This window comes from Cervus elaphus, chromosome 16, assembly GCF_910594005.1.
Source record: "Cervus elaphus chromosome 16, mCerEla1.1, whole genome shotgun sequence".
Lineage (NCBI taxonomy): Eukaryota > Metazoa > Chordata > Mammalia > Artiodactyla > Cervidae > Cervus > Cervus elaphus.
This window is the reverse complement of record NC_057830.1, coordinates 11,455,288-11,599,466: the sequence shown is the minus strand read 5'-3', so window position 1 is coordinate 11,599,466 and position 144,179 is coordinate 11,455,288. Positions and strand designations below refer to the sequence as shown.

The 144,179-nt window shown below is 40.3% G+C and overlaps 2 protein-coding genes across 5 annotated transcripts; both read right to left on the bottom strand.

Moving 5' to 3' along the window:
- Positions 1–17,771: 17,771 nt before the first annotated feature.
- Positions 17,772–18,809, bottom strand: LOC122710232 (olfactory receptor 2K2). The gene has a single exon (XM_043927891.1). The coding sequence runs from the start codon at positions 18,720–18,722 to the stop codon at positions 17,772–17,774; it is 951 nt and encodes a 316-aa protein (XP_043783826.1). The 5' UTR covers positions 18,723–18,809.
- An 8,993-nt stretch (positions 18,810–27,802) lies between these two features.
- ECPAS (Ecm29 proteasome adaptor and scaffold) lies at positions 27,803–139,444 on the bottom strand. Of its 4 annotated transcripts, none has more exons than XM_043927182.1 (50): positions 138,920–139,045; positions 129,899–130,002; positions 114,227–114,357; positions 105,288–105,404; positions 103,675–103,793; positions 102,231–102,380; positions 99,328–99,496; positions 96,585–96,724; positions 92,226–92,307; positions 89,744–89,863; positions 83,772–83,857; positions 83,462–83,540; positions 81,604–81,653; positions 80,504–80,570; positions 80,287–80,409; positions 75,314–75,417; positions 74,804–74,927; positions 73,495–73,575; positions 72,260–72,485; positions 71,737–71,828; positions 68,850–68,984; positions 67,870–68,032; positions 67,254–67,426; positions 65,885–65,986; positions 62,918–63,041; positions 61,019–61,164; positions 60,537–60,591; positions 59,484–59,598; positions 58,851–58,919; positions 58,019–58,136; positions 57,606–57,773; positions 53,715–53,794; positions 52,923–53,028; positions 52,081–52,128; positions 50,863–50,984; positions 49,148–49,298; positions 47,338–47,403; positions 45,911–46,000; positions 45,082–45,148; positions 44,298–44,389; positions 44,152–44,218; positions 43,737–43,928; positions 42,648–42,856; positions 41,758–41,801; positions 41,468–41,660; positions 39,798–39,936; positions 37,087–37,192; positions 36,785–36,873; positions 34,396–34,467; positions 27,803–31,070 (listed from the first exon to the last, which is right to left on the bottom strand). In XM_043927182.1, exons 2-50 carry the CDS (start codon positions 129,918–129,920, stop codon positions 30,931–30,933), a joined length of 5,523 nt encoding a protein of 1,840 aa, XP_043783117.1. In that variant the 5' UTR covers positions 129,921–130,002; positions 138,920–139,045; the 3' UTR covers positions 27,803–30,930. The 4 variants fall into 4 exon arrangements, with proteins under 4 accessions (XP_043783117.1, XP_043783116.1, XP_043783119.1 ...); XM_043927181.1 differs by lacking the exon at positions 138,920–139,045 and adding an exon at positions 138,275–138,659; XM_043927184.1 differs by lacking the exon at positions 129,899–130,002 and having other exon boundaries at positions 138,920–139,444.
- Positions 139,445–144,179: the final 4,735 nt, after the last annotated feature.

The following is a 144,179-nucleotide window of genomic DNA, read 5'->3' as shown; positions in this document are numbered from 1 at the left end:
CATCGTTTGCATTTCTTGGACTTTGAGCCCTATCATCTTTTCAAAATTTATTTCAAATAAACATTTTTTAAAGCACCATATTCTCAGCATGAATATAAGGCACTAAGGAAACAGAAGCCCTACTTCTTAAGTTTGTTTTTTTTTTAAAGATGTGGACCATTTTTAAAGTCTTTTATTGAATGGGGTCGCAAAGAGTTGGACATGACTGAGCAGCTAACACACACACACACTGAATTTGTTACAATACTGCTTCTGTTTATGTTTTGGGTTTTTGGCCACAAGGCATATGGGATCCCAACTCCCTGAGCAAGGCTTGAACCCACATCTCCTGCACTGGAAGGCAGAGTCTTTTTTTTTAAATTATTTATTTACTTTTGGCTGTGCTGGGTCTTTGCTGCTGTGTGGGCTTTTCTCTAGTTGCGGCGAGTGGGGGTCACTCTCCAGTTGAGTTGTGCGGCCTTCTCACTGGGTGGCTTCTGTTGTTGCGGAGAACAGGGTATGGGCACCGTGACCCTCAGTAGTTGCAGTATTCTGGTTTAGTTGCCCCAAGTTATGTGGGATCTTCCCGGACCAGGGATCGAACTCAAGCCTCCTGCATCGGCAGGTGCATTCTTTACCACTGAGCCACCAGGGAAGCTCAGAAGGCAGTCTTAGACACTGAAATGCCAGGTAAGTCCCCTAGAGGCTCTACTTCTGTTGACTGATTTGTTTCTTTGATCCAAAGTCATTCATGAGACTTGATTAAAATACTCTGGAGTGCAGCATATATTATTAATAGCTCAAATGTATTCCAGGTTTTGGACAGGAAATATGCTTTTCCTTTGACATCATAGTGCATGAAATGTGTCTCCCCATTTGTAGTATTTTCTTTTCCTTTGTGAGATTTTTGCAGGGTGATGTGGGGACACACAGTGATATGGCAGTTTGGACTCTGTTCCACTGCATCATTGCTGGCTTCAAGTGGCTGCAAAAGGGAACCCACTAGATTCCATTGAATACTTTGCCAACTTGTCCACTTCTTATCAATGTATCATTTCATCCTTACAAAGCCATTATGATAAAAAATTATTATCTTCATCAATTAGAGACTCATAGAATCAACCAAGTTGCCCAAGAGAGCCCTGGGATGAATAACTTGCTGGGCTGGGATGCAAATCCAGGTGCATCTGGTGCCTCACAGGAGGGCAGATATCAGGAGACTAGGAGTCACATAAAACCAGTTGTGTATAGTAACTGCATCAACAAATGCATGTTTTTAATAAATGCTTTTTAGTGGAAATTAATAAAAGCACATCATTCCTAAAATATTTCTAAACTGATATAACTGTATTAAGTGTTGATGGGAAAAAAAACAGACTTAGAGCTAATTCTATTAATGCAAAATATTTTTTTGAAATTAAGAATCTTCTGAGATTGGTGTGAATAAAATGTTGGAAGCAATTTAAATGGTCACATTAACTACCCCAGTTCTTCCAGTGAGAAAACTCAAATCATCCTGACCAACTTTTTTTAGATTGTGCAATGTATATCCTGATACTGCTCAAATATTTGTGGCTTATTTTATCTCAAATCTGCACAGTAAATTCTCTGTTGAATGGATTTGGGCTTTTAGTTTTACTTTTCAGTATCTGATTTAAAGAGGACTCAGTATTATAGCAGGCACCAAACTTGAAAGAAATAGCATGAAGAACTTAGAACAGGAATTCTTTTTCAGTCCCCAAAGAGATGCTGTTCCAGCAAGACTCAGGTCAGAGGGCTGGGCACTGCAGGGGCAGATCACATGGCTGATCTGGGGTGAACTTGTTTTGTGAAGAAACAGATGATTTCTAGCTCTGTTGTTCCTGTAACTTTTTAGCAACAGTTAAGCCCATTCCAAAATGACAAGCAAAAGAAAAGAGCATTTGGAATAAAATGCAGATGAATGGAGTTTTCCCCTGCCTCCTTGGGAATATTATGAGCATCTCGCAAAGGGGGTCATATCCTGTTTCTTTCTCTGGTTGCTACAACTGTGGTTTGTATATTGGCTGTATCAGTAATGTGAATTTATAACCAAAAAATGCCAAAAGAAGAAACATCAGTACTCCTTCACAAATATGCCTTTTTCCTTTTTCTTCCCTATTTTTCAACAAGTGCTGTTTTAAGTCACTTTTTTTTCCTGCACTGGAAGCAAATCTCCATGTCTTTTTCAAATCCTACTGCTAGCCCAGAAAGTGAAATACTGACATCAATGAAAGGAGTTGCAAGTTCAGCATTAATAGGAACCAGGCAAACAGCACTGGGATATTTATAACTCAACAGTGTCCTCTAGTGTGCCTCTAAAGAATTGCATGAGTCCAAGATTCAAAATGAATCTGGTTGGAAAAAGGTCAATTAAAAGACGTTAAGTCGTGTCCGCCTCTTTAGTGACCCCATGGACTGTAGCCTGCGCCAGGCTCCTCTGTCCATCGGATTTCCCAGGCAAGAATACAGGAGTGGGTTGCCATTTCCTTCTCCAGGAGATCTTCCCAACCCAGGGAACAAAACTTCGTCTCCTGCATTGAAAGCAGATTCTTTACCAATGAGCCACCTGGACATCCCCAAAAGACACTAATAAATGTATTATTCTTTTAAACAATAAAGGGGTTTGTCTTGGGCATAAATTTTTTCCCCAGATTTGTCAGTTTTTACTCTTTCAACTTATTTTACTCAGCTTTGTTAGTCTCTCACACGAGTTCATATCATCAGTGTTCCTGCCCACCTGCTATCATTGGTAATCCCTGACCACCAGTGCTCTTCATACATCTATGAAATTATTGGTACTTTCCACCAATGTCCCTGAAGTTGGAAATTAGTTTTCTCTGCTTAAATGATCATATAGCTCTTTCCAAAAGTTTCTGATATCTGCAAGTTTACAACATTTTGGGGTCATGAAAAGAAGTAATGCTATGATAACTGAGAAAAAAGATATTCAGCTGAGCCAAAGGCACCTAAGAAGCCTAGAAAGTCATGTCCAAAAGAATTCCTCTTGCTGGACCCAAATGGCATCCCAAGATGGAGCATACATCAGGCATTTCTACTCTCAGAACTTCATTCTCTCTTTGTCTCACCAAGAACTTCTATAGAGTTCTTATCTCCTCTTGGTTCAAATTCTATGGCCATCAACACTCCCTTTACAATTTTGAAGAAATCTTCCAAGGCTGGTACTCTATCTCAGTGTCCTCAAAAATGTTATGCAAATAAAGCTTCATCATGTCCACTATTGGAAAAACACTAATGGAACCTAAGTTATTTGAGAAATCTAGGCCGATAGAATAAGGAAAGCTCTCATTGTTACATAGTTATATAATAATACCACAGAGCTACAATGTGTAGCAGAGCCGTATCCCCAAACCCAGTCTACATCAACCAAGCCTCAGTTCAGTTGCTCAGCTGCATATGTTAAAAACAATTGCTATTATTTGGGTTTATTTGTGAGATAGTTCATTACAAAACATCATTATAGCAATAGCCAAATGATGTAGATATTAATTGACAGATAGCTAGAAAATGTAAGTTTAATTATGTGTATGGCATTATTGCTTCTGATATTAACATATTAGCAGGAAAAAGAGAAAATTTTAAAATGAATAGAGGGGTGTGGGGGGACAAATGAAAAAAGGGGAGAAGAAAGACTGAGCAAATAAATGAGTAGAAACAAGCCTAAAAACATCATAAATAAACATGAATAGGTAAAATTTACATTAGAAGACAGACTCACAGACTGAGGGGTGTAAAAATAACCTCCTGCTATTTTTAAAAGACAGGCTTAAAATAACAAGACAATGTTGAAATAAAGATATGAGAAAAGATACATCTCACTTTGCTATAGAACTGAAACTAATAAATCAACTATACTTCAATTTTTCAAAAAATATATAAAAATACCTAAAGAAAAATAAGCTGTAACAATATTAATATCAAACTGAATACAAGATGAAACTTACCAAGAGAACCAAGAAGATTATTATATGTTACTAACTATGCAAGCACATTGCAATACATGAGGAAGACACAATAGTCATGATTTTTTGTGGATTTAACTGAATAGGTCTGAAACACATAAAGAACTTTTGCACAACAAAGGAAATCATTAACAAAATGAAAAAGCAACGTGTAGAATGGGAGAAAATGCCTGAAAATCATGTATCTGATAAGAGGTTTATTTACAAAATACATAAGGTATTCACACAACTCAATAGCAAAAAAAAAAAGAAAAAAGAAAATCAATTTTAAAAATGGGCCAGAGTATCTGAATAGACATTTTTCCAAAGAAGGCATACAAATGGCCAACAGGTACATGAAAAGTGCTCAACATCACTAATCATCAGGGAAATGCAAATCAAAGCCACACTGAGATATCACCTCACATCTGTTAACAGCAGCTATCATCAAAATGACAAGAGGTAAGTGCTGGTGAGGTTGTACAGAAAAGGGAACCCTTGTGTACTGTTGGTAGGACTGTAAATTGGTGCAGTCATTGTGGAAAACAGTTTAGAGGTTCCTCAATAAACATATAACTACCATATGGTCCAGCAATTCCAATTCTGGGAGTAGGGGATATTCCAAAAGAAACAAAAACACTACGTCAAAGAGACATCTGCAGCCCCTTGTTCATGGCAGTATTTATAAATAACCAAGAGATGGAAGCAACCTGAGTGTCCATTGACCAATGAATGGAGAAAGAAGTTGTGGCATATAAAGAACATGCAAAGCAAAGAAAAAAAAAAAAGAACATGCAAAGAACAAAAACAGTTCTTGAAAATTTAAAATATGACCAAAACCAGGAAAAATTACACAGAAAAGTTGGAAGACAGAATTAAAAAGATCTCCGAGAGGATAAACCAAAAGCACAAAAAGAGATAAAAGATTAGAAAATTAAGAGCACCAATCCAGAAGTTCCAACATAATGATAAAAGTTCCCCCAAAAAAGACAGAGAAAGTAAAGGGAAGAAAATCATCAAAGTATTTTGTTTAATGTCCCAGAATGTGGGTTCTAATATTAAAATTTCCCCAATAGTACCCATGGGTGAAGAAAGTCCATCCTGAGGCATATCATCAAGAAATTTCAAAACATCTAGAATGCTACAGCCAGAAAAATCTTCAAAGGAACAGACATGTTCAGACATTCAAAGTCTCAAAAAAAAAAAAAAATAGCACTCAGACACCTTTTCCTGGAAAGCTACTGAAGCATGGTGGAGCCTATTATACAGAGTGAAGTAAGTCAGAAAGAGAAACACCAATACAGTATATTAATGCATATATACATACATATATATGGCATTTATAAAGATGGTAAAAACAATCCTATATGCAAGGCAGCAAAAGAGACACAGATGTAAAGAACAGACTACTGGACTGTGTGGGAGAAGGCGAGGGTGGGATGAACAGCACGGAAACATGTGCATTACCACATGTAGAACAGATGACCAGTGCCACTTCAACGTGTGAAGCAGGGCACTCGGAGCCAGTGGTCAGGGACACCCCAGAGGGATGGGGTGGGAGGGAAGTGGGAGGGCAGCTCAGGATGGGGGGCGGGCCGCACGTGCGCCTGTGGCTGATCGTGTTGATGTGCGACAGGGGCTGCCACAGTGTTGTGAAGTGATCCTCCAATTAAAATAAATACGTAAATTTTTTAAAAAAGGAAGGCAGTAAATCAAGGAGGAGGAAGATGTCAAATCAGGAAACAGGGAACACAACCCAAGTCAGAGGCAAAAGCAACCCTTGGGCTAACAGAAGAGACTTCCCAAATCACAGTTCTACACCAAGTCTAGAGTGGTCAGTAAAGACTTAGCAAGTTAGAAGTATATCTGAGGAAAGATTTCTTCAAAATTAATACAACTATGTATGTGAACATATTGAGAGAAAATATACACTGTCTGGTGTGTGGGTTTGAGTTAATTAAAAATAACATTAAAAATAAGCATAAAAAAGGCAAGTATTAACTTCAGGGAACACGAATTATTGTGCAAGAAAAAAAAGTAATTCAAATAAACTATAAGTAGCTATTACATTAGAAGAAAATATACAATATTCTGCAAGAACTTGAAAAAATACAGCAAATCTTTATGTATTTCCATGATGCTATTTCCAAGACACATTATTAATTTTAAAAGCAAATTATACAATAATGCAAACAGTAAAACATTTGCACAAAACTGTATATACAAAGTTGTACTAAATATTTCTGTGTGTGCTTAGTCGCTCAGTCATGCCCAACTCTTTGCGACCCCATGGAATGCAGCCCCCCAGGCTCCTCTGTCCGTGGGAATTTTCCAGGCAAGAATACTGGAGTGGGTTACCATGCCCTCCTCCAGGGGATCTTCCCAACCCGGGGATGGAACCCAAGTCTTCTACATTGCAGGCAGATTCTTTACCATCTGACCCATATACCATATGCCAATAGTAACATTATCCAAAATTTGGTTTACGAATCAGCATATCTGAGACATTGACTCATTGGAAAATGAGTCATGAAAATGATGCTGGGAAAGGTTGAAGGCAGGAGGAGAAGGGGACCACAGGATGAGGTGGCTGGATGGCATCACCGACTTGATGGACGTAGTTTGAGCAAGCTCCGGGAGTTGGTGATGGACAGGGAAGCATGGCATGCTGCAGTCCATGGGGTTGCAAAGAGTCGGACATGACTAAGTAACTGAACTGAACTGAACTGATTATCTGAGATCTCATTAGAAAAGCACATTCTCACTTCCCACCCTAAACCTACTGAACCAGAATTTCTGGGTAGGGGCTGTAGAATCAAGCTACTTGCCCTCCAGGTGATTCTCAAGCACCAGAAAGTTCAAAAACTAAGCACTGCATAAAGGTCTGATTAGAGGAATGAAGTCAGGTGGGTGACTAGGACCAGTGTGAAAGTACTTAAAGGAGAATTCTGCTAAAGCATTTCACTTTAATGGTTTTTACAAGAATATATTTATTCACTGTGCAATTTAAAAATACAACAGAAAGTAAGATAATTTTTTGAGGATATGCTTAAGAAATATTTGCATAAATATGAGCCAGCTCTTGTTTATCAATGTCTCTCTAAAGTTGGAATGCCATTTTCCAGATGTAAATTCCATCCATCCGGTGCTAACTTTGCCTGTGGCTGAAAAACAACAAATGCTAGAAGGAAATTTTTAAAAGAATTTTGATGAGCTACTAAAGTTCTTCTTCTTGAAGCACAGCTGGTAGGCAACCTGACACTGGAAGTAGCCGTCCCTGGACCATGGTTGCTCAGAATAATTGCTAAAGTAGGTGGTACATTCCATCTAAAATTAACAGGCATTGTGGACATAGCTCTGACCCATATGCAGTAGGAGGGGACTAGCCCTCGATTTGTTCTGGGCTGTATGCTACTATTAATACAATATTAAAGGATCTTCTTCCTACAATGGGTTAAGAGGATAAAGATACAGGCACACCTCCAAGATATTGTGGCTTAGGTTCCAGGCCAAAACAATAAAGCCAAGCTTGACATGAAGGTAGTCACATGATTTTTTTGTCTCACGGTGAATATAAAAGTTATGTTTACACTCACTGTATTGTCTATTAAGTGTGCAGTATAATGCCTAAAAAAAATGTACAAACCAGTGGAAACCAAATGGTCCCTGACATTCCAGTAACAATGAATGAAGCCCACCATCAAGCCATCAGCACTGAAGATATCCCTTCACATACACACTCCCCACCACAGTGAACTCTGAGGGGAACTCAAGACGGAGAAAAACAGGAAACATTTTCCGTGCTCTGGATCCTGGCCCAAGATAGAAAAGATGTCTATCTAAGGAACCATCTCAGTAATTCAGACTCTTCCATCTTCCACACATAGAAAAGCATTAAAATCATTAACCTGAGAGGTCTATTTTTTATTAGCAGTAATCTTTTGATATTTAACTACATGGGTTTGTTCAGGTTTTGTTTATTTTTCAGCAAAAACGCCTATATGTCCTGGCTCCTTCCTTACCTCTTCAGAGTAATTCCTCAGAGCTGACAGGCTTTCTCCAGAGCTATTAGTCCTCAGTGAAGTGAAGTAAAGTGAAAGTTATTCTGTCATGTCTGACTCTTTGCAACCCCATGGATTATACAGTCCACGGCCAGAATACTGGAGTGGGTAGCCTTTCCCTTCTGCAGGGGATCTTCCCAACCCAGGGATTGAAACCAGGTCTCCCGCATTGCAGGTGGATTCGTTACCAGCTGAGCCACAAGGGAAGCCCAAGAACACTGGAGTGGGTAGCCTATTCCTTCTCCAGTGGATCTTCCCAGCCCAGGAATTGAACTTGGGTCTCCTGCATTGCAGGTGGATTCTTTACCAACTGAGCTATCAGGGAAGCCCAGTCCTCAGTAAAGCTCAGTAAGTCTTAAGTAAGGCCTCCTAATAAACCTTAACTCGTAACTTTAAGGATGCTCATTTTTCTTCAGTTGACATACCTTAATTTAAACATATTTAATTGCTAAAAAAAATTAACCATCATCTGAGCCTCTGAGCAAGTTATAATCTTTTTGCTGGTGGAGGATCTTGCCTCAAATGTTAATGGTTGCTGACTAATCAGGGTGGTGGTTCCTGAATGTTGGGGTAGCTTTGGCAATTTCTTAAAACAACAAAGTTTGTTGCATCAACTGACTTTCTGACAAACGATTTCTCTGTAGCATGCAAAGCTGTTAGGGAACATTTTACACAAAGTAGAACTTCTTTCAAAATTGCAGCCAATTCCCTCTCAACCCTGTTTTATCAACTGTTTATGTAACAGTCTAAATCCTTTATGGTCATTCCAATAACTTTCACAGCATCTTCACCAGCAGTAGATTCCATCTCAAGAAATCTCTTTCTTTGCCCATCCAGAAGCAGAAACACCTCATCCATTAAAGTTTCATCATGAGGCTACAGCAATCCAGTCCCATCTTCGGGGTCCACCTCTACTTCTAGTTCTTTTGCTGTTTCCACCCATCTGCAGTTGCTTCTCCTACTAAAGTCTTGAACCCCTCAAAGTCATCCTTGAGGGCTGGATCAACTTTTTCTAAACTCCTGTTAATGTTGACATTTTGACCTCTCTCTGTGAATCACAAGTCTTCTTAATGGCATCTAAAATAGTGAATCCATTGCAGAAGGTTTTCAATCGACTATGCCCAGATCCATCAGAGGAATCACCGTGTACGGCAGTTACAGCCTTATGAGTTGTATTTCTCACATAATAAGGCTTGAAAGTCAAAATTAGTCCTTGATCCATGGGCTGCAGAAGGGATGTTGTGTTAGCAGGCATGAAAACAACATGAATCGTATTGTACATCTCCATCAGAACTCTTAGGTGACTGGGTGCATTGTCAAATGAGCATTAGTATTTTGAAAGGCATCTTTTTTCCTAAGCAGTAGATCTCAACAGTGGGCTTCAAATACTCAGTCCCATGTAGTAAACAGATGTACTATCATCCAGGCTATGTTGTTCCACTTCTAGAGCACAGGCAGACTAGAAGCAGCACAATTCTTCAGGTCCTTGGGATTTTTAGAATGGTCAATGAGCACTGGCTTCAGCCTGAAGTCACCAGCTACATCAGACCCTAACAAGACAGCCAGTCTGTGTACTGAAGCTTTGAAAACAGGCATTGACTTCTCTCTAGCTATGTAAATCCTAGATGGTATCTTCTTCCAATAGGAGGCTATTTCACTGACACTGAAAATCTGTTGTTTATCCATCTTCATTAATTATCTTAGCTAGATCTTCTGGATAACTTACTGCAAATTCTACATCGGCACTTGCTGCTTCACCTTGTACTCTCATGCTATGAAGACAGGTTCTTTCCTTAAACCTCAGGAACCAACCTCTGCTAGCTTCCTTTCTGCTAGCTTTCCTAACTTTTCTTCTGCAGCTTCCTCACCTCTCTCAGCCTTCACAGAATTGAAGAAAGTCAGGGCCTTTCTCTCACTTAGGTAAGGGAGTATTGTGGCTGATTTGATCTTCTATCTAGAATGCTAAAACTTTCTCCATTTCAGCAACAAGACTGTTTCCCTTTCTTATGATTCATGTGCTCACTATAGCAGCACTTTTCACGTCCTCCAAGGACTTATCCTTTGCATTCACAACTTGGCTAACTAGCACGAGATGGAGCTTTCAGCCTGTCTCAGCTTTTGGCATGCCTTTCTCAGTAAGCTTGATCATTTCTAGCTTTTGATTTAAAGTGAGAAATGCTTGAATATTCCTTTCACTTGAACACTTAGAAGTCACTGTAGAGTTTTAATTGGCTAAATTTCAATATTGGTACGTCTCAGGGGGTAGGGAGATCCAAGAAGGGGAGAGATGGGGTAACAGTGGTTGGTGGAGCAGTCAAACCACACACAACATTTATGGATTCATCTCATATGGGCACAGTTCATGGTGCCCCCAAACACCATACAATAGTAATACCAAAGATCAGACATTGCCATAGTAATCTAACGGTAATAAAAAAGTTCATTACATGAATTACCAAATCGTGACACAGAGATATGAAGTGAGCAAATGCTGTTGGAAAAAAATGACATCAATAGACTTGCTCAATATAGGGTTTCCATAAACCTTCAGTTTTAAAATCCACTACCTGCAACATGCAATAAAGTGAAGCACAATAAAGCAAAATATGTCCGTAGGGGGAAATATTGTATAGGTTAATCTGAAGGCCCATTTGCAGAAAGGAAACATAAGGAGGAAAGAATCATGCTGGGGAGGTACTTCTTTGCTCAGGAAACAGTAAAATGCATGCACACCACTCTACCTAGTCCTTCTCTCATTTCCAGAAGCTCCACTACCCCCTGAGAAAATCTTCCCATGGCCCCTTGGGAGGAACAGCTACTTAGCTCTCCAAATAGCACTAGAGCATTTACCAATCAAGATAGTTATAATGCTTCTCTTTCTCTGCAACACTTCTTCATTATGACACTATTCCCACTAGACAAGTACAAGTCACAGACCGGATCTCACTGCCCTGTATTTCACTAGGCTGCATTACAGTTTAGAACCCTTGTGGCCCTGCTTCCCTGGAGGTGCACACAGGTTAAACAAGACACTGTGGGACTTGGTCCCATGAGTAGGCAATAGGTTTGCAGTGAACTTGGGAAAAATTCAACTGAGACTTATTAGTAAGAGAACTTTACTCTTCTCAGAAAGTTTCCTAAGGGGGATTTGAAGTGCGTTCAAAGTGAAATGATCCTATTTATGAGTGACAGTGAAATACTGAGAGGACGGGGTGATTCAAAAGTACTCATAGAATGTCCAAGGAAAGTATTACTCAAGTTTAAGAAATTTACTCCATTTTATAAATTACAAATCCCATAAAGTTTCACACTTTGATGCCATAATGATGGATACAGATCACTATACATTTGTACAAACCCACAGAACACACACCACCAACAGTGAACCTTAATTTAAACTGTGAATTTGAGGTGATTATGATGTGTCAGTGTAGATTCATCAATAAATGAACCACTCTGATGGGAATGTTGATAATGGTGGAGGCTAAGGGGGCAACAGCAGGGATTATATGGGAAATCTCTGTATCTTCTCCTAAATTTTGCTATGAACCTAAAACTACTCTATAAAAACACTTAATGGGAAAAAAAGAGAGAAGTAACCCATACCGAAGAATTTATCAGTTAATTGAGGACATAATAGAGACAATAAAATAATTTAAATGGGCAAAGACTTGAATAGACGTTTCTATAGAAAAACATGTACAAATGTCCAAAAAGTATGTGGAAAATGATCAACATTACTAATCATTAGATCAGTGCAAGTCAAGGCCACAATGAGGTATCACTTCGCCTCTATCAGGATGGTTACTACAAGAAAAAACAAAACAAAAAATACACAGTGTTGGTGAGGATGTGGGAAATTGAACCCTTGTACTCTGCTGGTGGGAATGTCAAATGGTGCAGCTGTTACAGAAAACATAACTATTATGGAAGTTCCTCAAAAAACTGAAAGTGGAACTACTGTAAGGGGCTTCCCTGGTGGCTCAGCTGGTAAAAAAAATCCGCCTGCAATGCAGGAGACTTCGGTTCAATTCCTGGGTCAGGAAGATCCCCTGGAAAAGGGATAGGCTACCCACTCCAGTTGGAGAAGGCAATGGTAACCCACTCCAGTACTCAGTACTCTCGCCTGGAAACTCCCAGAGACGGAGGAGCCTGGTAGGCTGCAGTCCATGGGGTCGCTAAGGGTCAGAAATGACTGAGCGACTTCACTTTCACCTTTCACTTTGTGCACTGGAAAAGGAAATGGCAACCCACTCCAGTGTTCTTGCCTGGAGAATCCCAGTGACTGGGGAGCCTGGTGGGCTGCTGTCTATGGGGTCGCAAAGAGTCGGACACAACTGAGTGACTGAACTGAACTGACCCACTCCAGTATTCTTGGGCTTTCCTGCTGGCTCAGATGGTAAAGAATCTGCTTGCAATGCAGGAGACCTGGGTTCAGCCCCTGGGTTGGGAAGATCCCCTGGAGGAGGGCATGGCAACCCAGTCCAGCATTCTTGCCTGGAGAATCCCCATGGACGGAGGAACCTGGCAGGCTACAGTCCATGGGGTCACAAAGAGTCAGACATGACTGAGCGACTAAGCACAGCACAGAATTACTATATGACCCAGCACTGTCACTTGGGCATATGTATACAAAATAATTGAAAGCAGGATCTCAGAGAGATATCTGCACACCCATGTTCACTGCCCCATTATTCACAATTGCCAAGAGGTGGAAGTAACACAAATGTCCACCAGTGGGTGGATGGATAAAGAAAATGTGGTATATGCTTACCCTGGAATATTCAACCTCATTAAAAAAAGAAATTCTGTCACATGCTACAACATGAATGAAACTTCAGGACATTATACTATGTGAAATAAGCCAGTCACAAAAATGCAAATTCTGTCTGATTCCACTTTTATGAAGCATCTAGTCAAATTCATAGAAACAGACAGTAAAATCATGGTTGCCATGAGGGAGGAGGAGGAGAAACGGAGAGTTGTTCTTCAGTGTGTGTGGAGTTTCAGTTTTGCAAACGAAAAACCCTGGAGATGTGCTATACAACAGCGTGAATATACTTAACACTATGGCACTGTACGCTCAAAAGTGGTTAAGATGGTAAATTCTATGTATGCATTTTTTAACAACAATCAAATCACTGTTACTTGAATCTTCCAAGATTTCCTTTGATTTCTTTTTCCTTAAATTGAAGTATAGTTGATTTACAATGTTAATTACTGCAGTGCAGCAAAGTGGCTCAATTATAAATATATTCTTTTCCATTATGTCTGACAGAGGATACTGAACATAGTTCCTTATGCTATATAGGAGGACCTTGTTGCTTATCCATTCTATATATACTATCTTGCATCTGCTAACCCCAAGCTCCCAATCCATCCTTTCCCCACCCCTTACCCGTGGCAAACAAAAGTCTATTCTCTGTGTCTGGGGTTCTGTTTGGGTTTCATAGATAGGTTCATTTGTGTCATATTTTCAATTCCACATGTAAGTGAGATCATATGGTATTTGTCTTTCTCTTTCTGACTTCAATTAGCATGATAGCTCTAGATGCATCCATGCAAATAGCACTATTTTCTTCTCTTTTATGCTATGCCTTTAATTTCTATGATTTCACCAAGAATGCAATATGGTCTTCAGTGTATATATTTGGTGGGAAAAAGAGAAGTTCCAGGGGCCTCAGTTTATATTTTCCTGCTACAATGTTCCTTATTCCATAATTCACAGGGCCAGTGTGGGGATGTGCCACTTGTTGATAGTACCTATTCCAAATACTACATGCAAACTGAGGAAAAACCATGGGGTGCTTTCAGAGTCTCCATGTGTGAACTCTGAAGTGAATCTCAATCACCTGAGACTCATAAACAGACTCACTGACATCTATACTGCAGTGTTGTTCTGGGTCTTTAGCAATTGGAGGAAGTTCTGCATGAATGTCCAAGAGTCTGAAAGTGTTCCCATTTCTCAGTACAGCCATTTTGAAATCAAGATGTAGTAGGAAAAATAATGGTCCCAAAGAGGTCTATATCTGATTAGGATGCAGAAACAGAGCATATGTTAGATTAGATGGCAAAGGAGATTATGGTTGCAGATAGAATTAGGTTGTAATCAGCTTACCCTAAAGAGATTATCTGTCCAACTGAAATCACACAGGTCCTTAAAAGTGGAAGAAGGAAATGAAAAGAGAGAGAGATGTGATGACACAAGCAGGGTCAGAATGATGCAATATGAGAGAGACTTGACTCATCTCTGCTGGCTTTGGGATGGAGCCAAGGGCCATGCATGAGTGTGCTCAGGCTTCTATAACAGAATACCACAGACTGCATGGCTGAAATAACAGAAATGTATTTTCCCACAGTGCTGTAGGCTAGAAGTCTCTGCCTCAAGTACCAAACTGGAGATGACAGAAAGAGAAAAAGGCAATGGGGACTCTTCCCAAGCTCGTGGAACCATGGTTCCTCTAAACAAAGAAGGAGGGTCTCTTCCCTAAGGATTTTAGGTGCCTGCCCAGCGACCACTGCTGGTGCTGCCACTGTTCACCACAGAGTTTGGGAGTTTGGGCAAGAGACAATTTCTTTTTAATTAGTAAATCTCCCTTGTTCCCCATTTCTCATTTCAGACCACCAAAAGGGCGCTTCCCTTGGAGCTCATGCTATCTTTCTCTTTGAACCCAGTGTGTAGGTTTGGGTTTCAAGCTGCCCTTGAGTCTAGACCAAGAGATGATGGATGGTGGAGAAGAAAAAGAAAAAAAAAATCGGGATGGGGAATACGTGTAAATCTATGGCTGATTCATATCAATGTATGACAAAAAATTAAAAAAAAAAAAAAAATTCACCGTGAGTTTGTTGATACCTTGCATTCCAGTTTCCTTCCCAGGTATGCATGGTAGCACTCATTTTTCAGAGCCCTCAGATGACTGCTCCATGCATTTCTGTCTAAAGTTTTTAATTACATTTGGCGGGAAAGCAGGGTGGAGACGGCTTACTTAATCTTGATGAAAACTGGAATCTGTCTTCTGGCTTTTGCTCTCCCCCGACTTTAGAAATTGCTCTTTTTCAATGCCGCTTTGTTGGCTTTTCCTATTTGATGGGCTTTAAATATTAGTGTTCCCCTTGTTTCACTTAGGCAGCTTTCACACTGTTTGTTGTTGTTGTTCAGTTGCTAAGTTGTGTCTGACTCTTTGTGACCCAATGGACTGCAGCACACCAGGCTTCCCTATCCTTCAGTATCTCCCAGAGTTTGTGCAAACTCATGTCCATTGTGTCAATGATGTGTCAATCATCTCATCATCTGTCTGCCCCCTCCCTCTCTTGCCCTCAGTCTTTCCCAGCATCAGGGTCTCTTCCAGTCGGCACTTCACATCAGGTGGCTAAAGTACTGGAGCTTCAGCATCAGTCCTCCCAATGAATATTCAGTGTTTCGCACACTGTATACTCTCTCCCTAGTTAATGTTAACCATTTTCAATACTTAAATTATTATATATATATATGCAAATATGTCACAAGTTTATATCTCAAGGCTGATCTTTCTCATTAATTCCAAACCAGCATACCCAACTGACATCTCTTACACATCTCAAAATCATGACAGATTCCACATGTCTAAATTACAACTCATGGCTTCCCTTCAACCCCTAAACTTGGTCCAGTATTCCCCATGTCAGTTAATGACATATCAGGCTTCTCTGACACCCAGAAGCCACCTTTGACATCCTCATCTCTCTCACTATAGGAATGGTCAAGTACTTAATTGAACAGCCATCAAAAGTTTATTACATGCATATTTGTATTCAACAGATGTTCACTGAGCACGATCCTTCACAAAAGTATGCACCAAATGCCTTTCCTGTGTCAGACTTTGCGCTAAGCTCTGGGTCTCCAGTGGTAAATGAAATTGATGTGGTCCCTGCCTCAAAGAACCTACAGACTAGTGAGAGAAATATTAAACAAGCAAACCCACAAATTATTATCAGATTACAAATTTTGATGAATGCTTTCAATAAAAAGACACAGCACAACACTTTTGTAGAATGAAAAGGAATCGGAGTTTCCCAAAGCAAAGACTATAAATGGTGGGTAATCAGATTATGAAAGATTATTATGCATGTCATCTTAAGGACTTCAAGCTTTCGGGTAATAAAAAGCCACTAAGGGGTTTAAATGGGAAGTGACATGATTCAGTTTTTTTTTAAAGCATAAATCTGGTCATGTCACCAATCATTCAGGAACTGACTGTCAGAGGTGGTTTTACCTTCTTGTCAAATATACTCCTCTTTTTAATACCTGACAATAATCCCTCACCTGAGACTCTATAAAATTAAGGATCGTAATTGAGATGGAGTTTAACCCAAACTGATTGATATGGAGTCTAATCCAAATGACAGAATGTACCAGTTGCCAATAATTTCCTTTTACTAAAGGAAATCTATGAAACACATTTATATTTATATTGACTTGTTGTTTTTCACAGCAACTTTAGGTAACATATGGCTATAATACTGTAACTCCTAATCTCTTAGCCAAGAGCTACCAGGGAGATATCTGCCTAGGTTCCATCCTGGGTCCTCTTCTGACATAAGGGTCATTTATAACCTGCTTCAGTGACTCATGTCAACTAGCGTTGTCAAAGATGATATACTAATTACTAAGGGTATTCAGTATCTGTGTCTTCAAATTCTCATCGTTCACTCTCTGCAGTAAAGATTTCAGCTACTTCTGTAACTCTGGTTCTTCCTGTTTATATTTGGCATCACACATATTACAGCTAATTCCAGGAGACAGAAAATTCATTCTAAAATCCACCTCTGCTACTTTAATAAAATACTACTATCAAATATCACTTTAAGATGGCTTATAAACCAACAGACCTCATTGCCCATGCTGTTTCTTCTTCATAATTTTCACGAGTGGTACTTACTTCTCAAATACAGTGACTAATTAAAAGATGATAAACTTACTAGTTTACTGACTTATGTAAACATAAAAGATACAAAATAATAGGAATCCATGACTTTGTGAAGTCAATCATCCAATGAAGAAAAAAAAGACATACACACATAAAAAAAGACCTAATTAGTAGTATGGGTGGTATACCAACATAGAAACACATACAAGTTGTGCAAGTATATAGGTGCTTGGAAAAACAAAGTTAGCAAGTGAGCAAATCAAGCAGGCATTACAACCTTACTCAAGAAGTCGAGTTTTAATGAGCAGTTTTCAATGAGGAAGAGTAGAGAGCCACTCAGCATATAGAACAAGCTCTGGCAAAGAAACCCAAAGGATGAGGGTTACAGTTCTGATTTTACAACTGTGTGATGATGAGCCAAGTATTTTAATTTTCAAAGATTCTGTCTTATTGCTTAAGTAACCAAGGCCATTGTGTCTTTGTTTCTTTATGCTCCCACTTCATTCTGGAAAGGATTTACAGCAGAGATGATAGACAAGTTTCTTCTGGCACCAGAGTTTACAGACTCTAAATTCAACCAAGTCTCCTTCTGGAACAAATGTGTGATGACTCTATAGCCCCAAACTTCTCACAACCATAAGACAGAAAAGACAAAAATTACAACTAAATGCAAATTGGAACCTACTATCGTCCATAGGCAATTACTCTATATACACCTATTTCACAACTGTAAAATGACAAAGGTCAAGCACAAGTTAGTTTACTGAGCGTGAGTATATTGTCTTGAATTTTTCTGGTGAGTTCTACCAAGGACACACCCCTGGAAAGAAATCACGGACACACAGTCAGAGATGTTCCTGTGTTTGCTGCAAGTACATTTTGCCCAGCACTTTTTTCACTGCATCTTTGACTTCTTTGTTTCTTAAACTGTAAATTATGGGATTCAGCATAGGAGTAAGCACTCCATAAAGCAACGAGATGATTTTATCTATTTCTTGTGAGCCTGATGAAGAAGGCTTTAGGTACATGGAGAGAGCAGCCCCGTAATACAAGATCACCACAGTCAAGTGGGCACCACAGGTAGAAAAGGCTTTGCTTCTGCCCTCTGCTGAGCTGATTCTCAGAATAGTGGAAAGGATGAAGACGTAAGAGATGCAAATTAAGAGCATTGGAACGGGCAGGAGGAGCACACTGATCACCAGCATGATTGTGTCCATGAGCAGGGACTGTGTGCAAGCTAGCTTCAGCACTGCCAGAATTTCGCACGTGAAGTGGTCAATGAGATTCCCACAGCGGGGTATCCGTAGGGCGAAGCTCGTTTCCAGCAGGGCTGTCAGAGAGCCTGTCACCCAGGAGATGGTGGCCATCTGCACACAGACCCGTCTGTTCATGATGATGGGGTATCTCAGCGGGCTACAAATGGCCACATATCGGTCATAGGCCATCACAGCCAGGAGCACACACTCCGTGGAGCCCATGGCAAGGGACAGATACATCTGTACAGCACACCCAGAAAAGATGATGGTTTTCTGGGATGACAGCAAGTTCACCAGCAAAGTAGGAATCGAAGCAGATGTGTAACAAATATCCATGAAAGAGAGATTTCCAAGGAACAAGTACATGGGCGTCTGAAGACGTGAGTCTACGACAGTGATTAAAATAAGAGTGCTGTTGCCCAAGAGGGTTATCAGATACATTAAAAGGCTGAAGACAAAGAGAACAATCTCTAACTTTGGGTATCTAGAAAAACCTTCCAGGAAAAAGAAACTCCAGCTGGTGAGATTTTCGCCTTGCATTTGCTTCCTTTTACCTGTAGTTATTCTAATATGATTCTATTCACTTTATCTGAGGACAAAAACAGATGGATAAAGTATAATGTTCATTGATTTAGGAAAACACTTTTGAACTTATTTCCACTATTAAAAACACAATTTTACCACAAGAAGTCACAGGACAATGTATCTATTGATCGAAGAGGAGGAGAAACAGGTTAGATCTACATAAAAAGTTGATTCTTTCAAAACAAAATTTAGAGAAGAGTGGATTTGAAAACAAGAATAAACAAATTTAATATGTGAGTCTCAGCTTGCAATCCTTTGCTTGGCACACAGCAGGCTTTCAGTAAACAGCTGAAAGTACTCAGTAATTAAAAATATGAAAGAACAATGAATATATTATTGAGCACTAATTAGAAAAGTAAGTCAAATAAATGAGGAAAAGAAAGCACATTTGTAAAAATGAAAACCAGTAATGATCTTTACTGGAAGAAAAGGAGAATTCTTGGAAGGAACAAGTTAATGAATTTTAAACTAACACCTATGAAGTTCTGGGTCTAAATGATCTTCCAGCTAACAGCTTGGAGGTCCATACACCTGTTTCAAAAATGGTGACATTGTTTGTAGCATTGCAGATACCCATTCTGATTCTATGTAAGAGCCAGTTTACAAGTCATGCAAAATAACCCACCTCATTTAAAAACTGTTACATCCACTATAAAGTTTTATTCATTATAGGGACCCATATCTTTGTATGTAAATAGTTCTAAAAATTATACCCAGGCAATACTCCTGTTATACACTAAAACTCATGAAGATTCAGGAAATGTAGAAATGAAACTCCCTTTAAAACTTATCTTAAAATTTCTTTGCAACAAGATGGATAAACTTGGAGGATATTATGCTTGGTAAAATCAGTCAAAGACAAATACTGTATGATATCACTAATAGTGGAATCTAAAAGATAAAACAGATGAGTGAATATAACAAAAAAAGATTACAGATCATCTAATTATCTACAAGACACTTAAGGTTTTATTTCTTTTGTTTTTACATTTCACATTATTAACCAAAAAAAATTTTAAACTTACCTTGCTTACTGATATTGCTCTTTATCACCATCAATCTTTCTCCTTTCCCCACTAGTTCCTTCCTTTCTATTTTCAAATATATTGTTCTTAAAAATTCCCTTCATTGTCATGCTACATATGCAAATTACACTCTATTTTTGCTCTTCCTTTCACAGGTAAATTCCTGTTATATGGTTTATCTTGCAGCAATTCACTCTTCACTTTCTCATCACTAATTTGTTACTTTCAGTCAATATTATCATTTGTCTTCCAGTTCTTCGTATTTAAAAACCTGGCCTAAAGGGTGATGATGAAAATAATAATGCCGTGGGCAATGCCTTATATCATGGCTGTGTAACAGGGACATGATATTTGTCAAATACCTTTCATTATATTACATTATTATCTCTGACCTCTTCCTCACTGTATCGCATATCCAGTCTATTATCAAACCTGTCACTTTTTTTCCTGTTTATCAGACCTCCAACAGCTTACACTGAGGTCCAAACATTATCAGGAATCCTAAATACCCTGAGTATTTTAGGGAATACTTGTCAGTGCTACTGCCCTCTGAGGTGACTGAGCATGCAGAGTTTCTGCTTTTCTTCCTAAGAGCTTCATTTTCCCTATGTCCTAGTAGTTAGTTCTTATTTGTTAGTTAAGAGTTGACTTCTTAGAAACTTCTCTACCAGATTTTATATTTAACAAATTTCATACAAAATTTTTATTATATTACTGCAGGAGATGACTTCAACAAAATAGGTTTTTGTGCCATTTTTTAGACTAGCAATGAAAACAGTTTTTTCAAGAATGAAAAATCAGCTCAGTTGCCTGGGACTTGATATCTTCTATTGTTTAAAAATAGTAGCCAAAAAAAATAAATAAATAAAAATAAAAAAATAAAAATAGTAGCCAAGAAAAATTGAGTTCCCTATCACCAATGCCAATTAAAATATTATTTATGATATACATCATAAACTTAGCTATGTGCAAGAAAGAATGAATGCACCCATGTTTAAAATGTTAAACATATTCCTTAAAAGTCAACAATGCAAATCATTTCTTTCAGAAGTATTGTCTGATACCTCAGTAACTAAAAATGCCAAGGTATAACAATTGAAATACTATGCAAATTTAAATGCTCTGTTGTTTTGGGGGAATACCTGTCGTCCCTGAACAATTTAAAGTTCAGCAGCTATAAGTTCATGCAGAGGTTTGAAACTTTAGATCCTTCAGGGATAAAGTCCCAAAGATCCAACTATATCAAACTTTTAAACATTGAGACAGAGAGTGAACCACAGTTCTCCCAAAATAATTTCAAAGAGCTAATAAAATTTTCATAGAATTTTTCATAGAATTTTCTTTCTCCTCTCTGTCCAACCCAGCCAATGAAGAGTTTTTTTCTTGAAAGTTTACAGTTAAGAGTACTTCACAGTGTATAGAGAAAAAAGAGCCCTAAAATTCTAAAACCTGTATTTTTTTTACTTGTGAAACTACATGTATCTTTTTTCATTTTTGAAACTGCTCCCTAGTTTTCAGAGAATAAAGGAAGAAAGTGTACTCATTAAGCCACTTGTCCCAAGAAATGATCAGAACTTTTAGCTTCCCTGATAGATCAATTGGTAAAGAATCCATCTGCAATGCCAGAGATCTGACCTGGGTTCAGTCCCTGGATTGGGAAGATCCCCTGGAGAAGGGAAAGGCTACCCACCCCAGTACTCTGACCTACAGAATTCCATAGACTGTATAGTCCATGGGATCACAAAGAATTGAACACAACTCAGCTCAGCGACTTAAAAAAAAAAATTATCCAATTACATATATTGAGAGGGCCTTAAAACAAAAGACACATCCCCACCCACACCTTTGTTTCTAAAGGCATTTCTCAGTTAAAAGCAAAAATAGCTCCTTAGAGAAATGGCTGATGTCAAGGCTAGAGCAGGTAAAGGACAAGATTAGCTTGCAGTAATTTATTGCACTAGAACAGTAAGAAAGTATGCAAAGAACTGAGATATTTCAAAGGGCTTTAGGAGCCCACTTGATGAGGCTCCCATTGGCCAGGTCTGGGACAGATCATTTTGAGCATCAAAGTAAATAATGGTAAAAATGGATTATAATCCATAGAAGGGGATAAGTGCATGAATTCTTTTGGAAGGGAGGGAAGAAGGCAGGGTCTTCCTTATAGCAGAATGCTAAACTATAAACATGGAAGAATGATGTAGTTACAAAATCATCAATCAAGGATTGGGCTGTTACAGCAATAGATTATCATAGGTAAAGTGTTACTGCAGGTAAATGTAAATATCATAGTTGCACAAGCAAAAGTTGGATAAGAGAGGATATTTACATGATATCAAAGTATCCCACAGCAAACTACTAATTTCAAAAACAAGATAGTAACAGCTTTATAGCAGATACCTTACCATCACCAATAATGGGACATACATCCACGTGACCTTGAGAAATCTGTATGCAGGTCAGGAGGCAACAGTTAGAACTGGACATGGAACAACAGTCTGGTGCCAAGTAGGAAAAGGAGTACGTCAAGGCTGTATGTTGTCACCCTGCTTATTTAACTTATGTGCAGAGCACAGCATGAGAAACACTGGGCTGTAGGAAGCACAAGCTGGAACCAAGATTTCCAGGAGAAATATCAATAACCTCAGATATGCAGATGACACCACCCTTATGGCAGAAAGTGAAGAACTAAAGAGTCTTTTGATGAAAGTGAAAGAGGAGAGTGAAAAAGTTGGCTTAAAGCTCAACATTCAGAAAACTAAGATCATGGCATCTGGTCCCATCACTTCATGGCAAATAGATGAGAACACGGTAGAAACAGTGGAAAGAGTGACAGACTTTATCTTCTTCGGCTCCAAAATCACTGCAGATGGTGACTGCAGCCATGAAATTAAAAGATGCTTGCTCCTTGGAAGAAAAGTTATGACCAACCCAGACAGCATATTAAAAAGCAGAGACATTACTTTGCCAACAAAGGTCCGTCTAGTCAAAGCTATAATTTTTCCAGTAGTCATGTATGGATGTGAGAGTTGGACTAAAGAAAGCTGAGCGCCGAAGAATTGATGCTTTTGAACTGTGGTGCTGGAGAAGACTCTTGAGAGTCCCTTGGACTGAAAGGAGATCCAACCAGTCCATCCTAAAGGAAATCAGTCCTGAATATTCATTGGAAGGACAGATGTTGAAGCTGAAACTCCAATACTTTGGCCACGTGATGCGAAGAACTGACACATTTGAAAAAACCCTTGATGCAGGGAAAGATTGAAGGCGGGAAGAGAAGGGGACGACAGAGGATGAGATGGTTGGATGGCATCACCGACTCAATAGACATGAGTTTGAGTACACTCCGGGAGTTGGTGACGGACAAGGAGGCCGGGCTTGCTGCGGTCCATGGGGTCGCAAAGAGTCAGACACACCTGAGCGACTGAACTGAACTGATATCCACGTGCCTCCATTGAGGACACAGTAGCACTTCTGGGGTATTCCTCTCCAAAGTACATAACCTGAATCTAATCATAAGGGAACAAAACTAGTCAATTAAACTGAGGGATACTCCACAAAATAACCAGCCCGATACTGTTCAAAAGTATCAAGGCCAGGTCTCCGCAGGTGGCCTAGGGCTCAGATGGCAGTTTGCATCACCTTGCCCACAGGGTGCGTGATGACGCAGGAGCAGACCTATGCCCGCTTGCACGGCCCGGTCCTCAGCACGTCAGGAAGTCCACAGCCCAGGTGCCCCACGCTGCACCGAGGCCTCCTCCCCGCTCTACAGCTCCAGCCGGCCGTCAGAGCCAAGACGGTTGCATCCCTCAGCACCGAAGATGGTTGCGTCCCTCTGTACCCATACATGAGCTGTCCTGCTGACCGCAGGACAGCAGGCGGGCCGCTGGGCGGCCGGGACGCCCACAAGGCCGACGCCATGGTGGTTGTGCGCCCATGGAGACCATCCAGGTGAAGTTTATCCGCGACCAGACTGTCCCTAAACCCATGGGACAGAGGATTCCTCCACAGTCAGGGAGATTGTTCGGAAGCAAGGACGAAAGAGGACTCACCAGGGCTTCTAGCCGCCGCATTGCACCAGACCATCCGCTTCTTGGTCAGTAGCTCGCTGCACGACCAACAGGTAACCCAGAGCCGAACTGCAGCGAGCCCCTGAAACCGCTGACCACCGGGGTTTCGAGCTATCGCGAGAGCAGCCAGGGGCTTCGAGAACACACCTCTGCAAGAGATCAAACCCCCGTACAGGGCCTGGAGGCGCAGCAACACTGAACACGTGGACGAACACGTGAATGAACACGTGGACAAACACGTGGACAGCTGCTCGCAGGTCGTGAGGGGTGAGGGGCTCAAGGCAATCTACAATGGCACCACCCCCCACCCCAGCCTACCCGGACGTGGCCCTCGTGTTCATCAGCCACGGTGAAGTGGTGAAGCTGCTCAATAAAGCGGGGAAGATGGACAGAGCCCTGAGGGTCTGAGAGGGAAGGCTAAAGATCTGTAAAAACAGTGATATCTTATATTGAATTTTAGGCTGTTGGCAGGTCTTAGCTATTCTCTATTCCCTCTTTTATTCTCAAAGATTCAGTTAAAGTCATATAAACACAACAGTCTTTGGAAATGGAACTGTGGCTAATGGAGGAACAGGAGGAGTTGCCAGAATGGGGAACTTGTGGTTTGCGAGGCATTTAAGGAAATCCCTGTCCAATCATTAGCTGACCACCAGGCTAACTGAACAGAGACTTAGGCGATCAAGTCCAATAAAGAACTGAGACTTTACAGAATTAGTTCAGGAAGTAACTAAAATAGAACAGAGCAACTGGAAACAAACTGTGCAATGGGAGGAGAATCCGATTTCCAGATTTGCCATATAATGTTTTAGTGTCCAGTTTTCAACAAAAAAAAATGAGACATTTAAAGAAACAGGAAAATATGGCCCATTTTTAATAATGATAGAAAGGTCAATCCATCAAGAAGACATAACAGCTTGTTGATGCTCTTCAATCACGGAGTCATGTTCGACTCTTCGGACCCCACGGGCTGCAGCACACCAGACTTCCTTGTCCTTCACTATCTTCCAGAGTTTGTTAAAATTCATGTCCACTGTAATGGTGATGCACTCTAACTATCTCATCCTTTGTTGCCATAACATACCAATTATATATACACATATGAAAAGCAGAGCCCCAAAACACTTAGAAACTGACAGGGAGAACTAGACAATTAACAGTAATAGTTGAAGAATTTAATACTGAAATCTCAAAAAACAAACTAGATAATAGTGAAAGTGAAAGAAAGTGAAGTCGCCCAGTCGTGTCCGACTCTTTGCGACCCCATGGACTGTAGCCTACCAGGCTTCTCTGTCCATGGGATTTTCCAGGCAAGGGTACTGGAGTGGGTTGCTATGGCTGAATCCCTTTTCTGTCCACCTTGAAACTGTCCACATTGTTAATCGGCTATACTCCAATATAAAATTAAAAATAAAAAAAGAAACTAGGTAACATATCAATAAAGATATGGTAGACTGACAACACTATAAATCAACTAGACTTAACACCATCTATAGAACACACCATCCAACAAAATATACAAATGCACATGCACATTCTTCTCAAGTATACATGGAACATCACCTGCTGATTTTATGCCATTAAGCAGTACACATTTTTCTTCCTTTCCTCCATAGTAGGCTTGCAAGATCCATGTTGATGAGTGTGGCTGCTGTCTGTTCATTTTTTACTGCTGTATCATAGTCTATTTTATGATCAGAACATACTTTATCCACTATTCTGTTTTTAGACACTAGACATTTGGATTGGCTTTTTGGCTACTTCAACCAATGTTGTTACAAACCTGCATGTGTATCTTTTGGTACAAGTCTGTGTATATAATTAGGAGTGAAAACTGATATGTGAAATAACATGCTTACATCACCTTTAGTAGATTTTAAGTGGCTTTCCAACATAGTAGGAAAATTTACTATCGGAAGTAACAGTTTCCTATTGTTTCATAACAAAGTAACCAAAACTTAGTGCCTTAAAACAATAGTCATTTTCTTATATCCCATGGAGTCTAGGTCAGGAATTCAGAGTATTTAAGGGTAATATTTGTGAGACTGTGTAGTACGAACTTGATAAGGATTTTGAATTAGAGACTTTTTTCCTTTGCACAGGAGTTTATGCAAGCTGGGGGCAGAGCTGGTGGGCTGATCTCAAAATTAAAACCTTTGGTAAAACTAATTAAAAGATAGGATACATTTTGTGAATCAATATTCTCCAGGGATTTAAACAGATTGCTATTTTGTCAAGGGATTTAAAGTATTATATTGGGAGTTACATATAAAAAAGAACACCCAAAAGCACCCAGATTGCATACTTTCAAGATAGAATTCTGTGAACACAAATGTACAAAGGGCCCATGGAGGCTTCTCCCCAGATTCCAAGCACACAATGGAATTGATGGTGAACATTGTCTCAAGAAGCCTTATTTTCTAAACACAGAACTTCTAATTTAGCACACTCTTGCCTCTGAAAGTTGTTTCGATTGACAAGTCAGGTAGAAGCATAAATTTTTAAGTTGTTAAAATTAAGCAGTAATGACATCATAAATGGTTTTTATGCCAAATTAAGTGGGTTAAATCTAATTTTGTGGATGAGAGCTGTTTTAAACAAATTAGAAACACAATTTGGCTTATGACCATATCAACCACTCCCAACACCTAAGACCTTATTTTGTGCCCATTTGCAATCTCCTCTGATCCTATGCCTCCAAACCAAACTACTAATCTGATTTCTGTCACTAGTTTTGCCTTTTCTAGAATTTCATATCAATAGAATTATATAATAAACAGCCTCATCACTTAGCATAGTGCTTTATGTTTATATTCATCAGTACTGAGTATTCCACTGCATAAATCACAATGGTTTATTCAGTTGATAGACATTTGGATTGTCTTCAGTTTTGAGCTCTTATGAATATTTCAGCTATTCACTTACAAGTCTTGTTTTTGTATCCAGCCACTTTTACTGTCTTCTGACTGGAGCATTTAGTCGATTTAAAGTAATTATTGATGGGTATGTACTTACTGGTATTTTGTTGTTTTGTAGCTCTTTCTCGTCTCCTTTTTCTTTAGCTCTGTTTCCTTGTGATTTGATGACTATCTTTAGTACTGTTTGAATTTCTTTTTTCTGTATGGGTGTCTATTATATACTTTTTGGTTTGTGGTTATTATGTTTATATATAGCACTCTATACAAATATATGATTAAACTGCAGATCCCTTAAGTTTGAATGCATTTTAACAACTGCATTTTTACCCATTCCACATTTACTATTTACATATTTTACATTTTGCTTTGTGTATCCCTTAACTACTTATTGTGGATTTAGATGTTACTACTTCTTTTAACCTTCCTACTAGCTTTACAAAGGGTTGCTTTACTACCTTTGCTGTATATTTGCCTTTAACAATGAGATTTTTCCTTTAGTGATTTTCATATCTCTAGTTGTGAACGGTCCACTTAAAAAAAAAAAAAAAACCCAGTTGTTATTCTAATCAATTCATCTGGAACTACCTTGACGGGAAAAAGAAAGAAAAGCATAACGAAAAGGGAGCATCTAAGGCTTGTTATCTGCTATGAGAGAAAGAGCAAGTTATCTCTCACCTTCAAGCCTATCTTCCACAGCCTAAAACTTTGGTGTCCGTTTACAATATAGGATGAAACCAGATCTCTGATATTTTATGTATATAGTCAGGGATTACTTTTATCAAAAAAATCCAATCTTTCAATGATTGCATTTCTCCAGGTATTTGACAGCAATTATTCAGGTGTCTTGCCTGTTTCTATTTTGCCTTGAAATTCCCAGACACCTAAGCCAACAATTTCTGCTTGGTTAGAAGTAGCTCAGAATATGGCAGGCAGCAGGACCTTTTTTGGTCTTTAAAGAATAATTAAGCAGTGTCTTGGAAGTTGAACTCTTTTCCAAGAGAACCAGTAAAAATTAATGGACCACTTCAAAGAACTGATCATGCAGCTTTTATTTACCACTGAATACCTCCTTGGGCATTGGAAAAGATTTTCCTTTCAAGACTATCACATGCTTTGCTAGCTCAGTACATATTGCAGAGGATTCTATGAAGACTTTGCATATAAAATACAAAAATCTGTTACATATACATCCATTAACAACAGTTTGTACATTACAACGGGTGCCAGTGTCAAAACAACTCCCTGTACTTCACAAGCAGCATGAATATATTGTGGCAGCAGCAGATAGGAACTTCCCCCAACGGGCAGACAGTGTTCACACAGTGCAGTTGCTACTAGAGCACAGACCAACAGTCACATCTTTTTTCTTTGCTTTTCTCATCAGTGAATACACAAGTAAAAGGTGGGAGGGTAAAGCAATGGGGATTTGGTGGCAATCGGCTTTTATTGTGCAGGTACACTGTATTACAGGCAGACACACTGGCAATTGTAAATTGGACACAAACATTAAAGAAATGGCTGCTCTTTATCACCAAAAAGAGTTTTATACTTTGTTTTGATTTCCAATTGCCAAATTTCAGGTACCTTCTTTTCACATTATCAATTAAATTTGTGATGATATGTATTCCAGGAATAAGGAATTCAGTAGGCCCTCTAAATCAGTTGCTTATGTGATGAGAAACACTGAATATTCCTAGGGAAAAAATAATAAAGATCTGTTTCAGATAGCTTTGGAAAGTGAAGGCCAAAGATACAGATGTTCACAGGTCCTTTTGCCATTTGTTCACCAGTATCACCATTCCACAATGACAAACTTTCAGTTATTAACTCTTTTAAATAAGTCTGTGTGTGCATATGCACACCAACACAAGCTGCATCGGGAGACCACGAATAATGTTACTAGCTGTGCAAATGACTTGGCTGGTCAAGATGAAGGCAGTAAGTGTAAAACTTAGAAATGTGCTTAGAAAACTAAAACAAATTAATTCAATAGCACTAAGCACTAAGGTTCAAGTATCTTAGCACCTCTCTCAGCACCATGGGAAATTCCCATTATTGAGTAACAAAAAGTTTAAAAAGCATAAAATCTGATGAGGTTTTAAACTTGATACGAGCCAAGAGCACAATTCTTGCCCTTACACTTTTACTTTCTCATAATACCTGATCTACACCGCATTCTTGCCTAGGAAGAGTATCCCAGGTACTGAAAATTAGTCAGAGGGCACTTAGTGGAAGGGGAAATACTGATCTGAAAAACACCAAGTCCCATGAGGACATAAGCTTTCTAAAAAATGGGGTTGATTTTTTTCTTCCCCAAACAAACACCACTCTCAAGCGGAAATCCATGATAGTTTACTTAAAATTCATGATGCTAAAACTCACAATTATATTTAGTATCACAATTATATTTAGCTAGTATCAGCTAAGAGGATATTTTGGTAATAAACACTTAAATTTTCATTTGTAAACTCCTTTTCCAATCAGAAGCAACCCCAGAACATAGCATATACAGTTAGGCTTAGGTACTATCTAGAGCAGTGTTTTTCAAACTATAAATAACAACCCACTTATGAGTCAGAAAATGAATTTAGTGGGTCTGAAGGGCATTCAGAATGGTGGTGGGGAGCTGGTAGGGAGAGATCAAAGCAGATCACACTTACAGTGTACCATTTCACAAAACATTTTATTTAAGTTAAAGATTTTCTATTCATCCTCTCTCTCTGTCTCTCTCTCACACACACACAAACACACAGAGTTCTGGGTCATGATGTAAAAAGTTACTTTGACCATGGGTCACAGTCAAGAAAATTCATTTCCTACTCCAGGGGATCTTCCCAGGCCAGGGATCGAACCTGTGTCTCTAGCATCTCCTGCATTGGCAGATGGATTCTTTATCATAAGCACCACCTGGGAAGCTCCACTCTGGATAACAGAGGACACCAAAAATAACAACATGGAGTTTCCATCCTGCTGTTAACGTCAGTAAGGGGTCAGAATTGAATGAAAGTCAATTTTGTGCTTGGAATCCAAGGTGAGCTAGAGGGTTCTCCATTCACCCTGATAAACACTTATTTAAACTTTCCTTCCCCCTTATCTGACATCCCTGGGCAGGAGCATGAGCAGTACAAGGAAATAAAGAATCCCTAGCTGCAATTACTTACTTTGAATGATATCATGTTATTCCCAGATGGCTAATTAAAATGCTTCTCTTTCTGTCCCACAGTCATACTGTTAGCATAAAAGTGGGTAGAAAATTTTAATTTGCCTTTACTTTTGAGATTATAAATTATCTAAACCAAAGCACTTACGATATCATTGTTGGTTGGAGTTTTGCAAAATACACACCACAGACAGAATGAACAATCTTGTCCTAATCTACCCTCATCTGCTTGTAAAAGGAGGACGATTAGAATTATCACATAGAAACTGAATTTCCCCTCCCTCTCCATCTGTAAGGTTGGTAGATAACCATTCTAAAAGCCAACCATTTAAATAAATGATAAGACAGATGTTCAGCTTCTGAACTTCAAGAATCCAAGAGTGCTTACATAATGGGTCAGTTCGGATCTGGTGCCGGGACTGCTGTACCTTCTCATCTTGGAATTTCTCAGGTAGGTGAAGATCAGCATTGATTGGCAGCAGGGTGTAAAAGAAAAAGTGTCCTGGGTAGGCCATCAAACATGCAGGTTCCAGCCTCGGCACAGGCCACCGAAAGGAAACTACATCATCTCATAGCCTATTTCTTCAGGTTACAGAAGGGGGTTAAACTAAGTGATTTACAGACCCTCTTCCGGAAAGGACTTTTTAAAATCTGGATACAGTTCTAAGATTTTTACGCAGGTTCCTTTGTAACTTGGTCTATTCCTTTAATGACAGCTCTAATTCTTTCAACAGCTATTTCTGTCAGTTTCACCTACAACCACCTCTCAAATATCATCCAAGCTTCCATTTAGCTTATCCAGTCCAGATACTTTTAAAACATTGAGTAAAATAAAGCTAATAAGGAACAAAATTTAAGGCATTTTTTTTTTTTTATTTCAGCCAAGGAATGATGCATGCTACAGATTAATCTTTACTTTCCCCACTTGGTTTTTCAAAGAATACCACCGTTTCAAACCCCAATGAACATGGCACTTGTTTTGTTTCTTCCCCTTCTAATTTATTCCAGATTTTCAAGTGTTTTCTTCAGTAACGATGCTTTCTCCTGCAGCTCAGGTCTGCTGTCTGTCTCCATGGTTCCTAAAGACTCAATCAGGACCACTCTGCACTCAGGTGTCAAACTTTCCCACTGTTTCGATTCTGAACGGAAAGAAGAAACACAAAAGAATCCTTATAGAAGAAGCAAGCAGAAAACCCAAAACTATTCTTTCTGCTTTTATGCCACACATCCTATCCCTGAAGTAAATGCAAGAACTGTTCTGCATATAATGATCACAGGTTTAATAGCTGTCTCAGAATCTAATTATTGACAATAACCTGCGGGCCTATCAGCGGGTTTCATCCTCTGCCTCCAGAGCTGCTGGGACAAAGAGAATGAAGGGACGCTGAAGCCACACAGGAGACAGGGCACACGTGACAAAAAGCCACTGCAGGGACTGAGCTGAATATATCTTCGTAAGATAAGCTCAGTAAAAAAAAAATCCTCAATACATCTGAAAACTGTAGAGACAGTCTGAACAGATGATACTTTATTACACCTTTAAGAGAAGCATAGGAGAACTACATGCATGCTCAAAGTTTTAGCAATTCAGAAAGTATGTCAGATCCTAAATCTTGTTTATGAGGTTCTGATACGTTCTGGTGTTGGAGTTTCAAGCAAGATATTTCACTGTTTAGCCTCCTTTTCCTCATCTAGAATGTATTCATACATATGTGGCAAACGTGAAAAGCCAGGGATATATCTAAGTTCCTAGCTTTCGTTTCAACAAGGAAAATGGGATTATGAGGTGTGCAATGCTACTGAATCTAAACAGCCTATTTTAGGGAGCCTTGAGAGGTGCTTTAATTGCTAGGCAAGGACAGAGCCAGAATGAGAAACAGCAAGTACATAAGGCTCTACAGAAAACTGTTCCATCTTCCTCATTCTTTATTCGTACGGCTAAAGTAATAAAAAACAGGAAACAGAAAAAAAAAAAAAAGAAAAGAGGCCTCCTTTTGAAGTCAGTAGCAGATACACTACTGGAGAAATGCTACCCGTCTTCTGTTACCAGTGATAGAACAAACCATTAGATAAAACTGCGTCTGTATAAGACAGTTTTTAAAAAGGAAAATAGAAAAAAAAAATCAACTAAGAAAACTGCAATCAAACTTGATGACTCAGCAAGTTAACTGTTAAATGTTTTCCTAACTTCACTTTTCAGGGAGTCATTCTGTTTATTGACACGTGTGCAGTGAGCTCTGCCCTGCCACTGTCAGCCGCATGCTGTAATTAACCAAGATTAACTAAAGATTCAGTATGGAAACTAAACTTTTTTTTTTAAATTAATTAATTTTAGTTCAGTTCAGTTCAGCAGCTCAGTCGTGTCCAACTCTGCGACCCCATGGACTGCAGCAGGCCAGGCTTCCCTGTCTATCACCAACTCCTGGAGTTTACTCAAACTCATGTCCATTGAGTCGGTGATGCCATCCGACCATCTCATCCTCTGTCATCCCCTTCTCCTCCCGCCTTCATCTTTCCCAGCATCAGGGTCTTTTCAAATGAGTCAGTTCTTCACATCAGGTGGCCAAAGTATTGGAGTTTCAACTTTAGCATCAGTCCTTCCAATGAATATTCAGGAGGAGGCTAATTACTTTACAATACTGTGGTGGTTTTTGCCATACACTGACATGAAACAGCCACGGGTGGAGTGTACATGTGTCCCCACATCCTAAAACCCCTCCCACCTCCCTCTCCACCCCATCCTTCTGAGTTCTCCCAGGGTACCAGCTTTGAGTGCCCCGCTTCATGCATTGAACTTGGACTGGTCATCTATTTCACATGTGGTAATATACATGGTTCAATGCTATTCTCTCAAATCATCCCACCCTTGCCTTCTCTCAGAGTCCAAAAGTCTGTTCTTTACATCTGTGTCTCTTTTGCTGTCTTGCATATAGGGTCATCATTACCATCTTTCTAAATTCCATATATATGCATTAATATACTGTACTGGTGTTTTTCTTTCTGACTTACTTCACTCCAGTTTCATCCACCTCATTAGAACTGACTCAAATGTGTTCTTTTTTTTTCTTTTTTATAGCTGAGTGATATTCCATTGTGTATATGTACCATGACTTTCTTATCCATTTGTCTATCGATGGACATCTAGGTTGCTTCCATGTCCTGGCTATTGTAAACAGTGCTGCAATGAACACTGGGATACACGTGTGTCTTTCAATTCTGGTTTCCTCAGTGTGTATGCCCAGCAGCAGGATTGCTGGGTCATATGGCAGTTCTATTTCCAGTTTCTTAAGGAATCTCCACACTGTTCTCCATAGCGGCTGTACTAGTTTACATTCCCACCAACAGTGTAAGAGGGTTCCCTTTTCTCCACACCCTCTCCAGCATTTATTGTTTGTAGACTTTTGGATAGCAGTCATTCTGACTGGTATGAGATGGTTCCTCATTGTGGTTTTGATTTGCACTTCTCTGATAATGAGTGATGTTGAGCATCTTTTCATGTGTTTTTTAGCCATTTCTATGTCTTCTTAGGAGAGATGTCTGTTTAGTTCTCTGGCCCATTTTTTGATTGGGTCGTTTATCTTTCTGGTATTAAGCTGCATGAGCTGCTTGCATATTTTGGAGATTAATTCTTTGTCAGTTATTTCATTTGCTATTATTTTCTCCCATTCCAAAGGCTGCCTTTTCACCTTGCTTATAGTTTCCTTCGTTGTGCAAAAGCTTTTAGGTTTAATTAGGTCCCATTTGTTTATTTTTGCTTTTATTTCCATTACTCTGGGAGGTGGGTCATAGAGGATGTTGCTGTGATTTATGTCAGAGAGTGTTCTGCCTGTATTTTCCTCTAGGAGTTCTATAGTTTCTGGTCTTACATTTACATCTTTAATCCATTTTGAGTTTATTTTTGTGTATGGTGTAAGAAAGTGTTCCAGTTTCACTCTTTTACAGGTGGTTGACCAGTTTTCCCAGCACCACTTCTACTGTATATTTTTGCCCCCTTTATCAAAGATAAGGTATCCATAGGTATGTGGATTTATCTCTTGGCTTTCTAGTTTGTTCCATTGATCTATATTTCTGTTTTTGTGCCAGTACCATACTGTCTTGATGACTGTATCTTTGTAGTATAGTCTAAAGTCAGGCAGGTTGATTCCTCCAGTTCCATTCTTCTTTCTCAAGATTGCTTTGGCTATTTGAGGGTTTTTGTGTTGGAAACTAAAACTTTATTGAGATAATCATAGTTCATAGTGCATTAAAAGTATATAAAATAGAAGTGTACCGAATTTAACACTTCATAAAGTTTGAAGGTTTTAGCTATGTATATTCAACTTTCATGTATGAATATATTAATTTACATTTTGGAGTATATGCTTCATTCAAAAGAAAAACAGAAAATAAAAAAAATTCCTAAAACATCTGCCATAAAGTCTCCTTGGCTTTCTGGTCCTCCAATCAGAAGAATCAAGAACTCACCTTCAAGTTTTTTAAGCAGCAATTCTATCACAGATAAAGCTTCTGTTCTCACAGATGAGTAGGTCTTATTTTCTAAGAAGGAAATCATAATAGTTCACATCATTTGTTTTATATGCCTTACAAACAGTACTTTTAAGATTAAGTTAATGTTACCAAAAAAAAAAAGACATTCAGAAATTATAAATTCAAGAAAAGATATACCTGTTCTTAAGTGTCCCTTTGACAATTATCATCAAATACTAGAAATGTGCTACAAGTCCATATTCCTTACTTCAAAAAAAAAAAAAGCCATCAGTCAAATATACTTATCTCCACAATAAATGGCAATATTTAAAGGACCCATTTTAGAAGTTGGAAATCAAAACACACTATCTCAAACACATTGACTTCACAGGATACCTAAGAAAATTCTTAAGGTTTTCACGACTCTTCATTTTAGCAAAGAACATGACACAACCCAGGGGTAAAGAGCTAACTCAGGGACACCTGGCTGGGACCTGACCCCAGGAAGACTAGTTTCTTAGCTGCCAGTTCTTTATCCAAAACCATGTGGCTACCTCCAAGGATCACCACTGAAATAGGCTTCCTTGGTGTCTACTCTACACGAAGCATCTAGCTCACAGTAAAACTGTCTAGAGAAAAAACTAACACATAACCAGACCTGAGTCAAAGAAAGAACAAAATGAGGTTATAACAGGTTGTTATGCTAAGAAGTACACAAGTGCTTAAAAAACGGTGGTGAGCTTACAACCAGACCAGGGGTCAGCTCAAAGGGGCTTCCACTAGCCAAATCTGGGACAATTTGAAAAACAAAGTAATTCAGGAAAGTAATTATTAAGCCAGTAGGGAAATAAAGGAATGCATGAAACAATGTGGATAATAGATTAAGAGAGTTCAGGAGAGGGACCTGGCTTATGAGAGGATACCTGCTGTCAAAGGGTAAATGTAGAAGATGTGCTAGAGTTGGAAAAGTCTCTTAATAAGATAAAAGCTGGCTCAGGAAAACCTATCAATACATGCTGAATCTAGAGGAGCTATTTTGAAAACCAGCAGTACATGTACATGGTCTTAAAGTGTCTTTTCCCAGACTGCTTAGAAGATACAGTTCTGAGGAGGAGCAGGTTACTCAAATGGTCTTAAAATATGTTCTCCTGCAGGCTGCTTACCAGACAGAATGGGAAAAAACAGCAACCATACAGCAGATTAACTGAGTAATACCTTGGCCGGGTCATCACAATTAACCTCGCCAATGAGGGCAGATGGACACTGTGTGCCTCTTGATGGGAGAGAACACGACATCACTTACAGAGAAGCACAACTGCGAATTCATAACCCGGATCTGATCACAAGGAAACACCAGACAAGTGGCAAATGAGAAACATTCTAGTTTTAAAGCGGGGGAAGCCACGGCCTCTGTTCAAAATTGTCAATGTCATATAAGATGGAAAAAGGCCAAGGAGACTAAAAAGATATGACAACTATCAATAAATTCACTAAATGACTCTGAACCAGATTCCTTAAGGAGAGGAGGAAAAAATTATATAAAAAACATTACTGAGTCAACTGAAAACCTAGAATATGAATAGTTAAAAATGCTGCATTATTACACCATCTAAAGTTGGTAACTATACTATGATTATGTAAAAGCAGGCACACGGAAGAACTTAGGAGAAAAGGGGCAGGATGTAAGCAATATACTTTCAAATGTTCAGGGAAAAGTATTATATGTGTACAGAAGGCAAACCAAAGTAACTGGCACAAAATTTTAACAGGTAACTTTGGGTAAAGCGTATACAAGTATCATATGCAGTATTACTGTACTTTTCTCTTAAGTTTGAAATTATTTCCAAATACAAGGTTTTAAAAAATCACAAAGGTTTTTCTAATCTAGGTGTTGAAATCCTAATTAGTTTCAGGTTAATACATTCCAGTTTGGGGGCACGTATTGAGTCTATTAAATAGGAGAGTTCAGTAGTTGGTTCCATGAATTTAGTTCCCAGCACAAGGTAGGAAATATTTGAACTTTAACTCCTTGAGCTTTAAAATGAAAACCCCCTTATCCATGTCAGTTTGAAAGTGAAAGCGAAAGCCGCTCAGTCATGTCCAACTCTTTGGGACCCCATGGACTATACAGTCCATGAAATTCTCCGGGCCAAGAATACTGGTGTGGGTAGCCTTTCCCTTCTCCAGGGGATCTTCCCAACCCAGGGATCAAACCCAGGTCTCCTGCATTGCAGGCGGATTCTTTACCTGCTGAGGCACAAGGGAAGCCCAAGAATACTGGAGTGGGTAGCCTATCCCTTCTCCAGGGGATCTTCCTGACCCAGGAATCGAACAGGGGTCACCTGCACGGCAGGAAGACCCTTTACCATATCAGTTTACTACTCACCTAAAGAATATGTGATTGATTTACAAGTTTCAAGGAGAATTTCAGCCAGAGCCTCAGGATCTGCATGTTCTTCTTCTAAAAGCATTAATCTGTACAATCAGAAAGCAAGATCCAAATACTAGTTATTTCAGAAACATTAAAACCTTTCTGGCACAAATAATTCCTATCTGTATGTATTACTTTATGATGTCACTTTAGCTTTTAGTTTTGAAATTTAAAAGAATTCCACTGATTATACTTAAAATGCTAAGGGGGAGCGGAAAGTAAAATAAATGACTGAACTATGAAGCGAAGCGAATTACCCCTGAAAAAAGGCATTCATTGCCTGTAGGACTCCCAGCTGCACTTTCCACGTGCTGAGTTTCAGCCGTTCACACATCAGCTTGCACAGTTCCTGACGATAACAACCTGGGAAAACAGACAGATTGGCACAGAGCAGGACAGAGAGTATGAAGAAGCAAGAGACGGAGCAAGTGAGAAAAACAAAGAACAGAGAGAGGGAGGGACAGACAGAGCGAGCCAGATTGGGGGGTGAGCGGAAGAGAGAGGGAGAGAGGAAAAAGTAAAAAAAATAAAGGCCTCTAATTAAAGCCACGAAATTTCAAAAACACTTCAGCGTGACTCTGTTCAATTCCCACAAACTTCCCTGATCAGAAATATGCCCCCCTACCCTCAAATCCTATGTAACTGTTCAAAAGTGATAATTATTTACTGTCAAGGCAATATCCTTCTCAATAGAACTGACAGAGAGTCAACCCCACTGGTTTCCCCTGTAAAATACCCTGAATGCCAGCCAAAGAAAGCGGGACTCTGGAGGCCGGGGGCTCCCTGCTGACACTCACAAGCTTCTGCATGTTGCAGACTTAACTAGAGTCAATGGTGCTTTATCCCAAACTTGTTATGCCAACTGCACTCTTATTATAATTATGTAATTAATATTTTGCTAAGTGATGAAACAGGAGCATAAAACTCAACAAAGTAGTTATTTTTTAAATGCTTCAGAATTTAGTAAGGTTCACAAATGTAAAGATGAATAGGGGTTAAGAATCTAGATTCTGCATTTGAACCACTTCCTAAGAAACTGATTTCTTTCTCCACTATAAATAAATAAAACCAAAAAAAAAGGAAATAAAACCAGAAAGTGAAGAAGCTATATTATGAGTAAGATGTATATGAGAAGCCTGTGTGGAACAAATTCTCAAAGGCCTTTGCCCTTCCCCTGTAACTGGTACATGAATGTACATCTCTGTTCCTTAAACTAAGACTGCCGTGTATGTGTATCATCTTTTTATATAACTCCCTATTTGAATTTTTTCTACCTATCAAGCAAAAGTTAATAGTCCTAATGAAATCAAATAAGTGGGCTTCCACTGCAGTCTAAACATAACACCAAGAAATAATACCTCTTACAAATCTGTATCTCTGGGAAAACCCATCCTATACATAGCAAATATACTTTTTGAAGTTCACACAAAGGATGGCAAGTCTCAGTGACACTCTTAAGTGTGATTTTAGACACATCCAAAATATTAAAAAACAGACATTACTTTGCCGACAAAGGTCCGTCTAGTCAAAGCTATGGTTTTTCCAGTGGTCATGTATGGATGTGAGAGTTGGACTAGAAAGAAAGCTAAGCGCAGAAGAATTGATGCTTTTGGACTGTGGTGTTGGAGAAGACTCTTGAGAGTCCCTTGGAGTTGGTGATAAGACAGGGAAGCCTGGTGTGCTGCAGTCTATGGGGCCGCAAAGAGTCAGAACTGAGCGACTGAACCGAACTGAATCACAGAAAGTCAACGATGCTTTTCATAAGATTCAGGAATAGTCAGATGTAGGATGCACTGCAAGGACCAACACAAGGCAAATTCCCACTAACTACAACCTGACCCGCAAGTAAAGGTTTACTGTTTATTTAAACCTTGGGCTTCCCTGGTAGCTCAGCTGGTAAAGAATCCACCTGCAATGCAGGAGACCCCGGTTCGATTCCTGGGTCAGGAAGATCCACTGGAGAAGGGTTAGGCTACCCACTCCAGTATTCTTGGGTTTCCCTCGTGGCTCAGCTAGTGAAGAATCCGCCTGCAATGCAGGAGACCTGGGTTCGATCCCTGGGTTGGGAAGATCCCCTGGAGAAGGGAAAGGCTACCCACTCCAGTATTCTGGCCTGGAGAATTCCATGGTCTGTATAGTCCACGGGGTCACAAAGAGTCAGACATGACTGAGAAACTTTCACTTTCACTTGGAAAGATAATGCTCAATTCTGCAAATCTCTCAGAAAGTTATGAGTTTCTCAGGCAGACAGGTTTCATTTGCTTATTGAAGGTTGAGCAACAATTCCATTAATTTTGAGACACAGAGACCCCACTAATAAGTTCCATGGATCTCTCAAAATACAGTGCCATAAACAAGACCAACAGAATTCTTTTTATAGTCAAATTATCTACATAAAATGTGTCACAGTTGTTATGGTTGTTTAGTCACTAAGTCATGTCTGACAGGCTCCTCTGTCTATGGGATTCTCCAGGCCAGAATACTGGAGTGGCTTGCCATTTCCCACAAATTCACATGCTGAAGTCCTAATAACCCCAAGTATTTCAGAATGTGACTGTGCTGGGAGATGGTTTTCAAAGAGACTATTAGGGCCCTAATCCAAGATGACTGGTATACAAGATATAAGAACATTAGGACATGGAGACATGGATGGCCATTTACAAGCCAAGGAGAAAGAGCCCAAAAGAAACCTCAACACCATTGACACCTTGATCTCAGACGTCTAGTCTCCAGACTTTGAGAAAAGAAGCCACCCAGTCTGCAGGACTATGTTATAGCACCCATGCCAAACTAATACAACAGTCAATGAGATTATCTGCCAGCACAGGAGTAAGACTTATATTGGATAATGCTCTCTATTCATCTACAGGAAACTGCAGCTATAAATCATCACACAGAATGCCTCTGCTCTCGTGAAGTAACTCCTGACTACAGCAGCACTTCTCGAAATGCAGGTCCTGTTACTTACGCTGGGTCTCTGCACTTCGGGGCCAGGCTTTGCCCAGGCTCTCAAAGGCTCCCAGCAGAGATTCCAGCTGGAGCTCCTTTTCCTTCTCATTCTCATCTTCATTTTTGGTTGTCCGGACTCCAATGCTTTCAGGTGAGTTCTAGGACATGGCAAAGAAAAAGCAAGCAGATTAAAAAATTTTTTTTTCTTTGAGGTTACAAGTATACTATTAAAATATTCAGGGTAGCGGAGTATGAGATGTTAAGCAGGAATTAAATGCTAAATTCTCTACCATGGGTCGTCCTATTCATTAAACGAATTTCAAACAGGAAGACTACATATCTCCAATAAACTTGGGCGATCCTGTAAAGGAACCTGTGGGCAAAGGTGAAAAAACCTATCGCATATATCGTATTTTGAGCACAACACAGAAAGGGTGGCATTACAATCATGGAATTAAAGGAGAAAGAACTCGGTAATGATCTAAATCCAAACTCCATCTTTTTAAGATTAGGAAATAAGCTGGGAAATGACTTGCCCAGCTGGCTGGTGAAATAATCCATTTAAAATATAGGTCTCCCAAATCCATACACTACCATTATGTATGTAACAGAAATTATTTAAACAATTTTTTTTACAACTGCAAAATAGCATCAATGCAAGAAACCAAATAAAAATGTTATTTAAAAATATTTAGTGTTTCACCAAAAAAAAAAAAAAAATTTGGTTAGCCATACCCTTCTTTCTCTGAATCAGTGTCCAACCTTTAAAAACAAGAACTTCATTATCCAAAAGAAATCAAAGTCCATTTTTGATCAAAGTCCCCCGATTTGTAGCAAAGGCAGCCAACAGCAGCACGGTGAGCCCCCTGTCTTCACCCCGGGAGGCCTGGGCTGGCTCCTGCACAGACTTCAGGGCAGAGCTCATCACCACCCTAAGAGAGACTGTTCGTCCACGCCAACACCAGACTCAGGAACTCACTGGTCCCGCAGCCCTAGTCTCCTGGCTCTCAGGATGAAATCCCTGCAGTAAATTCATCTTTCTGCTTTGTTTTCTTTTTCTTTTTGGCCATGCCACATGGCATGTGGGATCTCAGTTCCCTGATCAGGGATCAAACCCGCACTCCCTGCATTGGAAGTGCAGAGTCTTAACCACTGGACTTCCAGAGAAGCCCTCTGCTTTGTTTAAAAAGAAAAAAAAAAAAAAATCCACCATTCTCCCATGGAGGGGAAATAGATACCTAAAATGAAGACTGCTGTTCACAGCCTCCTTTGCAGCCAGGTGGCCATCTGGCTAAGCACTGACGAATGGGAGAAGTGAAAAGGCCCTGCCGCAGTTTCCAGGACCTCCCCTTAAAAGAGAGATCTGAGTGCCTAGTTTGACCTTTCATTTTTTCTCCATCTCCTCTGCCATCACCTGCTTGGAACACAGACACACAGTGGACTGTGAAGACAGTGGCCACTCCCCAGGGATAGCAGAGCTGGGAGCTGTAAAGAGCCAGACTCCCAAAACTAGTATGTGAGAGACAAACGTCTATCTTGCTTGAAGCCATGATGTTTTGGGATCTTCTGCGATTTGCAGCTACATAAATCCTAACAAAATGTGCAAAGAGGACACAGGAAAATTTTTTCCTTCTTTTTAAAATTTTTTTAAAGTATAAACAAGACCGGAAAGAAGATGGCAGTCATTACCTTCTTGATGAGAGGTATGACAATGTCGGCAAACTCCTGGAACCTATCTTCTTTGGTGGCCTGCAAGACATCCCCTGCACAACTGATTGCTACGATCTTGTACTTGGGGTTCTCTTTGCCACACTCCTTCAGAACAGCCTGGAGGATTTCATTTGTGCTGGGCTGACCGGGCACAGGCTTCTCCAGCTCTGCACTGTAAGACCCACACGAAAGCATCAAACGATTAATAAAGGCTGCGGCTTTCCGGCTCAGTTTAAGAAAGGGCCTCTGATTCACTGAAGAACACTCACCTGCATGCTGTCACCACACAGGCAATGGCTTTCAAAAGTTCTTCCTGAAGGGTTGGAAGAGGAAAAGATAGGCACCCATGTGTCATTTATATTCCCTGCACATGACTACAACTACCTCAGAAGTATCTAAAAAGTATAGCAACAAAAATGAACCAGTCACCACATCTTTAACACACTTTGCCATTTAACGAGCACATCCACAGAGTTTTGCTTCAGACCATGGAAGCAGGATAACTGTCCTCATCTCCACTGCATGAAGCCTGGAGAACCGACTTGCCCAAGGGCATTGAGGCAGAAGCATCAACAATGGAATCAGAACTGCTCTGCCTCCGAGGCCCCCACTTCATCTACAGCTCTGCACAGGCTGCCAGGGCGTCTACCACGTCAAGCAGACTATATATGATGCCACAGTCTCACGCTCCCCACTACACAGTCATTGGGCGTAACCTACCATCAACTGTCTGTAAAAAATGACCAATTCACAGGCCCCAGAGACGTGCATCCTGAACTCAGGGGTTTAGACACACTGGCCTGGTCACTCAATTTCACATATGCCCAATCCTGATGGTCTGCTTGTGAGGTCAACAGGGACAAAAAGATTGGTTTAAAACTTGTCTTGGAAAGTTGAACAGGATAAATAAAAATCAACCCCCAGCATTACTGTGCACTATTCAAGGACACATGGGTTATACTATGATGAAATATCACATTTAATCAAAGTTTGCCCAAGGCTTCCCACTGCCTAGGAAATCTGTCTGGTTCACAAAAACAATCCATCTTTTGTCCCACAAAACCACATTTTAATTTTTATAGAAAATGAAAAGTGAAGGATGAAGTCATAATCCTTTAAGGATAACTTAAGATTAACTGGGCATGAATGGTTCCTTTACCTTTCCTGCCCATGTTCTTCCAGTTAGGCCTTGTAGTAATGCGGTCAGTATCATTCCCAGATACGGCGGTACCAGGGAGCTGGTTTGCTTTGCAATTGACGCCATGGCAATTGCACCCTGCGCTTTCATTTTCCAGGACTGAGACTGTAAAGCCTTCTGGGTAATGGTAATCAACTCCTGCAGGTATAACCGAATGCCACCAAAGGAACCTAGGTTATGAAAAGCAAAATTAAAGCAACTTTTAAGTGACCAAAACAACCCCCAAAACTAATGGATCTGTTTCCCCCAGGTCTAGAATAAAAGTCAGTGAACATCAGTTTAAAGCAGTGACTCTCAACAGTGACACTGCACCACATCACTCTCTGAAAGGGCGCAGGGGTGTGAGCAGTCTTCACGGCAGCGGGGCTTTACGGACGTGGACACACCCACAGGGGGGCCGTCACCCGTGAACGTGTGTCCAGGTGAAAAGCAGAGTGGAGAAGCACTGTTCCAAAATATCACTCAGAGCAACAGAAAAATCACTGTTCACTCTCAACTGAAATAAGCAAAGTTCTGCTGTGTGAGGGCGGTTTCTGTTCTCTCACACGGGCAGCAATGAGAGAGGAAAGAAAAGAGCTCTGAGCGCCAGCCTGAGAACTCAGCAATTTGGACAGGCTGAGAACCCAACGGGACACACACTGCTAAGGTCCCGGGAAAAGTAACTCCAGAAGTTTGTGAACAAAAAGTGCGCTAGAAATTCCAACAGTGGGATTCCAACAAACTTATGGTTACCGGAGGAATACAGCAGGAGGGGTAATTGGGAGACTGGGACTGACGTATATATACTACTATATATAAGCAGACGACTACTGAGAACCCTCTGTATCGCTCAGAGAACTCTACTCAACGCTCTGTAACGACCTATACGGGGAAAAAATATAAAATAGAGGGGGTATAGGTATAACTGACTCACTTCACTGTACAGCAGAAATTAACACAATATTTCATTTCAACTATACTCCAGTAAAAGTTTTTTTTTAAAAAGAGAAAAATAAATTTCAACTGTGGTTCTTAAGGAACAGGTTAAATTCATAGGCACTGTTTACTAACCAGGGACATTCTCCTGCCACACTTCAGTCCATAAGTTACATTCTTCTTTTTCTGCTTTCTCCTCATCAGCAATTTCATGCATGCCTAGGAATGCCAAAGGCAGAACTTCTTTGGCATGGTTCTTCAGGACATCGGGGCTGTATCGTCCAATAGCATGAAGAGTCAGAGCACACGACGTCTTGTAGACGGGTTCTAAAGAGAAGCAGAAAAGCCCACGACCTTCATGACACGCACTGTCTTTAAGAGTAACTGGCCACTGCGGGACTTGTACCACAACAAAACAAGCCAATAAGATCAATCAGCAATGTTCCTTGCAAAGCACATAAAATCAGAAAGGTTAAGACCTGAGTTGTCCTGTTTCATCAGGCTGTTGACATCTACATTAACAGTAACTGAAACAGGAAAAGAAAGGTACCTTCTTTCTCCATATACCAGCCATTGAGCTTCTGCAGGAGTTTCTCAGTGCTGCTATCCCGTGAGGTCTGGAAGAGAAACGATCCCAGTCATTTCTCTGTAATTATGCCACTATACTTACTTAACTAAGTAAGAAATTCAACTCACCCGAACTAAATGGCCCATGGCAAATGCACAGGATTTCTGAATTACACTGTTCCGGTCAGTCAGGCCAGTAAGCAAAGCACTCATGAGTTTACCTAGTGCAAACAAAGGAGGAAAATCTTGACACCTGGTTGACCGAATGCTCTGCTCTGTTCCCAGGACCCAAACAAACTTAAACCTGTAGTTAGTATCTGATTTATTCCATGGTAGTCTAGAGCCCTTGCACGTTACATTTGTACTATCCATTTGCTCCTCTTTGCTTGGTGTAAAGTTAAAAATTAAACTGCATCAGGACTTCCCTGGCAGTCCAGTGGTTAAGAATCTGTGCTTCAATGCAGGGGGCACCAGGGGGAACCAAGATCCTGCATATGGCACAGTGTGTCCAAGAAATACATAAGTAAAAAAATAATAATCTGTGTCTAGAATACCGGGGGGAAAGCTGCAAAAATGAGAGCAAGGTACTTATATAAAAGTTCATCAGCCCCACCTAGAAACCAATCCAAGAAGATAAAAATGTTGATATAAAATTACAAATCCTCCAGAAGAGAAGATACTTTCACCTCCTTATACCAGCAAGAAATAAAATCTAAACCAGTGAAAACTTGCTAAACTTGATCATCTTGTACCTCTTGCAAAGAGAGATAAAGGTAGGGGCAGGGGAGCTTGAGGGACGAAGTACACAGTATCTCAAGCATGGTTCAATGACCATTATTTTTCCTTTCAAAACCTTGTCACACAAGACATGGCCATACCAAAACATCGCCCCACACGGTTTAGACAAACTCACCTGAGTAAGGTGTTAGGTCCTGGGGACACTGAGTAGTTAATGACACAATGACACTGGCACAGCCTCCCTACAGGGTTACAAAGGCAAAGGTCTAAATCTGATGGTCACAGTGTTCTATCAAGCTTTGTTTTAGGAGTCAAAGATTTAAAGAAATACGCAAAGCCTAACAGCCCCTCCAAGAGACCATCTAGAAAAACTCTTGTTTTAAATTACTAACATGAAGATTTTCTTCAAGACTTCCAGCAGGAACCTTTGCTGCACAAATGTACACGGCGCGCATACATTGCAAGTGAGAAGGAGACTCATACAGTCTTTTGGGAGGGCAACCTGCCGTCCTGTCCATTCTTGTTTTAAAATTTCCAGTTCTAGGAATTTAACCAAAGGAAGTAGCTTCAGATGTGTCCAAGGACATTCATCACAGTGCTTTGTGGAGAATCAAAAGAACTGAAAACCAATCAGATGTTCCCTGATGGGTTAAAATAAATGATGTTCCAGCCACACAAGAGAATAAGTATCATGTGGCCATTAAAGAGGGCAGTGTGTAAGACACACGCACACAGAGACCAGAAGGCAATCCACTCCAGTATTCTTGCCTGGAGAAGTCCCACAGACGGAGGAGACAATATTTACTGAGTAAGTCACACGTTTTATATCCTGAATGAGCTACATGTTTTAAGTTACTAATGCAGTCACAGAAACAAAATAGTTAATGTAAAATAGTATTGGGTTTTAAGAAATAAAATGTATTTCACACATGACGTCTATTCTATGTTTGTGGCCTAAACTAATGAAGATGCAAATTTCTCTGGTAAAAAATACACTTGCTTACCTTGGTTCCAAGACCTACACCACTTCTGATCAGTTCACATAATCTAGGAACTAGCTCACCCAGCACTGACACATCAAGATATTGCAGGCACTTTGGGAAGAGAATAAATATAAAGTTAACTTAAGGAAATAATTAAGTAAGTCAGTACCACATCTTCAATTAAAAACTGCCACAGGAAAAAAAAAAAAAAAAAACTGCCTGGGACTTCCCTGGTGGTCCAGTGGTGAGGACTTTGAGCATCCACTGCAGAGGGAGCAGGTTTGATCCCTGGTTGGGGAACCAGCCACACTCCTCCCCCCCAGAAAACTGCCCATGTCAACTACGCACCCAACTGGTTTTGACATGAAGTTGAAAAACTACTGGTTTGATTTTGCTCTAATTTCAGTGTTAAAACCACCATTATACTATACACAAGAAAGTCATTTATCAGTAGTTCAACATTATAAACAAAAAATAATAAAAAGCACTAATTTATAAAGGAGAAAATAAAAAATGAGCACCCAAGAAGAAAGGATCTCTCTGGGTCTACCTTCTCTTTATCAATCCAGATTAAAACTGACCTTCTTCAGGAGGCCTGCCCTACCAAGCCATCTTATTAAAGTTGACTTCTTAGGCTGAATTTGTGATATTGTTTTTTTGAAAGTGTAACCACTACATTCTATTACTGATGAATATATCTATAAGAAGTTTGCTAACTATTTCTACTTCTTTAAGCTTTCTTCCCCCATCATCCAACTAAAATATAACATCTTTAGACCAAATTTTGGTAATAACTCCCCAGTTAGCGCTAGAAAAATTTCTTCTTCTCTTGTCTAATCTTGTGATCTGCCTAGCACAACAATTTCCAGTAGCTCATGAGTTCTCGTTAACCACTCCAGGGCAGGCACAGGAGAGCCGGCTTTTGTGACCTTAGAGACTCTTAATCTGCGACTCCACAAACACTGGAACTTTGAAACTTGGTGCCAAGCAGCTCTTTTCTGCAAATCCCCTTCCTTTAACCGAACAACCTACCAACCGTGCGCAGTTCTCCCTCCCTACCTTTTCTGCTGTCTACTCTCTGAACTCCTCCAGCTTACACCTTCCTAGGTCCCCAAGACAGTGCTCAGGCAGAGACAAATACCTGAACCTTTCCTTAGGCAGGCAGGCCAAAAGATATACAGATATGGATTTACAGGGAAATCTTTTAATATATTGTTTCCCCTGCATAACACAAATCTGGACTGATAGAGTCTAGTATTGGGGAAAGTAAGTGTTCCTTTAGCAATACAGGAGAAGAAAAAAGAACTCTGAAGAAAAAACGAGAGTCACAACAGCTGCTTGAGTCATCCCTTAAATCTCTAATTCATTTAATGCACTGTAACCTGAAGACTTTGAACATTACACTCTGAAGTAAGCCAACAAATGTTCTCATTATAGGAGGCACTGACCATGTTGATTGTTTCCATCATGGGAGAGGATTTGGCAGCACTGAGTCGGGCGCTATCCATTGCAGCCTGAGAATACAAATGCAAGGACATTCGATCAATTAAGAAGAACCTCCGCAGACTCCCGCTGGGTGAGACTGCCAAATTAACAAATATTTTTAAAAAGAATATATAGATACAGCAAATTAAAACACAAGTCTAAATAATTTCCTCGGTCCTGCATTCAACCACAGATATGTAGAGGCAGCATCTCACCACAGGTTAGAAATGCAGATGACAGTTCAGTATTAACGACAGCTTTAACACCCCAGTATGGCTCTGAGCAAGTTATCCAGCATTCCGGAGCCTCGGGTTCTCCATCCAATAAATACACAGATTAAATAATTTTCCATCTAAGACATGATTTTTAATTTTCATACATGTTTTCCTTTAACTATGCAATGGACCCTCACATGGTATTTTAGTCCAAGAACTAGGGAGCAGGAGAGGCTGACACTATCCAGACATAATAAACAAGAAAAATTAGGCATATAGAAGTGACTTGCCTACGGCTGCGAAGTTTGAGCTATAATTTACGTTTCTTCATTCTCAACACCTATTAGGTGGGAACACAGAAAAGGGCAAGATTACTGCTGAAAGAGGGAAGAATGACTGAAGAAGAAAGACCAGTATCAGAGGAAAAGGGAATGAGAAGAGGACAGTGTGGGTGAACTAAAAAGCAAACACTGAACCGAGAGAAAGCTTCTACGATCACACGACAGGAGCGTGACAGCTCTAATAAAGACAGATGCAAAATATAAACGAGTGAAGAACAAACATAGAGAAGAAACAATACAACTCACAAAACAAATACAGATGGCTAACACAATATGAAAAGACAACGGACAACTCTAATAACAGGAAACTGTAAATTAGAATGAGATTCTTATGCCAGAATGCCAGACTGATATTCAGTGCTGGCACAGATGTGGAGGAAAACAGAACATTCATAATTTCTGATATAAAATCTCTCGCACAAAAAGTTCAAAATAACCTCACTACAGAATACTACACATGCACTAAAAAGAACGAACCAGATGGACATGCACACGTGGTACTTTGTTAAAAACACAAATCAAGTTGCACAACAACATTTATAGTTTGATTCTATTTCAAAATTAATGTGTTTGTTGATTTTGTAGCCTATGACTACAAAAGAACTTGAAAGAAGACACAGGAAACTGCTGACAGCATGTACTCCTCAGGAATGACACTGCGCTGCCAGAGAAGAGGGGACTCCTGGGGGAATACTTTCTACACTTCTCTGTTGTTTTAATTTTTCACAGCAAATATATTTCATCTGTAATTTAAAGGAAAAAAAAGAACCCACAACTCTGATTAAGAGACTAGGGAACTACAGTATACCTAAAAAGCAAAATACTTTTGAACCATGCCAAAGTCTAGCTAGAAATCCTCTTGACTTGTAGGACAAGAATGGTTCATAGAGAAAGACTCTGAGGGTGTAGACTTAACCCCTACAAAATAAACAAACATATACCAAAAACTCTGTTAAATAAATGAACTGATACGTTTTTTTGGCTAGAAGTGTCATTTTTCACTCACTTCACATAATAGTGTATGAGTCCTCTCCCCGCCCACCCCACTACTAAAAAAAAAACACCGCATGTGGTTATAGGAGTCAAGTTGTTTCGAGAGTGCTGGAAGTATCATTTGAGTCGTGGAGTTTGACCAAGGACCCTGGAGGACCTATTCAGTACCTTAACAGGGCTCGCCCTTCACAGTAACTGTCAATACGCTTGTGCTGTCAGCTCACCTTTTCTTGGTCGGTAGCCCGGAGGCTCAGATAGTTGAGAACCTGGGGCTCCAATACGCTTAGGGACTCCAGCAGAGCTGGGATGAGTTTTGGCGCATGCGGCTTCAACATGGCTCCTGCACTTTTGCTGATCTTCACCAGGGTGTTGATACTACAGACACACAAACACAACTCTTGAGTCCTTTTAACAAAAGGAAGTAGCCCTACAAGTCTAGTCATGAGGATATTCTGCAGTTTCCTGCATTAAGAACACAGTCCCTTGGGTTCAGAGCCTGGTCTTAGCTCTGTGTTGTTCTTCTGGGTTTTGCTTCTACTTTTGATTAAAGAAAATTTCACGCATGTATGAAAGCAGAGAGGATCATAAATGAAATTCTATTATGTTCTCCACCCAGTTCAACAATTAGCAACCTTTGGCCAATTCTGTCTCACTTATACATCCACCATACATACACTTTTTACCCCTACCGTCACAGTATTTTGAAGCATGATCCCTGACTTAACTTCAGTATGTGTCACCAAGAGAGCAGGACTCATCATCATCAAAATACCATTTCGCACTTAAAAAATATTAAGAATTCTTTTCATATCATCTAATATCCAAATTTCCCTGATTGTTCCAGAAACCAGCTTAAGAGCTGGTTTGATGGAATTGAATCTAGAGTCCATCCACACATTGCAATTTACTGCATTTCTTAAATCTTTTTTCACAGTGCCCTCCTCCCTCTTTTCTTCTTATAATTTATTTGTCCTCACTTATCATATTCCAGTGGTATCACTTAACATGTTCCTCTGTAGCTTATACAGATCTGCAGGCTAAATCAAGTTTAGTTCAAATTTTTTGTTAATAAGAATCTTTTATAGATGGTCTGTCATGTCCTATCCCATCACATCAGGATGCTATCTTTTTCTGTGCCCTTAAGAGTGATCAGAGGGTTCAAGTTTGGTCAGCACAAACCAACCATCCTCTGTACCCCTCCCCATCAGCCTTTCACCAGTGGACTTAGAGCCACTTACGATCATTACCTGGGTCATCTTACTGAGGACAGCAAAATGGTGGTATCCTAATTTTATCATGCCTCTGCATTTGTTAGCTGAATCCTTCTAAAAAGAACTTTCCCAAACCAACTACTTGATTACCACAAAATGGTGTTGATACTACTAATTTGATCTAATATAAAAAGTGAAATAAAAATGGAATTAATGAAGTTTCTAGATAGTATTCTAGTTTAAAAAAAAAAAAAACGAAACTAGAATCTCCCACTACTGACTTTAACTTAGAAGAGCCATATAGATCTAAATATGTGTTTCTTGACTATTTCACAGGTAGTAAACAGCTTATTTTAAATGTAATAATTGGTAAAATGTTACTAAGTAGTATAATCAACAAGCAAGCTTCCCAAGAACTTGCTTAACAGAGGCATAACAAGATGTGCCTGCTGGGGGCAGAGGCCAATGACAAGAAAAGAACACACTTCACTCAAGGCTGAGGCAGAGTGGCAGAACGCTGGACAGAAGCAAGCTTCCCAAGAGAACGTCTCTGCAGATATGTTCTGACTCGCCACTTCTCACACATGCTCTTGGGTCACCCCAATGGATTCTCCTCAACTCTCTTCTCCATATGTTCCAGAATCTTAACCTTTGAAGAAATCCAATTTCTACTGGATGGCTAAGAACTAAGTGAATCCAGCATATTCATCTCATCGGCTGATTCAAACCTGAGGGCTCGAACTTCTGTCACTGGACTCATCATCCCTTTGTCCAGAAGGCAGGGCAGGAGGACAGCAATGGTTCTCTGGCCAGCTGCTCCTTTGGCGGGGTCACACATTTTCACACAGACCTCACAGGCAAAAGAGCACAGAAATTAGTGGACCCGACCCCTCATCTGATAAAGCGTTCATCTGACAAAACACTTCCTATTTCCTACAGCCACAGAAAAGAGTAAGTGATGCTACACTTTCTACCATTCCACAGAGAGAAAAAGAAGACCTCGTGATCTGGGGTTGAGTCCTAGGGCTGCCAATAACTAAACAGAAAACCTGCTAACACATTTTACTTTCTAAGCTTTGGTCTTCTAATTCGTCGAACAGGCAACAGCTGAAGATGAAATAAGAAACCATTTAGGAAAGCACTCTGAAGAGGCTTAAGGTTTTGTTACCATGATGATCACCAATAACTTTGGATGGCAGCGTAGCACAGAGGTCAAGAACACAAATATGGAAGAAGAAACACCTGGGTTTAAAACCCAGTTTTACTACATACTAATAATGTGACTTACAACAAGGTGTGTACAGCTAGAACACATTAGAAGGCCCTGATACACCACAAAACAAAACGCAAATGGGAAACTAGTTTCAAAAATGCTGCCAATCTCATAATTATGAAAGGTAGGTTAACACATAAACACAGCAATAATGAAGAGAATAGATGTTGCTTGATCTAAATGTAATGTGTGCTTCAGAGTCAAGATAAAGTCTTATCTTATATAAAGGCCCAGAAGAGCCGACCATTTAAAGAGCCCAGAGATAAACTTTGTTAAAAATACTCATATTCTAATGTAATACCACCCAGTTTCCCATTCACTGGGTTTCCTTTGTGGCTCAGATGGTAAAGAAGCCGCCTGCAATGCGGGAGACCTGGGTTCGATCCCTGGGTTGGGAAGATCCCCTGAAGAAGGGAAAGGCTACCCCACTCCAGTATTCTGGCCTGGAGAATTCCATGGACTACAGCCGATGGGTTCGCAGAGTCAGGACATGACTAAGTGACTTTCACTTTCTTTCACTTCGCCATTCATTGTTAAGAACAGTAGGTTGTAACATGAAGTCAATTACAATGCAACTAAATGTCACTTTATATGACAGAAAATTGTTATTATTTTCATTGTCACATAGAATCCTGCCCCACTTTACCCCCAGTAAAAGATTAAGAGTTTTCACCTTGCTCAGAGTTTTCAGAGCTAGTTCTGCTGCTTTTCGTACAGATTCCTAAAAAAAAAAAGAGAAGTCTGATATCATACAAGTCAGAGTTTCCATCTCATCTACCCCCAAATATGCATTTAAAATGCCTCCAAATCTACACAAATTGATGAAAAACCCCACTTTCATTAACAAGTAAAAACAGTCTTTCACTAGGCTCTGTGCCCATCAAGGAGCATATTACCATGAGGGACTATTATTTTTTAAATTAGATACAACCTATCTTAACCATACAAAAATATGGATATTTAAATATAACAGCTTAGGAACTAAATTGATTATAAAAGCAACTGTGTGAAGATGTATGTGAAGATTCTCAAAGACCTAAAAAATCTCTGATGAATACAGAAAAAAAAAAAAAAAGAAGCATCTAATTTTAATTGTAAGATTGAAAAATCTAAAACTGAGATTGCCAAGGCAAAATTCAGAAAAAACTGGACACATTATTTGGGAATGACTGATCCAACTTATGAAACTGATCAAAGTAGAGTTATATTGGATTATTTCTAAACTATTATTTGTCCTTCATCAACAGCATCACAAGATCTCTACTGAAAGAAAATCAAGCAGTAGCTACCCTTTATTTAAAAAAAAAAAAAAAGGTAATTAAATTTAGACCTAAAGATACTTAACCTTACCACTTCACAGACAGATCAAGACTGAAACTTTGGAGGAAAATTTGGAAAATTCTGGTCTTCTAAAAAGTTGTCTGGATACTGAATTTTGAAATATGTAACATACATATCTTAACAATTCCAATTTATGCTAGCCTACAAATAAATGCAGGTTTATTTATACAGTACCTTTATATCATCTTGTACTCTAAAGAGGGTTTCCCAAATTTCTGGAAGTTTATCAATGATGTCATCTAGGGGTCTTCCTCTTAATAAATCATTCAGAGCTAAGCAGCTGAAAATAAACAATTTGGTTTCAGATATATGATCAAAAAAGCTCAGTCTTTTACTACAAAATATTCATACCAGATAAGAATACGGTTTCTGCCTCTACCTGTAGTCTTAACCCCTTTACTCCAAGACAGGTATGAGTACTCTCTCCTTGATGCCTGAGATATACCACATGCATACGGCATTTACAGCCATCAAACGTCTGTGTCCCACAACTATAATATAATCTCTTTCAGATGACACATCATCATTTTTTACTTAGCTATCTACTTCCAGGGCCTAGCACACTACCAAGCACATAGCAGACGCTGAGTAGACCTAAATTATTTATATATAAATAAATGCTACCCTACAAAGTTATGAGACTATATAAATGCATCCTGATGTCTAAGTTAACAAGTGAGCTGCTATTCTAATCAGGCTGGCCAAAAAGTTCATTCAGGTTTTTCAGTGTGGTGGCATGGGAAAATCTGAACAAACTTTGACCAACCCAATAAGTCATACTTAGGAAAATTAAGACAACTTAGGAAAACCACTGGCTATAGCTTAAATGTTATTAATGGTCTAACCCAACCAGAAATATGCTTTTTAGTGGTTTTAACTCATTCTTTTTGCACAAGGTATAAAACCTGGAAATTTGAAGGGGAAAAGAAATGCAGTTTTGACTAGTTATATTTCCAAAAATGATACCTGGATTCTCGAACTCGCCACATATTGCTGGTTAGATTCTTAACCAAATCTTGAAGAATTTCCTTCAAATACTTATCCACCTAATGAGAGTAAAAGGATAAAATTAAAAATGCAAAATCCATCAATAATCAAATGATGCATCTCTACCACACTGTGTTTCTACATGTAACAGCCTAAGTGTCTCTCTAGGCCTTTCAGTCCACAATTCTCTCCCCACTTTGGTTGCTAAAAGCTGCCCAACCGATTACCTTAAAATGCAAGCATGATCTCTTATTTTCCTCAGTGTGTGATAATAAAGTCCAATCACCCAGGTATGCATATGAAGACCTCCTGCAACTCTCTGGCTCCCACGGCCTCACATCCTGTCTCGCCTCCACTCACCCCCGCTTCCTGGCACACGTTACCTCGAGCTCTTCTATCACCTACTTGCCTGGCTAACTTCTATCTGTCTGAGATTCAGATCAGGCCTCACCTTCACAGACAAGGATCCTCTATCCTGCCCTGGTGCCCACGGCGCCTGCTTCAGTGCCTCATATCGGACGGCACAGTCACCGTCCTGCCCCCCACACTGAGACCTCAAGGGCAGGGGCAGCCTCTCACTTGTCTTTGCTTCCCTGGTACCCTGCACAGTGTCTGGCACATGAAGAAGGATCTGACTGTTCAGAATGAAGATGAATTTAACCTTTCAGTTTTGCTATACACTTCTCCATTTGATGATAACAACACCCTGATAGCAGACTCACTCTGACTGATTCAAAACTGGGAATGGCATACGACAAGGCTGTATATCGTCACTCTGCTTGTTTAACTTACATGCAGAGGACATCATGCGAAACACTGGGCTGGATGAATCACAAGCTGGAATCAAGACTGCTGGGAGAAATATCAATAACCTCAGATATGCAGATGACACCACCCTAATGGCAGAAAGTGAAGAGGAACTAAAGAGCCTCTTGATGAAGGTGAAAGAGGTGAGTGAAAACTCTGGCTTGAAACTCAACATTCAAAAAACTAAGATCATGGCAACCAGTCCCCTCACTGCATGGCAAAAAAGAAGAGGAAAAAAGCAGAAGCAATGACAGATTTTATTTTCCTGAACTCCAAAGTCACTGTGGATGGTGACTGAGCCATGAAATTAAAAGACACTTGCTCCTTGGAAGGAAAGCTATGACAAATCTAGACAGCATACTAAAAAGCAGAGGTATCATTTTGCAAACATCAGTCGGTATAGTCAAAGCTATGGTTTTTCCAGTAGTCATGTAGAGAAGTGAGAGTTGGACCATATAGAAGGCAAACCACCCAAGAATTGATGCTTTCAAATTATGCTGTTGGAGAAGATTCTTGAGAGTCCCTGGGACAGCAAGGAAACCAAACCAGTCAATCCTAAAAGATATCAACCCTGAATATTCATTGGAACGACTGGTGCTGAAGCTGAAGCTCCAGTACTTTGGCCACCTGATGTGAAGAGCTGATTCATTGAAAAAGACCCTGATGCTGGGAAAGCAGAAAGAGAAGGACGGCAGCAGAGGATGAGATGGTTAAATAGCATCACCGACTCAACGGACACAAATTTGAGCAAACTCTGGAAGATAGTAGAGGAGAGAGGAGCCTGGCATGCTGCAGTCCGTGGGGTCGCAAACAGTCGGGCAGGACTTAGCAACTACACAACAATAACAGAACTTCAAAACTTATGGCTTTTCCACTTTTACTCTCCTAGGTAAGAGAGGTTTTGTTATCCTCACTGATATGCAAGAAAACCAAGAGAGGAAGGGAATAACTCATCTAAAATTAAAGAAACTGATGTCTTTCTAAGCCCATGTCTCTAGACAGTCTCCATAGTGATCTCATCCTCACCTGTGGCTTTACCTTCCATGCAGAGAGATGACACTCACATCTCAAGAGCCTGAACTCAGCCGACGAGATCTCGGCTGACTCATTTGTACCAAGTACTCTCCTAGAGCAAACAGAACTCATCGAACCCTCAAAGTGAAACCCTCCAATGCCTTCCAGCACCAGACTGGAGAGAGAGGAACGGGCCGCATCATGTTTAGGGATGGAAAGACACTGTAAGGGTCATGGGGTTTATTTATCTGAACTAGGATTTGCTATATGGCACAGGGAGCTCAGGTCGGTGCTCCGTGACAACCTAGGGAGGTGGGATGGGAAGGGAGGGAGGAGGAAGTTCCAAGAGGGAGGGCACATACGTGTACCTATGGCTGATTTATGCTGCTGACAGGAGAAACTAATACAATCTTGTAAAGTAGTTACCCTCCAACTGAAAATAAATTTTAAAAATTTTTTAAAGAAATACAAAACAGAAAAAAAAAAAAAGTAGAACAACTAGACAGGAGATCAACACCATGATAAACTACCTAGATCCAACAGATATTTATAGAACATTTTTTTCAATAATAGCAGAATGCAAATTCTTCTAAAGTACACATGGAACATTCTCCAGGGTCACTATTTGCAAGGTCATAAAATGTTACAAAACATTTAAAAGGACTGAAATCATACAAAATGTGTTTGATCATAATGGAATAATAATAAATCATAATACATTAATAATCAATAACAGAAGGAAACTATACTATTTAATCCATGATATTTTCATGTTTTTCACCATGGAACGCTCCCTGACCTAATCCCATCCTTGGGAAAACAGCAGCTAAAATAAAGTATTATCTGCTTGAAAAGATAAATTGATAAAAAATAAAGTGATCGAGGAAGCCACCAAAGGAGTTCAACCCAAAACACAATCCAATTTGCATTTTTAAAAATCACTTTTACTGCTGGTAAATGAAGGAGGGCAAATACAAAAGAAAGATGACAACGTATTCATCAGGGAAGAATTAGGGAAAAAAGAGAGTACATTCAAGAAATATTTTGCAGGGAATTCCATGGCAGTCCAGTGGTTAAGACTCAGTGCTTTCACTGCCACAGGCTCAGGTTCGATTCCCGGTCAGGGAGCTGAGAGCCTGAAAACCACACTGTGCAGTCAAAAAAAAAAAGGAAAGAAAGAAATACCTTGGAAGAATCAACAGAATTTGCTACTAGATTCAACTGAGGGTGGGATGAGACAGACAATAATCAAGATGACACCCAGTTTTGCAGCTTGGATAAATGGATGAACATACAAGAAGAGAGCGGGAAGGCTGTGATGGTTTCTGTTTGTGGCCACAAGGCATGTGGGATCTTGGTTCCCAGAACAGGGATCAAACCTGCATCCCCTGCAGTGGAAGCACAGTCTCTTAACCACTGGACCTCTAGGGAAGTCCCAAGGGAAGGCTGTTTTTCTTAAGTCCTGTTCTGAACGTGTTAGGTCTAACATATCTTGAAATGACATCCAAGTGACAATGTCAAGCAGGCAGTGAGATATATCAATACAAGTCAGGAACACAAGTCGTGCCTGGGTCAGAAGAATAAGACTGGGAACCATCATAATCAAGGTGACATTTACAAGCCCTGGGACTGACAGCTCATCTCAAAGGAGAAAGTAGAGAGAGAAAAAGGTACTCAGAGGCAAGTCCTGAGAAATCCTAATCTAACAATGCGAGAGAATATGAGAAGCAGTCAAACATGGTAACTGCCTGCTTCCTCATCTACCTCCTGTTCTCCACTGCATCAGTGCTATCGACACATAGTTTTCCATTGGTGTGGATATACTGACATTTCCTTAACCATCTACCCACTAGACATTTCATTACTTCCATTTTTGAGGTTTCAATAAATGATGCCATGTGCATCTTTGGTACCCTGAAAGGAGGAAGAAAGCAAGAAGGTAAAAGAAAGTCTATCTATTTAAACAAATAGGTATACAGAGGAGAAAGGAAGGTAAGCCTGGGTTTACATCCCACCTGTGATCTGGGACAAGGGTTCACAGATACTTGCCATTGACTTATCAGTGACCAGTGCATTCCAAATACTTGTCATGGCCTGTCGAATGCCAAGGTTGGGATCAAATTGGTAACGATAAAGACGCGGAACTAGCTGAGGCAGGAAAGGAGCCAGCTGTTCTCCAGCTCTGGTAGCAATTACATTAAAACCAAATGCAGCACCCTAAAACACAGTAACAGATGAAGTGGCTCAGACACACCTACCGCAATAAAATATCAACACATTAAATACCACAAAACTTTCCCTCCTAACCTTGTCCCTGCAGACAGCCTCATTTACTGCATGTTCAGTATCAATACTATACCAGCTCTATCAGACTGCGTTATCAATTGTCACCGTCTGCCAGTGAGGCAGGTTTGATTTGAAGGGAAGAAAAAAAATAAAACTGTCCGGCAACAGCCACTTACCTTCCTAGAGTTCCACATTGCATGATGGTTGGCTAGATTCATAAATTTATACACCAGATCCGGCTGACTAAGATCACTTGCCAGAGAACAGAGCTCCTTGTAAGTAGAGAGGCCCTGGCTTGAAAACAAGAACCAAAAAGTATGCAGTAATGTATTTCTCTACTTCCAGACTAATAAAAAGTACACTACGAATATCACTAGGACATTTTAAAATTACTTTTTCACTAAATTTCCAATACTGAGTTATCTCATTACCACAGAGGCAGAGAACCAGAGTGAGGAGAATGTAAGAAGTCGCCTAATTCAGTTCTCAGCAACAGCTGGTGAATGACCTACGGCACTTAACGATGCCCGTGCAGGTGGAGCCCTCGTCACCTCCGAGGCAGCGATAATTCTTCAGTACACTGTGCACCAGAGTCTGTGGATCCTGACAGAGCCGTCTGAAGACAACTTCTGTCTTCCCTATGTCTTTGCTAAGCTAGAGTGATAAGAACTTTTTTGAATCGCCCTCCCAGTCCAGTCCCGGGCTCCTTGATGGGTCAGGATCTCGTAAATGTGGGCAGCCGTTCAGCTCCTTCTTGGCTCCTGGCCGTGTCCTGCCCCCTCACTCCTCGGGTGAGGATCCCGAGGTCCCCTTCAATCAAATTCCAGTACATAGAACTCCATCTCAGTCTGGTTTCCAGGAAACTGAATCTAAAAACCTATGCTTTTTCTCTGCAGGTTCTTCTTCCGCTAACACACAACACTTCCCACGAGGCTGTAAATCAGCTTGGAGTGTTCTCTCCACTGGATGGAAGGCGCCTCCACTGATGGCTGGATTTGCCGCACTTACCCGTCGGGGGTTTTGCCAAGGCTTCCTCCCTGAAACACCACTGTCTCTCCGGAAACTTCATGTTTAGTTCTAAACAAAACAACAGCAAGAATTTACATGAGCCTCAGAATTTTCATACTGCCATTCCACTAATGTATACATTTCAGCTGTAAACTGATAAAATCAAACTCCCTATTAAGTATCTACAGTGAGCAAGATGTAAAGCCAACTCACCCCTCTCATTAGCCTGAGAATTTTGTAAAATGAAGTCTAGGAAGAACAAAAGGATTCTCTTCTCAGATCAGACTGTGCGGGACATGCAAGTCCTCTCTCCTGTCTTCATTTCCATTTAGCCAATCCTAATTATGGTACTTCTATAATACAATGCTTTACCTATCCCCAGATCATTCATTCAGTTTTCAAAGCCTGACTTCTTGGCATGTTTACAAACAGTAATTTAGTTTACTTTCTAAACAGTATACACTGGATAATTAAACTGTTGTCCACAGCACAGCAGTTGATGACTTGCAATTTAGAAAAGACTTAATAAACAGGAAAATCAAAAGCTGAACTTTCTCTCTTTCACTGCATATTCTTGGTATCTGCAAAACTTGTCCTGCATGTTCAAATCTGAAGTTTTCAAGTTTACCATACCTTTTGCCAGTCATCAGTGTTTCTACAAGAGTAGAAACCAATTCCTGTTGATCTTGTTCATTGCCCAATTCATACACCAACCCAAGGCCTTTCGAGGCAACATCCTGGCTCAGTTCTACACAAAAGTCAGACAAAACAATATTCTTTTAAGAAAAATTTGTTCTCTAGCCATCAAGTGAAAAAAACTTTAAACTTGTAACGTTAACCAAAAATGATATCAAAGCAAAGATATGAAAACACCATGAACTTATTTTGTTTAAAAATGTATTAAATCATTCGAGTGGACAGGACACCAGCCCAGTCCCTGTAACTGAGACCCGCATTCACACAACACCCACCTCACACATCAAGCCAACCCTGCGGGGCCTTAGGGTGCAGTGCACAGTGACAGACGGTCAGTGGACGCACGGCGCACACGTGAGAGCTAATCAATGTCAGGAGGACCCACGGGTAATTTTTAAATGAAAAGTCAGTATTATATCACATGTTTAAAACAATTTATCAAACAAAGCTACTATTTAAATATCTAACACACAGATTTGCACCCTCTCCTAAGCTTAAATCACAAAGGGGAAAAATGAATCCTAAGTAGAAGAAAGCTATTATTTAGTAGAAGCTACGAATGTTAAAGATAGTCTCAGCTCCACTTTCAAATGCAAAACTGATCTAATGAATAAATTATTCATTCATGAATAAAATTAAAGGGCTTCTCAGGTGGCGCTATAGTAAAGAACCTGCCTGCCAATGCAGGAGACATGAGAGATGCAAGCGATGTGGGTTTGATCCCTGGATCAGCAAAATACCCTGGAGGAGGGCATAGCAACCCACTCCAGTATTCTTGCCTGGAGAATACCATAAGCAGGGGAGTTTGGCAGGCTATAGTACATGGACTTGCAAGGAGTTGGACACAACGGAGCAATTAACACACACAATGAATAAGTACATAAGAATCAAGTTGCCTGTAGCCTTCTCTTATGGTCATAATCCAGATTTTTCAAAATTTAAGACACAAGTTTAAAGAATTTGGAAATCAAATATTTACCAATAACTTACCATCATTTTCTGACAGAACAGAAACAAATGCACTCTGGATTTCTTTAAGATGAGACTGAAATAAGAAAAAGGACATTCAGAACACTGAAACTCTACCACCTTGGGAGACTGAGAATCTTGCTCTCGGGGTACACACCGCCTGTGAAGTCTCACAGTCTGAGGCAGTCACAAACCCTGCTGTACCTCATCTCTGAAGGTGGCCAAGTTACCTGAAGGCTATACCGCTGACGGGCAGTCCATTCACACAGTCCAAACCTCCCCGCCCTCACCACTTGCTCTGACTTTACACCTTCAGGTTAAGAGTCATCCTCCAGTTCGTATGTATCAGGTATCAGCCTTCATTCCGTCATGTGTAGCTTATTTTGAAGTATGTGTTGCTGGTTCACAGCCCTTACCCCCATACATTTTCCTTCCGACTGCCTATCATAAATATCTCATAAACAGATTGCAATAGAGCTGGATCACATGTATAGATGGCCTACCTTCACTTCATTATGGGTACTCAGCTTCCTCACAAGAGAGAGGAGCCAGATGCACGCTGCTTGCCTCACATGTGGGTTGGGACTGACAATGTGTTTATTTAAAATCACATCCAGCACCCAGGGGACCACATCATTAACTTTGGCTCCTAGGGAAAAGCAAAGAATGACAAGAAGCAAATTAAAATAACTGAATAGAGCTTCCTGAAAAAAAAAAATTAAATTTTAATCAACATTTACTCAATAGAACAATGCTACTATATATTAAAATCTAAATGAATAAAGTATTTAAATAAATTGCTAAAGGAACTGATAATCATTCACTTCAGAGCCTAGCATAAACTAACTAACCTTTCAAAGGTACTGAGACACCTTTAGTTTCCTAGAATGAAAAATTATCACCAACATGGGGGAAGTTAGGCATGTGCAGTGGTGGTGGGTGTGGAAAACCTCTGCACCTTCCTCTTCATTTTGCTCTGAACCTGAAACTTCTCTAAGACACTGTCTTAATTTTTTAAATATACATATGATTAATGTAATTTTACTCATTTAAATCGTGACTGTAGGGGGAAAAAAGTTATTTCCCCTCCTCCATATTCCCTTTGAACCTTAAATGCACATGAAGTTTTTAAAATAAATGCTTTTCATTTGTTTTTAAATTTTTATTGGGGTATAGTTAATTTACAATGTGGTGCTAATTTTGTCTTAATTTTCATTATCCCCATTTTCTCTGGTGTCAGTGATTTTTCTTTCTCTGCTGTATCTTTCCCATCTCCCATCTAAAAACTAACACGTAAACCAACCTCTATTAACCTCACTTTCCTCCTCCAGCTCCTACACCACTGTTTTCCTTCCTCTGTTCCTTCAGAGTTCCCCAACCTCAGCACTACTGAGGCCAGCAGGATTAGCCTCAGCAGGACACCTTGCTATGGAGAGCCATCCTGTGCCCTGGAGGGTGTTCACAGCATACGAGAGGGGTGAGGTCACTGTATCTGTAACGTGTAGTCAGAAAGTGACCCACGCAGTCAATAAAAGCCAGAGCGACTCAGCGGACAGACGCCCCCGCAGCGTGATTGGCACTGTGTGATAAGGAATCAGGGATGGGCTTCCCTGGGGGTAAACAATCTGCCTGCCAATGCAGGAGACACAGGCTCGACCCCTGGTCTGAGAAGACTCCATTCCTCGAGGAACAGCTAAGCCCAGGCGCCTTACTGAGCCTGTGCCCTGAGCCCACCTGCCCCGGCTCCTGAAGCCCAAGTACCCTGCAGCCCGTGCTCCACAAGAAAAGCCGCTGCACCGAGAAGCCCAACACTGCGACTGCAGACGAGCCCACACGCAGCAACCAAGGCCCGGCACAGCCAGGAATAAAGAAACAAAATTACTGACGCAGGGGGTGGGGTGTGGGAGGGGAGTAGGCTCCAGAGGGAGGGATGCATGTCTAATTACGGCTGACAGGCGTTGCTGTACCCCAGAAACCAACACAACATCATAAAGCAGTTTTCATCCAATTAAAAAATGAATTAAAAAAAAAAGGAAAATTACAAAGAAAAAAAAAAAAGAATCGGGGCACACAAAACTTGGGAGATTGCTAGGCTTTGACCTCTGACACTGGCTAAACACCCCAAGGAATCCTCATGGACAGAGCACAGGTCTGAAGGGAATCGACAGCTAACTCCTCGGCCTCCTTGCCAGAGGACTAAAGAAACGGTTCTTGCTCATTTTGTGCTCCGTCTCCTTTAACCAACTATCTTTCTTGACTGAGCCAAACTCAGAAGACATATGCAATTATTGGAAAAAGAGTCAAAATGGAATGTACATATTTTTTCTTTGGCTTCAGAGGTGGTAGCAAGAACAGAAGAGGTTACACGGTGGGAATAAACCGATTAGTTGACAGTAAGGTACCGGCGGGGGGCGTATACTCCTCCTCGGTTACCAGCCAGGCATCCCGGGCGGCCACGGAACTCGTTCCTATCGCAGCACTGGTGATGGCCTCACCGATGGTGAACTGAAGTTCTATCTGCTTGGCCTGCAATGAAGGGGACAAGAGCCAGGGTCAGAGGGAACATTTTCCAAAAACATCCATTTCCATACAAAGGCTCGTACTGGTCTTGGTTCTCAGCGTGCTGTTTCCACTCTTTTGCCTGGAATGCTCTAACAGGATGGTTGGAAAGTGGGGCAGGGTGAGGGGACAGAGCGCCCAAGAATGACTTCAAGATCTTTCCCGAAGGCCGCGTTGCACTTTTCACCTAGGCAGAGAACCACTAAGCAGTGATTTTTAATCTTTGGAAGACTGGAATCATTCACTTGGGGAGAAGGGCATGGACTGTGAAGCCACACACATCTCAATGGAAATTCTGTCTCTCACCGGTTAAGTTTAATATCATTAAACTCTGAGCCTCGATGTCATCTTTAACATGAGCATAAATAATACCATCACCCACCTCGTTCAGGTCATAGGGATTAAACAAGGTAAACGTACAAACGGTGACTAGGAGACACCTGATTGGTAATAACTGCACAATAACATTGGCCTTTATCACTGACAGACATCTCGTCTCTGTATACCTAAATTACATGATACCTGCAAGCTCCTCTCAAATGGTTGCAGGGCTTCCCTGGTAGCTCAGTCGGTAAAGAATCTGCCTGCAGTGCAGGGGACCTGGGTTAGATCCCTGGATCCAGAAGATCCACTGGAGAAGGAAATGGCAAACCACTCCAGTATTCTTGCCTGGAAAATCCCATGGACAGAGTAGCCTAGCGGGCTGGGATCGAAAGAGTCAGACACAACAACTTAGTGACTAAATCACCACTGCAAATGGTTTAGGAAAAACCCCAAAGAACCAAAAAGCAAATGTGGTAAAATGTAATTTAGTGAATTTGGATGAAGGATATAGAGGAGTCCTTTAAATTATTCATACAACTTCACTTTAAATTTGAAATTATTTCAAAAATCAAAACTATGTATATTTTATACATATATCCAAATTTTTTAAATCAGATTTGGAAATTGACATGTCTCACAATTGTGAATCACAACTGATATGGAATTGGGCCAGTCTTTGGCATTTCTCTCTCATGTTTGCTAGGAACTGGAAGAGACTTAAAGATAGGAGAATAAGAAGAGAATGAAGAACAGAGAGCATGAGGGCTATGGGAATACCGTCCTTCGGAAGAATTCTACAAAGGGAGACAGACGATAGTTTAGCTAATCCAAGCTCAATCTCTGACGGCTCAGATGGTAAAGAATCCCCCTGCAATGCAGGAGACCCGGGTTCGATCCCTGGGTCAGGAAGATCCCCTGGAGAAGGGGATGGCAACCCACTTCAGTATTTTTGCCTGCCATGGACAGAGGAGCCTCGTGGGCTACAGTCCTCAGGGCCGCGAAGAGTCGGAAACGGCTGAGACTAACACACACACAGACACACAGACACACACGCCCTATCAGCCAAGGGCTTTAGGCTTATTGAGGCATCAAGTGCTGAGACCTCACACCTCCTTCTCTGAGGAAAAATGCTTCAAGGGCTTTGGTCCTTATAGCTTTCCTGGTCAAAAGCTGCTCTTGGCAACTCGAAACTGAGAAAAGCTATCTCAACACAGAGGATCTCATAATAGGGATCCATTTTACGTGCCTGTTTTTACACGTTCACGTTAATAACAATGTAGTTGGCATTACAAACAAAAACAAAACTCCCTAACTCCATCTGTGAAGACGATATCTAGACTTTAACGATTCTAGAAATAAAAGTGGCTGAACAGAGATCATTACATTATTATTCTCTCTACTTCTGTGCATGTCTGAAGTTTTCCATAATAAAGTCAAAAGAAAAAACAACAACAACAAAAACCTTTAGAACTCTGTCCTAGCTGACTGTGAATAAATTTTGCTTCTGATTCTTGCTCTTTTTTTTTATATCCTTTAATCTCTGCAGCATGTTTCAAACTCTTCATATTTCTAAATTTCTAAACTCTGATAATGTCTTCAGTAGCAAGTTAAGAATTGAGACAAACCTTCATTTATTTATATAAAACTGGAAGAAACCCATGTCTATCACAGATTTAAAAAAAGAAAAAGGATGAGAAACCAGACATCACAAACTTTCCCCCAAGAGGTTACAACGTCAGTGACATCCAAGGAGAATCTGACATGAGTTTAATTCCTTGTCCAAAAATTTCACCTCAAAACTACTTCATCGAGACTCTAACAATCACACCACCAGGCCCCAGTTTTATGGGCTGCAGGGTTACAAAACAAACTCTGCCTTCAGTCCAGTGGGCAATTAGAAGCTGTGATAAATGTTGTCGGGAAAAATGTGGAGAGGACGAAAGCACAAAGAAATAACGAATCTCCCCTACTGTAGATGCAACAACCTGAGAAAGAAGGAAGTAAATAAGGGTCTTTCAAAAGCTCAGAACAGAGATGGACAAAGAGGCTGGTGAAGAAAAATGTAAGTGAAAACAACCAAAGCCCAACTGGGGCCAGATCAGGCTGTGTTGAGTCACTGATCACGCTGGCTAGCAGCTGTCGACTTGGAGGTCTTCTCCACCACACTGGACGTTTATCGAGAAGACATCAGACTCGAGAGCAGCCAGAACACCAGCACCTACTCCCCACAGCCAGCTGACAGGGTATATTTCCCCTTCTACTCACCCTGCACCATACTTTACTGAATAAATCATGAGAGAAGGACTTCCCCGCACAGGCGACTCAATCAATGCTGTGACTAGCACAGCCCACAGCTGGTGCTCAGTAAGCACTTGGTGAATGAATGAATGAAAGTCTCATTTTAAAACCTCACAACACGCAAAATTCCCACAACAAAAAAAGGTCTTTTGTCTAAATGACCAACAATCAGATAGCAATATAAATACCTCCACAGAATCCATCAGACCTTGCAAGAGGAGCTTCTGGTGAGGAAAATCTCCATCCCCAACTGGAAAATACCCCAGTGTTTGGATAGCTCTTTCTTTCATCTGCAAAAACAGAGAATGTTTTTTTTAATGAAGTATATAACAGCTTGGTCCCAGAGAAATGTTTTCTGGGAGAAAAATGAGAATGCAGGGAGGAGGAATCTGTCTAACTAAATGCATCAGTACAAGTTTGTTTTTCTTTTAAAGCATCTAATTGTCCAGAATTACGTCTATAAGACACTGGAGGTTGAAAGACATGAAACTAAGTTTATTAAGGGCCCACCATTACAAAAGAAGGAAGCACAAAGTCTTTAACTAGCTCAGTACCCTACAAACCATAACAGTTATAAATGTAGATTCTGGGTCCAGAAGAACCTAAGATCGGGTCACAGCTAGACCATTTTTAGTAGCCTTTGTGGCTATGTGACCTCAGACAAGTTACTTCACTTTTTTGTTATTTCCTCCTCTGGGAAAACAGAGATGACAAGCATACCTACTTCACTAGAGCTTCTGAGAATTCAGTTAACTAAACCATGTGAAGCGCTCAGCATATGCTTGGATGGTAATTTCTAGCTAATAACAGCTAATAAAAATTATACTGCAATCTTCTCGGTAAGTTTTAAAAAACAGCTAGATTGAGAATAAGATTACATATTTATTAAACTTGCAGTAAACTGATTTTTTCTGTTCATTAAATCATCTTACATTTCAACACTGAGGTACTCTTATCCCAAAGAAAAATTTTAAAGTCTGTGAAGGTTTTTGTCTAAAATTAAAATACTATCAAGGTCCTCTGAGCTTCCCTGGTAGCTCAGACAGTGAAGAAACTGCCCGAAATGTAGGAGACCTGTGTTCGAGCCCTTGGTTGGGAAGATCTCCTGGAGAAGGAAATGGCAACCCACTCCACTACTCTTGCCTGGAGAATCCCATGGACAGAGAAGCCTGGCGGGCCACAGTCCACGGGGTTGCAGAGTCAGACATGACTGAGCGACTTTTACGTTCACATTCAAAGATCCTTTTCCTCAGAGATGACTCCCACTGCTTACTAATGCCCAAACTTCTTAAAACCCACCTGGTTATAGGAGGTTAAGATTTAGATCTGGTCTGAAATTATAAAAATCATATACCTATTTAACACTTTATTACCTACCTTTTGCATGACAGAAGAATAAACTTGATGCATTTAATTTTTACCCAAATCTTAACAAGTTATGGGCCTTAATTGGAGTAACTGGGTCAAAAGGGCACACACACAAAGGCGATATACAAATCACCCACAACTCAAAATTAAACAGCTTTTAGAAGAGAAGGGTAAAAGGAAGAGACATGCCTTGTTTGTTTCTTTACTGGAGGGTATTCTGTTTAGCAGGCTTTCCACAAGATGCAGCTTGGTGAAGCCCGATCCCTCACTGGGGATTGGGAGGGGACCATTTCTGCCAATTTCCCCCAGGGCTGTACAGGCAGCAATCGCCAAGAGAGGGGAGGTACTGTCCAAAAATGAGCCTGTGAACACATTTACACAAAGGAGAATTATACTTTATTACCCTTGGAATCCAAAGCAATCAGAAACGTAACTGAGATTTTCTTACAGATAGCAAATGAAAATCAAAGTCTACAATTTACTTTCTAGTTGATAATTTGTTATCATTTCTTTAGTAATAAAACACCACAGAGTGGGGTCCTTTCTTGACATTTAAATTTTTTCCCATAATGGAATCATCTCTATTAAACAGAAACAAATAGAAAAAATATATAGAAAAACAAGAATACCTTCAGTGTTATTAAAAACAGAATTTACTTAGCATCAAGATTTTGTGAAAAAGCTTGTGTATTTAGAGTGCAATGCTATAAAAAGAAATTAAAATGTTACAGTAAATTTTAACCTCATTCAAAATCTTGTAACCTATTTATGCTGACATCCATATCAGCATAAACACATTAATTACCAATAGTTTCTGTGGCACTCTGAATGAGTTCCTCTTGTTCGGGCAGGAAATCAGCATGTGTCTCCACGTTTGGCTGCTCTGCCATTTTCATCTTCTTCTTAGCCAAATATCTTCCTACTGTGAATCCCAGTGCAAGCAAGGATCCGTGCTGTATCTCGGGGCTCTGGATTTAACAACACAACAGCATATGTCTGCCTCTCTCTCACACATGTGTGAATGCGCTGCAATAACTGTTTATCACAGTCATCTCCCCCATAAAACACAAGGCCAAAGAATAAAGTGATCATGCGAGGCTCCACGGGATGTTAATATATCAGCTAGCGAACAAGAGAAACCTTGAGTTTCAAACACAGAGAATTCTGAGGAGTTGAGTTGAGTGACTTATATTTGCATTCCCTAACCCCATACCCACTCCAATTTCAGTGAGGTGACTCCCTCAATGCTCTGATAAGCACATATGCTTTCTTCTCACTTATAACACTTGTATAACTATACCATCATAATTTCCAAGCATGATTTTCCCCTACTGCCAACAAAATACAATGAACTAGAGCCTATTTCTAATTGCAAAAACCTCCAAACATGGGCAGGCAACAGAATATTTGAAAGCACATGACTTCAATAGTGTTTCCTGATGGGACAAGTACAAAGAGAGGTGGCAGGAGATGAGGAAGTAAAAAGGAACCAGATTTCTGAGCACCAAACACTACTAGAGCTTCTCATGTATCTACTCCCCATTGTCGTCCCAGCACCTCAAACGGTGCCTGTGAGACACAGGGCACTCAAACTTGTTGACTGAACTGACTGAATCGTGTGCTATCTATCTCATTTCATCTTTGCCACCATAAAAGCAAGCAATTTATGTGTTCATTTTACAAATGAGAACATAGAAAAAATATATTAGATGTTTTTGTAAAACTTCTATTTCACACACACACACACACACACACAAAAGATAAAGGCAAAACTGATTAACATACATGATTGTCTTTTGTGGTCTTTATCAGCTGTTCTATCATTGACTTCAGCTCATTTCCCGACACTGTAGATACCACCACAGAATAAAACAAGGCTGCCAGTTCACGCATCTCTTCTTTACTGCTATTCATCAGACTCTGAGTGGTGTAGAAAGAAATATGTACATGATATAGGATCATCTCCCTGCTGACAACTTCTAACATTTAAAGTAAAAAGAATACATGATACATTACAATTTATTCAATGTTCAAGTTATTGGTATTTTGGAGAAAAGAACACAATCTATTATTTCAAAACAAAGCCAAGCTACCCTCCCTTTCTGAAAATGAGCATTTTAGCTTTGAGCCATCTGATGGACGCGGCCCACGGGAATGAACAGGTGACTGCAGGTGGCACCTCTGGTCAGGTGGGGGCGCCCTTGCACTATCCCTGCCCTCTGGACCACAAGCGTGTTCTCTCTCCCTCCTGGCAGGGTCGTCGTGCACTTCCCCAGGTCCTTAGTACGGAGGACCACACCCCCCACCCCAATCTGTTCTTTGGGAACTTCTTCCTCTTCGAGAAAGAAAGGGACCTGCACGTGCCCGAATGTCACTGCAGGATAAGGGCCAGCAGACTTCTGATGTTACCATTTCTGAAAAACAGTGAGTCACCGCAGGCCTGAGCCAGGCACGTCCTGTTCTGAGAGGAGTGCCTTGCCTCAAAATGCACCTTCATCTTTGGAGAGCCTGTGCATGGGCCAGGAGGGGGGCAGGAAGTGCCAGGATTTCCTTCCCAGGATTAAATGCTTTTTGTTCTTTTTTTGATGGAAGGTGCTAGTGCTAAAGAACCTGCCTAGGCAGGAGACATAAGGGCTGTGGCTTTGATGCCGAGTCATGAAGGCCTCCTGGAGTAGGGTATGACATCCCACTCCAGAGGTCTTCCCCGGAGAACCCCATGGACAGAGGAGCCTGGCGGGCTACAGTCCACAAAGTCACAGAGTCGGACACAACTGACCACACACTGAGTAGACCAAAATCTTATGCGCATTTTCATCAAAGATACAAAATATAAAACAGGTGGAATTAATATACAGCTGATCTAAAACAGAGGTTTACATGTTTTCTACAGAGAGCCAAATGATGCAGCAGTTCTACTCTGCCACCGTATTAATAAAAGCAGTCACAAACAACACATAGGTGTGGCTGGATTCCAGTACAATTTTATGGACACTGTAATTTCCAAACGTCAGGAAACTTTACTCATCTTTTGATTTTTTCTTCAACCGTTAAGAAACGTAAACACTAATCTTAGCTGGCAGGAGGCCTTAACGAACAGGAGGCAGGATGGATTTGGCACACAGACCACAGGTTAATGACCCCTGATCTACGAGACCAAAGGTCTAAAATCATTTTAAAAGCAGCAAATCTCCACAGAGTAAAAAATCTTTTTGAACTAGATGCAATTTCATGAGACTAGATTTTTTGGAAAAGGGCAAAACTCAACTCCTCTTGGTAAATTACATTCATGCATTCACACTTAAAGGAATCTGTACATTTTACCATAATTCAAACTGTACCTTCCAAAAAGAACTGCATTACGTAGCACAAGCGGTACACAAAATTACATACGCCAGACCCGTACTAAGAAAGATCACTCATTCTGCTCATCTGAAATTCAAAGTTAACTGAGTATCCCGCATTTTTATTTGCTAAACCTGGCAACTGTTTTGGTGTGACCATGGGAACAAAACACTCTCCAACATGGCTGGTGGAGTGTGAACTGGAACTACTCATGGCTCAGATGGTAAAGCGTCTGCCTGCAATGCGGGAGACCCGGGTTCAATCCTTGGGTTGGGAAGATCTCCTGGAGAAGGAATTGGCAACCCATTCCAATACCCTTGCCTGGAAAATCCCATAGACAGAGGAGCCTGGAGCCCATGGACAGTAGGCTACAGTCCATGGCATCGCAAAGAGTCGGACATGACTGATCAAGACTTCACTTTCGCTTTCACTTTTTCATATGGAGGATGTGCACTGTCTATTAAAATTGCATCCATGTGTCCTCAATTCCATTTCTGTAGAATCCAACTAAAAATACACCCACTCGTATTCAAAATGACAGACTGTTCATTGCAGTAGTCTGGAAGTATCCTAAATGACCATCAATAAGGATCTAGGATAATTCCAACTCAATGGACATGAGTTTGAGCAAGCTCCAGGAGATGATGGACAGGGAAGCCTGGCGTGCTGCAGTCCATGGGGTCGCAGAGTTGGACACGACTGAGCGACTGAACAACAAGAATAATTCCACAGCCACAGAGTGGAAAATAAAGAAGTTGTTAAAACAAAGAGGATGTTCTCTCTACAGTCATGTAGGAATAACTCCATGTTCTAAAGCTAAGTGAAAGAAGTAAGGTACAAAACAGTGTGAAAAAGTATTGTGTAACACCTTCTGTGTGAAAAAAGGAAGAAAAATTAAAAATGCTGATTTCATCTGCGTGTATATGTATAACTAAACTCTCAAAGGGACATCGTATACAAATTAAGTGATAACCTATCTGTCTGTCAGGTGAGAGAGCAGAGGCAGGAATTGAAGGAATCTGGGCAGGTGAGAGACAGAGAAAGATGTTTCACATAATGTTTTATTTAAACTATACAAAATGATTACTTTTAAAGCAGAAAAATAATTCTTTTTTACTTATATGACTCTCAATTCATCTCCCCCTCTCACCTAAATAGATCACTGCCACACAATGACCTACAAGCTTCCTAGTAAATGTCTGATGATCAGAGTTTTCAACGTGACCTAAAGGCAGAAAAGGTCACAGGAACCCTGATAGGAAGGCGAAATCATGACACTGAAGTTTAAAACACAGAGAATCAAAAAGAAAGACACAGGCAAAGGATGTACCTTTATCCATTCAGTTTTGTCTACGAATTTGGTGGCCAGCTTTTCTGGATACACTGATACAGCTTCCAGCAGACAGTACATGACTGGCAAACCTAAATAAGAAGGTATTTAGAAGCATTTCAATTTCAAGAAAAGTGAGACACATACAGGGATCACTAAATTCCTTCAAAGCATAAGGTTACATCTTTAGGAGGCATTTCCCAGTTTTACGAAACAAACATTAACCTGAACACAGTATGTGACTCAACACAGCAAACTTACAGCCTTACTGTCTATAAAAAGATGCCCTGTTCTTCACACCCACTTCCAAAGCAAAAATATATTATCTATTATTAGCATGTCTTTCTGCAAAGAGAAATAGTATATCAAAGCTGAAATTAGACAAGTCTAGAAAAGAAAGATTCACGTTTGGTTATAGGTGAGAGGAGAGAAAATGATTTTGGTGAAAACTGTCAGCTGAGTTTAAAATTAAGATTTTTGCTTAAGGGCTTTAGTACCCGTGCTCGGCATCACGGCCTCCTACCTCCAACACCCGCCAACAGCTGCTGAAGCAGGCCGATGTAGATCTGCACAGCGTTGGGTTCCCCACTCTTGGAAGATGATGAGGAGGGTGTCGCCTGGCTGCCTGACATTAAAGTCCGTATGTAGCGTCCAATGGCTGGGGCGTGGTCTTGCATATCAGCTAAACTCTGCGAGGTGGGCAGCACCCCCGCGCTGTGGGCCAGGCACATGCGCAAGTACAGGACGATCTGCGGGTGGAAGGGAGAAGGACACCAGGTGAGCAAGCGTCTCAAAAAGAACCAAGGTGGGAGATGTTCTTCAAAGTGACAGTTCCCAGCTTTGATGCCCCCACCCTCCTTCACAAAGCTATTCAATAATCCTCACGGTAGCTGGAAAACATGACTCAATATGTGAACTGAAAAAACTATAATTTTACATAACCAGCTTTGATAATCCAAAGAGTGCTTTAGTAGAGTTTAATGGAGTTAAAATGCACACTCAACTTTTAAAGTCTAAAACAGGTGTAACGAAAATCATTTTTTTTCTAGAGATGTGTGTGTGTATATGACAAAGAGACAGACAGACAGACAGTAGACAGAAACCTAGGGCCAATGATCTATTCCTGTGTAACTCCAGTTGAATTTAATCTCCATTGGCACAAGAATTTGAGAAAATGGGCTCAAATCATCTACAAAAGAGTAGCTACGATGTCATTAAAACCTGACACAAATCAGCTACTCAGGAGTTCTCTGGAAGCACTTTTCCTTGACAGCTAGAACAGGACTGGCAGCAATTGCATCATGAGTATTCTCACTCACTGTGAACAAGATTATCTCTTGCTATTTAATTAGTCCAAGTCAATGACTGAAACAATAGAATTTTCCTTAGTAAATAAGGTAAATTAATCTAACCCTCCAACCTTCAAAGCTGGATAATCCAAATAACCTCAGTATATCGTTGGCTTTAAAATTCAAATCTAATTTGCTGTGAATTCCCAATAGCAATAGCAATCAATGTCAAGTACCTCGGTCTCTCATGAAGAGAATCTCACTGAGATAAATATATTTATTGACTCCGCTGTGAACTAAAACAATGATCAAGCACTGTTTTTCCTAATAAACAATCTGATATAAAACAATGACATCACTGTATGGGTTTTTACCTAGAACACAAAAAATTCACAGACATCTCTTTGACTGTGACACTATCTTTAAGAATGTTCTGCAAAAGCGAAACAGAACTACACGCCAGTCCTACCTCTCCAAAGGCTGCTGGGTTAAACGGAAGGACAGTGGTCCCAGTCATGTACTTAGCTGGCGTTTTCATTCGATGGGAAGCCTAATAAAAAGAAACCCCCCAAAATCAATTACTGAAAAACAAACAGATGTACCTTTTCCTGACTCAAAAATAACTGTATTTCTAGCTACATTATTGACTGCTACTGTTTCTTTTCTAGTCAAACATTTTTACGTTATTCATGCTTGATGATGCACAGACCTCAAACCCTAAGGGACAGGTGTGTTGCCTTTTGACCGGCTTCTTAAAAAAGAAGAAACCTACAAATTAACTACACTTTAATAAAAAGAAAGGAAAAAAAGAGAAAGCTCCAAAGAAGACACAGGAGGAAGTAACAAAAGAATAAACCTACTCCGGGCATCTACTGACACAGTCGCACCAGGGCACTGAATGCCAGTTATTTTCATTAATAATGGAGGTAGAAGGAAAATATTAGCACAAAAGCACCCTCTGCCCCCAATTATGACAGTGCTGCAGAGAAGAGAACCACGGTTGCCACAAACTGCCCTCCGACACCTGTAAGATGTCTGTCCACGCAAAAAGCTAAGACCACCAGCAGAGATGAAAGCAGTGAGCTGTCCCTCAGCACGCTTACAGAAACATTCATATAAAAAGCCGGACAGGTCTGGGCTGTGACTGCCAGCCCTCTGTCTGATCTACCAGTAAAATAGGAGACTTGCAAAAAGCAGGTATGATGTTCTCTCATGAACACAGGGGGAAAAAATCTGCACTGCTCCCTAAAGTGTTCTTAAATCTGCACTGCTCCCTAAAGTGTTCTTAAATTTACACTGCCCTAAATAATGCCCTTAAAAACAAAAAGATATATTTGGGGGAATTCCCTGGCAATCCAGTGGTTAGGATTCCATGCTCCCACTGCTGAGGGCCCAGGTTCAATCCCTGGTAGGGGAACCAAGATCCCACATCCCATAGGCTGCATGACATGACTAAAAAAATAAACACAAAAATAATAAGAGTTAATATTTTTAAGCATGTCTTGCCAAAGGGAAAAATTTTAAAAACAGCCAAAATGTTGAAGAGCATAAAAGAAACTGTAAGTAATTTAGATTTGGGCAGATTAATTACATTTGAGATTTATATTTTTCTCATTTTGTACCTCCCTCTTATTGTAAATATTAACATTGTTAGAAACTTTACTACTATTCAGCATTTAGTGATTAGCATTTTACACAGTGTCACCAAAAAAAAGGTATGTTTATTTTCATCATTCACTATGTGACTCAAACTAATAATATGAAAGTAAATACCATACCTTTTCTTGGATATAGTATACCATTTCTGGGAAAGATGGCATCTGCTTAGAAGCACTGTCTTTCCTGTTCCTACCAGGAAGACACCTTAAAACTCGTTGTGCCTCTCCATGAACTTCTTCCCGCCTTACAGAAAGATAGGAAAGATAAATAAATTTCACTAACCAGAGAATGATCATATGAAGACTAAGAACAGCAATATTATCTGGCATCTGTCTTAAGCATATTCTCGGCTACATGCAAAGAGTCATAAAATACATGAGAAGCAATCACTTTCGAAATTTCATTAGTCATGGAGAGTCACATGGCTTGCATCTTCAGATTTTACTCACAGGAAATAACAAGATGGTATGACTACAGGTCTGTATGCTGTGTCAAGGGGGCCATATTTTTAACTCTAATACGTTGCTTCTAAATTCCACAGACTAATACTACAAACAACATAAATTATATCCAATTTTCAACTGAATTTGAAATAAACCCAAGTTCATATCAACTCCTTTGAAACTTACGGGTCTCCTGCAGCTAACAGCAGCAAATATCTGGAAGGAATATGGTCTGAGGGAAACACCGTGCTGGCGAATTTCACAGCCACTTGTCGAACTTGAACTTCAGGCTATTTGACACATAAACACACACACACACAGACACATAACACAGAGATTAAAAAAAAAAAATCCAAGTAACAACTCATTCCAGTCAAGGTAAGTCGTTTTAACTGTAAGCAATCAAAATTTAAGTTGACATTTCAATAAATATATCTAAATAAATAAAAATCTTTTTAGTCGAAATCCTTAACCATGCTGTTTAAAAATCTCTGGACAAAGGCATTATTTAAAAAGTGCTTTTACGACCTAAGGGAATCCTCCAAGTAAAGCAGGAAGCCCCACCAAGACCGCTGTCAGAGAATCTCTCTGTAGATGCCCATCTGCAGCCCGACCATGCGACCAAGGTCACAGGGGCGGCTTCCGGCCCCCACCGCCGCTTCCTCAACTCTCAAAGCTCTCAGTCACACGGGTGAAATTCATACAGTTCGCAGGGAGCACAAACGGAGCCTACTTGGAGTCACTACAGATTTAAAGTAAAATACCATCAACACTTTCAGGTTAGCTCTAAAGTCAAAAATGACTCCAAAGCAAAATCTCAGCTGCATACATATATCCAACTGGGGCTTCCCTGATAGCTCCGTTGGTAAAGAATCCGCCTCGATTCCTGCGTCGGGCAGACCCACTGGAGAAGGGATAGGCTACCCACTCCAGTCATTCTTGGGCTTCCCTGGTGGCTCAGCTGGTAAAGAATCCGCCTGCGATGCGGGAGACCTGGGTTCGATCCCTGGGCTGGAAAGATCCCCTGCAGAAGGGAAAGACTACACACTCCAGTATTCTGGCCTGGAGAATTCCATGAACTGTATAGTCCATAGGGTTGCAAACAGACACAACTGAGCAACTTTCACTTTCACATATATCCAATTAACCTAAATAGACTGAGACTGCAATCTATTAATGCAAAGTTCGACCAGAAGCAGCAGCAGCTGTAGAGTCCAACGATGCGGAAGCTTTATCCTCACGTACCCTCCGGTCACAACGTAAGTGAGCTGAGAGGTGCTGAGAGACGTGCTACCTCATTCGCCCAGGTGTTCTCACTCCTCAGCATCCCCTTTACAGGGCAATACACTAAGGACCAGTCCATGTGATTCCTCATTCGCCCAGGTGTTCTCACTCTTCAGCATCCCCTTTACAGGGCAATACACTAAGGGCTAGTCTATGTGATTCCTCATTCGCCCAGGTGTTCTCACTCTTCAGCATCCCCTTTACAGGGCAATACACTAAGGACTAGTCTATGTGATTCCTCATTCGCCCAGGTGTTCTCACTCCTCAGCATCCCCTTTACAGGGCAATACACTAAGGACTAGTCTATGTGATTCCTCCTTCGCCCAGGTGTTCTCACTCTTCAGCATCCCCTTTACAGGGCAATACACTAAGGACTAGTCCGTGTGATTCCTCATTCGCCCAGGTGTTCTCACTCTTCAGCATCCCCTTTACAGGGCAATACACTAAGGACTAGTCTATGTGATTCCTCCTTCGCCCAGGTGTTCTCACTCCTCAGCATCCCCTTTACAGGGCAATACACTAAGGACTAGTCTATGTGCTTCCTCATTCGCCCAGGTGTTCTCACTCTTCAGCATCCCCTTTACAGGGCAATACACTAAGGACTAGTCTATGTGCTTCCTCATTCGCCCAGGTGTTCTCACTCTTCAGCATCCCCTTTACAGGGCAATACACTAAGGACTAGTCTATGTGCTTCCTCATTCGCCCAGGTGTTCTCACTCTTCAGCATCCCCTTTACAGGGCAATACACTAAGGACTAGTCCGTGTGATTCCTCATTCGCCCAGGTGTTCTCACTCTTCAGCATCCCCTTTACAGGGCAATACACTAAGGACTAGTCCGTGTGCTTCCTCATTCGCCCAGGTGTTCTCACTCTTCAGCATCCCCTTTACAGGGCAATACACTAAGGGCTAGTCCGTGTGATTCCTCATTCGCCCAGGTGTTCTCACTCTTCAGCATCCCCTTTACAGGGCAATACACTAAGGACTAGTCTATGTGCTTCCTCATTCGCCCAGGTGTTCTCACTCTTCAGCATCCCCTTTACAGGGCAATACACTAAGGACTAGTCTATGTGCTTCCTCCTTCGCCCAGGTGTTCTCACTCTTCAGCATCCCCTTTACAGGGCAATACACTAAGGACCAGTCTATGTGCTTCCTCATTCGCCCAGGTGTTCTCACTCTTCAGCATCCCCTTTACAGGGCAATACACTAAGGACCAGTCTATGTGATTCCTCATTCGCCCAGGTGTTCTCACTCCTCAGCATCCCCTTTACAGGGCAATACACTAAGGACCAGTCTATGTGATTCCTCATTCGCCCAGGTGTTCTCACTCCTCAGCATCCCCTTTACAGGGCAATACACTAAGGACTAGTCTATGTGATTCCTCATTCGCCCAGGTGTTCTCACTCCTCAGCATCCCCTTTACAGGGCAATACACTAAGGACTAGTCTATGTGCTTCCTCATTCGCCCAGGTGTTCTCACTCTTCAGCATCCCCTTTACAGGGCAATACACTAAGGACTAGTCTATGTGCTTCCTCATTCGCCCAGGTGTTCTCACTCTTCAGCATCCCCTTTACAGGGCAATACACTAAGGACTAGTCTATGTGCTTCCTCATTCGCCCAGGTGTTCTCACTCTTCAGCATCCCCTTTACAGGGCAATACACTAAGGACTAGTCTATGTGCTTCCTCATTCGCCCAGGTGTTCTCACTCTTCAGCATCCCCTTTACAGGGCAATACACTAAGGACTAGTCTATGTGCTTCCTCATTCGCCCAGGTGTTCTCACTCTTCAGCATCCCCTTTACAGGGCAATACACTAAGGACTAGTCTATGTGCTTCCTCATTCGCCCAGGTGTTCTCACTCTTCAGCATCCCCTTTACAGGGCAATACACTAAGGACTAGTCTATGTGCTTCCTCATTCGCCCAGGTGTTCTCACTCTTCAGCATCCCCTTTACAGGGCAATACACTAAGGACTAGTCTATGTGCTTCCTCATTCGCCCAGGTGTTCTCACTCTTCAGCATCCCCTTTACAGGGCAATACACTAAGGACTAGTCTATGTGCTTCCTCATTCGCCCAGGTGTTCTCACTCTTCAGCATCCCCTTTACAGGGCAATACACTAAGGACTAGTCTATGTGCTTCCTCATTCGCCCAGGTGTTCTCACTCTTCAGCATCCCCTTTACAGGGCAATACACTAAGGACTAGTCTATGTGCTTCCTCATTCGCCCAGGTGTTCTCACTCTTCAGCATCCCCTTTACAGGGCAATACACTAAGGACTAGTCTATGTGCTTCCTCATTCGCCCAGGTGTTCTCACTCTTCAGCATCCCCTTTACAGGGCAATACACTAAGGACTAGTCTATGTGCTTCCTCATTCGCCCAGGTGTTCTCACTCTTCAGCATCCCCTTTACAGGGCAATACACTAAGGACTAGTCTATGTGCTTCCTCATTCGCCCAGGTGTTCTCACTCTTCAGCATCCCCTTTACAGGGCAATACACTAAGGACTAGTCTATGTGATTCAGTCCTCAGTCTGGCTGCTTTACATGTAGTCTGGGAAAACAAACCAAATCACCTATGACTTGGTAATATTGTTACATGACTTGATCTGCATAAGTCAACCAGTACCCATGTGCACTATACAAGCATTCCATTTTCTTATGAGGTTACCGATGAAGAGTTTTAAGTATTTGATTCTAATGAGCTTCTAAATAAGCCTATACTACTTTGCTCATGTTATATGACCATGAACCAGGTACACTGGACAGCAAGAGCATCTGACATGGGACTCTATGTATAATAAGATTTCTGAATGTTCATAATTATCCTCTTCTATTTCAACAGAAGCCAGACATGTTTCTGAACCTTTAATAATTCCCTCAATATAAATATGGAAGCCAAATTCAGTGAGACACAAATCATATTAATCTCACCAATATTTGACATTGTTCCCTCTTTAATCTCCCCCTCTTTCTATTCCTAGAAATAGAGGTAAAAAAACTCACTGAAGCAATACATATTATTTTATACTATATATTATATATCATATATACACATGTGTATATGTATATTGGGCTTCTCTGGTGGCTCAGACAGTAAAAAGTCTGCCTGGGAGATCTGGGTTTGATCCCTGGGTCGGGAAGATCCTCGGAAGAAGGACACGGCAACCCACTCCATTATTCTTGCTTGGAGAATCCCATGGACTGAGGAGCCTGAGGGGCTACAGTCCATGAGGTCACAAAGAGTTGGACACAACTAAGCAATAACACTATGTGTGTAATTTTACATAAATATTAAAAATTCTCTTACAAACTTCCACAATAGGCAGATGAAGAGGACTAAAAGAAAGAAGAGTATGTATGACAGTACTGGCTTATTTCCTACAGACTCATTTTGATACGTAAAATTTGTCTTTCCTTCTGCTCTCCTCCCCAGTGTTACCTGCAGAACTCCACTCCAAGGGACTGCAGGGCTTAGCTACCAGTTAAAACAAAACACTTCCAACCAGGAGAATGTGACATTAAGAACAGTTCTCCAACAAGGAAGGCTTTAATACAATAAGGCCTCTGTGCATATTACTACTCCTTCTCTAAAATCATATTTCCATAACGAAGAATTAAAAACACATCACATTAGAATTTTCCATTCAAACAGCTATTTTCTATGCCTAGTTTGTGCCTAGAAATCTTGGTTTGAAAGGCAAGACTGACAATAAAAGACTTTACAGGGGCCAAAAAAAAAAAAAAAAATCATAAATCGCAGTCCAAGGGAAAGCAAATACTCCTCTTCATTATTAAGAAGAAAAGCAATTCAAATTTTGATCACAAAAATATAAAATGTGTACACTATCAGCCATTGTGGTTCACACAGTTGGACCTACCTTTATTAAATACGAGGCCACAAGTGCCTCCATGAGAGTCCGCTGTGCGCCTTCCAAAGTACTGTAAGCTCCAACCATCATGGATAATGCTTCTTGAATAGCGAGTCGCGTCTCGGGCTCTTCCTGTGAACGATGATAAAAATAGTGTTTCCTTCACCACTGAGTTTCCGGCTGAGCATCCAAACAGAAAGCACACACTTGCCAGGTGTTTCCCTACCTTACACAGGGCTTCAAAAAGCTGCTGCACGAGAGCTATATCCTTAGTGAATAAATGTGGCATTCGGCTGCAAGAGAATGTGAGACCCTCATTACTATCAAAACTTTCCATAAGGCAGAAAAAAACGAAACTAAACACACATTTTCCTAAACTTGCACTTTCACCTCTGGGTACCATGTGAGTGAGCATCACTGGGTTACCTCCCCAAAGAACCAAACATTTTTTAAAGTCAACATTTAATTCTACCATCTAATCCAAGTAACTCTAGATTAATATACGTGTTATCCAGATAGTCTCACTAGAATATTCCATGCATTCAGTTAACATTTCTGATTTTGAAACAAAGAAAAGAGATGAGACTAAATGCTATTTAAACTAAAGACTCCGGTGACAAGAAGCTCTGTCAACTGCATGCCAGCACACAAGGGACAAGGTCTGTTGACAATGCTGTGCTGTATCAGCTGATCTGAGATGACTGTCTTCTGAGCCCCCAAACTCCTTCCCCACACAGTACAGAAGAGCCCGACCTAGCCTCCACAGGCCAACACAGAACCTGTGCAGGGGTGCGGGCAGCGGTTAGGGCCATGAAGATGCTGCTCCTCTCACCCCCTGCTCTGAAATATGTGAAGAGAGAGGAAACCATGAAGAAGTGGCTGCAGGAAACCATACTAAACAGAGGAGAGGAAAAAAAAAAAATCCACCTTTGGAAACTCAAGAATCGTAGCACTATCAGGAAACAGAATCACTAGAAAAACCCTTGATTATTGATATTATAAACACTAGTAGTAAGTCGTAACAAGAACACTTAAAACAATCAATCGTCTCTATGCAGGGTACAAGAAACCTAAAACGTTAGGACACAATCCAGCTTAAAATCTCATTTCAAGTCTGCCATTTAATACGGTAACATATCTTCAAGTGTAAATTAAGACATCTCACATCATTATCCTTCTACAAGGAAGACGTTTCTAAACAACCTATGGCCTTTAAATAATTTCCTTTCAGAATCATAACAAATTTATTATCGATCCATTATTAAATGCCACCATTTTTCTTAGTTTACCAACAAGGTATCTCTCACTGAAAAGGAGTTTACTCACCTGGAGAGTTTTCCAACAGCTGAATATGCCATAGACAGTAGCTTAGGGTCCTTGAAATTAAGAAAAAAAAAAAAAAAAAAAGAACAAAAAAGCAGACAGAACAAAAACACAGTAAACGGCAAAACCTTTTTGCTGCAATGAAATGCATTAATTTTCTCCTTGTTAAACCTAGGTCTCACTGTGCCTAACTACATGATACCAGAATCTGAACAAAACAAATAAAAATGTCCAAACCCAGGATGCATCAGACTACTAAAAGAAAAAACAAAACAAAACCTTTCATCCCCCACTCACTCCAAAAGGAAAATGCAGAGGTCATACAATAGAAAAGTTTCTCTCCACTGATGCTAACTTCAGGATCCTTTCAATACTATGTAACCTGCAAATACCAAAATTCACCACCAACATACTAAGAAGACAGCTTAACTTATTAGAAAATTCATCACTGCCCAACAGACTAGGATCCACCCTCTCTCACCCCAAATTTCAGGATGCAGGAGAGCAATTGTTTAAAAATCTGCACTATAGTAAATTGCTTCTTCTCATATCTTTCACCTTAAAAAGTTAAAGGGATCACAGTATTTGGGTGAGTTAGTGAGGATTCCACTGGAGATACAGATAGACTTTTACATTGCTTTATGAAAATCAGGAGTCTGACATTACTCAGCACACAGCAGCACTTCTGTGAGCTGAAGTTTATACACTTCACAAAGGATTCACACATCTACATGGCCACTCTTATGGGCTCATCTGTTGGGAAGACATGCAGGTGTCATCTGGAGGTTAAGATAATTACAGCCCTGTAGATTATCTGGCCACTCTAATCTAGTCTCAAATATATAGTTTTCCCCCCCAAAACCCCAAAGCATTTTTATTTCTACCAGCCATCCAAAGCACTTATCTATGCCATAAAAATAATCTGAAAGGTTCCCAAGGCCTTAAGCACCATGCGAGCTCTGTTCACGCAACAGAAGACAGGAGAGTCAGGCCGAGGACTGCCCCAAAGCACAGCTGCACAACAAGTGAACAGTTGTCAATAATAATAGTATCTACTAACATGCCTTCACTGTGCTAATCTATCTCATTTAATCTTCACCATAATCCAACGAAATACTATTAGCCTCATTCTTCTAATAAAGAACAGAGGTCGGAAGAATTTAAGTTACTCACGAAGGAACAAAGCTAGGGTTCAAACTCAATTCTAACTCCAAATGGCAAAATACTGGTAACTATACTACTGCAAACATGCATTCATATTTAGCTAAGACTTAGGAAATGAATATTAACTAGCGTTCTTAAAACTTTACCTTTCTTTTAGGCAATTCCCTTGAAATACTAGAAACGGTTAAGAGTGATACAGCAAGAAAAAACAGGATTTGAAAAACTACAATCCAAGGAATCCTCACCCCACTTAAGCTTAAGGAATCAAAAATTTACTGAATGCATGTTTTGACAGTTTTGAATCAATAAAATCTCAGTCTCTGAGAATTAACACTGTTTCTCAATATAAGCAAATCCAAATAGACCTATATGGAAATAAATCATAAAATAAAATCTAATTCTTTTCATTCCATTTTTGCAGTTTCTAAAATAAAATGTACCAGCTTTTTAAAATGTCACATAAAGAAATGATAAGACCACCTCAAGATCCATATCAATTTTTAATGCTTATTTCCCAAAAAAGGGGCAAAAGATGGTGGTAATTTCTGAAATTTGCACTACCTCAATTAAAAAATGTTAAGAAATGATGGAACAACAGCAAACTTTAACTGTATCAACATATAGACCAGGGAAGCTTATAACAGAATTTAAAAATTAAAATATTAACAAAAATTTTTTAAAAAACCAAGTCACTTACTTCTTTATATTCATTGATTAGCTTGGTGAGACCATTCAAAAGCATTGGACCTAATGGCTTAATCTTGATTTCTGGACAGCTTGTTAAAAAACAACACATACACAAAGCAAGATGTAAGAATCTCATAATTACGTATTATTTCAGATTATTACTTAAAATAGAGACATAACTGATATAAGTTTAAATAATCTATCAAAATGTGACATATTTTAAGGTAAGCAAACACACTGTCTTTCTAGGTAAGATACTCTTGCATCCCTTCATCACTCCAAACGGCTTGAAAACTTTACAAACAGTTCAAAAAACTTACGTTACACAAATGTGATGCACAAATTGCAGGGATAATGTTCTTAATTTTGAATTTGTATTTGTACCAAAGAGTCCATCATACACCACCTATGAAAAAAGAACATCAAGAATACCAATTAAGAAGAACAGCAATTTATTATTTTCAAATACAACTGAGGATTCAACAGTAGGTCTTTTGTACTACACTTTGTTCTTCAAAATTAAAGCAGTTCTCTTTCACCAAGTATGTTAGCTCACGGCCGTAGGAAGCCAACAAGGAGCTTCAATTAACAGTCTGGGTAACAACCACAGTGGCTGATGGTTCAAGTCTGCGCTGTTTGCGGGGCTACCACCAGGAAGCAACAGAGTTCATGCTGCAGTGGGCCACCACTCTCATGCAGAGAACACGTTTTCAAAATAAGTTCACATGTAATTAAGAAACCTAATACCTCCCAAATGATTTAATCTGCTGATGTCCGCGGCGTGACAGTGGTGGCCCACTGCAGCATGAACTGTGTTGCTTCCTAGTGGCAGCCCCACAAACAGCGCAGACTTGAACCATCAAACATTGTGGTTGTTATCCAGACTGTTTATTGAAGCTACTTGCTGGCTTCCTACAGCCATCAGCTAGAATACTTGTGTGAAAGAGAACTGCATTTATTTTGAAGAACAAAGTGTAATACAAAAGATCACAAACTGATCACATGGCCCACAGCCTTGTCTAACTCAATGAAATTATGAGCCATGCCATGTAGGGCCAGCCAAGACAGATGAGTCATGGTGGAGAGTTCTGACAAAATGTGGTTCACTGGAGAAGGGAATGACAAACCACTTCAGTATTCTTGCCTTGAGAACCCTAAACATTATGAAAAGGCAAAAAGACAGAATATTGGAAGATGAACTCCCCAGGTTGGTAGGTGCCCAATATGCTACTGGAGATCAGTGGAGAAATAACTCCAGAAAGAATGAAGAGACGGAGCCAAAGCAAAAACAACACCCAGCTGTGGATGTGACTGGTGATGGAAGTAAAGCTCAATGCTATAAAGAACAATACTGCATAGGAACCTGAAATGTTAGATCCATAAATCAAGGCAAATCGGAAGTGGTCAAACAGGACACGGCAAGAGAGAGCATCGACATTTTAGCAATCAGTGAGCTAAAATGGACTGGAATAAGTGAATTTAACTCAGATGACCATTATATCTACCACTATGGACAGGAATCCCTTAGAAGAAATGGAGTAGCCCTCATAGTCAACTAGAGAGTCTGAAATGCAGTACTTGGATGCAATCTCAAATACGAGAGAATGATCTCCATTCATTTCCAAGGCAAACCATTCAATATCACAATAATCCAAGTCTATGCCCCAACCAGTAATGGTGAAGAAGCTGAAGTTGAATGGTTCTAGGAAGACCTACTAGACCTTCTAGAACTAACACCCAAAAAAGATGTCCTTTTCATTATAGGTGACTGGGATGCAAAAGTAGGAAGTCAAGAGATGCCTGAAGTAACAAGTAAATTTGGCCCCGGAGTACAGGGCAAAGGCTAAAAGAGTTTTGCCAAGAAAACGTACTAGTCATAGCAAACACCCTCTTCCAACAACACAAGAGAAGACTCTATGGACATCACCAGATGGTCAATACCAAAATCAGACTGATTATATTCTTTGCAGCCGAAGATGGAGAAGCTCTACACAGTCAGCAAAAATAAGAGGGAGCTGACTGTGACTCAGATCATGAACTCCTTATTGCCAAATTCAGACTTAAACTGAAGAGTAGGGAAAACCAGTAGACCATTCAGGTATGATCTAAATCAAATCCCTTATGATTATACAGTGTAAGTGAGAAATAGATTCAAGGGATTAGATCTGATAGACAGAGTGCCTGAAGAACTGTGGGCAGAAGTTTGTGACACTGTACAGGATGCAGTGATCAAGACCATCCCCAAGAAAGAAATGCAAAAAGGCTAAATGGCTGTCTGAGGAGGCCTTACAAATAGCTGTGAAAAGACAAGACACAAAAGGCAAAGGAGAAAAAGAAAGATATACCCATTTGAAGGCAGAGTTCCAAAGAATAGCAAGGAGAGATAAGAAAGCCTTCCTCAACGATCAATGGAAAGAAATAGAGGAAAATAGAATGGGAAAGACTAGAGACCTCTTCAAGAAAATTAGAGATACCAAGGGAACATTTCAGGCAAAAATGGGCACAATAAAGGACAAAAATGGTAGGGACCTAACAGAAGCAGAAGATATTAAGAAGAGGTGGCAAGAATACACAGAAGAACTATACAAAAAGATCTTCATGACCCAGATGATCACGATGGTGTGATCACTCACCCAGAGCCAGACATCCTGGAATGTGAAGTCAAGCGGGCCTTAGGAAGCATCACTATGAACAAAGCTAGTGGAGGTGATGGAATTCCAGTTGAGCTATTTCAAATCCTGAAAGATGATGCTGCGAAAGTGCTGCACTCAACATACCAGCAAATTTGGAAAACTCAGCAGTGGTCACAGGACTGGAAAAGGTCAATTTTCTTTCCAATCCCAAAGAAAGACAATGCCAAGGAATGCTCAAACTACCGCACAATTGCACTCATCTCACACGCTAGCAAAGTAATGCTCAAAGTTTTCCAAGCCAGGCTTCCAACAATACATGAACCGTGAAATTACAGATGTTCAAGCTGGATTTAGAAAAGGCAAAGAATCAGAGATCAAATTGCTAACATCTGTTGGATCATCGAAAAAGCAAGAGAATTCCAGAAAAACATCTACTTCTGCTTTACGGACTACACCAAAGCCTTTGACTGTGTGGATCACAACAAACTGGAAAATTCTTCAAGAGATGGGAATACCAGAACACTAGACCTGCCCCCTGAGAACTCTGTATGCAGATCAAGAAGCAATAGTTAGAACTAGACATGGAATAATAGGCTGGTTCTAAACTGGGAAAGGAGTACATCAAGGCTGTATATTGTCATCCTGCTTATTTACCTTCTATGCAGAGTACATCATGCAAAATGCTGCGCTGGATGAAGCACAAGCTGGTTCAAGATTTTTGGAAGAAATATCAATAACCTCACATATGCAGATGACACCACTCTTACGGTAGAAAGCGAAGAACTAAAGAGCCTCTCAATGAAAGTGAAAGAGGAGAGTAAAAAATTTGGCCTAAAACTCAATTTAGAAAACTAAAATTATGGCATCCAGTCCCATCACTTCATGGCAAATAGATGGGGAAACAATGGAAACAGTTAGAGACTTTATTTTTGGGGTCTCCAAAATCACTGGAGATGGTGACTGCAGCCATAAGGACACTTGCTCCTTGGAAGGAAAGTTATGACCAACCAAGACAGCATATTAAAAAGCAGAGACATCACTTTGCCAACAAAGATCCATCTAGTCAAAGCTATGGTTTTTCCAGTGATCATGTATGGATGTGAAAGTTGGACTAGAAAGAAAGCTGAGCACCAAAGAACTGATGCTTTTGAACTGTGATGTTGGAGAAGACTCCTGAGAGTCCCTTGGACTGCAAGGAGATCCAACCAGTCCATCCTAAAGGAGATCAGTCCTAAATATTCATTGGAAGGACTGATGCTGAAGCTGAAACTCCAATACTTTGGCCACCAGATGCAAAGAACTGACTCTTTTGAAGAGACCCTTGATGCTGGGAAAGATTGAAGGCGGGAGGAGAAGGGGACAACAGAGGATGAGATGGTTGGATGGCATCACTGACTCGAGTTTGAGCTAGCTCTGGGAGCTGGTGATGGACAGGGAAGCCTGGCGTGCTGCAGTCCATGGGCTCACAAAGAGTCGGACACTACTGAGCAACTGAACTGAACTAAGTGTACACCTACAAGAGGTCTATGAATATTCCACCACATAATTCTAGCTGCTTATTATATAATGTAGCATTACTATCACCACCATTTCTGAACCAAAATTATTAAGCCACTATCAGGAAAAACAGTGCCTAATTAGCAAAACGGAAGAAGCTCTGTGATTATTTTATGTTTATGGAAACACAGAACACAGTATTTGAACTCAGTCAAGGGCTTCCCTATAGCTCAGATGGTAAAGAATCTGCCTGCAATGCAGAAGACCCAGGTTCGATCCCTGGGTCAGGAAGATCGCTTGGAGAAGGAAACAGCAACCCAGTCCAGTATTCTTGCCTGGAGAATTCCATGGACAGAGGAGCCTGGTGGGCTACAGTCCAGGGGGTCGCAAAGAGTTAGACACGACTGAGTGACTAACACTACTCCTACTAAATATTGGAGAGCAGATACTGGGAATAAAAGTTGTATCACCTAGAAGGAGGAAGTAGAACAAATAAGCCTTAAGAAGGAGAGATATGAAGACGGAAGTTAGGAAGAGGAAGCAGCCACTTAAATAAGTCTTAAGAGGGAGAGACGTGAAGACAGAAGTCAATGTCCACCATGCACATACAGTGAGCAAGACTAGTGTGTGCTTACTTTGGGACTGAAAGGGAAGACAGGCAGGAAATAAGAACATTTTAGATAGGAGGGGGCACACTAGAGAAAATCCTGAAACCGGAGTAGATGTTTACCAGGCTACAGGGGGAGGGGCCCTACAACAGGAGCCAAGAAACAGAGCCACGAAAACAGCACACTTAGGAGCAATGATCTTTGCTGCTACGTGAGGTGCAGGGCAAGGGGCGCTGAGATACGAGACCAGGCGGGAAGTAACTGCTGCCTTTCCACCATTTACTGAGGATTTTCTCACTGCATGAGCACTAGCAGCATGCTCTAAATCTTCCATCAGCTAGCCCACTCACGTCTTTACAACACTGCTATGAGGTATCTGCTATCATTACACCCATTCTACACATTTTTTTAAAAAGTTTAAAGAAGAACAGGGAAAAAACCCTAAGGTTTATTTAAGATGAAAAGTTGTATCTGTTACTGTTTATAGTCACTAAGTCATGTCTGACTCTTTGTAACCCGAAGGATGTAGCCAGCCAGGCTCCTCTATCCATGGGATTTCTCAGGCAAGAACACTGGAACGGGTTGCCGTTTCCTTCTCCAAGGGATCTTCCCAACCCAGGAATCGAACCCGCCTCTCCTACATTGGTAGGTGGGTTCTTTACCACTGAGCCACCAGGGAAGCCCTATTTAAGATCAAAAGCAAGTAACTAATGACAAAATCATGCTCAAATAAATTGTCTCTAGAGCTGGATGTCATCACTTGGATGAAAGGCAAGGACTTTTGCAGAGGGGCTCATATCCCATACTAACAGAGTACAAAGATTTCCAAGTGCAAAAATAACTCTGGTGGCAACACAGAAAACAGACTGTCTGTGGGCAAGACGGGGCAACAAGGAAGACAACGGTGACAAGCAAAACAAGAAGTGACAATCTCCACTGACGCCAGCACCTGCCCTAGGGAGATGAAGATACTGAGGCAGCAGAGCTCAGAGGCTGTGGCCACTGCCTACGTGTGGGGCTCCAACCACAGATGACTCATCATTCCACTTCAGTGAACAAGTTTCTGCTGCTACCATTTCTGGAAAAACACCACTCAGAAAAGAACTAGTTTGAAAGGGATTATTATCACCATACATTCAGAGTGCATGGTAACCATATAGAGTACATATTCTATAATCAAAAAATTTTAATATTTTTTTATGTGGACCATTTTTTAAAAAGTCTTTACTGATTTTGTTACAATACTGCTTCTGTTTATGTTTTGGTTTTTTGGCTCCAAGGCACGTGGGATCTCAGCTCCCCGACCAAGGATGGAACCCGCACCCCCTGTACTGGAAAACAAAGTCTTAACCACTGGACCACCAGGGAAACCTCTATAATAAAGATTTTTAAGTATTTTCTATAGCTAAACTTGAGAGAGAAAAAAAGAATCTCATTAATCTTGTTACACACATCAACCTACCTCCTGAATATTCATTAATGCAGTTCGTTCTCTAGTTACATAGACATAAAAGTTGTAAACAGGTCGTATTTCTCTCGAAAAAAATCAGTTACCTGAATGTTAGCTGGGAACGTTTCGGCAGCTTGTCTAGAACGCAGAAGGTGGGGGACAATCTTTAACTTCACCCTTGTGCTGACTGGGTCCCTTTTCAGCTCTGGCTTCAGAACAGCTCCCTGTTGAAAACATTATAATTCAGCCCTTCAAAATTATTATCAATTGAAAAAAATCATGAGAGATCATCTAAATTAATGGTCTCTAAAACTTCTGTTTCAAGATCCCTTTATACTCTTAAAAACTACTGAAGCTTCCAAATATCTTTCTTTTATACTGGAATGTCTATGCATGTTTATGATATTAGAAATTAAAACTGAAAAAATTTTAAGTACTTAGTCACTTAAAAATAGTATTAAACCCATGATATATTTTCATAAATAAACATACTTTTAAGAAAAATTAAAAACTACGTTTTTCAAAACAAAAAGCTGCACTGAGAGAGTTGTACTGTTTTTCTGTAAATCTCTTCACTATCCACTTTCACAGAAGAAAGCTGGATTCCTGTATCTTTTCCAGCATTTAATCTGTTGTGATATGTTATTTTCGTTTAAGTATATTAAAAAAAATAAAACCAGCTTCACACAGATATGTGACTGGAAAAATGGTGATGATTTTATTAGGTTTTTCAGGTAATTACAGATATTCTTAATTACAGATATTCTAAATACAGATACCACCCACAAACGTCCACAAACTTGATATATAATAGTTTCTTAAAGGTTGCCATGTAGATTTGAAAATGTATCAATGGAACCTCTGCATACTCTGTTATGGTACACTAAATTCCACCACTCTATTAATATTAAATGGCTCCCTTACCCTTGTATGCTTCTGTAACAACACTGGTCATTTGGAAAATATTGGCTCACTGAGTTACGCAAATATTTCATTATAAAACACCCCCCCACACACAAATCACATGTTAATATCATGACCAATCTTATCAGAAAACTCTGTAAATACTGACAAGCTGTCATGCTCAACACAATAAATACAAATTTCCCAAAATTCTAACTTTTGCTTAAAAGCGCAACTTTCACCACTGCCAACAGAGCTTGTTAACTGTTTTTCTTGAAACCTCATTTTTTTTCATTTTAAAAGAGAAAATTCATGCCAAATACGCATCTTAATAACCAGAGTTTGTCTCTCTACTCTTAATATAAAATAATTTTTTCTGTTTCATCAAGGATATTTGTAAGCTGAGTTTTATTCCCTCTTTCCTTTTTAACCAAGAGTGCTGACAGTGAGGAACAGAATGATTCCTAATAATTATTTAGTGACACAGCTCTGATTCATGCTAAGGTCCCAGCAGTGACATGCATCACTGCTTTTGCACCATCAGTGCAAAATTCAACACAGGAAAAAAAAAAAAAGGAAAAAACTGTCTTGGCTTTGTGAACCTCTAAAAGACCCTCTGTGACCCATGGACCACACTCTGAGAACCAATGACCTAGTTCAACCTCTTCATTTTCTACATGAAGAACATGATGCCCAGAAAAGTTGTGCAATTAGCCAGATCTCTCCTCTCCAAGGCATTTATGTGCATCCATTCAGGAGGAGAATCAGGGTGGGGTGAGAATTCCCAACTCACTGTTCTTTCTGCTACATCGTACACAACTGTTTCTTCTTGGTAGGGTGGGAGAGGCTTGTGTCACAGCTTGAGGGATCTCAGTTTACTAATCAGGGATCACACCCCTGCCCCCTGCAGTGGAAGCAGGGAGTCTTAACCACTGGACAGCCAGGGAAGTCCCTATCACACTCAATTTACTCTAACAGGAGTTAATATGATTTTTAAAACAACTATTTATGGTTTAGAAAGCAAACAAATAATTTTGTATTTCTAGGTTTAGACTTGGAATACTTCTAAACACAGTGAACTAAAAAGGACTTATGTTATTAAGCAATATCTTACTTTGAAAATTCAGAAGACCCCACCCACTGTCCTAGATTCTAGACCAGGAGTCAACAAACTATAGCCCATGGGCCAAATCCAGCCTATTATCTGTCTTGGTAAGGTCTGTGAGTTAAAAGAAGTTTTTACATTTTCAAACAATTTTTTAAAAATCAAAGCAATATTCTGTAAAATTGTATTTCACAAATAGTAAGAAATTCACATTTCAATATCAATAAAGTCTTACTGGAACATGGCCATGCTCATTCAGTTATGTTCTATGGCTACTTTCATGTTATGGCAGAACTGAGTAGCTGCAGCCTCACAACTGTAAAGCCATTAAAGTCTAAAATAGCTACAGAAAATGTTTACTGAGGCCTAAGCTAGGGCAGCTGAATGGAAAACACCACGTCAGGTAAACTAAGCTCCTTCAGGAGATGTTGATCTCCCTACACTGGGACGATCTAAAACTAGTACTTCCTATAGCGTATGTTTAGGCTAAATCACAATAACCTGGAGAAAATGTTCACGTATCACCATGTCAATAAAATGCTTTTATGATGATGTAAGAATAAACCAAAACAACCTACCTCTTTTGTTTTCAGTGGTATATCTCCAAGGTATACCTTGTACATCTTATTAACGATGGCAGGATTATTCCAGTCAATCAAGCTACAGAAAGTTTCAACAAAGCTTGTTAAAATTATTATTTTTCTCTCCCACTTCAATAATTTCAAAATATCATAACCTCAATACATTACTAAAGAAAACTGTTATAAATACACAAATGAAGAGAAGACCATTGACACTGCAGAAGAGAAGGAAAGCGATTAATTTCTATCAAAGTTAGTTTTCAAACAGAAAAAAAAAGTCCCTTATCCCACCATGATTGACTGTAACATAGATCATTGTAGCCAATGGCCCGATTTGGTACCACTCAAGAAATCTGGACTGTATTCCGCTCTCAGGGTCAATGATACAGAAAAGGTCCAACATAGCAGTCACACTTCAGCTCAGTGCAGTCGCTCAGTCGTGTCCGACTCTTTGTGACCCCATGAACCGCCACGCTACCCTTGTTCCAAGAGCCCTGAGGCACGGTTCTTCTACTTAGCCACTTGGAAATTCAAAAGTGATATGGAAAGTGACCCCAAAAACCACATTTTACCATTAAAGCCACCACCCTAGGAAGCCTGCAGCCCATGGCATTTCCCAAATTCTGTGTCAGTCCCCTCCAGCATCCCCCTCTTACCTCCCAGCACACACTTGCAGTCTTAACACCTAATTCTACAGAGCAGTCTTGCTGCCATTTAGTCGTTAAGACTTATTCCTAATTGGGCCCCACAATAAGGTGACTTGGAACACTACTCCCCAACCTTCTGGGCACCAGGCACTGATTTTGTGGAAGACAGTTTTTCCACAGACCATGCGTCGGCAGAGGGAAGGATGGTTTGGGAGTGATTCAAGTGCAATACATTTATTGTGCAGTTTATTTCTAATCTAATGCCACTGCTGATCTGAGAGCAGGTACTGGTCCATGGTGTGGCGGCTGGGGACCCCTGACTTAGAAACATAATGTGACTGGTGATGTACACCCACCCTCTGCAGCAGCCCCCCGCCAGTCATTCTATAAACTGAGTAATAATGCAATTCTGTATTTCACTTGAAATATTAAGATTTAACCACACTATCTTGTCTCTTTTGACCTTGATTCTGCTTTCAAACTAGGTTGTATCTGTGCAATGTAAGTTACCACGGTGCTTAGACTGTTTTCCTGATCCATCTCTTCTTTCATCTCTTATCAAACTACCTCATTCTGATATCCACAATTCTACTATCCTCAAAGACAGTCTACAATCCTACTTATATTTACCTATATCTTTCCTCAGCTGATTTCTACTATTACTTGAGTTCCACTTTTGTTTCTCATCTATAAATACTTCAAGTTTACAGATTTTTTTTTTTTAAGTTTACACATTTTTGACAAAACACACACACTTTGGTAAAACAAACAAAAAAGCCTAGCAATGGTTAACTAATAAGGATAACTTTCACTATTTCTTCTACTTTCCCTCTTGTCACCTTTCTAGCTTTACTTTTCTGATTACACACTTAAGAAAATTCAAAAATTATTAATATAGAGAATATAATTCCTTATACTCTGCCCCCTAACCCTCTCTATTTCTTTTCAATAACCACTAACTTTGGTATATCTTTTTCTAGACTTCTTTCCTATGCACATAAAATAGCTAGATGGATATGGCAGGTAGATAGAAACAGATCAATATAGAGAAGGATCGCTTGAAGAGATACTTTGGGATTTCTATTTAGCAAAATGGGATATCTACATATTGTTCTCAACTCACTTTTTACCTCTTAACAATATTACGCTATTTTTTTTTGGAAAATACACTTGTTTTAATGAACAAAACCAAAACTAGTTAGAATACTTCAGCACCACATTTATATCTCCAACAATCCAATCTATTGCATGGTGTAAAGAATGCAGCCAGTCCAAACACAATGAAATTTTGAAGGAAGCTTTTTTTGGAAAACAGTTTGGAGGGTCCTCAAAAGAAAAAAAAAAAAAAGACTTGCCAGTGGGACCTGGCAATCCCACTCCTGCGTATACATCCTGATGAAGCAATAATACAAAAAGATACACGCATGCCTATGTTCAGAGCAGCATTGTTCACAGTAGCCAAGACATGAAGACATGGACACAATCTAAACGTCCATCAACAGATGAATGGATAAAGAAGATGTGGCACATATATACAATGGAATATTACTCAGCTACAAAAAAGAATGAAATAATGCCATTTGCAGCAACGTGGATGGGCCTAGAGAGATTATCATATTGACTGAAGTAAGACAGAAAGAGAAAGACAAATACCACATGATATATCGCTTGTATGTGGAATCTAAATATGACACAAATGAACTTATCTATGAAACAGTCACAGATACAGAGAAGACTTGCAGTTGCCAAGGGGGAGGAGGGAGGAAGAACTGGGAGTTTGGGATAAGCAGATGCAATTATACACAGGATGGATAAACAACGAGGTCCTACTGCATAGCATGGGGAATTATATTCAGTGTCCCATGAAAAACCATAATGGTAAGGAATATGACAAAGAATATATGTATAACTGAGTCACTTAGCAGTACAGCAGAAAATAAACACAACACTATAATCAACTATACTTAAATTTTTAAAATATAAATACATAAAACTATTATATATAGAAAGGATAAATAGCAAGGTCCTACTGTATGGTACAGTGAACTATCAAATATCTTGTAGTCAACCATAATGGAAAAGAATATAAAAAAGTATATATATGTGTGTATATATAAAATATATTTTATATTTTTATAAAGACTGTAAGATATATATATATAATTGAATCACTTTGCTGTATAGCGGAAATTAACATAACACTGTAAATCAACTATACTTGAATAAAATTTTTGAAAAGGTTTTTTGACACTTCAAAACCAAATAAATTTCTTGAAGGAGATACCAGAAAGACACAGTCATAGCAGCATGAAAGAATTTTAGACTTGGTGGGGAATGTTAAGTACAATCTGGTCCAAATTTCTCATTTTACAGAGTCCAAGGCCTAGTGAGGTTAAGTGAGCCTTCCAAATTCAGACAATCAGCCAGAGGCAGGACCAGAATTAATTCCATTCCCAACCACCACCACACAGACACAGCTCATTTATATTTTAACAAGCAAACTAAGACACAATAAAGTTAATTTCATTATCCTGTGACACCTACTTACATTTCTTTGGAGAGGGAAAACTATGATATATACCTTTATAAACTTTCATCATCTTACCCACATTCCATGGTCTTTTTATTACATTAAACATTAAATTCAAAAATGAAGTATTCCATAATCTGATTTCTTTTAACAAAGTATCTTCAATTTTTCATGTATTTTCCAGTCTTTGCACATGTCATTTATTAAAAATCAGTACATATATCATATTATGTGTTATTCATTTGCCATTATGTTGGGGCAACTTGCATGTTGCTGTATTATTTTTATAATTATTTGGGAAGATAATAATACCTATATAGATATAATACTCTATTCAGGTCACATACTTAATTTCACTATTTACCTACTCTAGAAATCTGATTTTGTTTCCTTTTTTAACAATTATAGGAAATAATACAATCAATGAATCTGTAACATTTTTCTAAATATAATATTTCTCTTCTTTTGAATGATTCTCTTAGGATAAAGACCCAGAAGATTCAGATAAAAAAAGACTCATAAATATTTTTATGATTCATTACCTACTACAAACTGCTTTCCAAAAATTATTTCAACTTACCGTGTCAATCAACAGGTTATAAGCATAGCAGTTTCAACAGAGACTTAAATGGAGTAATCAACTGTTACACAATTTTATTTACCAGCTGGCACACTACTGTTTTATTGTGCATGATCTGATTTCTTATCTACAATTTTTTCCATGAGTCTATTTATTATACGTATTTTCTCCAGTGTATATTAAGACCTATTCAGTATTTCTTTTCACAGGACCTGATTTTCATATTAACCATAATACCTACATATCCTTTATTAAAAGCCATCTCAAAGAATTTTAGAGGAAGAATCAAAAATGAGTAACTTTTGGGTTTTGACATTTCTCTTAACATTAGTTCTTTAACCTAAACAAAGGTCTCAGTTCTTATGGTAATTCTCCTTATCCATTCCAATTTTAAACTGCTTCTCCAAACAGCTTTTCCTCTTTGCCTTATATAGAATTCTGCTCCTCAGCAAACTGTCTTTCATACAAATTAGGTATATTTCACAATCTCATAAATTGAATGCCTCATTACGCAAAAGCTGGAAAGAACATGTGCTGAGCAAGCTTTTAGAAATCTAGCATCTTTCAATTTTTAAAGTTTAAAGGGGGAAGGAGCTTACCTTTGCTTGCTTTTCAGCTCCAGGTCTGCTGCGGTGGCTACGCTGTGGCGCGTGTCACTAGAAGCAATCACCAGGTGGAGAACAGCTTCGAGCTCAGGCACCTGCTCAGCTTCTATGAATTTCACTATACCCAACTTGCACTGTGGATAAACGAAGGGAAGGAAACACAGCGATGAGAGAAACAAAGACCACCACCCTGAAGTATCTGTTTAACATATTACTATGGTCATAAGCCAAAGACTAACAGGGCAGTAGCCACTCCTATTTAGCCTTACACTGTGCCAGGGACCATACTAAACCATATATATTCAGGATTTCATTTAAACCTCACAATCTATGAAATGAGTATCATTATACCCATTTTTTTGATATAAAAACTGAGGCAAGGCTGAAAAGATTAAGACATTTAATAAATGATAAAGGCACAATCCAAACCCAAGTCTCTCAGACTCCAAGGCCACTATGATACAAAGCCTTCCTATTTGGGTGAAAACCCTCTCTAGAATGATGAAGCCTTGAACTGAAATCCAAATCTGGAGCCTCTGGGTAGAGTGTGGTACCTCAGGAGTGAAGTACTCCATGGATTCTTGTGACCGTTCAAAAAGAAATAACACTCACAGTCTATGGAGTTCTATTCTACTGCTAACATACTAACTCTGCCCCCTATATTCTTACATACTGAAAATAACATGATTTCAAACATATGCCAGAATTTCAAATGTAAATAAAATTCTAATCAAACAGTATTCAACCTAACTGGCTAAAATGAAGCACAGACCGAAGAAGAGATTCTTAGATTCTGCTAAGAACTTCATGCAACATGAAGCAGCTATGAACTTCACTACAAATGACTGCACTTAGGATAAACACACCTGAAAAATGAAATGTTACCTTTAAAATCAGTTACATAATAGCTCTCTGTATATGAAATAGGACCGATAAAGTTTACAATTATTAATACTGAATGACAAAGGATGCAACTTTAAAAGGCAGACAAACAGACCATAAAAATGCCTGCCTCCCCTCTGTGTGTTCAATACAACTGACTTGCAACAAGAGCTACAACAGAGAAGATGCAAGCATTTACTGCAGCTGAGAGTGTCACTACATAAAGATTCACAGAAAAAGTGTTCAAGGGAAACTGAGAACAATACTCATGTCTAGGAATGGGAGACTAGTTTAAAACATATTATGTGATTTATGCATTATTTGATACAGACATTTAAAAAGACATTATTTTAAAACCTGACATATTGTTTAAAAAATGAAGGTCAAACAGTATACAACATATATAAAAATGTAATGTGTAAAATTACATTTGTGTACACACACATGTATGTAGAGTAGGTGAAAGGTGAATGACAAACTAGGGTGGTGGTATTCCAAGTAATTTTTAATTTCCTGTTACAATGTTCTATATTATTTGAGTATTTACACTATCACTAACACTATCATGTGAAAAAAAAAGCTGTTTTATCTGAAAGAAAAAATGTAAAAAACAAAAGGGATATTTAAAAATTAGAGGAAAACAGCTTTCATCCTTGAAACCAAACTCTTCAAGGCTCGACCAAGAAATGGACAAAAGGCAATAATGACCAATGTAAGATTACCATTTAATGTTAACAGTGATTTGCCAGCACTGAGAGCTTTAGCGCTCAGACAGACCTAGATGCAAAGCCTCCTACTAGGACTGAGACTGTGGTGAATCTCCAAACTCAGTTCTTTTTATAAAATGGAGCCAATAATTTCTATGCCTTGTCAGTTCTGCTGTGAGGATTAAATGAGATCATGTATTCAAAGTACTCAGTATAGTGCCTGTCACATAGATCACACTTAAAAAGGAGCTTCTGCTAGTATCTACCTTTCTTTCTTTCTTACATCACAGTTTAAGAAAAAAGATCTATAAAATATGAAGATTTAATCTATCACATAGAACCTTTGCTGAACAAATCATTCTATAAATTTGTGAGTGGCAAGAATGCCCACTTGAATTCTTCCCTTTCCTGGGAACACTATTTTGATCAGTGATCACTTACATTGCCAGAAAGAAAAGGACCAAATCATTTAGACTGCCATGGAGAGATAAAGGAAGGATTGGAAGACTAACCCATGTTGCTTGAATTCCAAAATAATTACATACTGATCTCATCTGTTCTTCCCTGAGGTGCCTGATGACACAGACACAGTGAGGCACCTTCTCTGTAGAGCACCAGTCTTTTTTAAAAGCTGCTCAGAGAACATCTGTGTCCTGTTTAAATCCAGAATAAAATTCTTAATGCCAATTTTTCAATTCCCAGGAAGAAATATAAAAGGGCGTCATGCTTTTTCCCCCACATGGTCACTTGTTCCTCACTTTACACAAAACGTACAGCCCTAAAAAGCTGAATAACATAAGATAGATTGTATTTTAACTGCACCAAAGCAGCTAAACATTAAACCTATAATTAAAAACTAAAATGAAAGAAGTTAAAGACATTCAATCTGTAAGTGGGCTGTATTTTATACGTGAAATATGGAAGCAACATTTGAAAAACTGAAGAGTTCTTCCCACTCCTCCCTCTCCCTGGGGCTTTAACCAATAAATGACATGATGATGTGAGCACATTATATCAATCACTCCTCTCAAATGTATTTCATTAGACAGCCTGAATAACTGGATTCTCTGACACATGCTTCCATGGACTGACTTCACAGGGGCCAGTGTGCAGGGTTAAGCTCCATATGAACACACAGTGTGTGATACCTGTTCCAACTGTTCAGGTGTCCAAGGGTTATCTCCAATAACTCGTTTAGCTGCATAAAAGCTCATTCCTGGGGGAGGCTGTGGTATTCCAGAACCTCCCCCACTATTTGAAGAAGAACCCTGTGCTGAAGATGAATTTTGGCGACTCTGGGATTCATTTAACACATATCTGGAAAGGAAATGGGAATTTAACCCCTCTATAAAAACACATACAAACACATGCATATGTAATACATTCAATTACATACTTTCCTCCCACAGAATTTTGTTGAAGAATAAACACTTGAAATTAAAATTTCATCATAAAGGAGAATTTTAAAGATAGGTATCTTTAAAAGGTATCTACATCCTCAGCAAATTAACCATTAGAGTGTATCTGCTCAATATGACTACAAATGAACTGTGACAGTTACCAATAATGAATATAAGCATTCTGTTCACTCTCAATCCATAAATTATTATTTTAAAATTCACTATGAACCCACTAGATTTTGTTGACTGCAATGGAAGTTAAAAAAAAGCTATTGTTTTATACCCAAAGTAGAGAATAATTTTATATTCATTCCCATTTCTGCTCAATTCTACTTAAACTTCTTGTATCTCTCCATCAGAAAACCCAATGAAACCTCCAAACCACTTACCACACAAGCATATAATGTCCCCAAAATGAAAAAATTCAAAAGGACCCAAAGAAGAAAAATCATAATAAGGACCAGCTTTTTCCATTATATGTTCAAGGCATACAGCTTCACAGATATTTATTGATTTATCATCTTATTTCATTTTTAGCTTCTATAGATTAAAATTAAGATTCCTGGTAAATTCATTTTGAACCAATTAAACTGGTTAAACATTTAAACCTATTAAACATTTCTCATTTATAAAATGAAAATTTTGATATAAATAATGATTCAAGTCCATTTGAAATCTAAAATTCTAAGCTGACAAATTCCCAGACTTGATATTAAAATATCCGTTATAATAAAAATTAAACACTAGGAGCCTAACAGCATAGTAAACTATTCTACATTACTATATATTATATTCATTTCATTCCTAAATTCATCTAATTTTTTAAAAACTTGTTGAAGAACCACTTTAATATCTGTATATAAACAATGCAAATTCTCACTGGGAAGAAAAATGTGAGGGACCACTGGCTTGGGTACATTGTGTGCCTAAGTTAAATTTGGACTTTGAAGTTAAATTACCAAAGCCATCATCACCTGCCAATTCTGGCTGCCTCCTGATTTAACGACTGTAAAAGGAGATTTTTGTTTATTTCTAAGTTATAGCAAGACTGGCAGTGCACAGGAAGTAAACCAATCAATTACTGAATAGCTAATACTGTACAGACTGTCATCCCAAACACCAGGGAGAGGAGCAACAGGAGGTGTAAGACCGAGTGTCTGCCGACTGGAGCAAGCTGAGAAATAACACAACACACGCAGCAGCAGAGGATGTTACCAGATGACAAAGAAAGTGCAGGGAAATAAGAGACGATGTGACACAAGTTCCACGGGAGCTTCCCTGGCGGCTCAGCTGGTAGAGAACACGCCTGCCAATGCAGGAGACACAAGAGATGTGGGTTTGATCCCTGGGCTGGGAAGATTCCCTGGAGAGGAAATGGCAACCCGCTCCAGTATTCTTGCCTGTAAAACTCCAGGGACTGAAGAGCCTGGTGGGCTACAGTCCATGGGGTCACAAAGAGTCAGACGCAACTGATCACATGCATTACAGAGGTAGTGGAAGGTCCAGAAAATAAAGCCGCCAAATCAGGAGGGTAGGAGGAGAACAAATGGGAGAGGAGAGAAAGTACAGCGTCAACTCTCTTGTGGCCGAGGGAGGAACAGACGATGGGGAGCCCCACATGCCAGGCTCACGGTGTAGATTACCGAAGAAGCACAATGGAAGCCGTATTTTAGAAAAGTATCTCTGGCAGCAGGACAACCTAGAAAATGAGCAGCCTGGAAGCAAATCACCATGTGGGCACTATACCAGGAACCTGAGCCGGAGCAAACAGCTCCTGACTTCAAAGAGCTCCCAGTCTAGCAGGAGAGAGGGACATGTCAACACCGCATTAGGAACTCCAGTGGCACCAGAGATGGTGCTCAGTGTGATGCGGACAAGGACGAGGGTCCTGGGCAAGGGGCAAGGGGCTTACGTCCGAGACAACAGAGCTGACGTCTAAGCTCCTCTCTGAGGCTGTTTCAAAGTGACTTTTTTGGCTGTCGTTTCTCAATGTTGTCTTTCTTTCTTTCTTCCTTTCTTTTGTGGTGGGGAGGCATTCTAAGCAGAGGGAACTGTATGTTCTTAAAACAAAGACAGGCCATGAAATGCACAAGTACATGTAATGACTAGAAAATATCAGCCCAAGGATTTTAAGGTGTAATCTGGTAAGATCTGCGTTTGAAAAATCAGGAAACTGCGGCAGTGTAGAAGAAGAGCAGCTGGTGAGAAAGACGTGAAAAGAGGTTAAAAGAGCCAGAACTAGAAGGTAGCAATGGGAATGATTCCGGGGCACATGGAGGCGGTGATAGGGGTTTTATGGAATTGACATGGAAGCAACCAGGAAGAGAAAGCTGGAGGCAACTTATAATTGTATGCCTACATGGCTAAGAGAATCATCACAGCACTGATGTAATTAAAGGAGAGAAACTACGTTTACTGGGAAAGATTGATTTCATCGTGGATGGGTCAAGTCTGAAAGCACCAAAGCAGCTCCAGGCCGTTAAGATCAGTAAGCAATGGGGCTGGAGTTTAGGAGAGGTCAGGGCTGCACCAAAGTGAATCTGAGACACACTCAGTTTCACGTGAAAGTTGAATCACTGAAAAGAGTACTGGACTCTACACAGTAAAAGCAGTCAAGAACAAGGTCACTTGTTTTGTTTTGCTTTACTTACCCATAAGGCATCAAAAGGACATCTAGCATGAAGTCCAAAAGCAGCTGCACAGTCTTTGGTTTCTCAGCAAGATTAAACGGAGAAGCTGATTTTGATGATTCAACAGGGTATTTCATGTGAAAAAGGGTTGGTATTAAAAGATGCATTAAGCTGAAAAAACAATTACATTTATTGCAACTATTTAAAAATAAGGGTTTTTTATACATGCAAATAACAGACAAAACAACAAAAAGTCACATGACAAAAAATAGCAATCATAGCAAGGACCATTCATCTTCAAAATTACTCATTTACAAAGTCTAGGGACTGGCCTAGATTTCATTCTTATTTCTTTCTTATTGAAAGCTCAGTATATTGAGTGATAAGTGACATTTTAGCCAACGTGACTCATCACAAAAACACCCTGAGAAAAATGTATATAATATGAGCTCAATATTAGTATCTATTACCACAAGAGATTTAATATGAAACCTTAGGTAAAGTTCAACTGACAACATGTCCTGTCAATCATTGTTTTCCCTTTTCATGTTTAATTAAAAATAAAGTCATTCTAAAGCTAAAGAAATTAAACATCAATCATGTCAATATTTGGAATATAATATTAAATTTCCACTGTGTGAATTTAAGTAACACAGCTTCAGTAATTCCTTCTTTCACTATACCTGCTGCTATGAAAACAATTTCAAAAAGCGCTTACAATGTCTATTAATTTTACTTGTAGGAGGTCTTTCTGCACCAGCTGCCACAAGGACACAGCCCTCTGCACCTCGTTACCCTGTTACACGCGTGCACAGTCACTAAAGGGATCCTACCACACACTCCCCTAAGAAAAATTTTTTTTACTTGTAAATGTGAGCATTAAGATTTTTAAAAACTGTTTATGCTCTAAAAGGCGAACTGAAAACATGATTTAACTCTTTCCTCCATAGCTTCTCTTCATGTTTCTCACCACAAGGCTAGGATACAGAACTTTTGGGCTAAACCGAGAAGCTAAGGATGATAGTCTAAATCTTTTCATCTCTTCAATTCCCACATGAATACAAACGAATAATCAGTTTCTTAAGAAAACTGCTCTGAAGCTTTATGTCCTCCGAGAGAGAAAGGTTTGATGAAAAGCATATTAGAGCTCTAATTTTTGCAATCACGAGCTCTAATTTTTGCAATCAAGAAAATCAGTTGCTTCAAAAATAACTGACCAAACTGAAAATGCATTTAGATTGAAAAAAATGTTAATAGTTCTGTACAGTTTCCCATATGCTCACAAGATATTTTATAATTTACAAAATTAACCAAACGGTCATGTTGAGGTAACGCAGCAATGTCGGCTGAAAGAGTTCAACTCAAGCCTTTGTATTTGGCCGGGTGAGACCAGACGTGTGGATCTGTTTTTCAACGGCAGCACCGACTCTCAGAGGTGGGAACCAGGTAACCGGGGACAGCATACCTGTCCTGCTGGGGCTGAGGCTTTCCTTCCATGGCAGTAAGAAGCGTAGGAGCCAGCTCACACTGTTTCTCCACCGGCAGCCGAGGATAGCCCATCTTAACATAAATTATAGTAAAATTCTGACGCAATGAGAGAAAGGCAAGTTAGTATACAATAAATATTCAAGGATTTCAACAAAAACGTATGGTTGATAACCTAGGTAGTTATCTTATAATGAAGAAACAATCCTCCTTCCTCATGCTTATCACCTGTTTATTACAGCCTGGCCAACCAGTCTGTCTCAGGAAGAACTCCAGCCCCACTTACTGAAAATGCTTACTTTAAGATGGGCTTCATAGGAGGGAGCATGACCTAGTCTACAGCATTTAAACATACATCAAATCATCATGCTGTACGCCCTAAACATATACAACTCTATTTGTCGGTTATGTTTCAATAAGCCTGGGGGCAGGGGGGGAATTAGGTACTCACACCTGCAGTAACTTTTCACTGAAAAGAAAAAAGTAATCCTTTGACCTACCTACACTGACATACTACACACCAGTGTCAGATCTCCCAGTTTGTTACATTAATCCTTTCAAGCTAAGAGGAGGCCCTTTCAAGCTAAGAGGAGGTTCCAGGCTGTCATTTCCCAGCTGGTCAATTACTAAAATAACCTCAGTACATGTGGCACTGTGGTTCCTCACTCCAACACCTGACCAATGGATGATGAAGCAAGTGGGAAGTGTGCGAGCATCACTATAAACCATGTAAATGCCTCATTGTAAGCAAACCCATAAATGCATATCCAGATTTACACATAAGATAGAAACTTGCTTTTCTGAAGGACTTTAGAACGGCCTTCGTAAAACTGTTCCTTTAAAGACATCCTATTTGGCAGCTGTACTGGCACGCACTGTTCCTCTCTGCTTAGAGGAAGACACGTATAAGGGAGCTGTGTGCCCACAGCGGGCACAGACAAGGTGTCTGGGCCAGTAGGTGGCTCCAAAGGTTTGGAGTCCAGACGTTAGATAAGACCCAACAGCTTCTGCCTCAATGCCAGGAACCACAAGGACCAGGAACAGAACACCACCTGCCATTACATAGCATCAATATTTTTTACATTTCATTTTCATGAGAGAACACTTAATAGGAATATTTCTTACCAGCCCCAGTTTACTCTCTTTTAAAAAGAGTATCTTTCTAAATATATAATATATATATCAAATATATTATTTTTAGTTCAGCCTTCCTATCTCTTCCTGTCTTTTTACCTTTTTTTCCTTCTTCTATCATCCTTTACTTATTCTATGCTACATAACCCTTCTCTTTCTATTCATACCAACGTCTCATAATCTTTTACCAAGAATCAATCATTCTTTTATATATCAAAATACCTGACACATCACTACACCAACATTCCTTCGCCCTCTGTAAAACGGTCATGCATTAACCTGTTCCTACCATTTCCTCCAGGTCAATACTCAATGGAAAAACAGTGTGTTCGTCTGAAGAAAAACATCTCATGTTTTATTTAGAAATAGTCTGAGATGAAATTCTAGGCTGGCCAATATACTGATAACACCTACAAAACATTATGAAAGAAAACTTCCTGTAAGTCAGACAATACTCACTGTGACAAAGGAGACTGCAGCGGGGTCCTGGTACTGAACCAACAGCGTCTCCACTGGGAGCTGTATCTTGGGGCGGCTTTTGATGCGCTTATTCAGATGGACCAACAGCTCCATTACCTAAAAGAGAGGCAGGCATGAACTGAAATTCTTGATCATATTTTAAAAACAAATTCATTTCTCAACTATTACCTATTTTACTTTTTTTCTTGTAAAGGATGTAAATTTGGCATCCCAGAAAGGGAGTATAGAATATCAGAATCTTGCTCCAAAATGCTATCCCCAAGAATCCATATACCAGAATTTTACTAGGCAATGCATTTCACAATGTCCTTTAAGTTAATTAAAGTTGAGATTCCACAGAGGCCTGTACTGAGGCACAGTCCCCCAGAAGATGGTGAGCAAATGACTGCAACACACCATGCTACAGACTGAATATCCGTGTCTCCCAAAATTCGTAGAGCAAAGCCCTAATCCCCACTGTGATTTGGAGGTAATTGGGTTCGGATGAGGTCATGAGGGTAGAGTTCCCATGATGGGATGGATGCCCTTATAAGGAGATGAAGATATCAGAATTCTTCCGTTCTCTGTCATCTGAGGATAAAGCAAGAAGACAGCCCTGGGTAAACCATGAAAAGTTCCTGATGAAGAACCTGACCATGCTGGCTCTCTGATCATGGACTTCCAGCCTCCAAAACTGTCAGAAATAAATGCTGTTTATGTCATACGGTCGGTGGTATACTGTTATAGCAGCCCCTATAGACTAACTAAAAGTACTACAGAAAGAGAAATATTCAAGGTACTGTGAGTTTCAAGAAGAAAATGTGTCTGCCAAGATCAAGGAGGACTTCAAGGAGAAAGTGACAGGAAACAAGGTCCTAAAGAGCAGATGAAATTCCAAGCAGAAGGTCAGTTATAAGCAGGAATAAGAGGTCTAAACGAACACGGTGCGCTCTATCTGAGTGAAGCATAGACTGGTAAGAGATAAAAGTGGGGCTTAGATTATAAAAGGATTTGGGTAAAATGCTGAGAAGTTTTTACTTTATTCTGAAGATCATCTGATTCTATTAAGAGTTTAAAGTAAGTAACACCAAGCTTCCTCTCCTTTACGTGGGAAAAGACGGCAGAGACCGAGGTCAACAAGCAACAATTCTCATGGGAAGAAAGGAAGCTACAGAGGCTCATGTCAAATGACCCCAGTCTTACTATAAAAGTGGGATAACACCACTTTATCTAACTAAGAAAAGAGCACTGAGATAAAAGATTTTTACAAAGCCTTAACTAAAGACTCAAGAATTTAAAGTGAGACTATTCCAGAGGGCACAGCTTACACTATTCTCCATCATTTCTGGAATCTGAGCTCTAGCTTCAAAGCAAGTATTAAGGAGAGCTTATAGGGATGTTCACAGCAAAAGTTCAGTTATTTACAGCAATCATGAAATAAGTGCATTTTAAGAATAACATATCAAATAATATTCATTAAACAAGTGATAATAATAATCATAAAATAGCTGACATTTATCAAGCAGTTTCCATGCAGAACAGCACTTTGCCTTCCTTGTCTCATCTGATTCTCAAAACCACTGGGAGAGGTGCTATTATCACTCCCATTTGATCGAGGAGACAGCAAGTGGCACAGTCAAGATCTGACTCCAGGATCCGTATTTTTAACCTTATAAGACACACTGACAGTTGAGCTCAATTCATCTAAAGTGTCTGTCACTGTGAGACACTCTCAGGACCCTGGGACTTTGCAAAGACCAAGAATTCTACATTACCATGTTTACCTCACCCAACCTCCTGCCCATCCAGATCTGTGAGTCAGCTGGATGACAGGGGAAAAAATCAGGAGACAGGCCAAAGGAAACAGACCTCCTCCGACAATCTAAGCTAGGCTGATTCCTATAAGGACCCAATGGAAAATCATCACTGATGGAGATAAACAATCACGCCCAGAATTACATACTCTCTTATTTATCACAGTTTTAAAATTTTAAGTCAATTAATTACTTAATTTTCTTCTAGCAATATTATCACCTTAAATATTGATTCACTTCCCAAATTTGATTATCTACTGCCTGGAACCCTTTATAAACTGATAAAAATCAAGACATCCACTGAACCAGTCCTTCCCCCAGCTAAAATCAACAACAGTTAACCTCTGTCAGGAAGCCTCAGAATTATTAGTCATGGGTGTATAATATTTTGTCTCTGTCAGTTCTTATTACTCATTCATTTAAATTCATTTGTTCATTAGTAAACTTTTTAATGGAAGTATAACATATAGCTGAAAAGCAAAGTTAAGAATGTGTAAGGCTTAATAAATTTTCACAAAGGAAACGCATTTTTGTAATACCAGAAGTACAAAGTTTCTGCACCCAACTCACTAGCGCCTCTTCCTGACTTCTAATACCAGATTTAAATTTATATCAACAGAATAGGATGAACTCATGTGTTTTTCATTCTGTATTATATCTGATTTTCATCCATGTTGTTGTTCACAGTAATGGTTCACTTTTACTGCTCTACTAGGAAGAAAACCAGAATGTATCCATTCTCCTCCATCATGATAGATATTAGATTATTTCCAGTTTGGACCATTAGGAATAATTACAATGAACATTCTTAGTTATGTCTTTTGGTGCACAAGTATAAACATTTTTATTGTATATAAACCCAGGACTGGAAATGCTTGGTCATGAAGTATACATACGACAAACCTTAGAATATTTCCAAGCAGTTTTCCAAAGTGGTTATACTAATTTACACTCCCACCAGCAGTGGTCAGTTTTAATTTTATGTAAAATAGAATTCTACATAACATATCTCATTTTCCTTAAAACAGGAAATGTACTCTAATGATATGTCAGTAGAAATCTAAAACTTATTTCTCTTGTGAATTCCCTGCTGGTCCAGTGATTAAGACTAGGGGCTTTCACTGAGATGGCCCAAATCCAATCCCTGGCCGGGAACTAACTCCTAGTTTCATTGACTATAAATCTCTACATGCTGAAACTATTTATACATAAGTTTTTACTAAAAAATACTCTGCTTTTATATGAGTCTTATTTTTATGATTAAAAAAAGGTATAATGTTTGTAACTGCATTCTAGATTTGTGACAAATATCTGTATCTTTTATTAACAATTACATAATAACCAAAAGTCCAATTATTATATTGGTTCTATTTGCAAAAGGTATTAGTATAACTGCAGGACTGTACAAATCATGAAAGTCTGACCAGATAGCCATATTTCAAAATAATTAAAAATCTGACCCAGTATCTAATACTTCAAAACAAATAAAAGGGAAACATACATCAAGCCTCCACCACCTGGAGTCAAAATAAAGTGAAAGTCACTCAGTCGTGTCCGACTGTTTGCAACCCCATGGACTATACAGTGCATGGAATTCTCCAGGTCAGAATACTGGAGTGGCTAGTCTTTTCCTTCTCCAGGATATCTTCCCAACCCAGGGATCGAACCCAGGTCTCTCGCACTGAAGGCGGATTCTTTACCAGCTGAGCCACTAGGGAAGCCCGGAGTCAAAACAACATGCAGGCAAATTATGTTACTGCTCTCAGCCATTCTTTCATCCCCACCTCTCATTCACTGACCCTTCATGTACTGAATTTACTTTCATACGTAAGTGAAAGAATGAACGTGGTTGCCATCAAATGGAGGCAAAGCCTGGCAGAAATTACTTAGTTTGGGGTTATCTCTCATGTGTCACAAAGCTAATTATTTAGCTTCTCTGAGCCTCAGCTTTTTCCTCGATAAAATGGGAATAACATGAGCTTCTATACCCTGCAGAGCTGTTAAGTAAGTTGTAATGAATTGAGAGACAATAACCACATAGGCATTTAATGCTTTGCATTATTATCATTTTCAGAACCACTTTTCCTCATTTGCAGAAATCAAATGATAACACTTCACAGGCCATTGTGAGGATTAAATGAAAATATATGTCAGAGTCTAGCACACTGCTTAGAATGTAAACAGGTATCTCAGCTGTTAAATCTCTTTTCCCTTAGGCCAGAAGTTTCCACACTTACTTAACAGCAAAACCTCTGTATCAACAGAAATGATATGTAAAAAAAGCAAATAAAATTGATATTTTATAATATAAAACAAAGTTCACAATAATTATATCTTTAATACTTTATTCTATTTTGCTGCTTTTTAAAATTATAATAGAAAAACCCATTTATTACAACAGATCAAAAGAAGTCATAATCATCCCTTTTCCCCAGTCCACTCACAGCCACTCAAAGACACCAATGTTAACAGTCCACTGTTCTTCCTCACATCGTTCTCTGCAGTCACATAAACTTCTACAAACATATTTACATCTTTAGATTTTACTTCTTTACTTTTTACAAAAATGAGCTATATATCATTAACATCAGCAGAGAGTCTGCTTTGTTTCCAGTTAAAAATATATAAGCTTCTTAATTTAGACCTAACTCATTCTTTGTTAATAGTTGCACAATATTCCACAGAATTCAAAGTTGTTTTCAAAAAATCACCTGTACTACTCATCACTCAAAGGAAATACATGTTCACATATTTCCTTCAAGCTTTTTGTAAAAAGGTTAGACAAAGTCACCAATAGATCAAAGTCAGCATTATTTGGAATATGAGAAGAAAATCAAAGGCAAACTTCCAGGGAAGAAGCTCCAAAGGTCCTTTTTCAAATTAGCAAGTTTCTAAAAACCTGACATGCTACACAATGAAATATAAAAATGAAATATTTTTTCCTGAATTCTACAGCTTGAAAAACAAAGAAGAAAGCTATGACTTCTTTGGAAAAGATCTTTAACATATATATATTTATTGACAAATATCTTGGAGAACACACAGGAGGCAGTGAGAAAACAAGTGTAATAAGTAAACTGAGGAAAAAAGGCAGATATTGCTTAGAATTCTAACAATAGTAAGTGATTCAAAGTTTCAGACAGGATCCAACCACAAAACAGCTCACCAGATCCTCAGTGCTTTCTAAAGAAGTAAGAAATAGAAGGGTAGAGGGAGAGGGAAGAAATCTGATCAAGATAAAATAATTTATTTGCTGGTAACTGAGTAAAACATTTTGTTTATGCAGATACAAATTAATGATTGAAATGTTAAGAATGTGGATACACTGGCCTGATTAATCATTATATTAAAACAATACAGGTGATCAAAGGCCTACACAGAAAATGTGTGGCAGGATGAGAAGGTAAGGAAGGAGAAGAGGGAGAGATGGAGAGACTGAGAACAGATCAAGTGATGAGCAATAACCAGAACCGATGTAAAATGCCCTCAATCCAAACCTCAAAAAAAAGAGAAAGTGACATGTCAATTATATTGATGAAGAGATGCAGCCAAAGTAAATAAAGTTAAACTGATCAGCTGAGCCAAAGATTCACCAATCAAACCTACATGGAAGGAAAACACTGGTTACAATACTCATCTCAGAGGAGAGATACTAGGGTAAGAAAAAAATCTTAAATGGCATTTAAAAGACAAGAAACGTATGTAACATATTATAAATCACTAAGAAAGACAAGATCTTCAATTTGTGCACCAAAAGCCATCCAGGTGAAATTATTAAAAAGAAAATCAGAATAATCACAACAGCAGCAGGAGACTGTAATTCACTATCAGTTTACAACAGGACTAGAAGACAGGCTTCTCAAGAAATGAGAGAACAGTGCGGAGTGGCCTCTCCACACACTGAGCTCCCATATTCTACACAAAGGAACTATTCTTTTTAATCTAATGAATAGTTTTTATGAACATCAGAAATTACATACTTTAAAAGATTAGAGCATTTGCTCACTTTGGTTCCCAATCAGAATGCAATAAAACCATGCAAATTTTACAGAAATTTGAAACTAAAAACAATATTCTTATAAACTGTCAAGTCAAAAATAAAATAACCTAAAACTGCTCATCAGTATAATGGGGTATAAGTGAAAGTCAAAGTCGCTCATTGTGTCTGACTCTGTGCAACCCCACGGACTAGACCCTGCCAGGCCACTCTGGCCATGAGATTCTCCGGGCCAGAATACTGGAGTGGGTAGTCTTTCCTTCTCCAGGGGCTCCTCCCGACCTAGGGATCGAACCCAGGTCTCCCACAAAGGAGGCAGATAGAGTCTTTACCGTCTGAGCCACCAGGGAAGCCCAAGAAAACTGGAGTGGGCAGCCTATTCCCATCTCCAGGGGATCTTCCCGACCCAGCAAGCGAACTGGGGTCTCCTGCATTGCAGGCAGATTCCTTACCAGCTTAGCTACAAGGGAAGCCCAAGGAGTATAACCAAAATAGTAATCAAAAAGAAACCCTCAAGCTGAAGCCATTTTTGGTTCTGTTTCTTTTTTTTTTTTTACTTTAAACAAGTGACAAGCATGCCAAGTTTCACTTTCGTCTGTAAAATGAAAATCATATTTATACCTCACGTGATCTTGTGAGAATTTAAGTTATTAGCATTTTTCCTGGCACATAATAACCTCTATCATTACTGTATAAACTGAAATCTTACGTGAGAAAAATATACTAAAGGAAAACAAAAAAAGGAATAATTTGAATACAAACAGAAGAAAAATACACTTTTAAAAAAATCTAAAAGCTGTTTTTTGAGACTCCCCTGGTAAGTTCTTGGTTAAAAATCTGCCTTACAATGCAGAGGACGAGGGTTCAATTCCTGGTCAGGGAACTAAGATCCTGCATCCCCCAGAGCAACTTAGGCTCAGGTACCACAACTAGAGAGAGCCTGCCTGCAGCACCACTGAGCCTGTACGCCACAACGAAAGATCCGGCACAATGCCAACGGAGGTCCGATGCAGTCAAAGAAACAAACAAGTACTTTTTTAAAAAAAGACTGCAAATTCTTTTAAAAAAGGTGTTCTCTCTCCTTTAAAAAAAAAAAATGGTAGTAACAAAAAAAAGTAGAAACAAGAATGGAATTTCTCCACTTGAATGGTAAAAGAATATTAAGAGAAACAGTATGATAGAGGTGAACAATATACAACCGAACATATAGATGGTTAGAGATAAATGATTTTCTATAAAAGATAAAAACACAAGGAAATGTAAAAATCCTAAGTAAATAAGTTAAAAAAAAAAAACACCTTACTGAAAATACTCAGCCTAGAAGCCTAGACTGACACAAAAACTTCCTGCTTTCCTCTCCCGTCTCCCCTGCAAGTCCTTCTCCACCCCACAGCAGAGCGATGGTGTCACAGTCACCAGCCCCCTTGGCAAACTGCCCCTGGACTCCCCACGCCTGACCTCCCACCCCCTTCCTCTGATGCGCTGGGGGCAGCCCTGTGGCCCTCTTCAGCTCCCTGCCAGCCTTACACTCAGTTCCAGCTCCAAATCTCTGCACAGGGCCTTCTCTGCCCTTACTGGTCTCCCATTTCTGCGCCTGGCTATTTTCTACACATCGCAGAGGCCTCCCTTACACCCTACATTTAACTTAAATCAAGTCCCCAAATATATTCTTTCATAGGATCCTTTTCCATCTTAGCACCGACTGCAACTTTAACTCTATACTATTTGCCTGATGGTTTAATACTGGTCTCCCTAACTAGACGTTTCTTTCCTTCACCAAGGTACTCCTACCACCTGGCATATAAAAGGTACTCAGCAAATATCTGCCAAATGAATGATGAGACTAAATAAGGAAACAGAAACCAATGTATGAAGGCCTTTTATATCTTGCTATTCTGAGGGTAAGAAAAGGCCATAGGAGAGTTTTAAATAGGAAAATGACATAAACACATATCTATCTCAGCAAAGCAGTTATTAACAACGGGCATGTCAAATATTAATATATGACAAGAATGTCCTATTCCTTCCTGTAAACAGAACAGACATTCTTAAAAGATACTCTTTCTCCACTGAACTCAAACTGGGCCTCAAAATCCCTCTCAGGGCAGACCTCCAGGAAGGTCACTGCCAATCAATTAGAGTGGCCCAAGGGATGAAATCTGATGATAGATCAAAAACCCGAAAGTCTAGTATAAATACACGGGAAGACTAATGAACTATTTTAAACTGAAGAGTCCAAATGTTCCCTGTAGAACATTAGGTTAAAAAAGAACATCTTGATGTCACAGTTATGCAACTTTTAGTATAGTTCTTTACAAAAATCCTAAAACAGGAGCTATGCAAGAGTGCCTGGCTTTTAAAAACATCTCTTTTGCTTACCTTAAATTAAGTTCATATTCACTGTCATGCTTAGCTGCTCAGTTATGCCTGACTCTTTGTGACCCCATGGACCCATGGACGCCATGACTGCCCGTGGGATCTCCAGGCAGGAATACTGGAGTGGGTTGCCATTCCCTTCAGGGAATCCCTGGTGGCTCGGGAATCCCTTTAAATTAAGTTCATATTCACAGCCAATGATTAAAGAGGATTTTTGCACCCCTGATGCAAAGAGCTGACTCACTGGAAAAGACCCTGGTGCTGGGAAAGATTGAAGGCAAAAGGAGAAGGGGGGCCAGCAGAGGATGAGATGGTTAGAGTGCATCACCAACTCAACGGACATGAATCTGAATAAACTCCAGGAGACAGTGAAGGACAGAGGAGCCTAGCGTGTTGCAGTTCATGTGGTCGCAGAGTTGGACACAACTTAGCAACTGAACAACCACCACTTTTCATACTGGACTCAAGAGCATGGATTTTAGATCAGGCCTCCATACATTCCAGAACAATTATCTCAACTATTATCATCGAGTACTGATGCCAAGTTTATTGGAGCTAAAAGTAGCTGTGCTAAGCATTCCAAAGGTACTCTGAAATCATGGAAGGAGGTTATGGACTTACTGTCCATTTGTGAAATGCCTTAACTGGGTTCAGGAAGCTAGATTTCGATAATGGAAACAGAAAACTCACTTCATAAAATCCATCCATGTACTCCCCATTTAATCCCCCCGCAACAGCCCCAGCACGCTTACCTTTTTGCGCACGCCTTCTTGGGTGCTGGACAGCTTGAGCAAAACAGGAGGAAGGAATTTAGATATGATATTCTGTAACTGCTCATCTGTTTCAGCATGTCCAAGTCGTAAAAAGACTCGTTCAAGCTGATCTAAAACATAAAAAGAAAAAAGGAGAACTTAGCAAATCAAACAGGACCAAGACTAATCACTTTTCTTGCCTAATCCTTTTTTCTATATGCAGATCTTTCAGTCAGAACTTTAACCATAGCTAGCCCTGTATACGGATGATTTTGGCCCCACTGTCAAACAATACTAAAAAGGTTTACTAGCTAATTATCCTGTCTTAGAACTGTCCTGGTCATTTAACCTCTAGAAGGGAAGAAAACAAAGCTAAATTTCTCTGCTACTCACAAAACTATTCAGTGCTTCTAAAGGATGGGGATACCAGAAAAGATACAAAGGTTTTTAAGAAATCTTTTAAATAAGAGAGCCAGGAAAGAGAACTTTAATCAGATACCAGTGATCTGGTCTTTGGTGAAACCATCTTACTGATGAAATTTCTGCAAAGACAGAATCACTGCCCACTACTACTGGAATTAGCCAAACAGACTGTGAAAGATAAATTTCCACCAAGAAAGCCACTGAGAAAGAAACATCTTAACACCATAGGGATGCTTTCAGCAAAACCCAGTCTGTGATAAACTACAGAATAAATAACTAACACACTCAAAGTTTCCATCTGTTCAATTAATACACTGCAGGGGAGGGAAGAGGTAAAAGGGGAATTTACCAATGGCAAATGACTGGATATTTGACTTTTGTTAATTAGTATTTATTTTTTAGATGTTATAATTGTATTGTGGTTATGTTTATTTTTTTAGAGGTTCTTATAAAAATGATCAGTAGTGATTAGGGAGCCTTCTAAGGGGCTGAAAATATCCTACATCTCACATTCTGAGTGGTGATTACAAAGATATATATTATAAAAAGTCACAAGCTCTACACTTTCATACTTTCTACTGTATCTACTATACCTCAACTTTAAAATTTATTTTAAAAATTTAAAAGAGTTCTTTCCTTCCAGAGATAAAGACTGAAATATCTACTAGTGAAATAACATAGCAACTTAGATTTACATCGAATAATTGAGGATGTACTGGAAATCTGCTGAAAGAGTAAATTTCTGATGTTCACCTCACCAAAAATAGAAGGCAACTGTGAGAAAGATATTTTAATTGGCTTAACGGAACTATTCATTTCATTATGTATATGTGTATCAAGTTATCATGTTGTACACCTTAAATACATATATGTATTATTATTTCAAAAAGTAAAAATAAATAAAAAGTCATGGCTTCAGTCAGGTCCTCATTTTAAAATAAATAAATAATTGGGGGTGCTGGGGTGAGCTATAGGGAGAAGCCATACAAATGAAACCAAGATTGGTCATTAGTTGATAACTGTATAAGCTATGGGATAGATACTGAGAATTTGTGCTTTAGTGTATACTTGAAATTTCCATAATAATTTTCAGAGAAAGATTTATATATATATACATGCACACACACATAAAGATATAGATACATAAATATAGATACGTAGACATGTATCTCCACGGGGAGCCTAGAGGCAATGACAACCTGGCACAAGCTAGTAGCAACACGCACCCCCAGTGCCCAGACCTTATTTAAAACCATTCTCCAGGCAAAGGAGTCCGACTCCAGGGCCAGGGTGGAGAACAACCCAGGTGGACCTGAAGCAACCTGCAGAAAGGAAAGGGGGCCAGATAGGAAAGGGGGCCTGGAATGGGGCAGAAGGATGCTGGAACCACCCTGAAAGAGCTCCATCACAGTCAAGGCTGGAACAAACTGAGGAACTAATAACACAGCATTGGATTCTAACCCAAAGTATAAAAGAAATCTACATGACCCAGTGATATAAATAAATGATTGAATGGTTAAATGCATGGAGGAAAAGAGATAAGTCTTTCTTACAGAATTTCAATGAATATATGTGTAGATACTTCCCCCTACAGGAGATAGACCTTAATTCCTGCCTCTAACCATCACCCCTGCAGGGTAGACTAGATTTAGCGACTTGCTTTCAAAGAATAGAAGAGAGAATGAAGAAGACGTTAACTTCACAGTGGTACAACTGGATAAACACTATTTTAACCAGGTGATGCCATGGTGGGTACCAGGCTCCCAAATGTGACAAGAAGGGCGTTTCACGTCTGGGGTATTCCTTCCGAAAACTCATGACCTCTATCTAGACAAGGAATAACACAAACAAACCAACAACACCAAGTCAAAATACATCTCACAGGACACATGGCCAGTACTGCCCAAGATTTTCAAGATCATGAAATAGAAAGACTAAGAAACTGTCACAGACCAGAGGAGTCTGGGGAGACGTGACAGCTAAATGCAGTGTGTCAACCTGGACTGGATCCCAGAACAGAAAGAGGACGTTAGTGGAAAAACTGGTGACATCCAAATAAAGTCTCAAGTTCAGCTTTTAAAACAGTAAAGGAAGGAATGGGGGAGAGGTGCGGATGCTGACTCTGAGGTTAGCAGGCCGAATGCTTCTGTTTGCTAGTAGCTGAAACACTGCTATAAAAGTAGCTCTTAAAGACAATGGAGTCAATGTGGAAGTTAGAGGTAAGGTGTCTCTGCCCTGCCTCAGCGCCTCAGAGATCTCAGGCAGTGGAAATTACAGATTTTAGCTACAGAAACTTAAAATTGTTCTGCGGAAGAAGGCAGAGCTAGATTCTTCATAAGAAACTGATCTGCAGAATCTGTGCCAAAGGCTTAAAAAAAAAAATCAAGTGACATCTGGTCCCTTTCATTTTTCATACAATCAGTTGGGTGCTGCTTCTGTATGCCCAAGACTTCCCTGGTGACTCAGATGATAAAGCGTCTGTCTATAATGCGGGAGACCTGGGTTCAATCCCTGGGTGGGGAAGATCTCCTAGAGAAGGAAATGGCAACTCACTCCAGTATCCTTGCCTGGAAAATCCCACGGACAGAAGGGCCTGGTAGGCCATAGTCCATGCGGTCACAAAGAGGTGGACACGACTGAGCGACTTCACTTTCACTTTCTGTATGCCCAGCAGTTTCTCCCTGACTAGAAAGGAAAAGATAACATCCCAACACAGTAAAACTGCTGTTGATGGGAATGTGGGAATGGAAAGAGAGGGCGCTGGACATCACGTGGGGGTCCTTGTCAGAGAAGTCGAGCGCTCTTAAGGAACAGCCAGCGCCTCTGCACCCTTTGAGGAGGTCAGGGTCACACTGCTGCATCATTCTGAGTAACAGCAGTACTTTCAATAAACCACCATCAATCGTGTTCAACTTTATGGAAAGGAAAGTAAATAAAAATGCAGATATAATCGACCACTGACCTTTTCAGCCTACAACGTCAACAAAAACAGGGGAAAACATTTGGCAACAGGATGGTGGCTGAATCCTGTTGTCAGAGGCACAAGAGGAGGAGAACATGTGCCTTTCCCCTCGACCCTGGACGCTGAGCCCCGGGAGAGTGACAGTCGCATCAGGCCTCTAACCCCAGACGTGTCTATTCAGAAACAAGAAGTGTAACCGAACGTTCCGAAAATTCAAGAGGAATCTAACATTCAAGTTCACCCTTTGCAAGGACTTAGTGTTCAGCTGTAGGAATTGAGATCCTCTAGGTCATCACCAAAGCATCCGAGGTATGACAGACATTATTCTAGAGTCAAAAGCAAGTTCCATCAATGGTGATGTTATTCCTCTTATTCAAACCTATACTGAGTTAATTTCACTTAGGAGTAAATTAAAGACATCACCATACCCTCAGATCACCACTGTTCAATGTGGGGAATATATTCTGAACTATTATCTTTTCCTGTTCATACACTAATATTATTTTAACCTAAAAACTGGAATATAACATATACTATTTTACAATTTGCCTTTTTTTTCCCTTTTAATTAACACAAACACATGGAGTAATGCATGTTTCAGGACTTTTCAGATTTTTTAATTAAAATAAAGTATATATGCTTTGTATTTCAAATAACCCTAACCACATTGTGTGTTCTAGGGCAGTTCCTATAATTAGATACATTCAGATTTCTACAGTAAGACAGATGAATATGTCTTACTATGCGGGATAGTCAATTATAAAGAACCTCACGTCCATTCAGGTCAGGTTTTAATATCAAAAGAATTACACTAGGAAAAAAAAAAAACTTGAGATATGTATAAAATTTTAAGTATCTTTCCATCAGTCCAGTTCAGTCACTCGGCACTAAAGAAAGATCAAATTGATAATAGCAACTTTAGAAGTAGTATGATTTATTCAACTATGTGTGCTATTACCAGATTTATAGTACCACAAACAGTACTCCAAAGAACATCTTTATCCTGTGTACCTGTGCACTTGGGTGGGTTTCTGGAAGCTAAAACCCTAGAGATGGGACTACTGGGGCAAAGTGTAGGACTGTCAAGTTTAAGAGATTCTGGAAAAATGCCCTTCCAAAGGTTATGATCCATTTTACCACTAGCAGTACATGTAAATACCAATTTCCCTATATTCTCGCCTACACTGAATAATCTAATCAATCTTACCAAGATTGTAAGTAATCCATCTTAGCTGAATATGATAGATGAGAAAGAACCATACTATTGTTTCATATATATGTTACTACTGAGGTAAAGTGTCTTTTCAAATATTTATTGGTCATTCAAAATATTTTCTTCAGTGAATTTCCTTATTCTTTTGACCCGCTAAGTTCTAAAAGCTTTTATATAATATTGAAAAAATTTCTGCCTGTTCCCCCATACATTAAAATGCTTTTTTCCCAGTATGCCTAGTGACTTTTTTCTTGTCGTATCTAAGTTTTTAAAATATCAATGTACCATCCCTTCATTTTATGGCTTCTGAGTTTCTAGCCATGCATAGAAATGCCTTTTTAACTCTAAGATTATAAAAATACTATATTCTACAGGAAGGAGTTAACACAGCGGGCCTGAGACTGCTGTCCTTACACGGTTTTGTCAGTCCAGGCCAGTCCTTGGCCGCCACAGGAAAGCTTGGGTTTCAGGAGGGCTCCCACCATTGCCAGGGCTGATGAAGACTGACTCGCGGTGTCTGAACTGTTTGTGCAAACAATATGCTGTATGCTCAACACATGCTTTCCTCCTGAGAATCTGGAATTTTGCAATGTGTTAGGCAGAAGGTGCCAATGTGAAGAGCACCAAATAAAAGCCTTCAGTAATGAGTCTCTAATGAACCTTCCCTGCAGACAACACTTCACACGTGTTGTCATCACTTGTGTGAGTTGTCCTAACTCACTGCTGAAAAATTACTCATGTCCCATGTGCCTCAACTGGGAGAGGACTCTCAGAAGCATGCACCTGGCTTCCTCCAGACTGCTGCTTTTTATCCTTTCATGGTAGTAAGTATTAACCATGAGTACCAGTAAGTGTGTACTCCTGTGAATCCCAGGCAAGTCATGGAGTCTGGGGGTGGTCCTGGCAACTCTGACACACACACACTTATCTGTGTTTTCTTCTAGCTCTTACGATTTCCCTTTCTATATCCAAGTCTTTAATACAACTTGAATTTTTTTTGGCTCATGAGGGATGTAAAGAAGCCCTTTTTTTTCTTTTGTGGGTTTTTAAAATCTCCTTCATTGTAAAATAAAACATTTAGAAATGTGTGCAAGATGTAAGTGTAATTTAATGGGTTATTATAAACACCTATGTAACTACTGCCCAAGTCAAGAAGAAAAATTTGTTTTGAAACTTGCACAAAGAAAGGTTTCTACTCGACTTGGAGAGGACTGAAAGACTGTTGAACACTCAAAAGCACCATGAATTTTAAGGTCACCTAAGATCACAGAGGTGATTACAGCCATGTATGAACTAGAACAGGGTCTTTTGACGTTCAGTCTAAAAACCTTTGCCTACCTATGAGGAGAAGGGGGCAACAGAGGATGAGCTAGTTGGATGGCATCACCAACTCGATGGACATGAGTTTGATCAAACTCCAGGAGATAGTGAAGGACAGGGAAGCCTGGCATGCTGCAATCCATGGGGGTCACAGAATCAGACACGGCTGAGCAACTGAACCACCACCACCCATGCAACTGTCTACCACGATGACCTGTATTTTACTGGGCAGGATCCCCGTACACCGCACCTTCTAAAAGGAGCCCTGTTTAAGAGAATCACCAGAAGGTCATAAGAATTTGCCAGAATCAGGTGGAATCCGTGACAATGGGAAAATGTACAAATTCAAAGGTCAGAAAACAACACCAGAGAAAGCTCATTACTATGAATAAGAAGCTAAGACCATACGTGTCAACCTATAAGTGACCTCCTCCTGCCTGCTCCTCCAGATTCCCTCCTCCTCCTAGGCCCAGCACCCTGCTACCTTCACCCTGTGAAGCAGGCTCCCTGTCTAGCTCACTCATTCACTCACACACTCATTCCAGCATGAATCGAAACCCTACTGTGTGCCAGAGCTTGGTGGGCATGGGTACAGAGTAGAGAAGAAAGAGGCGAGGCTGGTGTTCATGCTTAGCACACATGTATGGTATCTGCAGGAGAAAAAAAAAAAACCAAAAGGCCTGGGACGGCCTGCTCAAGACAAGAGCACTTAAGGATGGAAGAAGGACAGTCTGAGAAACGGAAGGACAGGCACCACACAAAAACAGGAAGAAAACTGGTATGAGGTCATAAGAATGAAGCAAAGAAAAAATGGACTAGTCAGGAAGAACTGGAAAAATTTGCTTGCCTGTATTAAAAACAAAAAATTTAAAAACTCCATGCAGGTAAATAAATGATAAAAGTGTAAGGAGCAAGATTTTAAAGCTTTTAAGAGAAAACTGAAAAGGGAACGCTAAAGTTCAAGTACAAAGCACCAAAGGCTAACAGGTTAAGATTTTAAAATATCATAAAACACACCATAAAGTAAAAGAATAAGCTATAAATAGGTACAGTGCTTTTAAATGAAAAGAACTTGAGCACAGAGCATACTTTAAAAACTCCTACAAATCAAGGAAAAGCAAATTAATTCAAACTTTTTAAATGGACAAAGAATATAAGCAGACAATTCAGAGATGAGAGTCATATATTTAACAACACATAAAAAGATGCTTAATCACACTGATCAGGAATATGCAAAATTAACACAATAAGGAGATACAATTTCACACCTTTTACATTAGAAAAATGGGCTTCCCTTATGGCTCAGCTGGTAAAGAATCTGCCTTCAATGCGGGAGACCTGGGTTCGATCCCTGGGTTGGGAAGATCCCCTGGAAAAGGGACAGGCTACCCACTCCAGGATTCTGGCCTGGAGAATTCCATGAACTGTATAGTCCATGGGGTTGCAAAGAGTCGGACACGACTAAGCAACTTTCACTTCACATTAGAAAAAATCTTCAAATGTTGGCAAGGACTGGAAACCACCCAAGAGGAACTGAGGCTCACTGTTCATGCGGTGTACACTGATACAACCTCCGAGCAGCAAGTCTCTAGTTAAGCAGTCTCCACTGCAGCTCAACAGGCACATCCCTTCAACCTGGCAACCCTACTCCGGGGGAATATACTCTAGAGCAGGGCTAGTCAAACTAGTCCACCAGCCCTCTAAGAGAGAAGGAACACGTCTTGCTTCACTGGGAAAGTCTTACCAGCATAAGACATGTTAAATAAAATAACAGTGACAGTTGATTTACATTCTGCCATGAGTGCCCTATTTGCAAGACATCATTCCCCAGGCCTCAGACCACACCCTGTGTATCAATGTCCTGGAGAAAACTCCCAGGGAGAGACAAGCACCAGGATACCTCCAAGAAACTGCTCCGGGACTTCACTGGTGTCAGTGGCTAGGAATCCACCTGCCAACGCAGGCCACGTGACACGGGCTGGATCCCCGGTGCAGGAAGGCTTCACGGGCTGCACCACAAAGACTGAAGCCTGCGTGCCGAGAGCCCAGGCTCTGCCACGAGAGAAGCCACTGCAATGAGGCCGGCGCGCCGCAACAAGAGACAACGCCCCGCCTGCCACAGCTAGAGATCACCTGTGCAAAGCAGCAAGCACCCAGAGCAGCCAAAAATAAAGACATACATAAAAACTTTTAAAAGAGAGAGAAACTGTTCATTGCCACGGGGTCAGTAAATGAAAGAAAGAACAGAAACAACCTAAATGTCAGTTAACAGGAAAATAAAGAAAATGTGGCAGGCTCATACAACAATGAAAATACGCAAGAGTCACATGTCACATGGACCAACATAGCAATATCTTAAAAACTAAGGTCAAACAAAGCAAGCAAATTACAGGATATGTACGTTGTTAATTCCACTTATGTCAAGCTTTTAACAGTGTGTGTGTGTGTATTGCTTATGATATACATTGCACAGGAATGACAAGCTCCAGGTAAGAGAGAAGGGAAGGGGATAGGAGAGAAAAAAAGGAAAAAAAAGGAAAATTTGTATGGGGTAACACAGGGAGTTTGAATCTTATCAGTAATGTTTAGTCTTATTAAAAAATAAAAGACCTGAAGCTAACAGCAAAAAATGTACAGATCTGACAAAGATGAGTGGGGACGTAACTGTTTCTAAGATTATTCTATATATTTTTCTTCATACTTGAAATATTTCATTATGTTAAAAAATAATATACATACATAATAATTGTTTTATGATACTATATAAAAAGAAAATGTATCAGTAATTTTTCTTTATATTTTCATGTACTTTTCAAATATTCTTCAGGAAAAATATATTTCTTTCAGGAAAAATAACAAACAGAGCAAATTTTTTTTTTAAAAATCCATATTTCAAGGTTAAAGAAATTTAAACTACAGAATTTTAAAACCTGAAAGGAGCCTTAAAAGAATATGGGAGAACAAAAATAACATTTACTGTTAGAAATGCAAACTGACACAGCCACTTTGGGAAACTAAACACTCTAACCACACAATCCGCCAATTGCCTTCCCTGGTGTTTACCCAAAGGAGTTGAAAACATGTGTCCACAGAGAAACCTGCACACGGATGTTGACAGCAGCTTTATTCACTCAGCCTCACTGCCAACGCTTGGAAGCAACCAAGAGGTCCTTCAGCAAGTGAATGAGTAAACTGGTACACACAGACAATGAAATATTACTCAACACTAAACAAAAATGAGCTGTCAAACCATGAAAAGACATGGAAGAACCTTAAAGGCGTATTACCAAGTGAAAGAAGCGATCTGAAAACGCTACACACTGTGATTCTAACCATACGGCGTTCTGCAAAAAGAGACAGTAAAAAGACCAGCAGTCGCCAGGGAGGAGGAGGGGAGGGGGAATGAATATGACAAGCACAGAGGATTGTAGAGCAGTGAACATACTCTGTGATATTACAATGATGGATATGTGCCATTACACATCTGTCCAAACCCACTGAATACACAACACCAAGAGTCAACCACGGTGTAAACTTCAGAAGAGGGGTAATTATGAAAGTCAGTGTAGCTTCACCCTTGTGCAAGGGCAAGGGCATATGGGGAACCTCTGCCTTCCTGTCAGTCTTGCTGTAAACCTAAAACTGTCCTAAAAAAAGTCTTTAAAAAAGACTTAGTATCAAAGGAAACATATCAGAAACACAGATTCTTAAATCCCCAAATAAACAATTTTCAGTTTAGCTTATATCAGCTATAATATTCATGTAAGAAAAAAAAATCTACTAAGAATAAATATATTCATTCACTTTTCATTAAGTAATTCTCTGATTCTTATTATTCACCTGTCTTTAATTTCTCCAGCTAAAGGGAAACAAAGGATCTTCCTTCCTCCTAACCCTCAAGGAAGAAATAACCAGGAAAAGTTTAAGGGCTTCATTTCACTGTTATCTACCATTAGTCATGGATACTTCTGAAAATACATCATTATCCTTGAGAAATAAAACTGTCTAGATAAATCACTCATTCTTCATATCTCTCCATAAAATATAACTTTGGCCTCTGAGTCAGGGGAAAAAACGCTATTTTCTAATAGAATTATAAAAGGTGGCCTTCACTCATATCGTCACTTAAGGAAAAAGTATTTTTAAAAAATGAGAAAGAGAGAAGAAAAAGCAATAACTCACTTTCCTTAGATGAATCACCTCTTCATGACAACTTGCACATCAAAACATTCCTTAGAAAGTATGCAAGAAAAGCATTACTGTCAAAAGGACCAGGGCAAGACTATATTTAAGGTAGTAGTTATCTCTATGTGGTGGAATTTCAGAGGATTCTTTTCTGGCTTGCTGGTTTAATGCTATGTCATTACTAATTTATCAGTATTTCATGAGCATGAATTATTTGTGTGACTTAAGAAGAGAAAAATGGTTATTCCAGGGGGACAGGTTTCAGATTTCTTTACATTTGTTTAAATTCTCTATAAACAACATTATTTTTTTTTTCTGAATGTGAAAGCAAATTTTAAATTATAAATAAGGTTGAGAAGCCTGAAGTGGAAGCTCAGATTGAAAGGGAAAGCTGAGAATACGTGGACCACTGTTCACAGCATCATTAATCAATTAATAATCCAACACTACTGGATATGTTGAGAAAGATCTGCCAAGTTACCACTGAAATACACTAGACTATAATAGAATAATTTCACAAGGAAACAGACAGACTCCCTAAAAGTATTCAATTTCTTCTGCTTCACATATATGTGAATATATTATAGTCAAAAAGTAGTTTTATGTGGCTGTTTAGCCTCAGAAAAACACTGTGAGGTGAGCGGCTATTGTCTTCATTTGTAGACAAAAAATGGGCTCAGGATCCTGACTGACTTGCCAAAGGTCAAAGCTAATGACACAGAGTCACAAGTTGAACCAAGGTCTTTAACATCCAAGTGCACAACAGAACACAGTTACCTCCCTCTAAAGTATTAATATCATTTACTGAAGTAGGTAATATTCGTTTCAACTTACAGATGAGGAAGCAGAGCCTAGAATTCATTGAGAATGTTGACCAAGACTACAAAGGTAGGAAGTGGCAGGGCTAGGATTCAAACTCCTGGTCCAACTGCAAACCCAATGCTCCTTCTGGATATGCTAAATTACAACAAGGCTGAGGCGGAGAAAGTGGGCGGGGATGACGCTAAGCCTTGCTAGACAACTATGTACAACATGACTTTGTACTCTGACCCAAGCCAGTGTGACAGGAATGGCCCCTGACTCATTCATCTCTTCCTCAGGTGCACAGACAAGCTGGAAGTACTAGATGACCTTTAATTCCTAGTTCCAAACCCCTCCTGAGAGCCCCTCTTATATCCACAAGACTCCCTGATTCCTTATAGTAAATATCCCATTTTTGCTTACACCATCTTACCACCTGATAAGTAAGTGAAAGTTGCTCAGCGGTGTCTGACTATTTGAGACCCCACGGACTATACAGTCCATGGAATTCTTCTCCAGGCCAGGATACTGGAGTGGGTAGCCATTCCCTTCTCCAGGGGATCTTCCCAACCCAGGAATCAAACCCAGGCCTCCCGCATTGCAGATGGATGACTGCAATGAGTCACCAGGGAAGCCCTCGGGGAAATTCACCATACCACTGGGTCCAAACGCAAATGGACGGTCTTTGCCAAGAAGGGGAAAAAAAAAACAGATCTACTTCTGTTAAAGTACATTAAAAGGGACTTCCCTAGTGGTCCAGTGGTTAAGACCTCGCCTTCCACTGGAGGGGAGGCGGGTCCAATCCCTGGTCAAAGAACCAAGATCCCACAGGCCTTGCAGCCAGAAAACCAAAACATAAAATAGAAGCAATATTGTAACAGATTAAAATACTTTAAAAATGGTCTGCATCCAAAAAAAAAAAAAATCTTAGGGAAAAAAGGACATTAAAAAAGTAAGTAGCAGCTAGAACAAGCAGCATATGCCTGGGGTGAATCTCAAAGGAGACAGGAAGTCCTTCGTAAGAGTGGACCAGTCCAGCCACAAAGGACCTTCTCGACCATGCATCACATTACTCCCCACCAGCCGTCCACACTCCAAGAGCTGCTTAGGTGTGCCACCTAAGCATTCTTTCTAAGTATTCTTTCTGCCCAACTCTTTTTATCGACCAAGTCCCTCATACAGGAATACTCTCCCAACCACTCCTGACCATCTCTCCATCTCCACATACCCAACTCTTCTCCATTTGAGGTCCAGCTCAAATACTACATGCTTCACACGTACACATCCCATTCTGGCTCAACAAACTCTCAAAGCCCTTTTCTCCATCTCCCCTGGCATTTGTTATCTTTCGCTGTACATTTTGCCAACCTTCCTTCCCAAGACCGTACAACTCTGCGAGGTGTGCCTCCACATGACAGTACTCATTTGCTCATCCATCTCCAGAACTCTGCAGGCTGAGACACTGTGACTTAGCCTCTTGGTATCTCAGCATTTAACTAAGTGCCTCACAGAAAGAAGCTGCTCAAATACCTGTCGGGTGTATGCAATATTAATTCCTCATGCATTGGAAAACCTATTTAGGTTGATACATCTGCAGTAAAGGAAAGGAGGGGACTGGGAGCAATTTATAACACATGACATCAGAATCTCTTGGGAAAGAGATTGTATGTTTTTAATATCATGACAAGTGCTTAAGGCTTTTTTAAAAAAAGAAGAGGTGGAGAGAAATCCAGAAGGTTTGAGGGTGACAGATCTGTTCTGCTCCAAATAAGGAGGGGTACAGTAGTTATCACAAAGAGAAGGATAGGAGAAAAAAAGAAAGATGGAAGGGGAGGACAGACCAGGAAAGGGCAGAAAGTGAAGGCCTTTCCCCATGACTCACTACATCTAAGAGTTAAGAGCTGCTCTACAGCTAAGTGAATTCCTGAAATGCTTGGGGAAAGAGGGGTGTGTGTATGTGTCTATGTGTACCTGTGTGTGTGGGGGTGTCACCAGTGAAACACGTAGGTTTCATGTCCAAACTGACAAGGGTGTGTGTGTGTCTGTGCCTCTGTGTGTGTGTGCATCATCAGTGAGACACATGGGTTTCATGTCCAAACTGACAAGGGTGGAACCAAAGCACCTTTTTTCAGAAATAGGGCCTGGAAGCTAAGATAAGCATTAAGTTAAATTAAACTAAGAAATTCACAAAATTTAGATATGATAGAGTGCAGGTGGGTAGTGCGGCGGGTCCCTCTGGACTTTGACAATCTCTGCAATTAGGAGATAAAGGCTAAAACTACAAAGAATAAGGACGCCCTAGCTGGAATATAGATTTTGTATGTAATACTCAATCTCTTCTGGTAGATCAATCTACCAGAATTTAAAAATCTAACCAAATACTAACTGGTAGTTACAGTCCACATCATCTATTGAAATTCCCTGGTGGCTCAGATGCTAAAACGTCTGCCTGCAATGTGGGAGACCTGGGTTTGATCCCTGGGTCAGGAAGATCCTCTGGAGAAAGAAATAACAACCCACTCCAGCACTCTTGCCTGAGAAAGTCCATGGACGGAGGGGCCTGCAGTGGGCTGCAGTCCATGGGATCGCAGTCAGCCAGCCACGACTGAGCAAGTTCACATCTATTGACTTCTATATACCATTCTGGTTCACCAAATGTCACTCTAACACTTAGCAAAATCTAAATGAGGTCAGTAGGATACTTCTTTGGGAATTAATGCTTAGAACTGTGATGTCATTTTATGTTTTTTAAAGACAGGCTTGTCCCCATTTCCCAGTTTTCTTTTTTAAGGAACTCATTAAACACAAATGTATTAAAAGGAAAATGTCGAGGAGTCTAGCAGTAAATACAAATATAGTAAGACAGGCGGGGGCGGGGGGGGGGGGGGGCGGTGGAATCCATTCCCAGAAGGAGATAATCCACCAAGGTGCCTGTGGCAGTCGCCTCCCTCCAGCCAGGGCAGCCCAAGAACCCCGCTGGCAGTAGATAAGAACCTCCTCAGGCAATGATGTCCTGAGCACCAGGTTCCAGCTGACAAAGTCGCTGCTGAGACGCCTTCGCCCCAGAACCAAGGCAATCAGACAAGCCGTCTTCCTGTTCCCCAGCCCACCAGTCTTAAATACCCCCAGGGCCCAAGCAGATGCTCCCATGTGGAAACCCCTGCATCGGGATACACTAGTGCCTAGACTTTCCAGGGAAGCGAAAAGGGGCCTTTCTTCTTCAGCTACGTCAGAAGTCCTAGCCACGTGTACTTCAGGCTACTCTAAGCCCACTACCAAGCCATGATAGCCCAGAGCAATGCTATGCCCTCCCTGCTCACACACACACAGCCCCTCACTGCCCCCTGACCAACCCCTGCAACACCACACACAAAGAGGGTGGGGTGGAAGAAATCTGTTGGCTTGGCAGGTCTGGGTCAAGTGAAGAAACAGCAGTGCTTACCTGTACCCTAGATATAATGAACGTGTGCCAAACTCCAGATGCACTGAGGCCCACAAACATTCCCAACCCCCAGAGAGGCCCTTTCCCCCAGAGACAGTCGCTGGCAGAGGCCCAGTCAGAAATCAGTGTTAGTAAGCTGATGAGCAGAAAGATTAGTTCAGATTATGAAAGTTGGCTTAGAGGAGATGATACATACTATGCAAGAGGTTAGACTTCATAAAAGTCAAATGTGTGCTGGTTAAGATCCGCCCAAAGCAGTTAATTACTTAAGACAATGCTCACTTGGATGTGTAAACTCTGGAAAGCTTTTTATTTAAGTCATTATTTAAATCCCAGCATTTGTGGTTTAACCTGCTTGCCTTCAGTCTATTGTAATTAACACATCTATCCATGTAGGCCCAAAAGCTCGAAGAAAGAATCTAGGTGCAAATAATGTCCTCATTTCTCTCCTAAACCCTTTCCCCAACCTTTCAATTTTCCACTTCTCTGTTACGGAACAAAAATATGTGAAATAGCAAAAATAAACTCAAGTTTACTCTAAAGTTGAACTTCGGTTTGTAAAATATTCCATTCATTTCATCACTCAAAATTCCACCTAAATGAATTAAGGCATCATAGACCATTAGCAGCAACGAACACACCAAGAAACAGTAGAATGAACTGGGCGAAGAGGAATCCAGTAGTTCAGTTGAAAGATAGCAACAAAATGTACCTTTGGACTGAAGCTACAATATCTCAGGTACTCATGGATATTGAATTCATAATATCAGAGAATTACAATCTGAATTTAGAGTTTCAATCACAGGACTATCCAATGTCACCCAAGAGTGAACCTGACACCATATTCTTGTTCAGCCTCAGAATGAAGTAGAATTAATGGCTTTTCCATCACAGTACATGTCAAATTGGCAGAATTAGGAACACCCAATTACCATGATGATGCCTTTCTCAACACCTCTTCATAAATAAAACAATTAAACCCATGATGACACTTCTGGAGCACATAAAATCATACTTTTTTCGGTTGTGGTATACAATACAACTTGTGAACTAACACCCATACCCTTTTCCTTGCACACACTGCTAAGTAACACCTTTAAGTTTTGTCTTTTTCTTGCTAATTTTTTAAACGTTAATGTTTATGTGATGACAGAGAATAGAAGCTTCACATAAATAAAAACTAACATGAACTTCACTGGTTCTCTCAGGACAGTCAAAGGAGAAAAACCCATGAAGATTTTGTGGGGGAAAGCTACTTGATAATTTATGCATTTTTAAATGCTACTACAAAAAATGCACACATCCTAAGGAACTAAATCTACTAACCTCTACAATCAATGTGATACATGGTTTATCCAGTCTTGACAAAAATCCTCTGGATCACCAATGGTATGTTCATCCACTCGTACATATGCAATTGTATAAAGAATCTATTATTTAGAACACCAGAAAAAAAAAAACAATTAAAAGATTTATATTTATAGCTACCATTTAAAAGAACAAAATAAGCAATTTTCATTTTTATGCTAAGATCTCCTAATTTGATGCATGCTCTGCTTTTGCAAATTCAGAATAAGGGGGTAAGTTATAGTCATTACCAAATTGGAGAAATAGTAAGGAACATGTCCATAAATAAAATTTGGTGTGTAGAAATAAGGTCCTACGGTACGGGACAGGGAACTATAGTCAATATCCTGTAATAAACCGCAATGTAAAATAACATGAAAAGGAATAAATATGTATAACAAGCACTTTGCTATACACCAGACACAACACTGTAAATCAAGTATGCTAAGTTAAAGAAAAATTGAGTGTGTAGAAGTAATATGCTAATACTTTATATATTATATATATACACACACACACACATACTGGTAGTTTTTCACTGAAGGCTAAAAAACTCCAATAAACATACATATTGTGCGTGCACATATATGTCATAAACATAGAAAACTTTACATTAAAATTAGAACAAAGTGTCTGACTTATACCATACTTTTCTAAGAGCATTAGTGGTTGGGCACGCATGTTATTAACACATTACAACAGCTGAGAAGGCAAATGGCTCATAGTCTTTACCCTGGGAAACCTTTGCCCTCTTTTGACACTTTTGATCCCCTTCCCTGGTTCTTTCTGACTTCCTCTCATCCTTATCTATGCAGAGCTCCCAGATAGCTGTCTTCTGGACAGTCTATCCACATCACCCCGCATTCTCCCAAGCCTCAGAATCAAAGTTCCCACACACCTGCAATTTATGTGCCCAGCACTATACCAAAGTCCTTAGCATATATCATCTCTTCCCACTCTTAGAACAACCCTGTAAAATAGCTCTGTTATCCCATTTTACAAATGAGAAATCCAGGCCCAAAAGTTAGGTCCTTTGACATTAAAACTTAAAAGTGGCAGGGATTTCCCCGGTGGTCCGGTGGTTAAGAATCTGCCTTCCAATGGAGGGTATGTGGGTTGGATCCCTGGTTTGGGAACTGAGATCCTGCCTGCTGCAGGCCAACCACGCCTGTGCATCACTAGTAGAGAGAAGCTTACAAGCTGCAATGAAGACTGACGCAACCAAATAAATATTTAAAAAAATAAAATGTGCCAAGGTCAGGATTCAAAACTCGTTCTGACTTCAAGGCTAGAGGTTTCAGTCACTATTCGAAATAGCCTCCCTAGACAACTCAACATGGGTGCCTCAATAATTTAACCCATGCATTCAACAAATGATTTACTATTTCTTGAACACAAACCTGTTCTCTCTTATCTCTGCTCTTACCTCTGGAAATCTGTCTAGAGGCTACACTCTCTCCTTGTAATCTCTCAGGTAGATTCTTGGAATCACCTCTAACTCCTCCAATGAATAACTCCCTACTATTCAGCCAATAGTTTCTCCCTATTTTCAGGATTTTAGATTATATTACCTGTCGAATCCACTTCCACTATCCCAGTTCAGACCTCAAGCTTCTGCTAACTTGGCTACTGTAATATTTACCTTCCTTTCAGTCTTGCTGCTCTTGGTCTCTGGACCCTTGCAATCAATGTTAACATCACTGCCAACTGTTAAACTTATAAAAGGATCTACTCATGTTACATCCCTGCTTAAAAGCCTTTGATGGTCCTCTACTGTCTACAGAACAAAGTTCAGACTAGTTGTGCTGGCATTCCTATGCAAGCCAGTCCCAACCTATCTTCCCAGCTTTACTTCCTACCACCATCCCTCACCAAGAATAATAATTTATACAGAATTTAACTGTCTGTACAGTGCATTAACATGTATATTAAGCCTAACAACACTGAATTTCTTATGGGAAAGAAAGGGAGACTTAGTAAGGTAGTGTAATTTGCTCAAGATCTCAAATTGTAAAAGGCAGAAAGGGTCAAGTCTCTTAACTCCAATCTTTAACTCCTTTCCCAGAACTTCATGCAGCCATCGTATATCAGACTCACTTGAACTTTCCCTAAAAATACATATTTTTCAATCTCTATGTCTTAGCTCAAGTAATGTTCCGTTAACCAGAATACTATTTCTCACTCCTTGACATTTCTAAAGAATTGTGTTAGACATTTTTCTTTTCATTTTTTTTTTGACATTTTTCATATCATACTTCCAATCAGTTATTTACATTTATATATAAACCTGCCTCTACACTGGGGTTTCCCTAGTGGCTCGGATGGTATAGGCTCTGCCTGCAATGTAGGAGTCCAGGGTTTGATTCCTGGGTCGGGAAGATCCCCTGAAGGGAACGGCCACCCACTCCAGTATATTTGCCTGGAGAATTCCATGGACAGAGGAACCTGAGAGGCTACAATCCATGGTGTTGCAAAGAGTCAGACATGACTGAGAAACTAACAAAAAAAACTACACTGAATGATAAGCTCTGTGGGGCCAGGACCATACTAGTCACTCCATTTTTAAAGTCTGCTTATCGAACTGGAAAATGTGTGGGGAAAATAAGGCATGTAAGACAGCAAGCATCACAGCAGAGACTGGCCAGGACTGAAACCAGAGACCAGCACCTTGGATCAAACCATCCGAGCACACTGGCAGCGCCTGCAGTTTTAGCGTCTGTCTTCTGAACAAGGTCGAATGCCCCAGTGCCGATTATCCTAGCCTACACTGGCCCTTATGAAATATTACAAGTTACTGCAAGCAGCATTTAAAACAAGATGAGGTAGAAGTGAAAAACGACCAGTTATAAAAAGCAGAAATACCATCGCTATTTTCCATTTTAACCTTCCTTTTTGGCTAAGTAACCAAAACGGAGATGGTACAGGCTTGATTTAGCCTGTTGACACAGCTCAGCTCAGCTGCATGCATGGCTGCCATGAAAACAGCCATCTCTCGGGGGCTGTTACAGCGAGCTCAGACTCATGTTCACCTACACGGCTACACGTACGGCCTCCCCGCCTCATTCCCTAAAAGAGCCACCAGCATGCCCGGCACTGGCAGAGATTCTCTCAGAAGACACATGACATGATGACTATCTAGCCAACACTTGAACACTAAGGTGGCTGTGTCAAGGGGTCAAGTTGAGCAGCATCAATGTGTCTGAGAGTCCAGGCTGTTGCTCCTTCCTGAGTTGCCTTTACCCCAGTGAAGATCAGGTTCTAAGGATGCCTTAGAATTATACAGCTCAAAATATGAAACCATTGAACAGCTGACCAGGTGAAAAGTCTCAAACACTCCCTCCCCTCAGTCAGAAATCTCCCTATCTACCCACTGCTAAAATATAACTACAATGTCAACATTTCCATGCACTGGCAGAGGATAATATTAGAAGAAAAACTAGTCCACATGCCTTGCACTGAATTTCATCCCATTCCAAACAGTTACATTACCCTAAATATAAAGAAAGAAAACTACAGACTGTGATCTTAAGTAATTTACAAACTAGATTTCAGAACTGCCTTTAACAGTCAGAAATAATCATTCTCTATTTCAGCATCTTCCCCCAAAATCTATTATGTCCTATTCAATGAACATCAGAATCTTATAACATTTTATACACTATAAGAGGTTTCTTCTGGAGGCTTAGCAAGACATCGGGAAAAGAGCCATGCTGATCTTCTTATAAACTGTCTTTTCCCTTTCAGAGACAGTAGCACAGCAGCAGCACGGGATTAACATAAACTCTGGAATCAAAGAATCTGAGTTCAAGCCCCAGCTCTGTACTTTGAGGACAGCTCCACCAGACAATAATAGCACCAAAGTCACAGGGTTGTAAGGATTCAATCAATTAATATGTACAAAGTGATCAGAACACAACAGTAAGCTCTCAATAAACATTAGCTTTACCGTTGTTCTATTACAATCACCTGATTCAAAGTGACAATGACAGGATGTTTGTGAAAGGATAAAAAATTTTAACAAATTCCAACCCAAGATTATCCTGCTTACCTTTTGGCAACCTTCATACATGATACCACTCCATGACACTACTCGGAAAAAAAGAAAGAGAGGGAGAAAAGAGAAGAGAAGAGAAAGAGAAGAGTAAAAAACAAGCCTACCCTTCAGTTCTCCTCCTCAGGAGCTCCTAGGGTGTGGTAGCAGACACGACTGAGAGCAGCTACAGATTCCATTTACATTTTTAACGTGCATATCATTTCAAGTGCAATGGTAAAACGCAATGACTTAAAATCTATGGAAAGGCAGTGTTACCAGCTACACATCTCAAGATAACAGACCTGGGGACCAAAGCTGTTAATATTACTCTAGCATAGTCTGTAACAACACATACAGTTTGCTCCGGACATATCTCTTTACATTTACTCTTCCTCTTTCTTCTCAACAGCACTTTAATTCCATCAGTGGACTTCCGTGTTTCTTTGGTCGCCCACAGCAGTGTTAAAAAGCAGTCAGATAACTGGATTAAAGTAACATGTAGCTAGAAATTTAGGAATGCATCTGACTTCGTCTCTTCATCAGCATGAACACACTATGACAGGGGTCCCCAACCTCCAGTTTCCTATTGGGAAGCCAGCCACATAGCAGGAGGTGAACTGCAGGCCAGCGAGGCTTCATCTTCATCTGTATTGACAGCCACTCCCCATCGCTCACATTACCACCTGAGCTCCGCCTTCTGTCGGATCAGCATTCGCTTGTCAAAGAAGTGCAAATCCTACTGTGAACTGTGCACGCAAGGCAAGGAATTTAGTTTGCCCCTTCCTTATGAGAATCATCCCCAAACCACTCCCCACCTCCAGTCCGTGGAAAAACTGTCTTCCACAAAACAGGTCCCTGGTGCCCAAAAGGTGGCAACTTGCTGCTCTATGGCACACGGAGGTACAGAGCCTAAAGGCTGGTTACCAATGCCCATGAGCCATCTGCAATCCAACTCTAACTCTACCACTTACTAGCTATGGGATCTCAGGAATCTAAAATGCCTGTTTTCCATGCCATAAAACAGCAGTAATAACTTTACCTACCTCTTAGGATTATATTGACGAATAAAACAATATATACAAAGCACTTAAATCAATGCTAGTGCTGAAATACTGAAGTGTACTGTTGTCTCCAATTCACTTTGAAATGCATCAAAATAAGATGGATTGAGTACTTAATGCCACTGAACTGTACACTTAAAAATGGTTAAGATGGTAAATCTCGTTACGTATGTGTATCTTACCACAATCCTTTTTTAAACAAAAATAATAAAATAATTAAAATAACATTTTAAAATGTGGCTTGAAAATGGACAGATATGTGATAAAGCCAGTAGTGAAATATCATATGTAGAATCTAGGTAGTGGGATATGAAGGTTCATTTTCAACTTTTCTGTAAGTTTGGGAAGATTTTTATAATAAAACATCGGGGGAGGGACAATGTGAGCATCTAGTAGTTTGCTTTTATTATCTACTGGGGCTTTCCTGGTGGCTCAGATGGTAAAGAACCCGTGCGCCAATGCAGGAGATGTGCCGTTCAATCCCCGGGTCGGAAAGACTCCCTGAAGAAGAAAACAGCAACCCACTCCAGTATTCCTGCCTGGGAAATGCCATGGACAGAAGACCCTGGTGGGCTACAGTCCACAGGGTCACACAGAGTCAGACACAACTAAGCATATAGCACACACATCATCTACTAGTCTTAAATAACAGCCAGCAAATATTCATATACTTAGCTCCTTTTTTTTTTTACAGCCATCTCTCCTTTTATTACAGCCTTTCTGAAACTGAAAGTGATTTAAGTTCCTAATATATATGTTCAGTATATATGACTGTGATTTCAAGTTAAATTATTTTAAGGTATCAACTACCAAGTATTTAATCTCTCCTTAAATATAGAAACCAAGTCAACAGACATCTGTGGTCAATGACTAGGGATTTGACCAAACAGAACAATGAAAAGGCAAGGACTGGAATAACTTCCTCCTAACTTTTGCAGTAGCTGCTAAAGCCAATAAATTTCTTAACCAGAACTACAAACATCTTAACAGGTACCTGATGTACAGGAGTACACTGCCTGTATACAAATGCATCAGTCACTTAAGAATGAAATCCAATTCTTCCTCAAGTTTTGTTCCCCATTACAACTAGTAATTAATAGTTTAATATGTTTAGTGGTATAACATGAATTCAGGTATCTTGCAGTGGAACAATTTAAAAAGTCAGACCACCTCACACTCCTTGGGACAGCTGCTATCAAAAGCACAGAAAACAACAAGTGTTGGCAAGGTTCTACAAAAAAACTGGAGCCCTTTGTTTACTGCTGGTGGGAACATCAAATGATATAGCCACTGTGGAAAACAGGATGGCAGTTCCTGAAAAAATTAAAAATAGAATTATCATATCATACAACAATCCCACTTCTGGGTATACATACAAAAGAATTGGAAGCACAATCTCAAAGAGATACATGCACATTCATATTCAGATGAGTGGATGAGAAAATACAATATATACATACAATGGAATATTAGCCTTACAAAGGAAGAAAATCCTGTCACATGGTACCGCATGGATGAACCCTAAGGATATTATGCCAGATGAAACAAGCCAGTCACAAAAAGACAAATCTTGTATGAGTCCACTTACATGAGATAACTAGAGACGCCAAAATCATAGAGACAGAAAGTAGAATGGAGGCTGTCAGAGGCTGGGAGGAGGAGTAGGAGGGATTTAGTGAGCAGTGAACTTCAGCTTTGCAAGATGAAAAGTATTCTCAAGGTAAATGGTGGTGATGGTTGCATAACAATATGAATGTCCTTAAGACCACTGGCCTGTACAGTTAAAAATGGTTATGGTGGTAAATTTCATAGTACATTAATTTTACCACAATAACAAAAAAATGGAAGAAAAAAGATCAGGGAGCTGACCTCCCCAGAAGGACTGGTGGTGCTCCAGCTTGGCAATAACAGGCAAGCGATCAACTCTGTGACTATCAGCCCCTGTCTATCTCTAACCACCGCAAGAGACCTTATCTACCCAGACTCTGCATCCTACCCAGGGTCACACCAATGCTTTATTTCAGCTTCAAAATGACCAAACACCACTGCTGCTACACCAGTTTTGTGTCAAAGCAGCAAGGAGATTTAACTCTCTAAACTCGCCTCCTCTTTAAAACAAGGATAATTTCTACCTACCTGCTTTAGTAGGCTGTTACGAGGGGAAAAGTGAGATCATGCATGTTAAAGTAGCTTTAAACAGTCAAAGACCAAAGAAACAGAAATTATTATGTGTACAGCTACTCTCATATGGAAATTGAGAGAGGGGGCTGTAACAACAGAAACTTCCCAAGGCTTGCGACACCTGTCCCAGGTTTCATTCCATTTAAAACTCACAGCATCCCTAAATAATACCTTTCTTGTTTTTGATCATAAACTGAAGGGCAGCACGGAGAAACCCAACACTTCAACTTAAAGCTTTACATCCCAACACCCCCCAAACGCAATCAGAAATTATCTTACAGATCCTAGGAAAATTCGATTTTTTTTTGACCCCCAGCCTGGGCCTGCGGCGCCCGGGAACTACACTTCCCACAAAGCACCGAGGCGAACCCGGGCGGCGGGCGGAGCGGCCTGCGATTCAGGGTGACCACCGCTCTCCCCGAACGTGGATCGCCGTCCCCCGGAAAACTGCAACGTTTAAGGTCAAGTGTGCACTGGCTCTCCTTTCCCAGAGCGCTGTCACCCCGAGGCTTCCCCTGCAGCGAGCGCCGCGACCCTCTCTGCCCTCCCGTCCTTCCTGCTCCACCTGAGGGTCACCGCCTATTCTTGACCTTTCCGCTGATTTCCAGAGTGTCACAACACGGCACCTTCTCCCCCTCCCCGAAAGCGCTATTTCCAGAACTCGCCCCACAGTTAGGACCGGAGGAGTCCACGGAGGGGTCAGACGGGACGGTGGGCACAGCCCGCCACCCTGGGGCTGCGGCCGCTCCGCCAGCCCAGCCTCCGCGGGCAAGGGGGCTAGGCTCCCCCCCATACACACCGAGCCGAGGCGGATCGCACACAGAGGGCTCCTCCCGGGGCTCCGGTTTCAATTTCGCAACGTGACGGTGCAAAGCTGAGGCCTACAAACGCCAGCGGTGGGCCTGCCCACCAGGCCCGAGCGCCCCAGCCCCCCACACGCCGCAGCCGCCGCCCGCCCGTCCGTCCGGTGCCGCCCGGCGACCCGACCCTCCCGTCCGGCCCCGGCCGCCGCCCCTCCACCCCCCGGCCCGGCGCGGCGCCGGCTCCGGCTCGCGGCCGCAGGCTTGCCGTGGCACTTACTCAGCTCGTCCTGGGAGGCGGAGGCGGCGGCCGCAGCCATGTTGCGCCGGGGAGGGAGGGAGGGGCCGGAGGGGGAGGGCGCGGACGGGCGGCGCGGGGGGCTCGCCGCTCGCGGTGCGGCGGGGGCCAGGAGCCGCCTCCGGTCGCTCGGCGTGGGCCGCGCTGCGCCCGCGAGGCCCGCCCGCCCGCCGCCGCCGCCTGCGTCCTCCTCGCTGCACGCGTCGCTCTCGCCGTCCCCCGCGAGCTCGCGGCTGGGGCGCTCCCGCAGCCCGGCGCCTCTGCGGAGCCGCCGCCGTCCGTCGGCCGAGTCCCCCGTGCGCCCGGCCCGCGCGGCGGCTCTGCGGCTCCGCGCCGCGCTCGCCCGACTCACGCCGGTTTTATATTTAGAAAGAGCTGAGCCATCCTCCCAGCGGCCCCCCCGCCGGGCCCCTCGCGCGCCCGCCTGCCCGCCCTCGCTCGCTCGCTCGCTCGCGGCTCGTCCTGCCCACCTGCCGCCGCCCGCCTCGCGCGCGGGAGCCGGCCCCGCGTGCGCTCCCCGCGCGGACCCGGCGCGCGGCGGCCTGCGCGGGCGGCCCGGCCTAGCCGCTTCCGCGCCCGCGCAGCCTGCGGCGGCCTTGGAGCGGAGCAAACGCGCGGGCCTCTGACCTGAGTCCGAGCCGGTCTCCATGACGGGGATGCTGCGCTCGGCGCCGCGACGCGGGCGCCCAGAAGTGAGGCGAGCGGCGGGCTCGGCCCCCGGGGAGCCGCACGCCGCCGTCCCTGAGGGGCTTGGCCGAGCTGGTCCGGGCTGCCCCGGCTGGGGGAAATCCTCGAGGCCGGGCCGGAGCTCTTTCTGTAAAGGTCTGTGGCTGTCACGTTGGCTGGTCCCGACCTGGAGAAACACGCCCGTCCAAAGGAAGAGACGTGGACTCGGAAAAGTAGAGCTGGGTTCGGAGTCGGCGGGAGGAAGCCCCGCCCCGCGCCTCCCGCCGAACTTCTCAGCCCTGCGCTGACTCAGTCCGGGGCGAGCTCCGGCGCGGCGATCGGCCCCCGACCCTGCTCGCTGGGCTTCTTTTATACTTAGAGGCAGTCATAGAGTGTAGGTTTCTGAAGCTCTTAGGAACTAGGACTACCCAGTGAGGGAAGGTCACGACTCCAACTAAAAGTTCAATAAACTAGGATTTTTAAAGTTCAAATGCAAGTTTGTATGCTTACAGGAGTTGTTTTCTTACATTTTTGTTGTAATCCCTACGTTCTTTTTGGTAACCCGCGTGATTGAGTTTGAATATAGTGATTTAAACTTTACGCCTTGTTTGTCCGTGACGTCACTTAGTTAAGGCGTTTGCATAATTGCTTTACTTCAAGTGATAGTACTGGCATAACAAATTAGGTACAAGATCAGGTACATTTTTTGTGTGTATGAAAAGAAATTAAGATCCTAAGTGAGTTGAAATTGTGTTTATCCCTAAAAGAAATCTATAAAGACCTAGTTAATGTCTTGAAAAATGAATACGTACCATTCCAGATGTAACTTGTGCAAGTACAAGATACTTACACAACAGTAAAGACGTGTATGTCCTTTATTGCTTTTATTATAGAAATTATACACGATCTTTGCAAAAATTTAAAATATTCAGAATTAAAATTGAAAGTGAAAGAAAGCCCTTGCGCCCTCCCACTATCCCACTCCCCAGAGAAAACTACCGGTTAACGGGTACACTTGAGTGTGCATCCTCCAAGGCCTTGTGTCTGTGCACACACGTATAAAGCCCCCAAAATAAATAAGTGGGGAGGGGGTTCAGATTCATGATAAAAGTTCTGTATCACTGTTTTTCCCCCGTAAACATTGTGCCACGTTAACTCAAAAAGCTCTACACCACCACCACTGTTTTTGTTGATGACTTCATAATATGTTAAGTTAACCAATCCCTTTTTTTGAGGACGTTTTCCTTTTTTTGTTTGATGGTGACACGAAAAGCGATGAACTATTTGCAAACAACACAATACCGAAGATATAGTTTGTCCCCCACCTCCCTGCTCACCATCCCCTCATCTTACCCACTGGAGATAATTCCTGTTAACAGCGTGGTGTATACAACTTTTCCTGATCATTTCTATGAATGTATAGTATGACTACCAAAGACTAGTATGGGGAAATTTTCATTTCCCAAAACCTCCAATAGATCCTTTTAAAGCTACCCCTCCTCCAAAGTATATGTGTGTGTGCTCAATCACTTCAGTGTCTCTGACTCTGGGACCTCCAAAGTATAGAATCTAAGTTTAAAAAAAAAAAAAAAAGTCATTTGTAATTTTGGCTTCCAAACAAGGCCAGTTAGCAACTTATAAATTCCTCCTATGTAGAAATTCCATATTCCCATGTGTGCAAATCACATATAGGTTTGTTCATTCTCACAAAAATGGAATCCTACAATGTGTGTTCTGTAACTTTACCTTTCAAACAATATATCACAAGTATCCTTCTTTATCAGTAATAATAGCTAATAGTAATTGTGCCAGACACTACTTAAAGTGCTTTACTTGGATGAGTTCGTTTAATCCTTACAACGATCTTATGAAGTAGGAATTTTTATGAGATAGGGTGATTGAGGAACAACTCTAAAGTGCCAGAAACTAGTAAGTGGTTAAGGAGGAATTTGAACGCAAATAGCATGGCTCTAGAATTTGCATTCTTAACCACTCTGACCTGTATGTGGAGAACTACCTTATTCTTTTAAATGACTGCATGATAGTCTTCTTTACAAAAACTTGCAAAAAAAAAACCAAAAACCTTCATGATTAGTACATGACAAAATTTAGTGATTCCCCTATTGATAAGCTTTTAGGTTTCTGCAAAATTACTACTGTAAAACATTCCTATATCTTTTTGAAGTCACATATTTCTGTATGTAGACTTGGAATTGTTAGGGGGGAAAAACGGCTCTAACATTTCATTATATACAGTACTTTATAGCAGTTTATAATGCTGCATCTAAGCTTTTTTTTTAATAGTTGCTTCTCCCTTCAAACTATTAATAGTACATTTTCCCCACTAAATAGTATCATCATCTTACTAGGCACTTTGGTTTTGAATAGTAGCCTTGAGATACTTCCTGTCTAGAATTTACTTCAATTTTAAAGAACAGACAAGAAAGACCCTCATGGACTGTTGGTGGGAAGGAAAATTGGTGCAGCCACTGTGGAAAATAGTATGGAGTTTCCTCAAAAAATTGAAAATTGGGGAATTCTCTCAAGGTCCAGTGGTTAGCACTCCATGTTGTCACTGCTAGGGCTCAATCCCTGGTCACAGAATTAAAATCCTACAAGTGACACGGTGCAGCCAAAAAATTTTTTTTTGAAAATAGAACTACCATACAATCCAGCAACTTCATTTCTGGGTATTTACCTGAAAAAAACACAAACACTGATTCAAAAAGATACATGCACCCCAATGTTCAAAGAAGCATTATTTACAATAGCCAAGATATGGAAGCAACCTAAGTGTCCATCAATAGATGAATGTGTAAATAAATGGATATATGTATGTAGGAATAGTATTCAGCCATTAAAAAAATTTTGCCATTGGCAACAACATGGATGAATATAGGTGGCTTTATGCTAAAGGTCCATCTAGTCAAAGCTGTGGTTTTTCCAGTAGTCATGTATGGATGTGAGAGATGGACTAGAAAGAAAACTCAGCACTGAAGAATTGATGCTTTTGAACTGTGGTGTTGGAGAAGACTCTTGAGAGTCCCTTAGACTGCAAGGAGATCCAACCCGTCCATCCTAAAGGAAATCAGTCCTGAATATTCATTGGAAGGACTGATGCTAAAGCTGAAACTCCAATACTTTGGCCACCTGATGCGAAGAACTGATTCATTGGCAAAGGCCCTGATGCTGGGAAAGATTGAAGGCAGGCAAAGAAGGGGATAACAGGGGATGAGCTGGTTGAATGGCATCATCGACTCGATGGACATGAGTTGAGCAAGCTCCGGCAGTTGGTGATGGACAGGGAAGCCTTTTGTGCTGCAGTCCAGGGGTCACAAAGAGTCAGGCATGACGGAGCGACTGAATTGAACTACGCTAAGTGAAATAAGACAGAGAAAGACAAATACTGTATGACCTCACTTACATGTGTCATCTAAAAGGCAAAACACAGAAAAAATGAAAGCTGACTCATAGATAGAACAAACAGGTGATGCCAGAGGGGAGGAGAACAGACAGAAAAATGGGTGAGGGGGATGAGAGGTACAAACCTCCAGTTATAAAATAAGTAAGCACAGGGATATAATATACAGCACAAGGAATATGGTCAATAATGTAATAATTTTGCATGAGGACAGATAATTACTAGACCTATTTTGGTGATCATTTACTTTGTAATGTATGCACATGTCAAATCACTGTTTAGTACACTTGAAACTAACATAATATTACACATCAACTATGCTTTAAAAACCAGAGAAGTAATTGGGGGAGACTAAGAATGGGGCCCAGAAAAGGCCCCCTAAAGTATATATAAACTAAAAAATATAACAAGACAGCACTAAATCCAAGAACTAAAAATGTATGTCTTTTATACCTTAGAAGTCATTCTCCCCTCTGCTAGGTCCTACTCACACTAAATGTATGCACAGTTATGACACAGTAAACATAAACAATCTTGCTTCCATAGTCAGTCAAAGTAGATAAGAAGCAGAATATTAGAGGGCAGTCTTCTGGGCAGGTACATGGATGACAAGTTTTAATGTACACCCTAAAAACAAGGGAAGATACAGGAAAACTATGAAAAGAAGCTGTGAGAACTTGAAAAGCAAAGCACATTGGGGTTATTTATAAAGCACCAAAAGCACTACCCACCCCATAAGCCTGAAATCATTTCACTTGAATGAGTGATGTTCATGGTGCTAATCCTGACATCAAGAAATAGTGAAATAGGGAATTCCCTGGCGGTCTGTGGTTAGGGGAACTTCCCAGGTGGCGCTAGTGGAAAAGAACCTTCCCGCCGATGCTGGAGACATAAAAGACACAGGTTCATTCCCTGGCTTGGGAAGACCCCCCCAGAGGACGGACAACATGGCAACCCACTTCAGTATTCGTGCTTGGAGAATCCCATGGACAGAGGAACCCAGCGGGCTATGGTCCATAGGGTCGCAAAGAGTCGACACAATTGAAATGACTTTGCATGCACACACATGTGGTTAGGACTCTGTTCGTTCACTGCTGAGGGCTTAGATTCAATCTCGGGTCAGGAAACTAAGATCTCACAAGCATCATGGCATGACCAAAAAAAAAAAAGATGAAATGATGTCTAATTTCATGCATCAAAAATCAAGGAATCAGAAGTTTACAAAGCTTTTCATCTGAAATGATTATAATAAGTAACCAATTTTAGTGCCTTAAAGGTTTAATTCTAAACTATCTAGAAAATCCAACTACCCTAAAAGATTCAGTTCTCCATTCCCAAAGTCCCAGAGAAACCAAAATTCTATGTAAATAAATAAGACTCATGTGGTATTCGTTTCGGTTGCTGAAAAATGATTCAGGGACGGGATCCAATCTGCCAACAGAGGCACAACATTAATGATCTTCATCTTTGCTCTTTTCAGCCAGTTATTGATTGAAGACGTATTTCAGTGCACATAAAACCATGTCATGATTCAAAACATTCCACTTTCTAAAACTCAAGCTCAGAAACATCAATCTCTAACGACCATATAGAATCTTTCCTCTGTTTTACTAATTCCTGTAGATTTAGAGTACATTTTTTTAGTCATTGAAAATTTTATTTTTAATTTCAATAACTGAGAAAACAGTAGGCTTGACCCAGCAAACTAGAGAAGTAGGAAATTAAGAGACAGAGGAATGCTAAAAGTGTGTCTTTCAGAAGGATTAAGAGGAAAAAACACACAAATGAATTTGAAAATAT

Excerpts from the sequence above, each read along its gene's own strand:
- ECPAS (XM_043927180.1), bottom strand. The coding sequence starts at position 138,314 with ATGGCTGCGGCCGCCGCCTCCGCCTCCCAGGACGAGCTGA. Across the intron at positions 99,497-102,230 it reads GTCCTTTTGATGCCTTATGG|ATATGTGTTAAATGAATCCC; the intron begins GTAAGTAAAGCA and ends TTTCCTTTCCAG. Across the intron at positions 36,874-37,086 it reads ATGAATGCCTTTTTTCAGGG|ATTAATGCTTTTAGAAGAAG; the intron begins GTAATTCGCTTC and ends CTGATTGTACAG.
- LOC122710232 (XM_043927891.1), bottom strand. The coding sequence starts at position 18,722 with ATGCAAGGCGAAAATCTCACCAGCTGGAGTTTCTTTTTCCTGGAAGGT.